Genomic DNA, 121,896 nt, shown 5'->3' with positions numbered 1-121,896 from the left:
GTGTCCAGGTAGAAAGGGATCTGGGGGTATTGGTGGATGGCCAGCTGAATATGAGCCGGCAGTGTGCCCTGGTGGCCAAGAAGGCCAATGGCTTCCTAGCCTGCATTAGGAATGGTGTGGCCAGCAGAAACAGGGAGGTTATTCTTCCCCTGTACTTGCACTGGTGAGGCCGCACCTTGAGTACTGTGTCCAGTTCTGGGCTCCTCAGTTTAAGAAGGACGTGGAAATGATTGAGCGCGTCCAAAGGAGGGCAACGAGGCTGGTGAGGGGCTTGGGCCACAAGCCCTACGAGGAGCGATTAAGAGAGTTGGAGTTGTTTAGCCTGGAGAAAAGGAGACTCAGAGGTGACCTTATCACTCTCTACAACTTCCTGAAAGGAGGTTGTAGACAGGTGGGGGTTGGTCTCTTTCACCAGGCAGCAACTGACAGAACGAGAGGACACAGTCTCAAACTGCGCCAAGGAAGGTACAGGTTGGATATTAGGAAGACATTTTTCACAGAAAGAATAATAAAATATTGGAACTGTCTGCCCAGGGTGGTGGTGGAGTCTCCATCCCTGGATGTGTTTAAAAAGAGATTGGATGTGGCACTTGGTGACATGGTTTAGTCGAGGTGTAGGGCATGGGTTGGACTTGATGATCTTGAAGGTCCCTTCCAACCTGGTAATTCTGGTAATTCTGATTCTAGTGTGAAAAAAACCTACTGGGTGCACAGATTCTGGGACTTTTTCACCCCAAAGCCCACTTTTGTCTCCTGAAAGAGGTTAGCATAGTATATATTGGATTAGGCTCCCCAGAGGTAGTCCCAGTCCTTCCTCTGAACCTCTGGGAAGAGAAAAGGCAAGACTGCTCATTACTTTTATAACGTAATGCAACAAGACTGAAAGAAGAAAAAAGGTGTGAAATGCAGCAGTCTTTAAGATACTGGCCACAACATGATCACTAAACAACTATATACATCTGTAAAGTAATAGGCTCTGGGGGTCAGTCGAGTAACTGCACTCGTACCTTCTCACAGAATAAGGTAGCAAAAAGTACCCTTGCAGATCTTTTTCCATCTCCATCAGATGTAATAAAAGAAACACACTATCTTCGTAAAACCTTGGCACATACATGGTCATGCTATATCTTGAAATGTGGAAGAATAATGCAGCGGTGGCAAAGCATAAGCCAAATTCATACAGTGTTTAGCAAAATGCAGAACTCCCCTATTACTATGTTTTCTACGTGAACTCAAGCTTGTGGTTGTTTCACAGCATCTCAGTTCCGTTTGGCTTGGTTGCTTTCTCCATTGATCAGATTCTTCTCTTGTTGTTCAGCTAAGGATTGCCATTTCTTCCTATTTTTTCTACAGCCATCCAGTAAAGGGTAGCAGGCCTCTGACACATGCGTTAGGGCCTGAAATAAATCAAGAATATGTAAAATGTATTAAATTTAACAACAAAGTAAGTGTTCTTAAAGATTATCATGAGAGACCAGAATGAATTAAATATGAGGTGTATATTTAATTGAAAATTACATGTATTTTAAAATTCAAGGAAGAATTCCTGCTGCATATCAAACATGAACAAAATTACCTGGCACTAGTGCAGATTAGACTGAGGTATGGAAAGAGTGTTTGAGCCCACTGATCTGTAATTACTACGACCACCTGCAAAGTACACAGAGAAGAATCCTGGCCCCTCTGCTGGTCACTATACAAAATGTAATATCAGTCAGAATTTCACATGCAATTCAGGTCTTGCTGAAATAACTTGAGGTAGCAATGTCTAGTTCTCCTATTACTTTATATACAGACCCTACTGAGTTCCCAGCTTGTATAAACCTCCATAGATCCTTTTGGTTTTATAGGCTGCTGCATTAGTTCCAGTAGACCTAATTGAATTGTTGCTCATTTACTCCACAAGAATAGGGCTGACATCTCTGTAGTTTTCCTGTTTTATTTATCTGTATATATCTAAAAAGCATTTAAAAGTGCTAAATGGTACTTTTTCAATTAAAAATATGGAAGGAATGAAACACATTGCTTTTATTTTTTCACTTAAAAGGAAGACTTGTAGATCATTCAGTTTAACTGTACTGATTACCTAGCTAACACAAGCCACAAAACTTCAATTCATTGAGATCTGACCTACTCTGAATAACATCACAGAATCACAGAATCACAGAATCCCGAGGGTTGGAAGGGACCTCAAAAGACCATCTAGTCCAACCGCTCTGCAAGAGCAGGGTAACCTAGAGTACATCACACAGGAACTTGTCCAGCCGGGCCCTGAATATCTCCAACGTAGGAGACTCCACAACCCCCCTGGGCAACCTGTTCCAGTGCTCTGTCACTCTCACAGTAAAGAAGTTTTTCCTGATGTTCACATGGAACCTCTTATGCTCCAGTTTACACCCATTACCCCTTGTCCTATCACTGGACATCACTGAGAAAAACCTAGCTCCGTCATCCTGACACTCACCCTTTACATATTTGTGAACATTGATGAGGTCACCCCTCAGTCTCCTCTTCTCCAAGCTAAAGAGACCCAGCTCCCTCAGCCTCTCCTCATAAGGGAGATGTTCCACTCCCTTAATCATCTTTGTGGCTCTGTGCTGGACTCTTTCAAGCAATTCCCTGTCCTTCTTGAACTGAGGGGCCCAGAACTGGACACAATATTCCAGATGCGGCCTCACCAAGGCAAAGTCACATACTTGCACATACGTAACTCACATACTTGCAGTGCTGTATTGGGAACTCATTTATGTTTGTGCTGTGTGTCACATTCCTACTGACTGGAGGAAAGTGAAGAAAACAGTGAAAACGGCTGTCATTACAACCCTTGTTATTGTTTGGTTTTGTAGCATTTGAATATCGGGTGAGTGAACTGTTTGCTTGTTCATTTTCAAAGTAACGCTGAAGTTGCTTATCTGTTTTTCCATTTGTTACTCACTAAAGAAAACAAAAATCTGTGTAAGCAGGTAATATTCCCTACCTGTACACCAGTCAAAAGAAACAAAACACTGGATCAGCTCAAACCATAGCCCCTTCCTTGAATATACCAGTGCTGTTACTGGTTTTGCCACTTCCTCCCCATAAGGCTCCCCATCCTCTTTAGTGCTCTCTGCCCTGTAAGTCACTGTCACTTATCTGTTGGGTTAGGACACAAACTGGCATATTCTGAATCTATGTAAAAATCCCAGACACTGTCAGCCATGTGCTGTTCCAGTTCAAGTCAGACTTTGGGACAAGATGACAAGAGTGATACACTGAAAGCTGGAAGAGGCAACATGTTCTTATATCAAAATGCATTAATCAGACAAATATACCATTAATGATAAATGCTAAAGTAATAATTTCTTCAACTGAATAATTAACTATATGCAATATATAACCAAAAAAAAACAAAAACAAAACCAAAACAACCTTTTTTAACTACGGGAGTAGTTTTGTATGTGATTTTTATTCTAATTTTAAATCTGCATCTGTTACAGGCTACAGTGAGCAGTTCTGGATTTAGATATTTGCAATTCTTGCTTAGGCATCATACCTCATACAGCTGCAAACAAATAGCATCTATGAATCCAACCTGCATGCTGGGAATTTTATTTTTCTTCTCTCTGTTCATTAGATCCTGCAGATAAGAAGCAAACAAGCTCTGTGTTTAAATGCATTAAATAAAACCCCAGCCAAAACCAAAGAGAAAGGCTGCAATTAAAAAGTGGCACCTTAACATGCACCGCAAGCTCAGCACAGCAGGGTATCAGTACATTTGTTACAGTGGAGGTAATTTGAGTGCATGACTTGCCTTAGGAGATTGTCTTTGGAATGACAGAGCCGAAATAGCTAGACAAATAGACATGCTTACTGGGTTTCCATAGCTTGCAAACACGTACCAATTTAGGAATGTATTTCCTAGACAATACTGATTTAGAAGAAATAATGTAGTCTGTTCTTCTGGCTCAGAGATAACACCACACCATTGGTGTTTGGGAGCCACAGAAGAAAACTGACTACTAGGAAGGAGTTGGCCCTGTATTCTGGTCAGTGGGAGAAATTGTTGCTTTTGAAAGCAATGACGTGAAGTGCCATTTGTAGAGACCATTTTGAAAGAGGTGATTATGCATGACTTTGTCACTTACTGTTGGTTCTATGTTGAGTTCCTTCCGCTCTTTATCTCCTTGGTCAAAGAATTCAGTAGCTATAAGCTCAGCAATCTGTAAGAGATTTCACACATTGAGAGCCCTAAAAGTTCACTAGCTACCTACAACCAAAACTATTATTTCCCGTCTTTCCTTAGGATATATTGAATTGGGACCCCCCATAATGAAACTCTCCAGCTTAACAGCTAGCTTTTAGAGTTCTTCATGCACACATCTGTACACAAACCAAACACCTGGTGTGCTGATATTTACTCTGACAAAGTGAAGTGAATAAAATGGCACATAGGCATCTTATCACTGATACCAGCTGCAATGATCAACACAGAAAAAGGCCAACTGATACTAAGGTGTTGTATCAGTTGACTATTGCTTTCTAGTAACACCGAAATGTTGGAGAGAACAAAGATTCCTGATTCACCTTTAGGTTACTGCTAACATGGTGACATAGCTAAATGCACAGATCTCGCTACAAAGACCTGGGAAAGTCTTCAGTCCACATACAGCACTTTGAAGGAGTACTTCCTAAGCATTCCACCACTGCTGTTGCAATAAGGACTGGATGGAAGAAGCAGAAGCTGTTATGCAGTATTTGTATTTAGCAAATCTTAAAATGAAGTATATACCCGTTGCTGAATTGGCCATGGTTTGGTTATGGCTGATAAATCACAGGCAGTCATCAGCATTGCTCTGTAGAAAAAAAAATAAAAAAAAAAAGAAACCTATGAAATGTAGCTACCAAGTCAAGTGATTAATAAAACAATATAAAATTTCAAGGAACATCAAAGAAACAAGTGAAGTTAAAGGGAACTTATAAAAGTATCCAAGGCTCAGTGATGCAGCAGACTTTGACTATTTGTGTGAAATGAGCCCGCAGAAATGAGCAAAGCTGGACCAGCTTATTCGGTGGATTCACATCAAATGAACTGTTTCATTCTATTTGCTACTGGACAGACATCACATTTATTTATTTATGACATTAGCAGTGACTGCTATTTTATTGACAGTATGACAGCCAAGAACTGGAATAAGAATAGATATAAAACATGACTAAATTAGACTGGTTTTTAAAGGCACTGAATTTGAAATATGGCATCTTTTCTTTCCAAGAGAGCCTATGTAAGCCTGGTTTTCTGTAGCTGTGCATTACAATATCTCTCTGTTCTTAATGTTCTCTTTTCTTCCCTGCTATTAAGGAATCTGCTTCAAAACAAGCTGCCTGTCCTGAATCTTTAGCTGTTAGTTTCAACAATTCAATATTGAAGTATAAAGTATCCACAGCAAAAGAACATGCTACATAAGCAGGAACCCTACACTTTCCTGGGAAGAACAGAAATGTTCATAGAGCTCCATGTGCTACTTAACAAAGTTTGTTGTACAGGTTGCAGAGTTTGTACTTCAGACCCAAAGAGTCAGTCAGTGACTGGCCACTGGCCGCTATGTGCTACTGCCAGTTTGTACAAGCACACAGATCATCTGGTTTTAATGAAATTCACAGCAACATGGCATTGAAAATCAGGTACCTAATAATATTAACTGACGACTGCTTTTACTTACAAAAATAGCTCCTTCTGTGTAGGATCTTCCCAATTGAATTGCTTCTTCCTTAGAAGTTCAAAAAATTCTCCTCTTCTCCTTTAAGGAAGTTAAAACAAAAGTTTTTGCAGCATGCTGACACAATTCAAACATCCAGCAAAGACTATCCAGCCAAACTTGCCTTTCACTTACTTTACGTATAGTGCTAGGTCTGTGGCAAGAATGGCTTGTTTTATCATTTTCAGTGTGGCCTTGTATTCTTCAATGGAAAGGCTGCTGAGAATCTGGTTTCCCTTTAAAAAAAAAAAAAAAAAAAAAAAGCCAGTGCTATCAGTAAAATGGGCAACAGTACACCAGTTTGCTAAAATGTCTCTTGGATACTGATTCATTATGAGTTGCTTGCTCATATCCGATGCCATTCTTTTACCCTGCTTCCTTTTGCACATTTCCCAATTTAAAAATAAAAATTCCAGTCTTCTAGAGTAATGGCAGAAAGCTGCACAGCAACAGCATCCTAAGCAACTATTACAAAACAAAACTCCAAGCAGAGCAACATCAAAGCCTTTGAGTTCATTCCATTCATCAAAATTAAATTTGCTGCTAGCTGTATTATAGCATTTCTCTCTCATCTTCCTCCTGATCCTTCCCTGAAGCAGAGGAACTATAACAGATTCCAGTACCTGCCTATACATCTCACATAAATGAAAATATTTTCCTTTTATGAAGCAACATAAATAACAATTAAATTCTATTACATAAAAATATAAGCTCAGTAGCCCACTGTTAAACCAAAGCACTATGGAGCTGGTGAAATAGCAACTTGCCTATACTTTAGAATTAGTTAATAATATAAACCAAGAAGAACTTAGTTTTGCTTGCATATTTATTTAACTTAGGTTTGGCTTCACTTTGGAATGTCAACATTAGCAGTGTTTGGTTTGGTCTCATCAGGACTGCTTTGTGTATGTGTAGGCCGGAATGTTTTTTGAAATGAGAGCAAGGACTTGAGTTTGTTTGGTGGTTCATAAGAGGTCATGAAAATGGCAACAAAGCCTTTTGTTTCCTTTGGTCCAAGGAAGCAGGTACTCAAAAGGATATTAGCAAGGCTTCCCTTGTCAAGCAACATTTGGAAAGGTTTGGTGACACTCAGCAATGGAACCGTGATTTCAAAACTGCTTCATTTGCATTCTTTACCCAAAAAGGAATAAAGATCACTTAGGAATGTAAAGGGTGGGAATCTATGCAAAAGCTAAAAATAAAAAGTAAATTAGGGAATAGTTTCCTTCAGTGTACACAAAAATGTGGCACTCACTGGACTATTCAGGATCATAAGGCATTGATCAAAATGATGATGCTCCATGATTGAGTGGCAATACAGTTGAGCCAGTGGATGTTCACTTCTGCAGAGTAAAAAGACCAATCAAATTAAGAAATCAAATTAAACTTACTACTAGTCCAGAAATGACTTCCCTCTTAATGTTTTTTTCTCATTAACAGTTTTCCCAACCCACCCAGGTTTGTTCTTAACCAGCTCCTTTCCGCTTTCTGTGTAAATTCCCAAACAAAGCAAATACATTTGGAAGGATGCAGGGGGTGTAAAGGCAAAAAGACAATGCTGTTACTTTTCAGAGCATTACCAGCTCTAGTTTTCTGCCTTCTGTTATCTGTAGAGACCAGCTGCACACAAGGAGTGAAAATGTAATACAAGGTTTTATGAAGAGTGAAAGTTCTTGTATGAAAGGGGAAGGCAACAAGGACTCATTCACAAGCAAAATTTAAGTGACGGTTTTGGGGTTTGTTACATTTTAAACACCTGCTTCGCATATTCAGTCAGTTCAGCTACTGAACTTGCAAGTAAAATGCAGACCTAATCTGAAGCCTGCAGATACCCATGGTAAATTTCCTGCTACCTCAGTGGACTGTTCTGCAGGGCCCAAAATTGTTGATCAAGTAATTTCCCAATATTAGTAACTGTACTGGTACTTTATTCATCACCACTCTCTTCATCACCAACTACTGCAATATCGTTACCTATCTTATGCCCAGGGTAAAATCCAAAAGGGAAACAAGATGTTGGCTGTACTACAGGCAGAGAAAACCAGCATGAAACCAACTGTGCCAATGCAGAATTTAAAGCTACCTTAGTCTAGAAAATAAAATTCACTGTTTGAGTAGCTTTAGATAAAGCATAGAAACTTCTCCTCTCTGAGGGTTTCTGATTTTCCCCGTTCCTCATTACATAACGTCCTTAATTTTGCTACTGTATCTTCATTTTCAGACCCTGGTCCCATGTTGCTTATGTCATCTCTTCAAATATATCTGGATTCTTTTGCAAGTCTGTTTGGCTGCTGATCCTGAATCCATTACTCTTAATTATAATCTGGCCTACAAATGTTTAATCATGTCAGAAATTTTTTTTTAGCATATAGTTCCTTGGGACTTTTTGTAAGGTTAAGGATCATTCATATGAATTAGTACCTGCAGGACTGGGTCCCTGTGTAAGTGACTGCACACAGAGACTCAATAAAAGTCCTAAGAGGAGACTCTGGGAATTTCAGAAGCACAAAAATGTGGAGAAAAGCATGGAAAGACAAACTAAAATGCAGAAAGGGAGATTAAAGGATGCAAGCCCCTGAGGATTATGGGCTGACTGCTCAGTACCTCCTCTGAGACCACTACAAAAGGCATATAGAGCAAATATGCTTGTGTGTTTCTGGAGGGAAACAAACTGTAGTATGGTGCCAATGCATGCTGAGTGAAAATTCCCATTAAGTGGGATGCATACCGTGTCCCCTAAAGGTCATCCTGACTGAAGAGAGAAATATGTGAGAAATATCTTAGTTTATCTTCCCAAGTTCTGCACCAAACTAGAGCTTGCTTGGTACTTACAGACCCTGGCTGTCTGGGAAGACACGAGTGCTGGAAATAAACTCAGGTCCTACTACTCTAGTACACAGCATTTCTGTTAAACCACTGCGCTGAGCTAAAGGACACCACTGCCTTCTGAACACAGTGGTTTGGTTATGCACTATTCATACTCTGGGCTTGCCTACTTTACATGTGGGTTTGGAAGAAAAAGAAAATAAACCCTGAGCCTATCTACCAAAAGACATTTCAGCAGTTTCTTTCCTGTAATTTCTACTACCAGGATCATTTTAATTTTTGAAACCCTGTTGCTTAAGAAAAAAACTATATGCTAAGTATCCACAAGATACTTAAGAAACAAAAGGGATCCGTTCCTCGAAAACTAACTTTTCAATGAAATGAAGGATTTGAAAAACAAAATTCATGGAACTTTCCATTGCAAAATAATTATCAAGCTGTAATCATTGCCGCTTTGCAGCATGTGCAAATTTAGATCTTGCTGTCTGTGATACTTTCCCAGGACATTTCTGAGGGGAGATGACGCATCTCCAGATATCTTCCAGGAAATTTATTTTTAAATAAATAAAGCACAAAATAGCTAACTAGTTCCAATCACTGCAAGGTTACAGTTACTGCTGGAATCCCCTATTAAGAAACTATAAAAAGGTTACTCCTTCATTTTTGGGGATTTTTGTTGGGTTTAATTTGCTTTACACATCAGTCTTAGTGTTATTCTGAACACATCTATATGAATGGGTGGAATTCTGCTTCAGCTTACTTACTTTCTGCCTTTCGGTATTCTCCGCCTTGGACAAACTTTTCCTCCCCTAGTATCTTACGCTACACACAGTGAAAACAGCAGACCACTTCTTCCACTCTCCAACTCTCCCAGAAAAAGATAGAAGTATGCACTTCTGGGTATCTTTTCCTCATCTCTGGTCAGATCAGGACACATTGCCAAATCACAGTAATCACATTATACCATGTTTTTTAAGTCAAGTTATTTACTTAAGGAAAGATTGTATACTGTTACTTGAATACTAAATTCACTGAAGAACACATTTTGAGCAGATCTGAAACTACTGATAAATTATAAAAAGCCTAAGTATTTTTAGTTAAAAATTAAAATATGGAGAACATTTTAGAAGAGTTCAGATGCCCTATTTTGTTAACTTCAAAGTAAAATATTTTGTTTAGTAAAAATATTTTGTTTCAAAGTATGTTTTGACTTTTTATGTTGTAAAAGTTTCTCTGTAATTCTAGAATTGATCAAAGTTGAAGAGCATAGATAATATCAAATAAATGCAAAACAGTCATACATTTGTAATGTGATTTTAAATATGTAACTTATCCAAATCAACTTACAACTCTGCAAAAACATGAGTTCAAGATGGTAGGGAGACACCTTGGTATCAGATAGCTGTGGATCTCAGCTCAGAGACCCACAAATGGTTGAGACTAGACAGGAAACAGCTGGCTAGGCAAGGAGAAACCTGAAAAGCTCCACATTTCCTACAAGTTGTCCCTTAGCAGCTGGGAACTTTTGCTGTCACTGCATGGGAAACAGGGGATGTGACTTCTGAAACAGGAGCTTGAAGATGCTGCCCCTGCACAGCCTACTAAGAGTTCGCTTCATCTGCCATTTTAATTAGTCAACAACAGAGGTTGTGCATCTGTGCTGTGGACACTTGAATGCTTCTGGCTGTTCTCGCACTTACTACTTTGTTAAAAACCTGCTCCTTTACACAGCCTCACATTATCAAGTCAAATAGGTTGTACTTAATTTAGCCCTGTGATTTTGGTATTCATTTGTTTTTACTTAACTTCTCTCAGACTTACCTCTGTATGTAAGAGTTGTTCACTCCCCTGTGATCCAAATCATGGCTTAGAGTTGCTATCAGCAAAGCCAGTGTTTCTAAATCAGTCAGTTTGCTCTATATGTAGACAGTAACATAATAAGTGAGTTAGCTTAGTGATGGGGATTTATTTTGCACAATGTGTTTTATATCTGCTGTCTTGGCTTTACCACACAGCAGATACAGTTCTAGCCCAAGGAGGAAAAGGACATAAAATGGGATGCTGAGAATAAGGGCTATCTGGGATGTTGTGGTGAACACTAATAATCATTCTCCTACATCTCAATACAGACATCAATGGAGACATCATCTAGTCCTATTTATACTGATGAGAAAACTGATATGAGGAAGTGGCCTGCATATCACCTGACAGTGAAGAGAGAGCGTAAGGAATCATTTAAAATTCTGACCCCATGACTTTTAGCTCAGCTCTTCCATTACCTCAAGGGAGTTAGGCTACATTCCAGGTATAAACATTTCTTATAAAATGTCCTTGGAATAATCAGAAGGAAAAAAATTACATGCTTTTCATTTATTACTGCACAAATAAGTGAACAGAAGTTTAAAGCCCATGGAAAACAAAACTAACCACTATCTGACTAATTATTTTGAGTTTCTTCTGGACCTCCAAAACAGATGAGTGGACAGGTTATGGTTTCTCTTTTGTGACTATTTTGTATCTTTAATATTGTTCAGCAGAATTAGATAGAAAATTTATTTAAATCTGTCCAGTAAGGAACAGAAGCTGGACACAGCTACACTGTTGATGCAACATTTCATAACGGGACAAGAGCCACAGGCACAAGAGTCAGTTCAGGAATTTGAAGAACAGGTAGTGACAGCACTGCCACTGGGGGGCTGCACCCTCTGTGCAATCAAAGCCAAATTTTCTTTAAGGAGTTACAACTTCTGTAGATTTACATCTGTTTTCTAGAACTGAAGCCTGTCCTTAGTGTAGTTAAAAGACAAATCAGCTTGGAAATGACTGATTTTATCTTTCTGCTAGGAAGATGTGACCCTCATCATGTGGTTTTCCCCTCAAACTAGAGAAAAAATTAGAAACTTATGATCAGCGACATTCTGACTCCAGAATCTAGGACACGAAAACCAGTGTGGAGTGAATCCAATGCAGTGAGGAATAAAGGAGTTTATGGAAAGTACAGTGGAGACAGACAGGATTCCAAAAATAGCAAGCAAGCTATCAGTATCATCAGACCTAGACCACACACAGAGCAAAACTACCATGTCCACTGCAGTATAGAAGGAATATGAAGCCTTTTCTTTTGTCTATTCCAGCACCTTTTGTCTCTCTCTTTTTTTTTTTTTTTTTTTTTGTGAGACAAGTTTTCAGAGGAAAGGAATGCCTCTTCATTATTGATACTAGGTTTTGGTCTACAAATAGGATTTATTTATTCTCTCAGAAGTATTTACTGAAAAATAATATAAACCAACTAATAACAATGGTCTGTAATCAAAGTAAAGAAACACGTTAATACAGAATAAATAGACACATTCTCTTTTCTTCAAGAATATAAAAAATATCTAAAACCATATTTTGTAAAAATCTTGAATTGGTATCTTTCATATTCTGGGGATCATCTAGCTCTTCAATATTTACACTAAAGATAGATTGAATTGTTTTTTAAAAGATATTATATGTCTTTTAAGTGGAAGCTTGAAGCATTGTTCAAAAGCATTGAAATGAGCATTTAAATCTTGATTTCCAAAAATATTCTACTGTTTGTCTAAAGCTGTACTCAGCTCTGTTTGGACTTAAAAAATTTCCTGTTGAATATTAAAAGAAAGCATCCTGAAAGAGAGTCAGTCTTTTTCTTCTCCACCTTTTTGACTTTCTTGTAGCATAAGAATTAACTTTAAAAAAGGACATAATCATGCATGTGTTTTATTTTATATTTTCCCACTGTGAGTATCTACCTAATAATTTTCAGAGGATTTAACTGAAACAGGGTATATAACAAGATGACAGCAATTTCACAAACCAAGCCCTTAAAGCTGTAAACCTTCAGCAAAAATATGTTGATTTCATTAGCACTGCCACAGAATGATGACCATCTTACTGACATGCCAATCAGAACTATGCATCATTATAAAATTTTTTTAGAAGAAAATTTTTAGAAGATTCTTAATGTAGAAACAGCAAAACGTACCTGAATTTTACCAGATTTTAAAGCAGCAAACATGCATTGCGCTGTATTAAAGGCATGTCTCCAATTGTGATAAGCAACATTTTTCCGGTAGTTTTTCTTTACACTTAAAATCCATCTGCAGAGTACCTTTAAGAAACAGCATCACATAGTTAACTGTAAATGTATTTGAAATCTATTATTTTTATTAAAACAAATATTTCTGTAATATTCCCGCTTGAAAACTCTCACAGCAAAAAAAAAAAAAAAGTTCCTTTTAACTTATAAAAGTTCAAATGTAACATACTTGTAACTGCCAACATAGATAAGAATATGCTTACATCCACTAGTTCAGCCTTTCATTGAGTACGTAATACTTGTGTGTTTGGGGTTTTATTACTAATGGCTAAATGTTAATATCAGATGCAGTGCTGTTAATTCAGAAACTGAGTTAAGTTGAGCTAACTGGGAGAAAAAAATCCTTGTTTGTAATGACATATTTAACAGAGAAAATGTATTTTTTTAGTTACAGAGCTCTCTTAAGAGCTGTTTTGAAAATGGACTTGTGGCTCTTCCCTCATATCAGCTTGTCAAAAGACAAATAGAATAGGACTTCTGAAAGGAAATAAGTATGACAGAAAGACAGCGATCACTGTATTTCTGGCTAGTATTTTTTTTATGCAGGAAGAAAGTATATCCTGGTTGTTTTGCAAAACAGTTTTACAAATTGTGGGTTATACTTCTAAAAATGTGAAAGGTGTGAAGATCAGATAGTAATTCAATGTATACTGGAAAGGTCCCTTGGTTTCAATGAGTACAGCATACTGCTCTTATGTTAAATGCTGGCCTTGGTTTGTTCAAGAAAATTTTTAGTATTTCTAGTAAAAGATTGTGTACTTGCAGAAAAGAAAATCCAGTATCATTCACCCACATAAATGATTCCACACAGGAAAAGCAGTGGTGTTCTCTACCTTTCCACTGTTAAAAAAGGAGTGCTAAGCTACTGCCAGTTTTCTTTAGCTCTAGTACAGAAATTTGAAAGTGTAGCTTCAAAGCTGTCAATGTCCTCTTGCTTCTATTGAGATGTGTGATTATGTGTCTACTGTCATGGTGTTATTTTGGTTTTGCAAATCCATCACAATTGCTCCACTAGGAACTAGAAGCCCACCACTTACTGGGCAGTACAAGTTCTTGGCCTTACTGCAAAGGTGAAAATAAGTACTGGAATATTCAAGAGATCAGATTAGGTAATACAGTACTCCTTTCAGCCCTTGAACACTACTAATTTAAACTGGCCTATAAACTGGTGATCTAGAAAATAAATACCTGTTTTCTTTTACTAATTTGTTTGCCTATGAAGTCTTCTGAATAAATCTTGCTTTTTGAAACTTTGTAAGTTTTGTTCTAAACTATATAAAGGAAAAATAAAGTATTTCAAAATGAAGGGTTTTACAAATAGAAATTGTGTGTATTGACTGGAAGATTATCCTAGAGGTCTAATCTAGTCTACCTCCAGGGCTGGGAGGAAAGTAAAAATACCTGGCTAGATCACCTCTGACAGACATATCTACAACTATGTCTACTAGTAAAAACATTCACAGAAGTTTCCACAGCCCACCTAAGTAACCTGTTTCAGTCTTTACTATCTCCACGAACTATAAAGATGCCCCTCATCTCTCATCTAATCTTTTCTGGGGGAAAGACTAAGCTAATTACGTTTATTACCCTGTACAGACATAGAGAACAATATTATTGTCAACTTTGTCACAGTCTTTCACTTAACTGAAAAGTTCTGTTTTTCAATATTCTGCTTTCTGGAGAAAGCCAGATTAACTAATTCAAATTTTACTCAATCTCCTCAATTCTTATTTCTTTAAAAATTACTTTGTATCTCTATGTGCCTCTTCAAATAATAAGCTACAATAGAATTACTCCATGGGTATTTAATACCACTCTGTCAGGAAAGAACGAAATTTGCCCCTTTTTGCTCCTATGGCACATTATTGACTTTTACACAGTTTCTAATACTAGTAGCTGTGAAGCCTCTGTTACCACTTCTGTTTACCATTTTTAATTTATGCATTTGACTGCTTTTGTTAAGTCTTTAAATATTTGTTCTTACTGATTTTGAAATATTGCTATATATTCTCAAACTCATTTGAATTTTAACTGAGTCCTCTACTTCCAATCCCCAAGTTTTCTAAAAGTGTTGTACAGTCCATTAACCGAATTACTGAGTAGAACCAAACTAAGGACACACTCCAGTACTGCCCACTTTGCATGCCTTCGTAGTTTGCTAACTACTCTTTAATACATATTTCCATTTATATTTACTGCAGACCTATTTCACTATTCTCCTAATTGACTAATACTTAAGTTGTCTCTTTACGTGAAACAACGTTTGACAACATTCATACCTCATGTTTCATTTGGAAATTTTGCACCAGGTTGAGGTCTGTGAACATTCGTATTGTACACAGTGTTGTTTCAAAATCTGATAGCTCAAAATCACTGAAGTTGAAGTCAGTTAGGTTGAGAGATTGTGCAGATGGTACTACAGCAGCCTAGAGAAGAATAACAGAACACAACTTATACTAGGAAAGAAAAGCATAACATAAATATTGGCTTTTTTCACAAAAAGTAGTGAGATACTCAAAATTTTAACTTCACATTACACTGAAACCTGATGATTACTTCTCATTTATCTTTCCTTAGCCTTTCTCGTTTAACATTGCCTTATATCCTTAGATTTAAAACACACTTTGCCATAGATCAAAAGAATAAGGGAAGGATTAGGGAATTTGTGAATGCTCCATCCCTTGCGGTGTTCAAGGCCAGGCTGGACAGAGCCTTGGGTGGAATGGTTTAGTGGGAGGTGTCCCTGCCCATGGCAGGGGGGTTGGAACTAGATGATCTTAAGGTCCTTTCCAACCCCAACTATTCTATGATTCTATGATTACCTGGTCAGTCTGTCATCTAAACCGCCAAAGGCAAATTGTAACCAAGAGTATGTATGAAAGTGGGAGACTGAGAAATTAAGGCAATGGAGTTTTATGTTTTTATGGATGTGCAGACATAAAAATCTGTAACTGTTTACATTTTTCTAAAAATGGTGAGGAAAGAGATGTCAGTAGAACAGAATTCCTAACAGAATCCACGTTCAGCACTATGGTAGTCAGAACATGCCCACAGGCAAAGCTTTCTCTGGTCTAGAAACCTGAAAAATTAGGCTTCACCTGTGATCCATAATCTTTAAAACCTTTGGACTGTGTTTTTGATCTAATCTGAATACAGTCATAAACCTTCAATATGAAAAGTGAAATCATAAAGTACACAAAAACCCCCAGCTCTATACTTTTACAAATCTGTAACTTTTATTATCAGTAACATCTCCATGTATTACATGTACTACAACTTGGTTGTAATTCGTTGACTTTTGACGTACAGATGTTAAGGTTGCTAACAAAATAAATGATAAGTCTTACACTATAGAACACAACTTAGTATCTTTTTCTTTTCAGTAAAATAAAAGGTAGAGTTGTCAGTGCTACTTCTTTACAGTTGTTTCACCTCAATATGAGTGTGGTTTAAAAGAAGGTCGGATAAAACTGAAATGATGAAAAAAGTAAACCTATGTGTTCATCTTCTTCTTTGTAATTCTAGGGGAAAGACTTTTCTCCAGCATGTGTCCTGGAAGGCTGAGACACTGAAAAGGAAGCATGTTTCATAATCTGCAATATTTTTACATGATCTGCAATATTTTTACAAGTAGCATACAAATCAGCTCTCCCCATAACTACATCTACCAATCTCTGTTCCATATAAATGTGCTGTTATCTTTCCTGGGTGTCGATATTGGAAAATAATGAAAGATTATGAAAAACAGGATTTGCACAGGAAAAAATATCCATCATTCTTACACATTTCTTGTACCACTAATTTTGTGTCCCTCAGTTTGGATTCATTTGGTATTTCACCTATGAGCATGTGAACCACGAGGCCAGTATGTTCAGTGGAAAATAAAGTGACCATTCACAAACTCTAATGACATAATTTTGAAAAACTGCAACTGCAGTCTGATATTTCATGAGGAAAGGGGCTGGAAGGACACAGTAGGAGCTTAACAGAACACCTCATGCCTGTGTTCTGACTTCAGTCACAATTTATCTTTCCCTTCCTTGATCTCCTGCCAGAGACAGCCAGAACAGTAAGTTTCATTTCAGCTGAGAACATTTCAGCATAAAAACCTGCACATTGAAATCTTAGCTGTTCTTGAAAAGAAAGAGAGGTAACAACTACAAAGAAATAGAATAATTCAGATTTACAAAGAAAATCAAACTGAAAAAAAGCAGAAGATAACTACCTTCATAATAGGCAACACAGTCAGAAAGTCTATATGCCATAGGGGATGTTTTCAGTAATCAAAGTTGTGGAATGTGGCACTAAAGAAAGAAAATAAGCTTTCTAAAGGAAAGAATAATGCCTAAAGAAGCAATTTGAAGAATGGTCACTGACTTAGGTATCTTGTACGCAAAAGCACAAAGAAGAAACCATATGACCAATGAAGTGGCTAGATCTGCACTGCTATATACAATAGGACAGGGATCATTCTCTAGCAGTGAGGTGAAAGGCTACAAACTGATTTGTCCATACAAGATAGCACTTGGTCTGTGGTTTGCTTTGGGCTCTGTCTGGTGCCCAGTGGTTCCAAGATACCCTTATTTTTAAGGCCTGTTTTTCTTTTTTTTTTTTCAGCCTAAATTATCTGAACTAATCTGATTGCTCTGTTAAAATTCAGAGTGATGGTTTCATAGCATGAAAATCCTGTATCAATGAGCAACAATGTGGTGAGACTGAGGTCCAAAATCTGTGTGATGCTAACTGTTCCAGAAATAACCTTAGTCTTCTGCCTTGTTCTATGGCACCTTGCTTGTTCAGTCCAGTCCCATACTACCCAGCTTGTGGTCTTCTTTATCTGCCTTCCTCTCCATCCCTCCATCCTTCCCATTTTTTTAAGGCAGCAGGGTGATGTTATTTCCCCAGAAAGTCTTCTCCAACAGAGAGAACTGAAGAGACTAAGCAGAGGCTATGCTTTAAACTGTACTTGAAATTTCAGCTATAGTTATTCCTTAGGCAGTGGTTTCTGAACCCAGAATTAAACACGAGCAGAACAGGACACTGCACAGAGAAGTTACTGTAAAAATAATAAAAAAATAATCATCATTGCATTAACAAATTCAGAATTTCTGTATAAGGCAGTAAAGTTGCACCCATACTTGGGATGCTTGAAATGTACCGAAGTTATAAAATATACAACGTTCAGGCTTAGCTGTGTACAGAAGTGTTCTCAACATTTTGCTTCTGAAATACGTAATTATTGTGTAACATTGCATCAGCTGTTACTGGCACTCAAACTGAGTATACTTCTGCTTCTCCTGTAAATAACTGCAGCATCTCTCATTGCAATGTTTCTCTTTTATGTAATGTATTGATTCAACTCAGAAACTGATCAGTTTAAGCTTCACTGTATTTTTTATTTCTGGAAGATGTGCTTCTGCATATTTAGGGCTCACATGCATGCCTTTTGTTGTTCTATTAGTTGAGCATTTCTAAAGTAATAGTAAAAAATTCAATTACCGCTGTTACCTGCAGCTCCCTTGTTTCCTCCTCAGCAGCAGAAGCATGGTATGAGAGAACCTACAGAAAGAGGAAAGTAGCCATTAGTACAAACAAAAGAGCAATGTGGTGGAAAGGTATTTTTCCTGAAGCAGAATTCTCAGTTTGCAGATGCACGGCTTTGCATTGCATTGCATTTGCTGATGAAATTTAGTTTCCATGCAGGGCCCGTGTTGGTTTTAAGAGAGCTCTCAGGAAGCATATGAGGAAGCACCTGTAGCTTTCAAAAATCTCGCACAGCACAGAATCTTCTTGAGATAATTAGTTTCTATAAAAGAGCAAAGAACTCTGATTTTTTCTTTGGAAAGTTTTTGTGCCCCACTTTTCAAAGACAAATAATACACGAAACAGCTATAAATATGAGCCTGACATTGTTGCCATAGTAATCCTTTCAGGAGTTTCTTCAGATACAAAGAAAGTTTTGCCCTAACTGAAACTTGGCAAAAAATCTGAAAGACAGTATGTTTGGTTTAAATTAACAAAATAAGCTTGTATCTTTTTAGTTGTTGAGAATCAAGGACATGAAAATGTTGTGGAGGTTTTTTAGCAACTAGAGACTGACTTTTTATGAAAAGAAGCCATCTTATATACCAACCTATAACCTGCCTGGACTTTCTATGTTACCTATAAAGTGTTATAGTAGGAGAGAGAATCGCTAATTTGCCATGTAAACAAACAATTCTTTTTTTTTTTTAAGCACTGAAATGGTTTTGACAATAATTTTACCACCTTTTTATTTAACATTGCTTAATACAGGTCTATTTGAGAGTTTTAACGTTTCTTGTAAAGGCTACAGGGTACATAATCCCCATTTAGGAATTCTGTAAACACTCTGTTTACATAATGAATGTTAGGAGATCCAAAATCTACAAATTTTGGGCTTTCAGCTTCAAGTTATCACCTCCAAGTAACTCAGCTTCTCAGATTGAAGCCCTCTTTAGCTATTAAACTTAACAGTAACCATTTCAAAGGCTCAGACCAAATTACATTCATCTTGATATGGTCTGATGGAGTCTGAGGAAATTACTGAAAACCTACAATAATGCCGCTTTTACTCCACAAGCTGGTTTGTCTAAAGGACTGAGCCAAAATCATCACAGAAAACCTCAGACAAGAAAAGGAAGCCCCTAATCCACCAAACTGTTTCATCTTCCTACACAACAGAACAAAGCCACTATTTTGCCAATTTGTAGCCTCACGTAGAGGAAAAGATGCATTCAGCTCACCACAAAATCAATGAGTAAGGTTAAAATACAATACCAAGTTAAATAGTCTGCTGGCAGATACAGAAACAAGCAGAAAAAATCCTGTGCAACTCAACAGGCCAAATGCTGTTCTTGTAGGGGAGAACAATTTCTGTTCAGTATCCATGCAAACAGCTGCACTTCTGTGTACAACAGAGAGGATCTTGGAGGAACTTAGGATCCATTTGAGCTAATGAAAGACCACCTAGATTTTGAGCTCACCTCTAATGTCACCATTTGTTTGGCCATGGCTCTTTCTACAGCTTCATACATCTGCGTATTCTGGATCCCCAAGCCACAAAAGATGACAAATGCTTCCAGGAACTGTTCATCATTTCTGTTGAAAGCCTTGATTTTACCCGAATTTTCTTCCATCTTATTCACAAGTTGGCAAACCCCTATGCCAGGATACAGAAATTAAAAGATGTAAAATAGAGAACATATCAGCTATTGTACAGAAAATCAAGAGAAAAATTGAGGCTACAACAGCTTAGCCTACAGTATAAACCAGCAATAGACATAAAGGTGACACACAGGAGTGCTGTAGGATTTTCACCAGAGTTTTTTTAGAGTAATTTCACTGTATTACAGAGTAAATGCTAAAATGTTCTATATTACTTAGTAGATTCAAAAGTATTTATTAGGATTTGTAAACCACAAATGTAGGGCTTTACAGACATGATTATCTTGTGAAATTCCAGGGTCATTTTATTATTAATAGTATTCTAGATTGATTTAATCCCAGAAGACAATTTGTCCTTTAGAGGCTAATTAGACTTTTGTAACCATGCCAAAAGAACATTTATGAAAGTCAGAAGAGTGGTACACAGAGTTTTCACTTCCTTATTTGAGTCAGTACTGAAATTTTTTTAAATAAATGAACTAAACAGAGAATACCCAAGTTGAGGCTCAAAGCTAAAGTATACTCCCTGATTCTATGAGGATGTGATTGAATTACAGCCTGCTCCAAAGACTGCTGAGCTCACTGAAAAGCATCTTACTGAATTTGACTTGTTAGGTTCAAACTTGTTGGCAGTTGCATCTGTTTATTTTTTATTAATAATTTCTGGACTTTGATGTCCACATGCCACTGACAGGTAACTTCTACCAAACCTTGCTGCAACTTAGATCCTTGACCCAATTTTTAAGCAGAGGGAAATTCACACATACACCTCACTTTAGTTTTAGGCAGGGGTTTTTTTAGGCAGTTTCTGCCAAGAAATCAGAGTATTAATTAAAGCAGTTGCACTGTAAGTATACATTGTCTTTTAAGTGAGTCCAAATGTTTTCTTGCTCTCATGAGTGTAAGTACTAACAGTTTCAAGCATAAAAGCAAGCATTTTCCTGGTCACATGCAAACTGCATTTTTAGAAGAACACTGGTGTTGCATGTAGAAGTTTAATGTCTGTTGACAGTGTAACACTGTCTTGTTTCCAAAATACATTCCGTTTGGGGAGCTTATTTTAGTGTAAAAGTCACCTCTAAAGAGATCAGTAAGAATATTGTAACTGCAGCTGTAAACTGTTGTGGCAGGGGTTGTGGTAAATGAATACTGCGAACAGGATTCTGAACCTTTTTGGAATGAGATTACTATATACTTGAATAATAGTAAAAATACATAATCCCAGCAAATAAAGATTAACTAAGAGCAAGATTAACTTTTCCTGGGAAAAAGAAGCTGACTTAAAAACCTCTATAGCAAAATGTCATGAAACTCACTTTCAGATCTCTGTTTTGTACTGTTTACAACATTCTAATTATTTCCACAGTAACTGTGATGTAATGAACACAAGATTAGGACTCAACAGGGAATAAGTCACAAAGCCAAAACAATTCTTAAAAGACATAGTATTTACACAATGTCTCTTAAAAAAAAAGGGGGGGGGAACTGCAGGAAATATGCTACCTAGTACTCAAGACCTTTTAATCTTTTCAGAAGCTTCCCCAAAGCATTGAGGGGCCCATACGTTACAGTTAAAGAAACTCAAAAGTCTTATATTGGGACATAGTTATAAAACAACAGAAAAATTCTCTAAAGCTTTCACCGCATACCTGAGTGTATGTGGTGAAAGCTTTAGATTTGAGAGAATGAAAAAGTTCTTTTCATCTTTGTTGTCAATAACATTTGCTCAGTTTTGCTGTGGACAGTTTTTCCCACCCTATGCCCATCTGCACAGCACACTTACCAAATTCTGGCAAATGAAATGAAAATCTAAATCTTAAAAATGAAAAAGTAGACTTATAATGATAGTCTTACATAGTATATACTATGCTAATGGAACTTCTGGATATTGTCCCAAAGACAACTTCTTAACCTTGCCCTGTTACACATCTGAACATTAGGCAGGCTGTGAAACCTTAAAAGAATTTAGGGAACATTTCCCAGTGAGAATTACTCAGAGTTGGAAAACCCACCTAAATGGGTAGCCTCATTAAAACTTTCAGTTTGAATTTCCACAGCAAATAACTGTAGAAAAAAATATATGAGGTCAGATATGACTGTCTTACCAGTACTAAAAGCATAGTGAGATATCTCTAATTAAAGTTCAACAGTTCAATCTTTGTCTTGGTCTTCTAGAGTCTGGTAGAATATTTAAACAAAGTAATAAAAGAACTAATTTAAGAAGCTGATATAAAAAGAAATTTCAGAGAACTCCATCAGGTAAAGATGATGCTTCTCTTTCTGCTTCAGGAGTTAAAAAACCCCAAATAAATAAACAAAAAAACCCCAACAAACTTAAAAAAAAAAATCAAACTTGTCTTCATGGAAAAGGGACCTCATATTTACTATATACATTGGATTATACAGTTTTGCCACAATTCTCAAGAAAAATTATTTGAAGATCATTAAAAAATGCATTCTTGGAACTCTTTAACATTTACTTGCCAAATGTTTTTTAAGCTGTGGAAGCTGGATTCATGCTCTATCTAGGAAGCTGGATTCATGCTCTATCTAGGAATCAGTATATATTATGTTCTGCTTGCTTGTGGAACTTACTGATGCCAGGAAAGCAGGCTGATACACATTCTACTCTTCATGGGATTGGAAAGTCCTGGTAGTTCCAAAAGCATCATCGTCCCTATGTTTAAGGTGAACCAGAAACTCCATGCAAGACTTAAGCTTATTCCCTGACCACATCCTCACAACTTTTTAGGTGTTGTCTTTGAGGACCCAGACTACAGCCACCTAAAAGTTTTAGGGAACTAGAGATAGCTAGACTTCTAAGTTTCCATAAGCATCTAGGCCTAAGTGATGTCAAATTACTTCTGAAAATGCTACACCAGGAAACTATGGACAGTGTTTAAAATAGAAGAAAACTAGTTCTATCAAAATGAAGGAGATGCTGCAGAAATATTTGCACTGGGTAGCTTTAGACGCTTAAACCTATTGTCTTACTATAGGACTATTGACTCCCAGTGTAACCCACAGATAGAAGTGGGCACATCCAAAGGGCAGTTGGTAGCACCAAAAATGGCACAGCAGCTGACCTTCTAATGTATGAATCTTTGCATAGCTGAGTCTCATTTGAGGAAACTGTCAATGTTTGTGCAGTTCAGATCACCTTTTCACATGCTACTACTGCTTCCTAGAAGCCCACCACTATAGACAACTCAAGCCTGAAGGGTTTATTTACTGATTTAGGTCTTCTCTTCCTTTCACTGCCTTGTAAAAAGGTCTGCACAAGCAATAGGGGTAACTGACTCTCTGAACAGGAATCAATGAAAATAATTTTACTTACAGAAAATTTTTGATTGCAAGTATAAAACCAGTGAAGTATCAAGAGAGCTGTACATACTGGGTAACTTACTAGGTAAGCAATTTACAGTCAAGCTTGCAGTGTATGTGAAAACATGATGATTAAGGATCTTTTTTCCTGGGTTGAGATTCCACGTTGCTGAGATTCTACAGCGGATCACAGAAATATTTCTATGAAATGTATAAAGACTTTTTTTTTAAAGATACCTACCTATCACTTTATTTTTTTTCCCATTTTTTATTGGTGTACACAGCAAACTCTTTATGTGTTGACTTACATTTTCTGCACTGTCATTCTGTTAAACAAACAAAAAATATAGTTATAATTTGAAAGACTAATATTCAAAGTGAAAAAAGTGAAAAAGCTGTAGACCTGGGATCTACAGCTATTCTTGGCTTACATAGTCCTTCAGAAGTAAACCATGTGTTCAGAGAGTTTATACATCTTTGGCTGGACGGTATAATAAACACTGTATCTGATACAAGCTTTGGTGAATAATAATAAAATATGATGATGATAATCCTGATTCAGTAGGATTTTACAGTGGCTTGTGTAATTGTGCTAACAATGTGCTAACTTTATAATAGATTCTTTCATAAGAAGGTACCACTTCCATGAAAATTACAAACGGTTCTACTCAGTGCAGCTGAAAAGAGACCAAATGGGCTTTAGGACACCTTTTTACTCTCATCAAGTGATGAGCTGTAAAAGGAATTGACCTTTCCCCTTTGCAGCTATCCCCTCACTTGCAATATGGCAATATAAGGAACAGAGAACAGATGTCATAAACCAAAAGTAACTACCAGATTTTAAGCTAACTATGCATTTTGTGGCTGTAAAATTTTCATTGACCCTTTTGGTTTGTTTGAGATCACTTTATTTATCAACCAACACAATGAAAGGAGGCTTAGAGGAGACCAAATTATGATGCAAAGAACAACAGGTAGGAAAACTACAGCTCTGCCTTGAAACTGCTCCTACACAGTGGTGGAGCAACTGGGTGTTGAAAAACATTATCCAAAATTCCTGTGTAAGTAATCTAGATTCCAGGGTAAAATGCAAAAGAACTCTAACCCTGCTGACAAAGTGCAAGGCCTTATTTAGACACACAGCTGTTTGGATGACTCTCAATTTTACCTTAAAATGTTTTCAAAATAATCACCTCTTTCTTTATTGGTCTATACAGTACATCTGCCTGATTCTGTTTTTATTTCCCCTCCTGCAGTTAAGATAACTTTGGGCCTTGTACTAGAAACCCATTCCAGAACACCCATGAAACCTTGCACATGTAAAAACAGAAGAAATGCAGCTTCCCATCATGAGCCTGCCTCTTCTTTCCACTTACTGGAATAATCACACCAAACACTGACCTTTTTTCATTGTGCATCTGAGAACAGAGTTAGGTAGAGCTATCTGCTGATCATAACAACTCCTCTCCTGTGCAGTACCCTCTCCCTGAGCCCCTCTAGCCAACAGGCTTAAATATAGTAAGAGCAGACATCTTTCTAATTTTGGCATTGACAGGAAAATACGGAATTACAAATTTTTTTTTTGTTTATGATGACTTTGAAGGCAACCTGACTGTAGTCTGAGTCTTGCCAAGTGACCTTCCTTCCTAACTCTCCAGTATCTGTGTGCTCAGTAGTATACCATATCGCAAGCTCACACTTGGTGAAGTGTGAAGCAAAAGCTCCCAAAGAAAAGTGGAGTTGTTCCATCTCCAAAACAGCAAAGAACTTGCATCTATAACATTAACCTTTGCCAGAATAAGAAGGGAAAGGGAGGATAAAAGAGAAGGAGCTCATGGGAGTCTCCCAACAGTCACTGTAAACTACTGAGGATTACTATGAAAACTTCCAATGTTCTTCACTTCAGTGTTTTCCATAGAAAATAATATTGCAAGCTCTCTACATCACACTGTCTATTGAGAAAATAATGTAAAGCTTTTTTAACAATGGTTGTAGGGATAAATACCCCCCCCGGCCACCTGGCCCACTGTGTGGGTACTGTACTGTTTCTTCACTAATAATTAATTCTAGCAAGCAAAGGTACCTTCCTTTGTGTTTGCGCAATTCTGTGGCCATTAATTAATAGAAATAATAAAAGGAAAACAAAAAAAAATTTGAAAGGTAAACAGAAAAACACATTTTCCATTTCTGAATTTTAAGTCTGATCTTATTTTACGTACTGTCCAGGGAAATCTTCTGTCTTTGCAGATATCTGGAATGTTGAGAGGCTCCATTGTATTCTTGACATACTGAGCATACATATAATTGATTTTGTTTGCATCACAGTCCCTGAAGGATACAATATTATTATTATTTCCTTAGTATGAAAATGGGTCATTTCATTATGCAAAGGAGTTAATCGTAATATCTTTCCTGTATGAGGAAAGGATATAACCAATAGATATATAACAGAGTTGAGTTCAAATCCTGTATCTTAATCCAGCTGTCATCACAAAACAGCAGAGTGGATTGATTTATGTGTTCCACCATTTCTTTAATATTCAACCATGTTAACACTGAACACCAAACTTAGGAAATAAACAAATTAGTACAGTTTATACAGATGAAGGATAAAGAACGAACAACTGGGTTTATATTGAAATAAACAAAATTTTTTAAAAACAAACTCCATTCACAAATCTGACACACCTGAAAAATCAATCCTGGATGAAATTCACATTTTTTTTAAATGGAGTGCAGCAGGTATGTTTGTGAATTTTCTGCTAAGTTTCAAGTTTGTTTCAAATCTGTTCTAAAGTAAAGGCATAATCAGTTGCATGGGGATTCTGTTACTGAAATAGAACTGTTTATTCCAAAGGAGGACATAAAATACCTTTACAGAATCAACCTACTTTTTTAGCCACAGTGTATCCAATTAAGGCATTTCAGTTCTCTTGGATCCTTTGACTGCTTTGGAAAAGGACATATGTCCTAATAATAAACCTATTCCCTTTAAGCTCCTGTAGTTTCCCTGTGACATTTGATTTGGCATTAGCGATCCTTCTGGTGTAAGGATGTTCACAGTGCTGCAGGAGGAAAATTGCTCTTTTATTATTTCACAAAGTTGGTTATACAAGGCAATGCCCCACAATTGTGAAAACTGGTCTGATTTGGGGTTTGATTCAGGGCCCTTGATTAAATAATACACCTGAAATTTATTATGTAAAGTAGTACTTCCCATCTAATCCATGTAATTATATTTCTACTATTGCCCAGAATCGTGCCCTTCAAGCATAGGGCTCTAACTCCAATTGTTGACCCACAGTACAGTCCTTGGCCTATAACTGTGATTATAAGATACATGTGATATATAAGATTCAGATATGCACTAAGCCTCCCAGATTTCTTTTCTATCAGTTATGAGAAATAATTTACTGAGAACCCATGCAACCAGTAAATTACATTTTGAGTCCATTAACTAGTAACCATGAAAGAGATAATGAATAGGAAGGGTAAATTATCTTTACCATTTCCATGGTGTAGAAGAGGAGGTAACCGGGAACTCTGCCTTTCACCCTGGATCTTGCTAGCTTGTGGTACCTCTGTACTTTCTCATTTTACGTTGTCTAAAATTATTCTACAGCTCAACAGTTTTTAGGTGCTCAAGCCACACACTTTGGACATATTTTTCCAATATTTGGAATTAAATTTGATATAACAAATGTTCACTGCAAAGACATCGAAGGGGTACAGAAACCTCCATTTTCTCTCTGCACCCTATCTTTGAGTAGTCTATTTTGTATACAACTGTGTCTCACTCTTTTGACATTATTTGAAACAACTGATTTTGATGACAGAGAAAAGTAATGGAGACAGTAATTTTCAAACTTCAATACTGAGGTTCAGACTAGGTTTAGAAACTATATAATCTGTTGATTTCAATTCAACTGTGCTTACATTACATCTTTTCCTTCCTCCTAGTTGAACTTCATAATGGTTTCTCAAAAAGTTAGAACTTTATTCTTGATTTAGTCAGTCTTGTTCTTTGAGTCAGTTTCACTATCCATGAAATATGAGTAATGATTAAAATAATTGATTAAAATCATAAATAGGATTTGTATCTATTAATGTGGCTACAACACAGTTATCTACACAGATTTCTCACAGACCAGTATTAGGGCATCCCACCAACTTAGATTCTCACATCTTCACACATTCTGCACATTTTCCATAGTTTAGCCTTGCAATGCAACTATGTACTTAGACTTGACAAAGTGATCAGGCCCTGCACTCGTGTATTGCTCAGACCTTCTTAAGGCCATAATGCTTGTCTATGTACATTTCAGGGCAAAACCTGCTCTGTGAAAATAGCAGTAATACATGGTACCCAGTGGAAATAAGGTCTACTAATATGAAATTAAAAAACAAAATAATAATCATAGTTTCTTCAACATTCTGCTGGGATGTACAAAAGCTATAATTCATTGTTTTACCTCTTCACATTTTCAGCTGAATCTTCTAACTCCTCAGATTCCATGTGAAAGACACCGGAAAATGAATCCTGGAATACCAAGAGGATATATTAATATATAGGAGTATCAGATTGTCATAAGTTAGAATAGTACTATTCATGAAAAGCTTGTTGCAGTTATCAAAACCTAATCTGTAACAAAGACAAGAGTAAAATTACTTGACTTCATCCAGCAGGAAGCATACAGGATCCTATCACAAAAATACCTCCTGATACAACTTTAAATATTACTGAAGTGTCTTGAATCTCTACTGATCACTCTGAGAAGAAAAGACGGTATTTATAGGCTGTGCCAAATCTGACAACACAGAACTTCTGTATTTCAACATTCTAGACCAGCTTTGCTTTGACAGGCAAGGACATCAAAACATTTTAAACATACTGACTGACCTCTTCTTTTCATCCAGCTTTTTTTAACAGTTGAGAAGTGTAAATGTAGAGAAAAATTAGATTCCCTCTGTACAAAAGATTCAAACTACAGACTGCAAACTAGGTGCTGGAGTTTACCTAACTTGCAGAGACAGTGTGAATAGGTTAATACAAAAATTATCCAAATTCCTCTTCTGTAACCTTGTGTGCACAAGTGACTTTTCTACAGTGAGAGATGGGATTGTGGCAGATGATCGCAAGTATTGTGTGTTACTTCTGTATTACAGAACCTGGAAATGCTTCCTTACTTCCGGATCTTAGTACACCTGCATCTCTAACAAGTAGTGAAGGTAAAACTAGCAAAGCCCTTACAAGACTAGGGCATACAGCATTCTATTCTGCTCCTTTTTCTGCTGCCTATTTTCAATAGGAAGGAAATAGAAGTGGGAGAATTGCAAAGCAGTTTTGCTTTGCTTCAGTGAGCCACAGTCTTGGGATAGGTCATGATTCTGTTTAGACACCTTGTTTGGATACTCCCTCCTTAGACATACTCAAGAAATAAAAAGTGCTAACAAAACTGATTCTGCACAGGAAGCAAAGGCTACATTGTTTTTCTCCCCAGCATTTTCCTTGTTTCCATCGTACACCTGTAGCCAAGAAAATGAGATATGAAAGAGTTTGAGAGAGCTCAGAGCCAGGGTTTGTCAAAAGGCAACGCAGAATAGCTGCTTAAAATGGCAAAGACCAAAGTCTACACAAAGACCAAAGTCTACACAAAGACCAAAGCCTCCCAAGTCAGCAGCTAACCTGAGCAGATACCGTAAAAGAAAAGATAGAGGACAAAAAGGCGACAGAATGTACTATGGGTTTGAAACACTATTGAGTCAGAATGGAGGGAAGCCTATGCTGCTCCCAGGGAATAAGCACTTCTGCCTTCAGAAAAAAACCATACTCACAGTACTATCTTCATCCACTATGAAGATGGTACACCTCTGCACCTGCATGAAGGATATTATAGTGGCAGCTATCTTCTTCAGAATCACTTCCAAAGATTGCTGCTCTTCAAAAATCAGACTGGCAAGATCAAGAAGCACCTGAGGAAAAAGTCTTTCGTGAGATTTTGACTAATTGTGATTTAAGCAATAATTACCATTTCAACTGTCTTTGATTCTTTTCCTCTTGCCTGAGTCATGGGAATCAACATGTATGACTGTGACCAAAATTAAGTTTTGGCTCTTACACAGACTGCAAGGTAACAGTAAATAATAGCCAGTTTGATGCTTGATGAAAGAAATAGCGTAGGTATATGTCTGATGTCTTCAGTCGAAGAGATAGAATAGATTTAAGGATTAACAGTTCATCAAATGAAACCTGAGAAATCCAGACAACAGAGTTATTTGTCCTTAGGAAACCTAACAGTTTCCTATGGCTCATGTGTGCATTCTAGAAACAGCAGTATTTACATTTCTTAGGAGTTTTGAATGTAATTATTATCTGTTGTAATTCTAACAGATCGTAATGAACTCATTTGGTGAAAACATCATTTAGATAGAGTCTGCTGTATTTCAGAGCTGCCACTGAAGGACTCAGCTGCTTAGGTGTGCACATATTATAGTCTTTTTTTCCTCAAAAGAAGCATGGAGTCAATTTGAAAAGATTATCCAAATTTGCACCGATTTACAAACACCGATGGTCACTTGGAAACTCAGACCTACCAGAAAATTTTTAAAACAACTGCTGCCTAGTTGTTTCTCCAAAACCTTTTCATGCCGTATATAGCAGACATACCCTCCCATAAAGTCCATGGCATTAATAACCCATTCGTTATAAAGGTGGCTGCAAAATACCGTTACATTAATCAGAAGGAAATTCAGTTTTCCATCTGGTCATTACTGAAAATATGGTTAGTGACTATTTATTGTTGTAGTAGATTAAAAGAGCAATCTGTATAACCTCTACTGTGCTGTTGGGATAATTCTTCTGAAATCTCTGTAGTATGTACAGAGTATGTACACCTCTGGTTGTATAATACATACAGTGAGACACAGGATAACTTCAGGCACTATCGAGCATATTGACATGAAATGAATTTTCTGACATGTAGCTTTACCTTCTTCCCCAACACAGTCCACTTTTCACAGGCCAAGGTGGAATGTGCTCAGCTACTGCTCAGTGCAAGTTAGAGCTTTATCAGAGATACACAGCGTTCAATTAGAATAATTGACAATAGCCAATGATAGCTACCAGATGAGAACTATGAGTAGCAGGCAATGATTACTAGCCAACCACCGTAATTTCTGTACTCTTATGACAAACCTGTTGACAATACCTGATTACGCCTGTTCTCAAGCAAAGATGTCTCATACAATTGAGCGTTGTGAAGAACAATTCCACAAAATGCCAAATATGCAGCAAAATCCTGAAGACAAATGAACATCAGACCTTGTAAAGATAATGTTTCACAGCATCTTAACTCTATTCAAAGAAGCTACTGCAGTTTTATGGTTTCACTTTGAAGTATTAATTGATACTTTTTAGTTATTTTTGGCAACCACATGTTCAGGTTTGGGATTTTTTTTGGTTATTCCTTCAAGAATCTTGTCTCCCTTTTTTAAACAAATGATCTTCATAGTTTATCCTGGTAAAAGGAGGACTGATATAAGAAGCAGCACAGAGGAATCAAGCAATAAAAAATATTCTGAATATTTTTAATATTCAAAATATGTTTGTTGGGGATGCCAGGAGAGTTGGAATCAATTAATAAAAAATTATGTCTATTGAAATTTATGAAACTGCTTTATAGTACATCTTAGTAGAGTAAGCCTGTGTTTCAGAGGTGTATGAGAGATACTATGCTGATCCAGAAATTAAACTATTTCACATCCACATTTCTCATGGCCTCATAAAGAAACAAATCTGCAGTATTACCAGGAATTTTTATTATTTCAGACATGTTTAATGTTTAATAACTTTAAAATTTCTGATTGGGGCAAAAAGTAGTAACACATCCATCCCCATTTCCCCTGGGAAAATAGAAAAGACAAATGTCCAACTTTTATACCTTTTCATCTTGTTCCGTGAAAGTGCCACCAATTCCAGATTTCTTATTGATTGCTTGAGCCACGCCAACAACCTAGTGCATTCCAAATGGAGTGATTAGGTAATTTTTAGGAGTCTCTCGCTGGATTCTATTTCTATACATATTTATAGAAGATAATAAATGATCATTAAAGGTATTCATTTGGTTGACATTTAGGTAAGATATTTAAGCCTGTTTTTTCCTAATGTATAGCTGAGCATGAACATGATATATGATATGAATATGATATACATATGCATGATATATGTATAAAAAAAAAAAAAAGTGTCATGAGTCCTGGACACTCTATGAAGAGGGGTCAATTTAATCCAAAATGGATTCTATAAATTGGAGCAATTCCTCACCAAGAAAGACTATAACAGTTTATGCTTCTGCAGTCAGAAGCCAGATTATGCAATAGCTCTCTCTGAAGTTCATCTGCTTGTGGGTGAAGGAAATACCCTTCCTGCTAGCTCTGACAGAATTTCCAAAACATAGCCTCCTTACCGGATCTGAAATTTGGCTACAGTGACCTTTTTGCATTTTGTATCTCTCTAAATCTGTCTGGATTTTCATCTGCTGAAAAATAGCATATGAAGGTTGTATTCCTGCCAGACTCAAGTTTGTGACTCAAACTCAGTCTGTTATTAAAGGAATGCTTTTACTAAGATGACATTAAACCAACACTGAGAAGAGATACTTTGTTATGCTTCAGCTGTTAGTTAGACTGTCCTTGCCAAGACATGCTGATACTATGCTATTTTTAATTATTTTCCCTATGGAGCAGCTCATAAAGTAGGGAAGAATCCTAAAGGTAAAGAAGCTAAGCAAAGGGTAAAAAGTCATTCACAGATCCTGCAGGATATCTATGGTAGACCTAAGAAGCAAACCCACATGTCCTGATCAACTTTAAAGGCTTTCTGTTAAGTAGTTCTTTCTGCTTTTGGCACATGGGTTAAGTCTGAGCTTTCAAATATAGTAAGATCACCAGCCAAGAAGCTTCATAAATTAAAGCTGCCCATGTAAGTAAATCAGCACACAGAGAGTAACAAAGAGGATTTACCTGAACTAGGAAACAACTAATATTTACGTACTAAGGACATCAACAGACCAGTTCCATTTACTTTCTTTGTTGGCTTGTCTCCTTTCGGATTTAAGTGGAAGAAAATGGAATCTGTGTGACAATAAACCAAGCCAGATTACATATCTAGTCTTATTCTTACAAAGTTCTGTCTAAATTATGTTATATTTCAGGTGATTCTTTTTAGTATAGAAACAATATCTGTGATAAAATTTGATTTCGAATTTCTGGAAATAATTCCATGAATTGGGAGATTAAAATATGGTTTTTTCCCTTTAGGGACAGTCAATTAAAGTCCAAGCTGCTGGTGCTTTTGTAACTGCAGGATAGTTAAGCAATAAAAATGATTTCTCGATCCAAGATGTTGGTTTAGATTTTTGAAAAAGTAAAATGAATGTAAGACAACAACAGAGCTGTTTAAGCATGATGTTTTTGTTACTGCCAGTCTTCATGGAGTTCCATTCTGCACGCTGGTGAGAGCCTCCCAGGAAACCAGTCTGTCCTGAAAACCTCAGAACTCCTTATAACAATGAAAGCAGAATTCAGATCTTTGCTTAGTACTGATTCCAGTTTCTAATGCAGGCTCTAGCTCTTAACATTTGGGGGAAAATGAAACTGGGTGGTTGCTTTGGACTTACTCTTACATACCTAACATAGATGTCATCTGTGGTAACTTGGATCTGTTTTTCAAATCCCAAGAAAAGTAAAGGAATTTAAAGAGAACTTCATACAAGTCAGTATGAAGGGAAAGTGAGCATTTCTCTAAAAAAATAATTCACTGGGATAGTAATTCTGTAGATTCCCCACTGCAGTTATTCAAGTTGTGTACTGACAGTAACCACTCTGTCCTGTAAACTAGCTTAAACTTCTAGATTCTGTGCTTATCCTTGTACTTCCGTGCTCTTCTCTTCTGAACCATAAATTAACCACATAATTTTACAGCACACTAAAAATGGAAGGCTTTCAGGAAGAGGGACAGACTAATTTTAGTTGAGATCCCTGACTTTCTCTTTTGATAAGGTGAAAATTAGAGGCTTTCTAACTCAAATATTTTGTCATTCCATTAGAAAAAGTTTATTTAGTTTTATTTATTATACTACACATTACTAATGCACATTCTTGTTCTCTATTAAATCGAATTATTATAATAAGTGTTTCTCTCTGATGCATAAACATCTCCTAGATTATAGGATTTCAAGCCTTTCCATAATATAATTCAGTATGCTTCCACTCCTTTTGATACTTTGCAGTTTATTACTAATCTGACTTTAGGCTCAAAAGAATTGGAGAAAGTATAGTTGCCTTGATTTGTAAAGTAAAAAAAAAAAAATTCAGTGTTCTGACTGTCAGTGTAATTACAGGTTTCTGTAACTGATACTGAGAGTGGGGTGAACTCAATGCTGTTTATGAGGATGGATGTGAAAGGTACCATGGTACCTTTTGAGGGAGGTGCCAAGTGCAGGGTGGGGACAATTATATCTGAGCCATTACTTATATTGGTACCCAGAAAGGAATCCCACAGTTTATGGTATCAAGCTGAACAGCAGCACCCAGAATGGATTTAGGTTAAGACAGACCTGAAAGAAACAAGTAGCACCAGAGCGAACAGTGGGAGAGGGAGGCTGGAAACTGGGAGGAGCTGGAAATCACTCACTAAAACCCTGCACTTTTTTACAGTTAGACCCTTTATTTGGAGAGACATCAATTTGATGGGTGGACCACTCGGTGGATAAAGAACTGGCTGGATGGCCGCATGCAAAGAGTTGTGGTCAATGGCTCGATGTCTGGCTGGAGACCGGTAACGAGTGGTGTCCCTCAGGGATCGGTGTTGGGACCGGTCTTGTTCAACATCTTTGTCGGTGACATGGACAGTGGGATTGAGTGTGCCCTCAGCAAGTTTGCCGATGACACCAAGCTGTGTGGTTTGGTTGATACGCCGGAGGGAAGGGATGCCATCCAGAGGGACCTTGACACGCTTGTGAGGTGGGCTGATGCCAACCTGATGAAGTTTAACCATGCCAAGTGCAAGGTCCTACTCCTGCATCGGAGCAATCCGAGGCACGGCTATAGGTTGGGCAGAGAAGAGATTCAGAGCAGCCCTGCAGAGAAGGACTTGGGGGTGTTGGTCGATGAAAAAATGAACATGAGCCGGCAGTGTGCGCTCGCAGCCCAGAAAGCCAACCGTATCCTGGGCTGCATCAAAAGGAGTGTGACCAGCAGGTCAAAGGAGGTGATCCTGCCCCTCTACTCTGCTCTCGTGAGACCTCACTTGGAGTATTGTGTGCAGTTCTGGTGTCCTCAATATGAAAAGGACATGGAACTGTTGGAACAAGTCCAGAGGAGGGCCACGAGGATGATCAGGGGACTGGAGCACCTCCCGTATGGAGACAGGCTGAGAAAGTTGGGGCTGTTCAGGCTGGGGAAGAGAAGGCTGCGTGGAGACCTCATAGCAGCCTTCCAGTATCTGAAGGGGGCCTGTAAGGATGCTGGGGATGGACTCTTCATCAGGGACTGTAGTGACAGGACAAGGGGTAACGGGTTAAAACTTAAACAGGGGAAGTTTAGATTGGATCTAAGGAAGAAATTCTTTACTGAGAGGGTGGTGAGGCACTGGAATGGGTTGCCCAGGGAGCTTGTGAATGCTCCATCCTTGGCGGTGTTCACGGCCAGGTTGGATGAGGCCTTGGGTGACATGGTTTAGTGTGGAGTGTCCCTGCCCATGGCAGGGGGGTTGGAACTAGATGATCTCAAGGTCCTTTCCAACCCTAACTATTCTACGATTCTATGATTCTATGATCTTATCTTCTGCTAACCTCAGTAAATCTGCTCTGTAGTAAACTCAGAGGCTAGAATGTGCTAGCACACATGAAGCCCACCTAGACTTGTACAATAACATGAAAGATTACATGGTAAGAAGCCATGAAGCATATGCAAAACTTCCGATTCTTTTCAGATTTTTTGGCACATTTAAAACAAATTATTGACAAAGCTGCAAAGAACTTCCTTTGTTTGAGATCCAATGAATGTAAGAACTGTGCAAGGTGTGAATGATAATTCTTTTTTCATCTTGCTTTTTGGGGATAAACGATATCGGAAGAAAACTATGTGGTGTGCAAATTTAAAAAGCTGTATTTAATTGTTAATCATTAAATTTGTAATTGTTAAACTGAAGGAAGGCAAACAGTTTTATTTTTGTAATGGAAAAGCAGACAATTTACTATCTCTCAGCCTAGCCTTCCCAAAATACTGATGTTACAAATAAGGTCATTGTTCTGCGTCATGAATCACTGCCAACTGTGGGCTAAAAGACATCTGTCTGAAATAAAGCTTAACTGTCAGCTCCATTCCATACAACCCGGCTTTCCCCACAGTCAACCTCTCATTTACTTCTGTGAGGAATATTTCTTAACCTGCAAACTTTCTTATTGTAGAAACGATGTACAACTAGTCTTATGGACTTCTGTAGCAGACTAAGAAATCTTTAACCAGTCAATATGTGTTTCTGTTAACCTACATGTACAGAGTTCAATAGTTAGGTCTTTTCTCATACTACTGTCTTCTGTGGGTATTTTATTATATTTGTATTTTATCTTTTTCAGGTTTGATCCAGCATGAGCTAAGACAACTTTCATGAGGTCAGAGGCTCCTTAAGGCATCCAAAAGGTGAGTACTTTCATCTTTTAGAAACATATCCTCTCCATGAAAGGCAAGTCTGTGGTGCTTAAACGAAACTATAAAAAAACAGTTAAAGGACAATATTAATATAGCAGAAAGACTAATTAGGCTCCCTTTGTTAGCACTACAGGTTTCTGATACATTAACAAAGGCATGTGTTCCAAGAGCATTTGGTCATTTTTAGATCTTTGTCAACATCTTTTAAGAAAAACTTTTCACTGAAGAGGGAGGGAGTAATGAGAATAAACCTGCTAAACATTCATGTTTGTCCTGATGATAATGATAAACATTCTGTGCAGATGCAAGCCTTTTTGTTGTTTCAGCTGCATTTTAAGCTTTTAAAGACAACTTTGTATGTGTGCCATTTTTTTCATGCGGAACAGATTTAAAAATTAAACTGGTCTAAATTCTGGCCTCATATATAGCACTAGAAATTCCAGTAAACTCCACTAAATTCTGCAGAATGTGGCATAGAGACAGTAATGAGTGAAAGCTCAGATGGATATTACTAGCCATTGAAGTCTTGCCTACTACCAGGTATTTAGGAGAAGATGTAGGAAATTCAAGAGACTCTGTTCCTGTTACTAGAGTAATTATGTAATTAGGAAAAAAGCAAATCATGTGGTAGTATTTTAGGCCATGGAGGACATACGCCTCCATTTTAGAGAATACTAAACACAGTATGAAACTCAAATCCTCATTTTTAAAACTTACTGTAAACAAATCTAAAATAAGAGTAGGCCTAATCTCTGAATCTCTATCTGGGAATTATATTCACACCATCAGAAAATTTGAATTTAAGGTGAACTGCTTCTCTGAGTTCAGCTATACAGAGAATTTATTCAGCTAACAGGTACCTAGAAAGTGTGAAATCTTTGTGGCAATAAACAAGACGTATCTGAGATAAAGCTGGGAGAATATTGTAAAAAAAACCGTAACAGTCCACTCAAACACTTGGTCATGAAAGCCCTGTTACAGTCTAACAAAGGTGGTTTTAAGTAACTTATGCACAATATTTTATGTGTCTTCAGTTCTCTAACAGGCAGTCACCGACTGAACTTTTATGAAAGTTGAGTCCCGTAGCAATAAAGCAGAGATATGTATGTATGATTTCTTGTCATTCTCTTACTATGCCTACAGAATTATCCTGCGTATTTCTTGGTCACCCATGTCAAAACCAGTAGGAAAGAGAGGATAAAAACAGCTAGGGAAAGGGGATGACCACTAGGAAAGCTTATGGTAGAAGACTGGACTGAAATAAAACAAGACTAAGGGAGAAGACTGAAATAATTATCTGCTTATACTTTGATACCTGTGAGTTTATGACTTAATCCCTAAAGTAACCAGTGAGCTGTTTAGTGCTATGTGCTCTTTCTCACAAGCTTTACTCCCAGTCTGACTAGGTAAGTGGGATTACAGAACCAGGTGTTATCTATAGTAGTCAAGCAGTTCCTAACAAGAGCCTTCATCCAGATTTGCTGTATTGAAAGCACATAAGAGGGAGCAAAAAGGAACACGCTGTATGTAACTTAACAGAACCCTCCAAAAAGGATGTGTCTGTACAGACCCCTTCCTGTGCAGAGTGTTTGAGCTTATCAGCAGTACCAGGGGCAGAGGACATTTGCCTGAGGTGCGAACAGGTTAGTAATCTCTTATCATTGGTGACTGAGCTGAAGGAAGAAGTTGAAAGACTAAGGAGTATTAGGGAAAGTGAAAAGGAAATAGATTGGTGGAGTTCCACCCTTGAACCTTTGAGGGAGGCCCACCAGGAGTCAGAAAACTCCCATGCCTCCAACTGCCAAGAAGTAGAAGGGCACCTGGTTGACAAAGGGGAGTGGAAATGGGTCTCTGTTCGGAGAGGTAATAATAACATTTCCTCCCGACCCCCATTACCAACTCAGATACCGCTTCAGAACAGGTATGAGACCCTGGATCAGGAGGATCTAGAGAGCCAGCTAGATGATTTAGAAAACAATAATTTACTCAGTGAGCCTCTCAATTATGCTTCATCTGTAGGACGAATTACCACTTCTAACATCAAAAAGAAAAGAAGGGTAGTCGTAGTGGGGGACTCGCTTCTAAGGGGAACAGAGGGTCCTGTATGCCGACAGGACCCAATCCACAGGGAGGTCTGCTGCCTCCCTGGGGCCCAGATACGGGAGATCACTGAGACTTTCTGGGTTGATTAGGCCTTCTGATTATTATCCACTGCTGATACTCCAGGCTGGCAGTGACGAGATTGAAAGCAGGAGTGTTAAGGCAATTAAAAGGGACTTTAGGGCACTGAGTCAAGTGGTTGATAGGGCAGGAGCCCAAGTGATCTTTTCCTCAATCCCTTTGGTGGTAGAAAAATTTAATGAAAGGAACAGGAGAGCCCATATTATTAATAAGTGGCTCAAGGGTTGGTGTCGTCCGCAGAACATTGGGTTCTTTGACCATGGGACAACAGATGGGTTGCATCTCTCTGTTAAGGGTAGAAGAATTTTTTGCTCATGAATTGGCAGAACTCATTGAAAGGGCTTTAAACAAGGTTTGAAGGGGGAAGGGGATGCAGCTGGGCTGACTGGAAGCAGGTCCAAGGGTAATCAGCCTGGGTTGGTGGTGAAATCGGTGGACCAGCTGAGGTGCATGTATACTAATGCATGTAGTATGAGGAATAAACAAGAAGAGCTGGAAGCCATGGTGCAACAATATAGCTATAATGTAGTCGCCATCACAGAAATGTGGTGGGACGAGTCAAATAGCTGGAACATCGTATTGGATGGCTACAAGCTCTTCAGAAGAGATAGAAAAGGGAGAAGGGGTGGAGGGGTGGCCCTTTATATTAGGGAGGTTTTAGATGTTATAGGTATTGAAATTAATGATGATGAGGTTGAATGTTTATGGGTAAGAATCAAGGGGAAGGCCGGTAAGGCTGATATCCTATTGGGGGTCTGTTATCATCCACCCAACCAGAAAGAAGAAGTGGACAACTTGTTTTATAAGCAACTGGAGAATGTTTCTGGATCTTCAGGCCTTGTTCTTGTAGGCGACTTCAGCCTACCAGATGTATGTTGGGAATTTCATACAGCTCAAAAAAGGCAGTCCAGAAAGTTTTTAGAGTGTGTGGAGGATAACTTTCTGTCACAGCTGGTGAGTGAGACTACCAGGGGAGGGTCTACGTTAGACTTGTTGTTCACTAATAGAGATGGATTGGTGGGTGAGGTGCAGGTTGGAGGTTGCCTGGGGCACAGTGATCATGAAATTGTAGAATTCCCAATACTCGGGGAAATCAGGAGGAACATCAATAAGACCTATACTTTGGACTTCCGGAGGGCAGATTTTGGCCTGTTTAAGAGACTCATTCGGAGAGTTCCTTGGGAAACTGCCCTTGAAAACAAAGGAGTTCAGGAAAGATGGGTGTGCCTCAAAACAGAGATCTTGAGGGCGCAGGGAAAGTCTGTTCCTGTGTGCCGAAAGATGAGCCGATGAGGCAAGCGTCCAGCCTGGATGGGTACTGAGGTTATGAAGGAACTTAGAAATAAAAAGAAGGTGTATCATCTTTGGAAGGAGGGTAGGGTTTCTCAGGGAGTGTTTAAGGAGGCTGCTGGGGCATGTAGAAAGAAAATTAGGGAGGCCAAAGCTCAGTTTGAACTTAAATTGGCAACTTCCGTAAAGAATAATAAAAAAAGTTTTTATAAATATATCAATGGTAAAAGGAAGGGTAAGACTGATCTTTGCTACTTATTGGATGAGGCAGGAAACTTAGTAACTAAAGATGAGGAGAAAGCAGAAGTGCTTAATGCCTTTTTTGTCTCAGTTTTCAGTAGGAAGACACCTTGCCCTCACGATAACTGTACTTTGGGGTTGGTAGGTGGTGTTAGGGAGCAGAATGGTCCTCTTGTTATTCAAGAAGAGGAAGTTAGAGAATTGTTGAGGCACCTGAACATTTACAAACCAATGGGACCAGATGGGATCCATCCCAGGGTGATGAGGGAGATGGCGGATGAGCTTGCAAAGCCGCTCTCCATCATTTACCAACAGTCGTGGCTCACTGGCGAGGTTCCAGATGATTGGAAGCTGGCCAATGTGACAGCCATCTATAAAAAGGGTAGGAGGGAGGATCCTGGTAATTACAGGCCAGTTAGTCTGACCTCAGTGCCGGGAAAGTTAATGGAAAAGTTCATACTGAGTGCTATTAAGCAGCACTTAAGAAATGGCCGGGGTATTAGACCCAGCCAGCATGGGTTTATGAAGGTTAAGTCATGCTTGACCAACCTGATTTCCTTTTATGATCAGGTGACCCACCTGGTGGATGTGGGAAGGGCTGTGGATGTTGTCTATTTGGATTTCAGCAAGGCTTTTGATACTGTCCCCCATAACATACTCCTGGAAAAGCTAGCAGCTCACGGCTTGGACAGGAGCACTCTTTGCTGGGTCAGTAACTGGCTGGATGGCCGGGCCCAGAGGGTGATGGTGAACGGTGTTGCATCCAGCTGGCAACCAGTCACCAGTGGTGTCCCTCAGGGGTCTGTGCTGGGACCGGTGTTGTTCAATATTTTTATTGATGACATGGATGAGGGTATTGAGTCCTTCATCAGTAAGTTTGCAGATGACACTAAGCTGGGAGCTTGTGTCGATCTTTTGGAAGGAAGGAGGGCTCTGCAGAGAGACCTGGATAGGTTGGATAGATGGGCAGAATCCAATAAGATGAAATTTAATAAGTCTAAGTGCTGAGTCCTACATTTTGGCCATAAAAACCCTTTGCAATGTTACAAGTTGGGGACAGTGTGGCTGGATAGTGTCCAGGCAGAAAGGGATCTGGGGGTATTGGTGGATGGCCAGCTGAATATGAGCCGGCAGTGTGCCCTGGTGGCCAAGAAGGCCAATGGCTTCCTAGCCTGCATTAGGAATGGTGTGGCCAGCAGAAACAGGGAGGTTATTCTTCCCCTGTACTCAGCACTGGTGAGGCCACACCTTGAGTACTGTGTCCAGTTCTGGGCTCCTCAGTTTAAGAAGGACGTGGAAATGATTGAGCGCGTCCAAAGGAGGGCAACGAGGCTGGTGAGGAGCTTGGACCACAATCCCTATGAGGAGCGATTGAGAGAGTTGGAGTTGTTTAGCCTGGAGAAAAGGAGACTCAGAGGTGACCTTATCACTCTCTACAACTTCCTGAAAGGAGGTTGTAGACAGGTGGGGGTTGGTCTCTTTCACCAGGCAGCAACTGACAGAACGAGAGGACACAGTCTCAAACTGCGCCAAGGAAGGTACAGGTTGGATATTAGGAAGACATTTTTCACAGAAAGAATAATAAAATATTGGAACGGTCTGCCCAGGGTGGTGGTGGAGTCACCATCCCTGGATGTGTTTAAAAAGAGATTGGATGTGGCACTTGGTGACATGGCTTAGTCGAGGTGTAGGGCATGGGTTGGACTTGATGATCTTGAAGGTCCCTTCCAACCTGGTAATTCTAATTCTAATTCTAATTCTAAAGTACCTTAGTGGTCCAGCTTTCTTTGAAGTCATTTGGAAAAATTCCCCTTGGGTCAAAAATCAAGTACTTTGGTATTTTCCATTCAGATCATGAAAAAGAGACATACACCATGAAACAAAAACCAATTTTGATGATGGAATTGTTCTCTTTCCATCACTTAGTATCTTACTATTACTTAGTCCCAAGAAGGGAGAAAAAAACCCTCCAACAATTACTGAGTCAGTTCCACACCTTTTTACCACATCTGATGTGGTAAAATTTCTAATTGCATTCCTAATTGCATTCTTGCTGGCAACAGAGGTCATCTTCCAGTGTTGCTACTTGTTCTGTAATCTTTCTTCTCAGTCTGTACCAGTTATCCCATTTAATAATGCTTGATCCACATTACAAGGAGAGATTTTTTTCTAATTATCTAATTTATTTTTACTATTTTCTTGCAATAGCTGACTCCTGCCTCCAAAAGTAGCAGGCTACCTAGAGTATTACCCAGCAGGTGATGACTGTGCTCTGACTTTTATCTGGATTGCTTCATGCTGCAATTTTTTGCACATTACGATTACAGGCCTAACTCTGTGAAAGCTGTTCAGCTCTACAGGCAGCTACTGTCCTTTATAGTTGGTTTTTGCTTCAGCTGACTTGACATAAAAATGTAAGTAGCATAATTTTTCTTCTTAAGAAGATATGGTTGGTTTTTTATTTACTTGGCTGGCACATGAAGAAAAATTACAGTAAGCCAAGAAATGGTAACAGGAAGAGGGAAACTCAGTTCATATCTCATTTTAAAGATGGGAAGACAGACCAAGTGGTTTTAACTTTACTTTGCTCTCCTGGTCTTGCAGGCGTTTGATTCAAGCTTGTAAAATTATCCTGCAGGGACAGAACTATATTTACAGGCTTTCATTTTTAATCATCAAAACTTTCACATCCTCTTCTATCATTCCAGCCAGCAATAGCCAGCACGATTTCCAGCAGTCTAGCTACTATAACATGTCTCAACATAAGCTGAAAATCCACCCAAGAAGCAAATTACTGATCCCCATAATCCTGCAGCAAGAATGCTTCTGGAACTTGAGTCAGCTGCTTGAAGTTACAGCTGAGCTCAAGACAATTGGCTAGATCTATGCTATACTGCAGTGACTGGGATGTATTATACCTGAAGGATTCACTGTGGGAGAGAATAACTTAGCTGGCTAAGCGTAACATGCCTGGTCACATTTTATAAATTCAACAGGATATTTTTAAAGGCTGTTGTAAATAGAGAGTAGCACCCCTAATTTGTTGGAAAGAGCTTCCTAGCGACAGGAGATAAGACAAAGTAAACAAGAAACGAAACTATTGGAGTGAGCACTGCCAAAATTAAACATTTCCCTAGCCAATTAGTAGGAAGTTCAATCATACACAGTCAGAGCCTGGAAGATTAGGTCTCAATTAATTCAGCTAAAAGTTCCCATGTGAGAAAATCCTACAGATTTGAGTAGAAATTAAACTGAAATCAATTTTATGGAAATTATTTTGCATAGCTGAAAAAATGAAAGAAATTAATTTAAGACCAAGCAAAATCAGAAGAAAGTGCCACTGCATTTACTGACTTTATTAAAGGAGCTCTAGAATGCAAATCAGTAGCATTTATAGCTTCTAAAAAATCAAATGTTTAAGGTCACACCAGGAAAGAAAAGCTGCTTTTTGAGATACACAGTGCAGACCTGCCACAAACTTAGGTCTTCTGCCAGTAGTGGTAAGACCCCGTTTTGTAAGCACCCCTGTCTATATAAGCACTGAAATGGTTAGCATTAACAGCTGCAGCTAAAGCTCGTGGCCAGCAATACCAGCTTCCTCTTGCAGAAGAAATAACCATGATAACTCTGTGGTACACGCTGGCTAATATAACTTCTAATTGGTGGCTTTGGTACTACTGAGGGTACAAATTCAGTCTGTTTTGAAGGGTTTGATGTGTTCTCTGATACATGTTGATAATCCAAGTAGCAAGTCTTACATACTGATGTCTAGATAAATATGTATCTGCTCTTACAGAAGAATCTCCAGAAGAGAAAACCTTTAAGGATCAAAATGCAGCCTTTGCTATGGCTTCAATTCACCTTATGACACATGTAAATACAGGAACAGATGATTAAATTATTTGACTTAGAACTGTTATAATTGTTACGTAGAATACAATTCAGGTTACCCGAGGCCTTTCTTCCTCCTTGTTTTCTTCAGTGGTGATAACCAGCAAATGATACACCTTTGCATGCCAGAAAACATCACCTGATAATCCTTTCAATCCATATGATGGGATTGAAAGAATTTCTGTTTAGTTATTAGAGATTGTGTAGGAGGGCTTTACAGATATCAGGAGTCTATTCAAAGCCCCTGAAGTGAGATGCAAAGCTCAGATACTTTGCATTTGTAATTTTTCATGGGAAAATGAGAACTCTTCATAAAGCTGACACTATGCAAGCCTTTATGATCTGATCTTAAAGAACATAACCAGCAGAATTTTCTGCATCTGAAATGCAATGTGTCTATGGCATTTCTGTCAGCAAGAATAGGTTGATTAGGGGATTAAGAAAAGCTCTTTTACTATTAAGTGAACATAATTCCATTCTTTATGCACATCTGTGTGGAGTTAAAGTCCTCTTATTGCACTGCTTTTTTCTTACTGATACTAGTTCCTGGGTCCTTTTTATGAGCTCTTCTGTGAATCAAACTGTTTTCTTCTTTTCATCTATGGAATTTCTTACTAGCTGCTATTTTTAAGTAAGCCTTTGGTTTCCCACATGCCTCATGGAAATATAGGCAAATGTGAAAACCATCTACTGGAAAAACCTCCATACTTTAACAGGCCCAGAGGATTTAATAATCAGCATGGGATTTTCTTCCTTTCAATTACTCTTTTGTTTAAAAAAGAAATAGTATTAATACTAAACAAACACACACACACAAAACCCCAGTTGCTTCTCTTTCTCAGTGTTTATTTTTTGATGTCTTCCCGAATCATCTTTTGACTGTTGTTGCTGGCATCTTGGGCTAAGGCAGCACTTACTAGACTCAGCATTACTAGAGGGGCTTTGAAGATTTTTAAATCTTATCTTTTTTATTTCATTTTATCTTATTTTTTAACAAGGAGGAGCCAGTTTGGTTTTGCATTTTCTTGGGAGAGGTGGGAAGGGTGGGAGGAGAGAGGACGTTTAAACAGAAAAAGCAGCAGAATGCACGTGGCAAATTAAGGACTGGTTGACTGACTCTCACATCTCTCCAGAAACAAATCAGCCATTTGTTATGGTGTTAGAGGGAGAAAAAACTTCTGGTAGAGACTTTAAAATCAGAAAAAAATTTAAAAGTGCCATCCTTTCCTATAAGAAATATTATAATTTAGCCCCTTCAAATTACTGCCTATGAGTGGAGTGTAACATGCTCCTCAAAATGAAGGTCGGCTGAACACTTCAAAGTAAACCAACTGCTGCTTCATTTCCACTTGCTGATGCACTTAGGAGTAGAAAGCTAGCTAAAGATATGTCCAATTGCAGGTTTGTTCAGCCTGTAAGTCATAGTGTATTGGAGCAACATAGTACAGCTCTTACTCCTTTCCTCACCTACCAGCATGACCCAGTGAGAAGTAACTACTTTCACACTGCCTGGCTAGCAGGATCTTGTCATCCATTCCTGATCCAAATTACATACAGAATAGGATTTTTTTTTAACAGAAAGTAAACGTTATGGAATAGGTGAAATTTAAAGCCTTGCGTCAGCTTGACATGGATCACTGGTCCCCAATAGCTCTACACACAACATCTGCTTTGCTCATCAGCTGGCTCAGGGCCAGCAGTGACTGCTGCTGGTTAGAAAGGTGAAGTCCTTTAAGCAGGAAAGGATCAAGTGCTGTCCTTGGAAGAACTGAAAAAAATATTTTAAACCAAAATTAGCAGTAGGTGAAAAAAGAAAGTTCTGGCTTATCGTCTGGGTCAGCTAGAATCTTAATTCAACAGACAAGTTAAATCAAGAGTTCAATCAATTTATTTAATGAAAAAATGTTCAGTACAGTCAGAGTCAAGGTGACACATTCCATAAGAAGAGTGAAAGATGGAAGAGCAAGAAAAAGAAAGTATGATGTCTTCAAATCAATCTTGGCAGCATTTCTTTTTGGAGTTTGAGCTTTCTGGACACAAACTGTAAGTAACTCTGAAAAAAATAAAGGAATTACAGGAAAGAAATCGTCCATCTTAAAGCTCTGACACACCCTATAGAGCACCTTACACTTTGTGAGCGTTCTAAGAACTAGTGATGTGGCTGAAGGCTACTATGTTTAGGATCCCTAAGTGAAACAGTGGACCTCACTTTTTTTCCATTAACTGGCTTTCATTGACTATACTGATTTCACTCGTCAAATACTCAGTGCAAGAAGGCATCATTAGTCCTTAATAAGGACCTCATGAAGTTCAACCAAGCAAAGTGCAAGGTCCTACACCTGGGTTGGGGCAAGCCCAGGCACGGCTACAGGTTGGGCAGAGAAGAGATTCAGAGCAGCCCTGCTGAGGACTTGGGGGTGTTGGTTGATGAGAAACAACCTGAGCTGGCAGTGTACGCTCGCAGCCCAGAAAGCCAACCATACCCTGGGCTGCATCAAAAGGAGTGTGACCAGCAGGTCAAAGGAGGTGATCCTGCTCCTCTACTCTGCTCTTGTGAGACTTCACTTGGAGTATTGTGTGCAGTTCTGGTGTCCTCAACATAAGAAAGACATGGAACTGTTGGAACTAGTCCAGAGGAGGGCCACGAGGATGTTGATGAAGCTCAAGCACCTCCCGTATGAAGACAGGCTGAAAAAGTTGGGGCTGTTCAGCCTGGAGAAGAGAAGGCTGCATGGAGACCTCATAGCAGTCTTCCAGTATCTGAAGGGGGCCTACAAGGATGCTGGGGAGGGACTTTTCATTAGGGTCTGTAGTGATAGGACAAGGGGTAATGGGTTCAAACTTAAACAGGGAAAGTTCAGGTTAGATATAAGGAAGAAGTTCTTTATTGTGAGGGTGGTGAGGCACTGGAATGGGTTGCCCAAAGAAGCTGTGAATGTTCTACCCTGGTGGTGTTCAAGGCCAGGCTGGATGGAGTCTTGGGTGACATGATTTTGTGCAAGGAGTCCCTGCCCATGGCAGGGGGTTTGGAACTAGATGATCTTAAGGTCCTTTCCAACCCTAACTGTTCTATGATTCTATGATAATAAGAATTTTCCCTACAGTAATAGCATCAGACAGAAAGAGAGAACTTCTGTAAGAAGTAGCATGGATGGGAAATACCTACAAGCATTCAATGATTAGATTCACATTGTTTCAAATTAGGAGTGATATAAGTTACATTACTTGTGGATGAATTTTTCTGAGTGACATTGATACCATGTGTTTTCCAATGCCTGATGCTAAGCACTTAACATGTTTCTTAGCTCATAAGTAATAAATATATAGAATGTAAAACCCAGCTTCTTAAGACAATGATAAAACCCAATTTGTGTCCTCTAAAGAAATAACGTAGATACAAGCTAAGCTGAAGTACAGTAACTCTTAATGGAAATCTGAGAATGCACTGAGATAGACCAATAAGTATGCAGAGAGCTTTAATGCTGACAGACACTTGGTACAGGAACAAAGAACAGCACTTCTAGAGTTAAATACCTGTATTCTACTTCTGCATCTGGGATTAAACTCTTCTTGACAATTCCCTTTGGCTTACATTACTGAAACTAGATATGATATTGTTAAATTCCAAGCAAACATAAACAGTCTTTTTTTTGAAAAAAAAAAAGAGATGGTTTTATACCGTAAGATAATGACTGCCAGCTAATAGAAGTTTAAAGCATTAGTATATCTGAAAACAGTATTATATGAAGTAATCTCAATACTACAACTTACCTCTTCCCTATGATTCTTTATTGGCATACAGAGAATACTCTGAGTCTTATACCCTGTGATCTGGTCAACTTCTGCATTGAATCTTGGATCCTGGTACAAGAAAAAGAAAAAAACAGTATTATTTGACTACTTGGCTATAGACCAGTTCTTTTTCTTTCCTGGTTTAAAGGTTAAGAAAAGTACAATATTTGACTTAAATGTTACCCAGGATAACAAAGGTTCCCTTACTAGCTAATAATTATATAAAGTTGTTACTATCAGTGTGTTAAAACAACAACAAAAAGCATGTATGTGGATCATGATTTCCTGTGGATAAATGTAACAGCCAGAAAGAACTGAAAAAACCCAAAACACCCAAACCCTAGGAGAAGCCTTTTTCCAGCCTAGACCATCATTATAATAAATGTATACATGGACTAAACATCCCTGGTATAGCTTTTATCATCAAGAAGAAATTACAGAAATACACTGAAAGACGTAAGTCCATAAAGGAACATAAAGTCCATAAAGGAACAAAGTTTCATGAAGGTGGTTTAGTGTTTTTGCTTTTACCAGAGAGTGCTTGTTTCATTTTTTTTTCAGTGGAGTGTTGTTATAAAATTCAGATTTTTAATTTTTTTTTTTAATACTTAATAAAATAAAACAAAAGACTGTTTTTAAAGGCTGCTATTCTTTGGTAAATAATTTCAAGTTGAGCATGATAGACGCAATTCAAGAATGAAGTTTTAAACCATCAGTACAGGTGATGTCCTGCTGGAAGCATGCACTTGGCAATTTTTTAGACAGTTTCTGAGGCAGCAAACAAGCATTGAAAATAAACCCATATAAAATCAAAGTGCTCTTTTTTGCTTCTGAAAAATCCACTCAGTAATGTTACCTAGTTCTGTAAACATGCTCAGATTAACTAAGATATGAAGCAGTAATTTTCAGCTCTTTATGCCTTTATTAATTAGTTAATTAATTAAAATTTCCTAAATTCAAAATACAATATGAGCATATCCAAAGAGCCTCGAATGAAGAGATGTTAAGCTGAAATGTAAGAGGTATCCTCTCCCAGTACTGGATTCTCTTCCTTTTTTCATCTGGCTTTACATTAAATAACTCAAATTGAAGAGTGTCATTTCATCTGGGAGACCTCTATAGAGTTCAAACTCTTCACCTGGTTCTTGTTCATTCAGCTCCAATTCTTTGTATTTCAAGTATGATAGAATTCTCTGAAGTATTTTTAGTCACAGTACTCCGGTTTTACACTCACAAATTAATTCATTTTGGCGCAGAAGCATCTTACGTCCTTGCACAGGCAGAAATGTAATCATTTAAGTGTCCAAAGATAAAAATGCAAATACTGGTGTGCATTTAGCAGGTTCAAATGGGGCTGATATCTGACTGCTAATGTCAAACTTATATAATTTATTTTGATGTTAGCCAGTCATAGCTACATATTTCTGTATAAGCACATATGTATTATACATACATTCTAACCGAAAGCATGGTATCAGATTTGCATCTTGACCGGTTTAAGTCACTATAACTCCTAATACATGTACTAAAACGGCAATATCACAACAACTGATAATACAGCTTTTTCTTTTTTCAAGAATTGTTCAAGATAAATTTTCTTGGTTTACCTCGTAGGCATTCTTGATGTTCAGAGGTTGGCCTATAGCTGCCACATGCCCAACAATGCCCTTGTTCCACTCCAGGCGAATGCAGCTGTTGGAAGCTTCTTCCAGGGTAGAGCCTTCTGCCACATCAAACAGTCGGCTTACAAGAAACTTCTCATTAGAGCTGTCCTCACAGACCAAGAAGAGGGAATAGCGATCAGCTGCTATAAGCTCATGAATATGTAGGAAAATTTTATGGCACAGCGCTGTGACATCTAAGTGACTAGAAATATCTTTCACAAGTTCCAATAGTCTTGAGCACTGATCCCCTGCACTGGTCCCAATTCTCGGAGATTGCAGAGGCATCTGTTCCTTCTTTTCAGAGCCAGAGAGGAAGCTCACTGCTCCTACTGAGTCCTTGACAAAAATCGGCCTTAAGGGTCTGTCAAATTCAGAAGCAGAGATTTTCCTCACTGGGGCCCCAGGGTTGGTAGTCTCGGCACAGACAGGCTGGTGACAAGCACAGAATTCACTCTGGGACTTGATTCCTTCCTTGCAGACTGGGATGGTGTGAACTCTCTCAGCAAACCATGCATTAACCATTTCTCTGAAAACAAAAATAAAAACATAGTTGCATTAACCATTTCTCTGAAAACAAAAATAAAAACATAGTGAATGATGCAAGTTAAAAGTCCTCAGGAACTAATACATATTTAAAAAGGACACTGCAAAGATAGTAACTTTAGACCTTTACATACAGTGGACATGAGTGCAGCTTTAGTGTTCCCCTATATCAATATTCTCATATTTTATGTAGCACTTAGCCTAGATTAAGCAGTAATGGCTTACGCCCCATAAAAAGGAAGCTATTTCTGCCTAAAGGAAATAGCTGAACAGGGCAGAGGAAGACTCCTTACACTGTGGCTGTCAGGATATACATCGGAAGTTTACACTGTAATTTTGCACTTGAAAAGTTCTGGTCCATACCATTGCTAAGATTTGGATTTCTGTGTACGATGAATACATATTCATATGAAGACAAAACGTGATGGTTTAATTCTGGTTTTCTAGACCATCCCTAACTTTTAAAAAGTCAATTTTGAACCTTAATTGTCTCTGTCAAATCACCTGCAGCCCCTGCTATTTTTATGTCACCTATACACTATTTTTATGTTAACTTCCTTTGCTCTCTCAGGGTTAATGAAAAACGCTGGTTTGACTCAAAGCACAAAGTTTTGCTTGAAAACTGTCAGGCAGGAATATGAATATTTCTAATTCAACCCCCCTCAAAATAATGAAAAGACATGCTGTTTTCATGCATCTCTCCTTTTTCCTTTCCTTGCAGATGAAACTCACGCCTCACTCAACCCAAAATACTGAGTACCCACAAAATTACACTTTTGAAGAGTTTGCCATTGAACTTCAGTTTTTAACTAAACTCTAGTATTTATTTCTCAAATTAACTTAGCACTAGAATTTCAACCCTAATAATATGCTCATCATAATAACTAAGTACAGTATATCTTGAATTATTCATAAGCACATATCATCAATAACATGAGTATACTTTTTTCTTATCACCACAATATTTTCTTGTAAAAAATCTGTTGGTTTTGTTTGTTTGTTTGTTTGGGGTTTGTTTTTCAGATGTTGGGGTTTTTTTGGTGGTGATGGTTTGTTTTTGTTTTCTTTGGTTTTGTTTGTTTAATGCAGGGCTTTTTATTTCATTTACTCATTGTCAAGGATTTGTCAGAGCATATGACCAACTCTCAGAAGAAATGTTTGTTTTCTGAGTTACATAATGTATGGGCCTATGAACAGCAAAAATCCTATTAAAGTCGTATCATTTGGAAAACTTTATGGTGGTCATGTTTTAAATCTTAGATATTTTTTATTTGCTCAGCTGACCACAGGAATTTCAAGAGTGAAGCTGGATGAAACCATGGAAATTTGTCAGGTTAGTCAGCTACTGATCAGTTACATGCATCAACATATGTTCAGTATGAAAAGCACTGTACAGAGGCTTTTTTTCCTTACAGAACAGCTTCATCGATGTTGTAGAATGCAATAATACATATAATTAACTATTAAATTCAAAGTAAAGTAATAGATTAAAATCTAAAGTCCATCAATATAATTTTATTAGCATGCAATCCACAACAGGAAACTTGCTTGTCTTCTATTAGAGAGGTTTGAAAGAGTTGTTCAGATTTTGCAAGCATGTATCATTTGGAGATCTCAACTGTAGGCAAACATGCTATGAGAAACTGAATTGATTTGAGAAATCATGTGAGGGTAAAGGGAGCACCTGGGCAAAGAAAAGTCATATTATTGCACCCATTCCACTTCAGTGCTAGCTACCTGGTAATTTTTTTCCCTCAAGAAGTCCGACTGAGGTAAGTATCACTAAGCATAGCACTACAAAACCAAATTCTACTCTGACTCACACAATTGCAACTCCAAATAAATGGATGACAGCCTATTCTTTATTTTGGGTTCTCTCTGCACACTGTGGTCCTGATCATGCAAAACCTTATATACACAGTTAAGTATCATTTATAGCCCCCATGATCTTCAAGGCTGACTGGTCAGTGTGTTCACATAGGACATTTGTGGATCTTCTGACGAGTCCAAAACCACTGAATGAAAAGTTGGACACAATTAAGGTGGTGGGAGCTTTGCCCACCACAGAGCTAGGATTTCATCTCATGTTTTCACATTTTCCATGAAGCTCCTGGAGCAGTGCTTGCTGTAGCAATAATATACCTCAATTAGCATCTATTATAAATTTTCCAGCAATCTAAAGCAAGTCCAGTTACTGGAAACATGGTGCCAGCGAACACAATGAATTCCACTGTTATTCTGGAAAGAGTTTTGGTTCATTGCTTAGCCACTTATTTTTAAAGGAAGCTCTGATTTTTAAGTATATTAATAAAACCTACCAATGATCCTTCCTTATTACAGTAGGAATATGTATTTTTTGTGGAGTTACCTCATCCAAATGTTCTGCACCATAAAAAAGCATAAAGAACAATTATATATTATTTAACTTTGACTTTAACAAGATTACTTTATAGTACTTAAACAGGATAAATATTAAATGTGGAGGCTGTGGCCATGTATTACTGAAATATACAGTTTGCGTAGGGCAGTATCACATTTGCAAAAGCTGCTTTAATGACAGTCAAAGTAAGAAGCTAGGATTTGATAATCTTTGGGATTTTCATTTATTAAACTGAGAAAGCAGAATCAAAACTTGAGATTAAAATGACCAAAAGTATCATAAAGAAAAATGAAAAGCTTAAAATGCAGAAGTTTATAAGTAAACACAGTACAACCTCTAAAATCAGTGCTGATACTTTTTGTCCTCATATGTGCTATGTTTATGTTGTATGTGGTTTCTTTTTGTTTTACCCTCCTCTCCTCAAGAAGAGCAATTACCTGGAGATCTTAGCCTTTTCTACACAGAATTTATCATAAAGGCTGCAGAAAAGAACCTGAAAATGGGAGCTGGGTGTGTTTGAAGCCTCAGACACCAGAAAGTAGATAGAGAATAATTACTAGCTGTAAAAGAAGGTTTGTGACTTGACCTAGTTCTATGAGTGTGTGTGCTGACTTGATTTTTTTCTCAACATCGAGGACTGGCATTCATGTACAACAAGATTTAAAAGTAAATGTTATAGCCTGATATTGATGGAAAGCATTCTTAAACTCCAAGTGACTAGGCATAGGAAGCTGTGCACTTTGTCTAGGCATGTTTGAAAATGCACATGGGTGAACCTGTACTATTGCAGAGTGACAGCTATTTGTAGAGCAATCTGAATGACTGTTTATTTACGCATTACGAAAGGAGAATATACAACACTATCATTTCACCTAGCTCTCTTTTAGGCTGAATTTACTATGGAAAATAAACATTCACTTCTCTATTTTATGGAGGGTATTGAAGGATGTGGAACGTAACTGTAAAATCATTTACATGAAAGTAATTACATTTCTTTCATAAGAACTGACAACTTGTTAGGTATCTGCACTATTTATGAAACACTTTGACATTGAACAGAACTATATGTGGAGCTGCATAATTCTGAGTAACATATTCCTGTCCCCTTTAACATCTCTTAGATAACTGTTGTCCAATAACTTGCCAACATAGAGGGCAATTCTCAAAAAGCTCTGTATGTTAACAACAACAAATCCTTAACTATACTGTTTAAAGCATGATTTTCAACTTCCAAGCATCTAGGCATTTTTATTTGGGCAGCAGGAAAGCCGTTCAAATTCAGCTGGAATAAGAACAGTGTTCACTGACCTTTACTGAATGCCTCTTCTAACAAGGAAACTATTTAGCTCATTTTACACACATGCGGGTAGAAAAACTAGCATTTCACATTAACTGATGTGTTCGAACTATTTAAAATCCATCAGACAAAGACTTGACATACATTTGCTTGTTGATACTCAATCCTATTTAACAATGCATGACAAGAAGAATATTGTTACTAACACAATTACTTTCTCAGTGCAGAATTAACTTGACAGATACATACCAGACACATACTGAACTACAAGTGAGGTTACTGGATATGAGTAACAAGCACTATGTATGATTAATTAAGACATTATTTTTAAAGGACTGCAGGAAGAAACAAACACATGGGACTATTCTATTCATATAAATAGTCCTCAGTTAGGCACTGAGATCATCAAGAGCTGATTGTAAGAACAAGACGCTTGCTGTAGAATTAAGTTTAGAAATTGCAGGAGTGTATTAAACAGGAGCAGATACTGATCCACAGTGATCTACACAGATAGTTAAAACCAATGCAATGTCTCCGAACCAGCACAGCAATTGCTGCATGTTGAGGTGTTGCATGTTGAGGCATCAGCATCCATTCCTGATGAGCTGCATGCATCCTGTACTGCACTATGAACCTTTACTGCAGTGTGAGCCTCTGCTAGAGAAAACTGTAATTTATCCCAGAGTTCATAAATAGAAAGAGTTGCATATGAAGTAACCATTTTTTAGTCATTTCCATCAGCTAAATCTAGTCTTTCCTGCATAAAACACCCTATAAAATTTCAAAGGAGCATGGCAATAGTGACTGCTGAATTTGGCTGGTGACCTCATCAGCATATCCCAAAATTGGAAAGGAATTTTGAAGAGATAGTGATGAGAATGGGATGAAAATACAATGTCAGGTGAAACATTTAAAGAAAAAAAAATTGTGGGATCCTCCCCTCTATAATACTTATATATGTACGCACTTGTATATATATATGCACATTATCTGCACTCCATGAGAACTCAGAAATTTCAGGGGAATTAAAACTCTTTGGCCCTGACAGCTTAAACACTGTACACAAAGTAGACCTGTCCCTAAAGCAGGAAGTTTTCAGTATGAATAGGCAACAAAAATAGAAAACCACTAGGTGAAAAAACACAGGCACAAAGAAGCAACATGGTTTGAGCCAAGTCACACAGAACAGCACAAGTAGACCTGAAGTCTTCAGATCTGCGACTTGATGAGAATCTTGCTTTATTTCCTCTGCTGTATGTATCAAACCATGCTGACCTGACACTAATTATTATTCTACTCATACACTGGGAATATTAAATAATTTATTGTACCCACCTTTTCTTCATTGTGATTATCTTGAAAATACACAGTATACTTTTGCAAAAAAAAACAAAAAAACCAAACCGGTGCGGATGCTTATAAAGTAACAGCCAGATTATAATTATATTGCTCTCACATGTAGCCACACTACATATGTAAGACCATAGCAATTGTGAACCCGCAGCAGGTATGTAGTGTCTGTGGAGAAAATGTGCAAAAACGGCAAAAAAAGTAACAATGAGACGCAGCAATGACAGTATACTGCATCTTAACTATCTTGCACAAAGAATGCATAATAATTACTGTACCATAAAAGTAGTGAGTAATGAGTAGCTTTCAGTGAAATAACAAATAATTCCTCATTTTCTCTGTTGCTCATAGGTCTTTTATATATACAATGTGCAACCTTTCCGCAGTGGTGTGGCCTGTTTGCTAATTTGTCATGCAAACCAGCAGCTACCAAAGACACACTTCAGAAGATGGATTCAATCCAAACTTGCCTACTAGGAAACGCCCACTTTCAAGTATCTGAATTCCTGTGGCCTAATCCTGCCAATGCTGAAATCAACAATATTTCAAGCTCAGCTTCGTAATTATTTTCTTAATTGCTTTCCTTAAAATAACCACTAGATGTCTTCAAATTTCTTTCACGCATCTTGACATAGAAATTATTTTAAGCATTAGCAACAGCTCAAAAACTATTCAGTTTTAACAAATGAGTTTGAAAGTCAGTGTCACTTTAACATTATGCTTGCCTTCCCATTTTCTTGCCAGTACATCCTATTCCACTGTCATGTTTTAAGTGTTTTTGTCTCCCCTCTGGCCATGGAAACATTTAAGTAAACTGTGTAAGGCCCCAGTAGATGGGAATAGTAAACTGACTGTAAAATAAGTGTTTTCAAGTTAACTAAAGAAGAAAAAAAAAAAGATTGACAAAGTTAACAGTTGTTTTTCCTTGAAACATTTCCAATTGTAGTTACTAGAGATGCTATTGCTAATAGTGGTAGGCAAACAGTTTTTAAAGACAAAGCTTAACTTAAAGTCTGTGTTATTTTTTTGCACAATGCAGTCAAATTTATAAGCGTACATTTAACTGTAAACATTTTAAGTGGCCTGACTGACTTCTGTTTGAATACAGATCTAAATTAAGAACTCTAATTCTTGATTCAAACCATGCTCGTGAAAGAGTGAAATACAACTTTTTAGAACTATGAAACAATGTAAATCTTGTCTGAATGCTCATATTATTTTTTAAAATAAGAGGCAGAGGTTCCTTTATTATTTGAAGCAAAAGTATTTGAAATGGAGGACTACTACTAACAAGCTATTCTTGGTTATTTTCAAGCTTTCTTTAACAACCAAACTGCAAGTTTACCTTTTCACAAAAAAACTTTCCTCCATATAAGGGACTTTCTACTCACACTATAAAGACAGAAAAAATTCTTGGGGATTGAAGGTCAGATTCTAAAACATGACCTTTATTTTTCCTCCTATTTTTGAGCTTCTTGTTCCAAGCTCAAAAGAATTAAAAAAAACTATGTACCTAATTATTTTGTTGTGGAAAGCAATAGGACAATGCTAATGGTTTTGGTGAAAGACAGATTAAAAGTTAAATTCACACCTGCCTTGAGACCTCACTTAAGTCAGGCACCACTTCAGTTCCATTTAAATTCCTAAAATAGGGGTTAAGTAGGACTTAAGTGGTGCAGAGGCTTTAGGATGGCTCTCAGTGCTGGGTTGAATTCAACATAATGCACAAATATATTTTGTGGCTATATTTTCAGTGCCAGAGCTAATACAAAATTACAGCCATTGAGTTATTCACAAGGGCCACTTGAGCTGGCCTTCCTTTCTGGCACTTCGTAAATAGCTGGGTTTGCATTTCATGCTCCCCCTCTTCCTTTTTTTTTTTTTTTTTTTTACCTTTTGGTTGTGTTCAAGTAGATTATATAAATGTATAAATGAGAAAGCATTCCATGTAATTGTATGTATACTTCTTTGCCAGTAAGGGAGAGACGTGTATTCTGTCATTTTATTAATTATATTTATTCATGACAAAAGCAAAATGCTTCCTCTTTAATGGTGAAAATGAAAATAGGTGGTAGCATATTAGCTCAAATCAAGAATGCAGTATTGTCTAAAATTGCTTTGTTTGTAATTCTTGAGTCTCATAGTCCTACATAACTGAGCTTTTAATCTATCAGTCAAATAGGCATGAACACAGGCTATGATACACTTTATTTGATCTGAAGACATCACAGGTGATGTATCACACATTTTGTCTTTGTGTAGAGAGCTAGCACCATGTCCACACATTATGAAAGTCTCACTTCAGCCTCACAATTAGACTCATCAGTATTTTCATTTTATATATGTGGTCTTGGTCCTAATCCTGTACAAAGACACGAATTTCCTCCTCACGTGATGGTTCATCCACAGATGCCCAACACAAAACTTTCATGAGCTTCTACGATTTAGAAATATAAGATAGGCATCAAACTTTCTCATCACCCACAGAGACAATGTATGCCTCAGCTCCACTTATCTTCCTAGTTGCCAGAAATTTGACCCTGTCCTCTAAAGTGTTCCTAGTAAGAGCAAAAAAATGGAAATGAGATTTCAAACGCTGTTGGCATTATCAAAAGTACTATAATACGAAAACAAAATTACCCTGAAATTACAGAAGGCAAAATGACAGATTAACTGTTAAAGCAGTTCACCCCATCTTATTTTGTACCTGTTCTCTAAGGTTTACCAGTTGTACTTTAATTCATGTATTGTGCATGCACATTTATTACCTAGAGCAAATGCTACGTAGTGAAAGCACATTCTCCTTGTAACTGCTCAGTACTATCTGCTGACTAGTGTATCTTCACACCAGAAATTCTGTGTAGGAGTTCAGCTTTTGGGGAATTAAAGATGGAAATTGCTAGTAAGCTAGTAAGTGATTTTTTATCATTTCTCAAATTAGTTTCTTCAGTCTACAGTAATTGGTTTAAGAGAGTGTTTCCAAAATGATCCAGCACACTACTAACTTTATTTCCAAGAATAAATGCCAAAAATACTTAATCACATTTACAACTTCATGAATGTGAGTAACATTCCTTACCTTCTTGAGTGCTTTTTGAATATGGAGTTCAAAATATTCTGGAAGGATCTTAATACTTTGCAGTTATCAAGAAAGGCATAGAGACAGAGACACCTTATTTGTAAGTGGTACAATTATGGAGATCGCTAAACCAACAAGAAAACTTTCCAAGATCTCATAGAAATCAATTTTTTTTTCTGTACTTCATTCTTGGAAAAGCTCTGTAAGCATCCAATAAAACCAAGTAAGTGGGAGAAAATATTCTGATCCCTGCATTAATACCACTACTTCCTGTGGTTTCAAGCCATGGTTGAAAGAATCAGTGGTCTGCAGTCTTCTTGTATATGCTTTGCTCAGGATAACTTAGAAAAGCAAGACCCCTTTTCAGCATGTTAGAACAATTTGCATAGGATTCTGTGCCACTACTAGAAAACTGTTAGTGGTCCTTCAATCACAGAAGTTTAAAACCCACTGCCTACTTACTAAGGTCATGCTAGAGATGAATATGGCTCATACCTGTCTATTTTTAGGATTGTTATTTGTACGTCAGCAATATCTCTTGAAGAAAAAATAGAGGCCAAAGCGCATTTCAATGCAGAAAATCTGCAATAGCTCTGTCTTAGAAAATCCGAATTTTTATACCCTTACTCCAAAAATTAATTTTCTTTCAATTAGGAAAAAACTTAAGCACATGTATATTACCAAACAAAACAATAACATAATGCATATGACGTATAATATTTACGAGATTGAACTTCAAATAGCTGGCTCAAAATGAAAGACCTTTTTTAAAAGCCCTCTAGACACGGAGATTAGAAGGCAAATATCCTAAATAATTTTGCACTCTAGACAGCACATTACAAACTGGTTGTCCACCTGCCATCATTAAGAAAATAAACCCAAACAACTGTACTTGAGTTTTTTCCAAAGTAATAAATGGCAATTGATATATTCAAGTTGTGCAATATCTGAATTCCAGCAAAGTACAGTTTTCCAGTAAATGCCACTTCTGGAATCCTAAATTAAGAACTATGAAGTACCATCCTGTTAAGGACATTTCTTTTTCCAAATACAAACCCACCTTAATTCATTTGTAAATATTTCCCAGCCCTGCTAATAAGCCAAGATGTATTTATAATGAAATAATCTTACTTCCAGTGAAAAGCATACAAGACCTAGATTAACAATTTGTATCTATCATGCCATTCATACATTTAGGAAACCAAACAAAAACTGCAACTGCAGTTGCCACTAATTGAGGGGAGAACTTTTACTTTGGCTATTTTGGCAGTCTGCTGCTTCTGATCTCAAAGAGCACTAACAGAGAATCACTTCCGCATTTTTAAAAGTAGGGACAAACAAGATGTTAGAAATGCAGAAATATTCCTTAGGGGTTGAAAACAAGTATTATGTTTGAACACGACAATGCATGGATTGTTTTTCTGAAAGAAACATAAAAAGATAAAACTTCAGGAAAACCAAAAGAAAGTTGATTCAGCCATAAATGCAGTACAACTTTGTCACAAAAAAAAATCATGCCTTTATAGTGTCTAGTTAGAACAATTACATTTGTAGCAGCAGCTACAAAGAGCCATATAACAGTTGGGTAAACATAAAACAAAATCTAAAGGAAGAATCATTTTACTTCAAAACGTTTCTGCTTTCCAGGAAGCCAGACCATGATAGCCAATTCTAGAATTTTGGAAGGGGAAAAAAATAGCAAGAGGAGCTGGGGAAAAAGAAAAAAGAAGGAATAAAATAAATAGCTAAAATTTAGTAGGAGCTAGGTATTTAGAAATGCTCGAAACCCTAAGTGTGCAGTACCAGACTCTCCAGCCAGGTTTGTCAACCAGCACACACTATCACTTAGTCAACCAAATTCAGCTGGTCACCAGCGTGTGCTGGTAACATACTTCCTCTTTGCTTTTCTGCCCTTTGATCATACTGTAATAATACCAAATGAATTACAACTATTGATATATTATCACTGTATTTCACTTGTATGCACCTCTGCTACAAAATAAAGTAATAACTGATTCTGTTGCTTCCTACTCAAGGGATCACAGTTTATTCTACTCAAACGAGGGAGCAATGTAAAGCTATCCTCCTGGATTATATGCTTGTAGGATTGTAACCTTGCATTGTACAGGTGGAAGTCAGTCACCATAGGTATACTGCAGAATATGTCAGTGCACTTAGACACCAAAGACTTGAGGAAGGCACTGATGTGGCCCGCCTGTAAATGCTATCAAACTCAAGGCATTGCAGGATCAAAATGCAGGCATATACTTTTCTTCTACAACACATTTTAGGGGAGAGGAGGAAAGCAGAAACAAATTTGTTAAGTAGACAACCTGCAGCCCTTCTCCCAACGAATCCAGAATATGGATTTTTCTAATCACTGTCAAGTTAAGAAAAATAGCTAACACAAGCTAATTGTGAAGGAAAATATATGTTTTCTTTTGAAGTGCCATCTTCACAGAAAATACAATTTTTATCTAAACCATGAAAACTGATACTAATATCACTGACCTATGCAAAATGGAACAAGAGGTTCCATTTAGAAGAAATAGAACTATTTAACCCTAACTATTCTGTGATTCTATGATTCTATGATCTGACCCCTATACTTAAAAATATCAAAAAAAACCCAAAAAACCCACACAAAACCAACAGAACAAATCTGCAGCATAAGAGCACCCAAAGCATTTCTTTTATAAGTATTATTTAGACACCTAATTAAAGCATTTTTTGTGGGAATTACCAAAAGAACTACTGTATAAAACACTACGGGAATTAATTAGTTGCACAGAAAAAAAAAATGAATACCTGTCATAAACTTGCTAAATTAGGCTCTGATTCAAAGTTCATTACTATCAGTGGAAAGGGCTTGTATTACTCTGTAGTAAACGGTTGCGCTGGTCATCTTTTCCTATTCTTGCATATAAATATTTGAGAAACAGAGACAGAAACTATCCATCTGCAATTGTGCCTTGCAGTATGAAGTAGAATATGCCTCTGTGCTCTGAAAGGTATCAAATTAACTCTCCTTTTAGTCTATTGCTTTTAGCACCCATGAGGACTTTGGCATATTATGAAGCAAAATAAAAACTGAGAAGCAGTAAATTAAGACTAGAAAACAGCTGAAACTAGTTCAAAAAACTCTGCTTTACTTGACAGAGTAAATATAATGCCAAGTGACAAAACATTAACAGCGTAGTCTTTGTTCAATGTATTGCTGTTGTAGAAAGATTCCACTAAAATAAAACACAGCATTAAATGTTTGGGCATTTAACATGAAATGTTAACATTTAACATTAAATGTTTTCATGTTCTAAATAACACTACAGTATAGAACATTAAACCTTTTGTAAAGTACATCAATTCCTTCAAACTGCTCAGCTTTACAGCATTTAGTGGATAAAATCTAGTTATAGTCTTCTATTTATATAATAAGGACAAAAAAAAAAAATCCAAAAACCACCCCAACCATTCCATGCAAGACAGCAGAGAAGAGACTTTTGAGGCAAACACAATGTTTCATCACTTCAAAAACATCCTGGAGCTGTGGCCAAGCAAGAACTCAAAGTCAACAGTTTTCCTGCAGAACTGAGAGCATTGCTATCATGGAGACATGGCCAAACTTTATTTGTGACCACTGCCTGTTTGAGACCCACACAAACACCAAACTATGTCTCAGTATTAAAAAACAAACAAACAAACAAAAAACAAACAAACAAACAAACAAAAAAAACAAAACACCAAAACCAAACCAAACCAAACAAACAAACAAAAAACCCAAAAAAACAAGGGAAAAAAAACCAAACAAAACTAACCAAACCTCTCTGTGGGTCCGTGGGGAAACAAATCTGACACAGCACATACTATTAATTAGCATTCCTATTTGTTCAATGCTACTTCCAGTTTCCAAAGGAAGTGTGACAGGCTGAACTAATAAAATGTGCCTTCTCAAAGCTGCTAACACCCTATTTCCTGGGCAAACAAGCTACCCTTCAACTACACACCATGCCCTACTGTTCTGGAGAAGATCAAGGTTAACTACTTACATCTATGCATCCAGCACCTATGCACAGCGTTTAAAAATCACAAACATTAAAAGACATTTTACATGGAATCTTTATTACTTTTCTGTCAAATGAACCAAAGAAAGAGAGGAGACTGCATGACAGATGGTCACAAGAAAGCAAGTGATCCCTGAAGCTTTCAAGCTTGCTGCGAGTCAATTATTAATGGGGATCTCTCTTCTTACCACTCCATCCTATGCAGAAAGGAGCAGCAGCAAAACCCCGCTCTGAATGCATCCAGCCCGCCCTGCTAAGTGACTTGGGACAGCAGGAAACCAGCATCGGTGAGCAGATGGTGCCAGCGGCTCAGAAGCAAGAGAATAGCAGAGCGGAGAGGAGGGAAGCGTGTGCGAGGAACCAGCCAGAGGACTTACTAACCCGACTTCTCAGCTAAGAGGTACCGTGGGAGCTGCAGACCGCCGGTGCTCTGCATCCCCACTGCTTTGTTTATCGGAAAATATTCAAAACGGAAACCTGACCCCACTTCTAAAAATAGCGGAATTCACTTGATTTCAACTTGAAGTCCCACTGCCGAAGTGTGAGAACGGTTAACAAATACCTCGCCTTGTCTCCAAAAGGCAACATGTCAAGCCAGGAGAGAAAAGCCCAGATGAGCTCTCCAGGTCTTTCCATTAGGTTCTTTGCGAGAACCAGCACCGAGGTCAGGCGCGGCGCAGCCTCTCCCCCCTCCTTAAACCCTCCCGCCCAGCGGCGACCAGCAACTCCGCCTGCGCCGCGCTACCCCCTGCCGGGGAGCCTCTGCCCCTAATGAAAGACTGCCCTTCTGCCCCTACGGGAAGCCTCTGCCCCTACTGGGAGGCTGCCCCCTGCTGGGGACTCTGCCCCTGCCGGGGAGACTGCCCTTCTGCCCCTGCCCGCGCGTCCAGGGTCAGCGATCCCCCGCTTGCTGCCCTTCCCCAGGGCTGCAGGAAGGAGAGGGGAGCGGGATGCAGCCCCGGGGTGCAGCACGATGTTCCCGGCTGCAGGAGCCCGCTCCCCTCAGCGGCTGTACTCGTCCTGCTCCTCGGGCAGAGCTCGGCTCTTCAGTGCTCCCCGTACGGCACCAGCGGCCGCGCTCGACTCGTCAGCCCCCGTGGCGATAACGCACCGCCCCCTCCTCCCGACGGCCGTCGAGCTGTCAAGAAAGGTGACGAGCCCGCGGGGCGACTGAGCTCTTGAAGAGCAGCGCTTTGTTCAGAGACTACTGAGCAGTGACACAACGCGCCGTCCTGAAGAGAAGAGATGTTATCTGAGGCTTCGACATACTTCTGTTTAGTTGGCGGGGCAGGGAAATACGTATTGCTTGCTACTCGCAAGAAGTTGGCTATGCCTGTTTTAAACCACGGAGACCGCAAAATAAATCAATCGAACCCGGGGCAGGTTGCGGACCCCAGAGGGCCGGGCTGGGGCTGACGCTGGCGCTGCTCGCAGCACCACGGTGGCCCGGCCCGGGAGCCTGCGGAATGTGGCCGGCGGCGGCCGGAGCTGCTGCTCGGTTTCAGTTTTTGCGCTTTTGGTGAGGGGGGGAGGGGGAAATCGCTTTTTTCCCCTTGTATTTCTTTTTGTAGACAGCTAAGGTTAATGGAAGAGCGACCTTTTGCTGGGAAGAAAGGGTCTGCCTTTATCCACTGCCGTTCCGGTCTTACCTCGTAGCTTTCCTAACAAAGTAAGAGCGGGTGAAGTCGCCGTGATCGTCCAGCCACGCTTCCACCGCTTCCTGCTCCGGCGGGGGGGAGCAGATGCTCTCCATGCTCCGCGCCGCCGCTCTGCCGCCTCCTGCCGCTGCTTCGCTTGCTGTGGTCGATGTCCCCAGTCTCAGTCTTACTCCTGCTGCCGATGCCGATGCCCGAGACGGCCGGCGCCCCAGCTCCGCTCCCAGGTGCGCGGCCGGCAGGAAGCCCAGTGTCCCGCCCCAGCGCCGCGCCGGCAGCACCACCTCAGCTTATCTCCGGCCTGTCCGCCTGTCCCGCAGCGGACACCCGGCTCCGGCTGGAGCTCCACCTCCGCCGCGGTCCCGCAGCGCCCCGGGGGTCTGCCGCACCCCGGCCCCGCCCCGCCTGCCCCGGCGGTGCCCAGCACGGTGGCGGGCGAGGGCAGGCGGGAGGAAGGCTGAGGAAGGCGGTGGGTCTGCGGCCCGCGGCTCTCGTGCGCCGAAGCCGACCGGGAGCGGTTGGCCCAGGCGGTCCCCACGGAGATGAGTTAAAAAAGGGATGAAGAAGTAAATTGTTCACCCGCAGTCTGGCAAAGGGATTGTTTTTCTCTCCCGTCCCCATTTCACACTAATTTTCTTTTCAGCCTGCTTCAAAAAAGTGGTAAATTGGATGTCGCTATAGAGTATTTCACTGTTGGGTGTCAATATATGACCTTGGGCAGACCTCGGCTGGGCTATGAGTACTAAAGCCATGGTTTTTCAGTCCTCATGCCTACACTGAGGCTTTTAGATCTATTTGGGACATTTAATAAGCACAGCCTAATTTGAGGATGCTCAATTCACAAGCTTGTACTTTCTCTGCTATTAGGCAGTAGGGATTGAAATTTTGGTTTATGCTGAGCATCAGTTTCATGTGTTATATTTCCATTCTGAGACATGCATGTGCACACATTCGTAATAATTTGCAATCTGCATTTACAAAAGACCTTGCACAAAGCGTGATGCACATGTTTGATTTCCTGTGTCATCACATGCAGTATCTTTGAAGGTAAAATAGGAATAACAAACAGCAGCATGTTTCTTGGGAAACGGATAAACAGGATCTTTAAAATTATTCTGTGCAATCAGTTGAGAAATATATGAAATGTTTTGCACTGCTCCTAAATCCCTTTCAGTGCATGCAAGGCAGTGCACTTCAGATAGAGCAGCCATCCCTGTACACCTTAGCAATTTTGTTGCTGTACTGTCATTCACTGAATGGTCTCATAGGGAATATTGATCCTAGTACTGCTCATGCCATATCAAAAAGCAGTAGTAGAATTGTCAGAGGGGATTGAGACGGGAAAAATAAGAATAACAACATGTATGGAAATACCTTTTCTGTAAAGACGCAGACAAGTTTGTTTGCAAAAGGATTAATACAAATATATAATTTAATTACTGGTATTTAAAAAGTAAGATAGGATTTTCTCTGTCTCATAGGAGAACAACAAGGTAATAATGAAATTGTCAGCTTCAATACATAGCACCTCATTTCATGTAATTAGGAGTAGCACTAATAGAAATAAGCATTGGTACTCCAGTAACATCCAATAAGCCCCACAAGAACAGATATTGTACTAAGCACTGTAAACATGTAATATTAAATACTAAGCTAGCTGAGAAGCGTGCAGCATCTGTGGACTTCATGCCACAAGGTGCTGGGTGGTGTTGGGTGAAGCTGCCTCTACTGTGGACCGCTGCCCAGGTGGAGCCAGTGCACAGAAAGGAGGGGAAGCTGGACACTGCCACCTCATTGTGTGCTTCGGTTGGGGCTGGCAGCCACACGATTACTTAGCCTACAGATAAGAATCTGTAAAGCCAAGGCAAATTACTGTCTTCCTTGTGGATTCAGTGGTAAAGCAGCAGTTCAAAATTGCTACCCAAGCAAAGAATAGCACAGTCTTTCCCAAAAGAAATAAAAATGGAACAGTTGGGGGGCTAAAGGGATACTTTCTCTGTATCTGATGGATTTCCATGAATAATAATGAACATGCTGTTTTCATTTTGAAGGTGGCAGGTGGGGATGGAGGCCAAGCATAACTTGGTAATGAATGGTAAAAGTGGAAAAAGTCTTCCGTAAGTTGGCTTCCAAAGTGCTCTGAAAATGCTCTGTGTATCTTAGCTCACACCCAGCTTTCCAGTTTGTTTCCAGAACTCTGATGACAGAATTGATGTGCAGCAGCTATAAACCTGAAAAGGATTTGTGGTAATGACATACAAACATCTTTGTTGGTGACATGGACAGTGGGATTGAGTACGCCCTCAGCAAGTTTGCCGATGACACCAAGCTGTGTGGTTCGGTTGATACGCCGGAGGGAAGGAATGCCATCCAGAAGGACCTTGACATGCTTGTGAGGTGGGCTGATGCCAACCTGATGAACTTTAACCATGCCAAGTGCAAGGTCCGACTCCTGCGTCGGAGCAATCCCAGGCACGGCTACAGGTTGGGCAGAGAAGAGATTCAGAGCAGCCCTGCGGAGAGGGACTTGTGGGTGTTGGTCAATGAGAAAATGAACATGAGCCGGCAGTGTGTGCTTGCAGCCCAGAAAGCCAACTGTATCCTGGGCTGCATCAAAAGGAGCGCGTCCAGCAGGTCAAAGGAGGTGATCCTGCCCCTCTACTCTGCTCTCGTGAGACCTCACTTGGAGCATTGTGTGCAGTTCTGGTGTCCTCATCATAAAAAGGACATGGAACTGTTGGAACAAGTCCAGAGGAGGGCCACGAGGATGATCAGGGGACTGGAGCACCTCCCGTATGGAGACAGGCTGAGAAAGTTGGGGCTGTTCAGGCTGGGGGAGAGAAGGCTGCATGGAGACCTCATAGCAGCCTTCCAGTATCTGAAGGGGGCCTACAAGGATGCTGGGGATGGACTATTCATCAGGGACTGTAGTGACAGGACAAGGGGTAACGGGTTAAAACTGAAGCAGGGGAAGTTTAGATTGGATCTAAGGAAGAAATTCTTTACTGTGAGGGTGGTGAGGCACTGGAATGGGTTGCCCAGGGAGGTTGTGAATGCTCCATCCTTGGTGGTGTTCAAGGCCAGGTTGGATGAGGCCTTGGGTGGCACGGTTTAGTGTGGAGTGTCCCTGCCCATGGCAGGGGGGTTGGAACTAGATGATCTCAAGGTCCTTTCCAGCCCTAACTATTCTATGATTCTATGATTCTATGCCCAGTTCAATTTCAAAAGCTGCTTGTAGCAAAGCAGCATGCTTTAGAGCTCAGTATGGAAGCCTGAATGCTTTTCCTGCAGTAGGCCATTCTATACAGGACTGGTTGATGGGGAAGCTTTTTTGTCAGAAAGACTTTAGCTGAAGTCTTTCGCTTGCATCTTTCAAAAATATTGTCATGTAAGGAGGTAAGAAAGATCAGGGGTTTTGTCTGTGCCAGGCACATAAATTAGAAATACTGCTAATTTATGATAATCAGTAAGAAGAAATATGGAAGTATGCAATTGGAGAAGTTTGTATGTGATATTTTATGCTCAAAGAACTGTATATTTGTTTCCCTTTGAAAGAGAAGGCTTTAGTCTTCTAGTTGACTTACTTGTCTGACTTACTAGGTGACTTGGAGTAGCATTTAGCTTTGCTAAGAACTGGGAATTGGCTCTTGTTCTACGAGATTCTAAATCTGGAAAAGAGTTGGTCTATTTTGGTTCCTAAAACAAGTTTAGCCAGTAATGCTAGAATATAATAAGGTAGAGGAAACTATTCTGCTTCTTTTATTAGCCAGCACTTTAACATGCATATGCGAACACACATGCAGTGGAAGAATCCTAATATTAGTAAAGCAAGTTTCTATTTCTCTTCCAGTATTTAAGTTGCATAATGAGAGTGAAATAATAACCAAATGCAATTAATTTAAAATCTAATTGTTACTTTTAGTGATTAAAATACTAAACCACAAGAATGTCTTATCAGTTTATTCTCTCAGTCCAGTCCAAATAATTACTGGAAATGCTTCCCAAATAAACATAGCTATGCTGAGCTGCTCACACATTGCATAACCTGCCTGAGATAACATTGCATATGTCCTGCAGGAAGCTATGTAAAATAGTAGCTTCCTTCTATTTTTATTTTAATGTGATTGAGCATTTGCATCAATCAAAATACCATGAAAAATTATTGTTAAGCTCAGGAAAACAGCAGCTTCTCAAAGTTGTTTGTAATACACAGGTATTTGTCTGGAAAATACTGTCTAACTTTATCTCACGAAAAATTTAATTTAGAATTTGAGTTTGACATATTAGCATTTATATGTCAGATGAGCATTATGCTCAGATTTTAACCTTTTCTACTTCGTATTGGAAGTCTCAGGGTAGATTTGAAGACTGTCATCAAGTCTCTTAACCTTCTCTCCTTTAAGCTAAACAGTGCCATATTTTTCAATTCTTTCTTGAACATTATGTTTTCCAGCACTCTGATCATCCTTTTTCATTTTGGATGGATTTTCCCAGATTGTCTCTACCATTTCTGTGGCGTCTCACCAATCTGGATCAAGTAATCCAGCTGAACATATATCAGTAATAATGAAGCGGAAGGGATATTTGGGGTACCTTGGAGGCTGTGTTCCTGTTAATACGGTCACCCTTAGATATGCCATCTTGGCAACAGCCTGATATTGTTGGCTTGTGGTGACCAGATGTACTCTGTTCCATTTTTCTAAATCCTTTCCATGCAGTCAGGCATTGCCATACACATGCTTACTTCTGCCAAACTGTATTTTCTTGCTGTTGAACCTTTTTCATTTCATCCTATACTTGCAATCCATTTCTTCAATTTCTCAAGATTGTTTTGAGTTTTATGCATGTCCTCCAGCAGGTACTTGGCCTCTCTGAACTTAGTGCAAATTCTCTGAAGGACACAGGTTTGGACAATGATTAGGTACAATGCGGGTAGGTGAAATTGTGGGTGGACTTCTCAGCATCATTACTGGTTTAGCTGGCTAGAGCTTCTGGTGCTTAGATGTGAGAAGCACCTCTTCAGTGAACATGCAGACGCACCCCTGATCTGAGTGGGGAGATCACACCATGGCTGTACCATGTGGGGCAACAACAAATGCAGTACTTTAACTGGGTCAGAAGGGCTACAATCTGACCACCCATGTAGGCCATTTCCAATTGCATTCCACAGTTCCTTCTGGGCTTCTGTTCTAGCTGCAAATTGAAGCTGCAATCAACCTGTTCTTTCTTTTAATGTTTACATAGAGGTTGGCAGGGTTTACATAGAGGTAATAGGTAAGTAGGAAAATTGTGTAAGACAGATTTCATTCCAGGCCCTTCTCAAGTACATAACAAATCCTTTTATTTTTATTTACATGATACATGTAGCAACTACTGGCTAGTTAGTTGTTTTCAATTAGCAGTTGCTCTTATTATTACTTTTACTTGTGATTTTGAAGTATTACTTTTGTACTTCTACTTACAGATACTTATGAAGTCAAATTATAAATCAGTTTTTTTCCCTAATTGTGGTCATTGGGAGGAGACTCAGTGATGAACTATGTAAAATCAAAGATGAATCAGATGTTTTTCGTGTGCATATCCTCACAGTTTGAACCATGCTGTTTAAGGTTGTATGGGCTGCTTAAGCATGGGTGAGGAGGAGAATCCTGACTCCACTGGAGTAAGCGCAGTAGCTTTGCCCATGTCAGTGGATCCAGAATTCCATTTGATTCAATTCATAGCTTCTGTGTCTCTGCATTTTCAATTGACAGTTAGAAAGAATTGCCCTAGTGTGCAGTAGCTAAAGGTATTGTTCCCATCACCTTGCAGCTCTATGCTGGTCTTTTTTTTTTTTTTTTTTTCATGTTTCTTAAACATAATGCTACTTCACTTGAGACTTTGCAGCAAAGAAATTCTGTAACTGCAGAAGAGAGCAGGATACATATGCAAATCTGTTGAGGATCTGACCAGCGCTGGCACAGTGGGCAGCAGGATATACAGCTCAGTGTTTTCTGTTGTGAGTATTTGCATAACATAGCCTGCCAGAAATGGAACAGGGGGAGAATACTCTTGTGGGAAAAACCAAGAGGTAAATCCACAGCAGTTTGAAATACATGACAATCTCATCATGTTTTCCTAATAAAAGGCTATGGAGCCTCACTCAGCCGTTCAGCATTGATGCAAGGTTTTAGAAAGACATGTCCCCGAGTATGCTGCTCACATAGTTAGTTTTCTTTGCTGCTGAATGTTTCTTCTGGTTTTGCTTTGCATTTATCTGTTTTTAGCAGAATGTATGGAGCCTACTATGTTTTTTTCCAATACATGAAAAAGTCATCTGCTGTCTCATTTCTGTATTCAGAGACCGTAATTCTCTGTTAAATATCTTACATAATAAGCTAACAATTGGAGTTTCTGTAGACTCCCTATCATCACAAATTATTAGTATTGTTTCTCTTAGGAAAGCCTTTGGTTATTTGAGGTGTTTGGGGTTTTTTTCAGCACATTTTCCTAGTATTGATCTCTCTGAAACCACATAGAAGTGTTACTAGCAACAATGACTCCTACCACCTATCCCTCATCCTGTACAATAAGAGTAACTTTTGCCTACTCTTTGCTCTGAGAACGTGTGTCTGCTTGGGTCTTGTTTCTTTTCAGTCACTGCTTTTCAATTGTCTTTGTTCTTTTAACAAACAACTTTGTCTTCTCTGTGTTAAAATCTAGTCCAGATTTCACTTAGTGATCTTGGTTGGTCGCTTTTAATGGCCTGCCCTTCTCATTATTTATCTCTCTACCATTTTTGTAATCTGCAGCTTTTTCCAGCAATAATTTTATATTTTTGTTTTGATCATTCAGAATGGTTTGGGTCCATTTAGTATTGACCACAGTGATATCATACATTGCTGGGGGTCTTACAAAAAATGTTGTAAGGTTGTGAGCTAAAGCCTTACAGAAATCTTAGAGAAGTTTCCTTTATCAAACTAATTCATAATCTCATGGGAAAATAGGATGTTGGGTTTTTTTTCTGACAAAACTAATTTTCTGTGCTGACTGGCATTACTTGTACTATCATCCTTTAATTGTACACTGATTTCTTCCTGTACCAGCCTTTCCATCAGTTTTCCTGACATTGATGCCAGGCAAAATGATCTGCAATTTCCTTATTAAATAATGGAATAGTGCTTGCTTATCCTCTGTCTTCGGAAACTTGTCTGGGATTTGAAGACATGTTTTTCTTAGTTTGGTTCTTTTGAATTTTGTCTTACTGAGGTGTAGGGTTAATACCTGTTAAGCAGGTATTATTTTACTTCCTGATATTTTTGAATCTTAGTAGTGAACATATGAATTTCTGCTTTGATAGATCACATGAGGAATATCTTAGTGGCACAGAGCTGATTAATCTTTCTAGTACTGTTTGTTACTATCACTATGAAGTCCTCATAATCCAGGATATAATATTCATAAACGTGTATATGCAGTTAATTTCATTGTTTTTTATTTCACCATAATAAGCAAAACTGTTATTTAGTCATTGCCCTGGAAACTCTGTGAAGCATCCTCTGTCTAAGCATACACTGTCTAAGGTGCCCAGAAAATATGTATCACAGTACAGTCCTGCTACAAATAGATAAAAGTAATAAATCTGGCTAGTGCCAAAGTTTTAAAACATTTTATGAATCTAAAATTATGCTCTCACTGAAATTGTTTACTTAGAGTAATAGAGGACTTGATCTTGTCCAGACCCTGAAGTAATTAAACTGTTGAACATTTTCTATTGATCTATGTGGGAGACATTTTTGAAAGATGAAGTGTTCCTTTGACTCGGTTTGCACTGTACTTTACTGAATAAGTTAACTCTTTCTGACTCATGAGGAGGAAACATACTTTTGTAGAACTGTGATCTGATTTACTCATGAGAACAAGTATCACTGGTATTCTATATGCATGGCTGGTTCTGGAAAAATAATTATGAATTAAAATCTTCACTATACTTTTTAAGTACTACAGCTGAGTCAGAACTTCTTTGTACTGGACGCTGTACCACAGATATATCTCTTGCTTGGGTGGGTATATATTGTGATTTAAGCCCAGCTGGTAACTCAGAACCATGCAGCCACTTGCTCACTTCCCCCCTTCCTCCCCCTGCTCCAGGAGGGATGGGGAGGAGAATCAAAAGAATGTCAACCCCACTGGCTGAGATAAGAAAAGTCCATTAACTAAGGTATAACACAAAACCAGTACTGCTACCACCAATAATAATAATGATAAGGGAAATAACAAGGGGAGAGAATATAAGACTAAAAGGGGAAAATTAAAAGAAAACAATAAACACAAGTGATGCACAATACCACTGCTCACCACCTGCTGACCGATACCCAGCCCAACCCAAGCAGCAATCTGGGCCTTCTGAGTGACTCCCCCCAGTTTATGCACTGGGCATGATGTGCTGTGGTATGGAATACCTCTTTGGCTAGTTTGGGTCAGGTGTTCTATCTCTGCCTCCTCCCGGCTTCCCGTGCCCCTCCTCACTTACAGAGCATGAGAAACTGAAAAGTCCTTGATCGGAGTAAACAGTACTTAGCAACAACTAAAATATCTGTGTGTTATCAGCATTGTTCTCAGACTAAAGTTGAAAACACAGCACTGCACCAGCTACAGAGAAGAAGAAAAATGACTGCTACTGCTGAATCCATGACAGAATGCCATCAAATATTCAAATATTTTTTTAATGTATGGAAGGAGGAAGGGGAATGGAGAAATTTCTAACCTAAAGGTATAACCACAAAATCTTTGCTCTTTTGAACAAGCAAGAGAAGTATGTAAGAGATTAGTTTGTAACTAAAGCTAATGACAGCACTGCTAAGTGGGCTTGTAAGGGATTTCAATTGTATGAGGACAGTCAGGTTGAAAAGAAGCTGCTATACACGAGTGTGTGTCTATTTCTGGATCCCATTTGATTTTTATTTTTTTTTTAGAGGGATATGGCATACTCAGGATCCTTCCATTTTCTCCTTCAGTTTTCATGCCTATCCTTCAAGACATCTGTGGTGTTGACATTTGTTCAGCCAAGGAAGTCTGAATGAGTGTATTTACAACATACTATGGCTGATCCCAAATCAACTGTGAAGTCCCCACAGTGACTGCTCATGTTGCCTTATCTCTTTTTTTCTCTAAAGCTTTGGCTGACCTGAGGGCTTTGAGCCTTCAAAACCTTTTGATGCTAGGTAACTAGTTTCTGTCTGGTAAATAGAAGAAGGAAACTGTTAGAGCAAATCAGCAAAAACAGATCATTACTCTCCCACCAAATAGCTTGGGGTCAGCACCACTCTGCCTTTCTGAAGCCAGGCTGTATTTCTCAGGAGAATAGTGAATGATCCAAGAGCTATGAGGTCGAAATTGTTATGGCTACATAACTTTTCACACTTGGTGCTTTGTTTCTGAAATGGCTACTTACATGTCATCACTGGCAGGCTGCACACTGTTAGGTTTCTGAGGCAGGGGTTGTCCATGGCCATGTGTTTCTGCAGCATTTAGCATAGCCAGTACTTCACGTGCTGCTGTAAAACCAACACAAATGACAGAGTAAAACAATTTTTTTGGAACCCAAATACTATTTGAATCTCTTCAAAGCTTTTCTATTAATCAGTGTCCCCCAATATTAGATCAGTGAAGACAGCAATAGTTGTCACTGGTCCTGTGCTATAGATAGCTCTAACTAAATGGAAGGATTATGTGATTTCACTTAAGCTATAGAAAACGTTCCTGACATAGCTAAAATTACATCAAATGAGTTACTTATTTTTAGTATTGTGTTTAGTCTTTTAAACCACTGGAGAGCAGATTTTTTGTCTATCTGTACTTTCTATAGCCATGTGGTTACACAGCTACTTCTGTCAGCTTATTCACACAGAATCACAGAATCACGGAATATTAGGAATTGGAAGGGACCTCAAAAGATCATCTAGTCCAATCCCCCTGCCAGAGCAGGAACACCTAGATAAGGTTACATAGGAATGTGTCCAGGCGGGTTTTGAATGTCTCCAGAGAAGGAGACTCCACAACCTCCCTGGGCAGCCTGTTCCAGTGTTCTGTCACCCTCACTGAGAAGAAGTTTCTTCTCAAGTTTAAGTGGAACCTCTTGTGTTCCAGTTTGAGCCCACTACCCCTTGTCTTACCATTGGTTGTCACCGAGAAGAGCCTGGCTCCATCCTCGTGACACTCACCCTTTATATATTTATAAACATTAATGAGGTCACCCCTCAGTCTCCTCTTCTCCAAACTATAGAGACCCAGCTCCCTCAGCCTTTCCTCATAAGGGAGATGCTCCACTCCCTTAATCATCTTTGTCGCCCTGCGCTGGACTCTCTCCAGCAGTTCCCTGTCCTTCTTGAACTGAGGGGCCCAGAACTGGACACAATATTCCAGATGTGGTCTCACCAGGGCAGAGTAGAGGGGAAGGAGGACCTCTCTCGACCTACTGACCACCCCCCTTCTAATACACCCCAGGATGCCATTGGCCTTCTTGGCCACAAGGGCACAGTGTTGGCTCATGGTCATCCTGCCATCCACTAGGACCCCCAGGTCCCTCTCCCCTACACTGCTCTCTAACAGGTCGTTCCCCAACCTATATTGGAACCTGGGGTTGTTCCTGCCCAGATGCAGGACTCTACACTTTCCCTTGTTATATTTCATCAAGTTTCTCCCCACCCAACTCTCCAGCCTGTCCAGGTCCCGCTGGATGGCAGCACAGCCTTCTGGCGTGTCAGCCACTCCTCTCAGCTTAGTGTCATCAGCAAACTTGCTGATAGTACACTCAAGTCCCTCATCTAAATCATTGATGAATATATTAAATAATACTGGTCCCAATACTGACCCTTGAGGCACTCCACTAGATACAGGCCTCCAACTGGACTCCATCCCATAGACTACAACTCTCTGGCTTCTGTCCTTCAGCCAGTTTCCAGTCCACCTCACCACCCGACCATCCAGACCACACTTCCTCAGTTTAGCTGTGAGGATGCTGTGGAGACTGTGTCAAACGCTTTACTGAAGTCAAGGTAGGCCACATCCACTGCTCTGCCATCATCCAACCACCTTGTTATGTCTTCATAAAAGGCTATGAGGTTGGTCAAGCACGACTTCCCCTTGGTGAAGCCATGTTGACTGCCCCTAATGACCCTCTTATCCTTGATATGCCTTGAGATGGCACCAAGGATAAGGTGTTCCATCACTTTCCCAGGGATGGAGGTGAGGCTGACCGGTCTATAGTTACCCGGGTCCTCCTTTTTGCCCTTTTTGAAGACTGGAGTGACATTTGCTTTCCTCCAGTCCTCAGGCACCTCTCCCGTTTCCCAGGACTTGGCAAAGATGATGGAGAGTGGTCCAGCAATGACTTCAGCCAGCTCCCTCAGTACCCGGGGGTGCATCCCATCTGGACCCATGGATTTATGGATGTCCAGATTGCTCAATTGCTCCCTAAATATTATACCATGTCCTAGGAGAGACAGAAAGAGTTACGTCAACAATGTGGCAGACCTGATTTTACATCTTTGTTCCCAAACACAAGCATTTGAAAACAGCACATCCCTCACTGGTGACTGCCTGTTCTGCTGGCCTGTGGGCAATTGGTGAAGGAGAAACTTGGCCACTAAGCCCCGAAAACGGGTAGCTGGCTTATCCCTGAGCTCATAGCCAAGCTCATAGGGGTGCTCTGAGGGAGCTTGGCGATAGGCAATTCTGCAGTATAATCCTATAGCTCATAGGGGTGCTCTGAGGGAGCTTGGCGATAGGCAATTCTGGAGTATAATAGGGATTTAGTGCCTGAACGGGACAATGGTGTGGATGTAGGTGGCTCTGTTCAAGTCTTTAAGCATTTGGCATTTGGTTAGATATACCTTTGGTGTTAAAATGCTAGCAGTGCATTATATAAGTACTCCTGGAAGACACAGCCAAGTATCAGTGACCAGCTACTTCAGATTTTTCACTTTAAAAATTCAGGGATAAATTTATTTTCTTAGATTATGAAAATGTGAACTGTGGCTTTCATCCTTCAAAAGCAAAAAGTTTAATTTCCCATAAAGGAGGCAAAAACCTTCATGTTAGCTGTTTTGGTATAGATTTTAGACCAGGGGAGAATCAAACTGTGTGAGAACAAAGCTGTCAGAAAGAGCTAGGTACATGGGACAGTGATACGGAAATAAGCACATCATTTTGCTAAACTGTTCCAATTCAGAAAAACAATGTTAAGGAGACTCTTGATTAGACTAAAACTCCTTCCAGCTGCTTGTGAGCTACCGGCTGCACCTAACATTCCTGCTTTCCGGCTGCAAAGTCTGGTCTCTTTCTAGAAACCCACAGAAAAAACATTAAATTTTTATTTGAGTTTATTGAATTTATTTTAATCTTATTTATTTTCCAAGTAAAATGGCTATGTGGAAACAGAAGTTTGTGTGGTGTTCTCATGGCTCAAATAATAATATAAGCATCCTTGAGGAAGTTAAATGTGACACAGCATGGGCCAGGCTGTGAGGAATTCTGAGTACTTGCAGTCTTCTCAGTCTCTCCTGCACCAAACACATTCATATTCCTTGCTGTTTTCTTCCTTTCCATATGAGAGTGGATGACAGAGGGTGCAAAATGGACTGAAAGGCGGGATTTGTGTGTGTGGTACCTGCCCTTTACCTTTTGTTTTACTTTCCTTTGTTAGTGATCTAGAAGAAGGACTTCTGTTAGTTCATAAGAATTTTATGTTACCAAGGGCAGATGGTACACACTGTCAGTACAGTGATATTGACAGGTAAGAGCATATGCAGAAAAGCATTGCAGTATTGGGCTATAAATAAAGTACATTTATACAGATTTCAGACTCATTTAGACGGTGTGAACTGAATTCACAGTGCATGCATTTCAGGTGTAACTGCCAAAACCTATTTTATCTATCTTTGACAGCTGACTTTATGGGGTTTGTGAAGAGAAAATACTGCTGATTAAATTTATTGTCAGGATTGGATTCTGTATTTACAGGAAAATGGCTACTGCAGGCACCCTTCTGTTCCTCTGCTCTTACTTTAAGGTCCTAAAAACCCAGGATAACTTGGGAAACATTTGCCACTGTATGTTCTTTCAGTGTAAAGAAAACCTGCCATGTTATTGGTAATTGAACAGAATAGTTCTTTTGAACTATAGTCTTCTCTCAATATGCTGTTTAAGTGTCTTTCAGACGTGGATTGGTTTATTCTTTCAGCATTTCTGACCTAGGCAAAATCTTTTTGCTAGTTTATATGAGATAAATCACAGCTATTCTGTTTAGTTACTTAGTGGCTGACTCTTAATTTCTTTATCTTTTTCTGTGTGAATAAAAATATGACCTTATTTTGCTACTTGGGGAGATAAGACAATAGAGTTCTATGGAACAAAAACTAGCAAAAGGAAAAAAAAAAAACAAGCAACAAATCAGTCTTCTTGATGGTTTTGAATTTTTAGTGAGTTGAAGGATATTAATTTTATATGGATTAATATTTTCACTGATGCATGGAGTCTAATATTGCTACTAGAAAACCCAATTTTTGCCATTTTTGTAATCTTGTATTTTGACTGCTTGCTATAGTATGGATAATTTAGATGGGAAAATGTATAACTAAAAGGATATAAATATGTATCTATAAACAAAAGGAATAGGAACTTAAATTCTATAATGCTTATAGTTACTAATAAGGAAATAAAGTAGACATAAGTTTTTCTTAAATGAATCAGTAGAGTTGAAAGTGAATGCTGTAATTTCTCCCAAGTGCTTTCTAGCCATGAAAACTTGTAGAATGTAGATTTTAACACAGATGCAACTCTGCTGAGCACTGAGCTAAAACATGCATGGTATTATTGTTTTCATTTGCTAACAGTCCTTGAAGGCTTAGGCTGTTCTTCATTCAGAGTGGCTCAAAGCATTAGCACAGTGTGGTCACTTTACATCTCAGTAGGAAACCTTCAGATTGAAACAACCTCCCCCATTCAAAAATAAAGCTTCTTTCTTTTTTCTTGTCTTCTCCCCTTCTCTCCCCCTCCCGTCCCCCGCTATTTTTGCTGTTTCTCAAGAGCTATTCTTATAAATTGTATTATAAAACACTTGCTGAAGCTTTTACTACTAGTTATTGGGGGAAAAAAAAAAAGTGTGAAATGTCTCTCAGTTTCTTTGTCTTTGAATATCTGCCAGTTCCTTTAACCTCAGGATCCTTCAAATCCACTAGCCAGCATCAGGCAAATCTGGGGGAAAGATGAAGATAAAATAGTCTGAACACCTGAAAAGAAAAAAAGAGCCCCATTGAAAAGAAACACAGTGTTAAGGCCCTCATTGAGAATCAGTGTGTCACTGAACATCTTGTGAGAGGACAGTACCCACACAGTAAAGCTTCACAGCCTGTAGGCACTGGAGCTTCAGCTGGAGCTCTGTGCTGTCCGAGATCGGTGTTAGTTAAGTCTCCCCTGTGCAAGTTCTTTGTATAGTATAGGTTTTAGTATAATTCAATTAAAATTCTGTCAGTCACAAAATACAAATTGAAAAAAAGGCATCTGGATTTATTTTGATGCTCCTAGAACAAATTGCTGTCCTGCTCCAGGCTGGAATCTACCTGCTGTCTTGCTTCTTTCCCTCACCTAAGGTTGAGCTTAAACGTTTCTTACCCACAAGTTCAAAAACCGGAGTGGAGATAGTCTAACTTTCATTCACTCTCCTATTTTTAGTTTTTTCTGGGAAGGAATCAGAGAAATGTCACTCTGTATATTGCCCATCACCCTGTAAATACCCCTCCAGATTCCAGGTCAGGAGTGAAGTTATTTTCTGGTATCTCTAGTGTTCTCACCATATTTCAGTATATTCCTTTTCATTTGCACTCTTATTCTCACTGGTGCTTGAAAGTACCTTACACTCTAGTGCAAAAGCACAATATCCTCTCCTATTCCAATCTCCCTTGGAAAACTCCTCTTTTACAGCATTTAGAAAGACAAGTCAATAGCAGTAGAGAGCCATTATTATCTGACTGTGCACACTGGTGGTTCTAGCTTCTTGCTGTCCTTTTGATCTTCCTGTACACCACTCGCAGATCTGTGGTCCCTAGTAAAGGTTCTTGGGACATGGACCAGGCCTTTGTGTTTTGTACATAGTGGTGTTTCTGTTCCCTGTCTGGATGTCTTGACCAAAGGCAACTCTGAGCCTGTCGAACTATGTTTTGTTTTATTTAATCAAGAATCTTGTTCAGAGATTGCAAATCTCTGTTACAGGCCTGAGATTCTCTCTGCATACTCTTCATGCCAGGCCAACTTTGCTGACACAAATGTTCACGAAGCTCAAATAAAAAGAGCTATAAACACAGAAGAAATGGCTTTCAGAAAGATGAAAATAAGCTTTTCTTAATATTTACTTTCATTCTTGTTGACAAGGTTAATCTGGTTTTATTCCAAAAATGAGAAAAATACAACTGATCTGTTATTCCTCAGCAGAGCAGATTAGTCAGTGAGCTAAGCACCACACAATGAAATGAAACAACTTAAAGAAAGCCACTAAAGGTAAAAACATTTGTGCAATCAACAACAATGTTCCCTTCAGTACAGGACATCACAAGAAAGCTGGTTTTGTTTATTTTTACTGACTGCAAAGTAGAACTTTCTACATAAATCCTTTGGTGCTGATACAGGAAGGTGGCTGTGTAATCTGAGCTGTCTGACCCTGGCAAAGTAGCAGACTGTAAGCTCACTGCCTAAAGAAATCATTACAAAAACCAGTGCTGGTAGGAGAACTTGCCATTTTAGTAATGTTTATCAGATTAAAGGATTGAAATAATTGAAGCAATATGAGCAGTACATAGAAGCAGGGGAGTAAAAGGAAAAATTGCTTGTGAAGTGTGCTATGGCCTCTCTTAGACAGCCTCTCATCAATCTCCCTTCCAATTCATTCTGTGAAATAGCTGGCATGGTGTGTGCTCTGCAGGCAGACGAGCAGCATCATTCATACAGCTGTGCTATCTGGAGCACTTGGGCTTGGTAGCTCCTAGCCAGCTTCCAGAGCTTTGGCAGAATCATTCACAGATGTTTGACACACAGAGATCAGACAGAAATTCATTAAAAAGAGGTAGGAAGTTAATATATGGACTTATTTTACGGTGTCTTTATCAGATTCCAAAGTCCATCTCTGTGGATCTAGTAGGAAATGATATATGCACATTGCATTACAATTCCTGGAAAAAAGTTATATATCCCAGAAATTAAGTAAAGAAGCCCTTCCTGCTTTATTTGCTCATAAGACTTCTGATATGGTTGCGAAAAGCCCTGCTAGTTACCACTGCTAGGGCTGAGGTACTTATCCACAGAACACGGGACATGTCTCACTCTTCAAAGAGCCTTTTACCTGCCTGAACAGTGGCTTAGATTTCCTTGTCCTAGATGAGTCTCTGCCTGTTCATGCCCCTTGGCTCTCTTAGGTCACTGCAGGTTTGCCAATAGCAAAAGAAGTAACGACTTTCTTATGTTAACACTGTCTACTGGAAAGGGACTGAAATAAAACCCCTCACTTCTTGCACACTGCCAGACAGCCTCCAGATGGGTGGTGGGATTAGTTCCTACTAAAGATAAGATTTCATTGAAGGAAGGAAGCTAGAGACAGCACATACATGCTCTTTATGTAAATTGCATGTTTTCTTACTAGCTGTGGTTTAACTCATTCACTGTGCCTGGCTGCTCTGCAGCCTCTGGTGCTCTAAACCATTGCTGCTGCTGGGCATTTCAGCAGCCTCGCAGAGGTATAAGGCTGGAGTAGCATCCTTCTCAATACCGCACATTTGCTGCGAGTGGTTGACTAACCTTCACATCAAGAGCTTTTGCCCTCAAAGCAGTTGCACAGAATACTCATCAGTGCTCTTCAGCGTTGATATTAGAGTGGTAGGAAAGTTGCTTGGGATTAATGCCAGCACATGAGAGTCCAGAATTTAGACCAAAGACCTTTCTCATTATTTCTAAGGACTAAACCTGTCCCTGTAGAAATCAGTGGAAGCAGATATGGGCCTAAGCATACATTTATAGGAAAAGAGAAAAACAAACCAGTGATAGACAACAAATGTTTTAACAAGAGAATCTATTTTTTCCCTTTTCCCCACATGTTATGCAATGTACGGTGGAGCACTGTATTTGCTGGCAAAGGAGGGAAGTCTGGGGAATCTATTCATTTTCCTTCACATTTAAACAAACACTTTCTCATAACCATGACCAAGAAAGGAAGCAAAAGTACTCAGCAAACTTTTATTAAGTGTTCTAACTCAATGTTTATATTTTGTTCCTGAAAAATATACTGACTGTATTGATAGCATAGTAGCATTCAGCTCCTGCAGTCTGATGTAGGAGAGGGCTTAGAGAGTATTTTTTACCTTGTATGGAAACTTAATTTTGTTTTCAAAATACCTGCAGCTCGGAACAGTCTGAGCCATTCTGAAGCAAAATTTGTGGCCTTCAAAGAAAGTTCATACCACTCGCACAGGGTAATCCTGTCTGGAAGAAAAAACCTAGTAGTGTCCAGAGATAGGACTCCTTCTGAGGAAAGCTATCACTTCCCCTAACTTTCTAGCATTTTGGTAATGCGGTTGTAAGAGGTCTTATGAACACCAAGGATACTCCTGTAGGAACATGATTTCTTTCAACCAGAATACTGTCTTAGATTAATTCCAAATCACTATGCAATGCCACTGCTAGCTAAGGTTTTACAGATTTGCATTTGATGGATGAATCTGTGATTTCACTTGCTAATCTGGAAGCTCCTGAAGATAAACAACAATGTTTATGAAATTGTACTCTATTTCCATAAGTCTATATTTTCAGGTATCATGCCAGAAGTTCTTACTTTGGGAAATGTAAATCAGATTTTAAATACGTGATTGAAAAGATAATTTTGTCTTGAGAAGCAAAAATATTTAAATTTTGTTTACATTTTATTCTCAGCTTATTCATTTTGAACATTTCATGCTACAATTCCCTTGTATGTAAGCAAACTACTACTAGTTAAGGATCAGCTGCAGCTTTCAAATGCAATCTCCAAAGAAAGAGGGAAAATAATGAACTATGGTATATTTTAAGAATAAATCTAAAAGATGTGAATAAAATATTTTGATTTCTTTCCAGAACTTATCATCCCAATTATTGAAATAATAGCTCTGCTGCCACAGAAAGATAAGTCATAAGCTGCATTGCATGGCAGATCTTGTATTTTTAATGATCAGAGTTGTAATTTTGCAGCTTGGTTTTCTTCAGGAAAGTCCACATTTTTTGCAGAGTTGAAACAAAATGTTTTGCTTTTACTTATTAGCAGCCTTGAAATAAATTACATTAATTGTAATAATCAAAAAAGAGGAACTGTGAAAAATACTTTATGGAAAGGAGTGGCTCATTGTTTCATATTTTGGTGGTAATGATAGGATGTGATGCTTTGGTTTGTGTCTGTCATTAACCTCACCAAACACAGTGATGCAGTCGAAACATCAGAGGTTTAGGATGAAAAATTGTTGCAGTGATACCTGGATTCATCTTTAGTGTCTTCTTCACTGTCATATTCTCATCACTACTGCAAATCTAAATAAATTTGAGAAGCACAGTTACTCTTTTTGCTGAGGGTCAAATTCTTCTATTTCCCCTACGCTATATATTTTGAGTGACTCATTTCACTAGTGTTTATCTAGTAGTGAAAAGTAGAATCCTATTAAAAATGACATTTTGTCCTCTTTCAGAGATTTGCACATGAGCACTGTTTCTATCAGGACTGTAAGGAAGCTCCAAATCTGGGTAGTATAAATATATTTTTTTCACATTGGTAATTTTGCTTTAAAATCATAGAATCTCTGAATGGTTTGGGTTGGAAAGGACCTTAAGATCATCTAACTCCACCACCCTGCCATAGGCAGAGCACTTCACACTAGATCATGTCAACAAAGGCTCTGTCCAGTCCGACTTTGAACACTGCCAGGGATGGAGCAATTGCCACTTCTTTGGGCAATCTGTTCCAGTGCATCACCAGCCTCACAGTAAAAACTTCTTCCTTATATCTGACCTGAACTTCTCCTTTTTCAGTTTAAACTCATTCCCCTGTGTCCTATTGCTAAATTCCCTGATGAATAGTTCCTCCCCAGCAACCTTGTAGGCCCCCTTAAGATATTGGAAGGCTGCTATGAGGTCTTCATGCAGCTTCTCTTCTCCAGGCTGAACAGCCCCAGTTTTCTCAACCTGTCTTCATACGGGAGATGCTCCAGCCTCTGATCAATCTCGTGGCCTCCTCTGGACTTGCTCCAACAGTTCCATGTCCTTACATTGAGGACACCAGAACTGTACACAGTGCTCCAAGCAGGGTCTCACGAGAGCAAGAGTAGAGGGGCAGGATCACCTCTTTCGATCTGCTGGTCAAGCTTCTTTCGATGTAGCCTAAGGTATGGTTGCCTTTAAAAGCTGTTACTATTCATTTTTTTTACACTACCAAATTCAGCTTTGTCTAAAATGCAATTTTTGCTGCTTGTGTACCACAACAGTTGACAGAAATAGTTATGGCTCTCTCTTCAGTCTGTCACGGAAATACTTAGTGCTGTCCATCAGTCTGAGTATCTCCGAGGGACTAATACAAGGGATCAGCTGTATCAGCCCTATGAACTTTGCTACCATGCAGGGAGTACAGTAATGTGCAGCAAGAGCTCAGTGAAGATGTAGGTTATCTGTGTGGTCAAATGAAGTAAACAGATAACCTCTGGATTCAAGAATATTTGTTCTGATGTTTTAAGGACCTTATTCTCCATAACTCTGTGAGCTGAATTCACTTTTACATTGGAAATAAGAGGAGATTCAGATCATTTGTGCTCAGAAATAACAGGTATAAAAAGGAAAACAACAAAGGGTCTTGACAATTATTTCTTGGCAAATCCAACTTCCTGTTAGAAGCAAACACGCACACATGGGTTTGTTTGGTTTTTGGGTTTTTTTTTCAAAATGACGCAGATGTCTCCTCACACCATAGCCTGGGAAGATGCAGATGGACTCATGTTTTGAGAGAAAAACAACATTCAGCCAGGTTTGAGAGGAAAAACAGGCTTTGATATTTTGTAGCTGTTATATTTTGACAGAGGACTGCAGATGCAGTCAGCCCTGCCACAACAGAGGGACAGCCGGGTAGCCCTGCACAAGCGCTTCACCCTGAATCAACACCACAGCCAGTGGTGGCCTGAGTCAGAGTGTGCTCTGTTGTGCATGGGTGGGACGGAGGGAGTGGGGAGCAGCCATGGGCAGGGTGTGGTGAGACCTGGCCATCACCTCTGTCCGCATAGTTGGGCTGCCAGGATAGCAGGAGGCAATACTCAGACACAGGCAGAGGCTTGTGATGTGGAGGATTTAGCGTGGGCCAGAAGCACGTCTCACTCAGCCTGCTTTTCTGTTTGAATTGGCTTCTTCAAGGAAAAGAATTTCCAACTCACAAATTGATCTATGGCTGCAGAGCCGAGCCTAGTAATAAAATACCTGTGGAAATGTGGGGTGGAAAGCTGGAGCAATGAACCAGAAAAAGATGCGGAGTACCTTAGTGGCTCAAGATCTCAGTTTCACAAGCAAGGTTTCCAGCAGTGCCATTAGTTCCCATATACAAGCAGGGGTTTAGTTATCTTTCTGATTTTCTGTCATTTTTGTCTAACTGGCTAATTTTTGGTGGCTCATTATAGCAAAGAGTCAGAATTCCTCATCTCCATTTCTACCACTGTCGTCACAGAATCATAGAACAGTTAGGGCTGGAAAGGACCTTAAGATCATCTAGTTCCAACCCCTCTGCTATGGGCAGGGACACCTCACCTCACACTAAACCATGTCACCCAAGGCTCTGTCCAACCTGGCCTTGAACACCGCCAGGGATGGAGCATTCACAACCTCCCTGCACAACCCATTCCAGTGCCTCACCACCCTCACAGTAAAGAACTTCTTCCTTATATCCAATCTAAACTCCCCCTGTTTAAGTTTGAACTCGTTACCCCTTGTCCTGTCACTACAGTCCCTAATGAAGAGTCCTTCCCCAGCATTCTTATAGTCCCCCTTCAGATACTGGAATTATTTTTGTTGGAAATGATTATTTTTTATAATTAATTATTAATTTATTTATGGGCATAAATAAAACACAGTCCCTGATCAATAATTTAACATAATTTAACATAATTTAACATAAGGGATAATTTACATTATCTATTAATCTTTGTCTCAGATTAATTCAGCTGCAAACCAGGTACAAAATATTTATTTTAATTTGAAAAGGCATTATAAACTTTCCTTCATGACCAGGAATCAGCAAACTGTAACAAGGGTTTATTCTAGTCGCTAAAGCAAGGATTACATGGTTCAACATTTCCAACCAGGAAAGAATTTTGTCTCCTTTTGAAATTTCCTGTACTGTTGGTGACACCAGGCAATAGTTACACCAGTGTAAAAGAGTATAAGGGAGATCAGAGAAAGGGAGAAAAGGGTTTGGTCAGCATCAGTTCTAAACAGCAGAAGAGAGGCTGTTACTTCATCACCGGAGTAGATACTACTGTATGTGACCCCTGAAAGACTCCTTAAGTCTTTTATCCAAACAGGCAGTGAAAACTCGTGTATCTCTGTATCTCTATAGCTACAGTGGTCAGGCATTTTGCCAAATGATAGTCTCTTGGCACAAAGTGTGGCCACCTTGTATGTCAGCTAGTTTTCTGCCTTGTAAAAAGGGAGGTGGTAAACTCCACTAATACCTTACCAGGGAACAAAATGGATCAGAGTACCTTAGCACTCCTTCCCTCAGTGTTCTAAGGGTTTTCTGTGATATGGCAGGTCATATTCCTACTGGAAAAGAAGACTTGTTATGCCTCTGCTTCTCACAGCGCTTTTATTTTCCTGGGCAGTGATTTTACTTAAAATGTTTTCGCCTAAAAACAGGTAGATAATTCACAGCAGAAAATGGTATGTTCAACCGAAGTGTTCAAAATTAATGGAATGGTTAAAGATCTGAAACTATTCAGGGAAATAGTCCTGATTACATGCAGTGTTGTAGAGAAGGACACTTTCCTGACTCGTTTCACATCCTAGATGCAGGATTTCTTTCTGTCAGATGGCTGGTTAGTGAGACTGCTGAGCTGGGTCCTGTTCAAGCTCCAGCTGACCAGATTGATAAGGTTAGTGCCCTCCGGTACAGTTTAAAGTTTCTCATCAAGACTTGCCCTTCTTCCAGAAGATGTTATTAATCCCTAAAATTTGGTGCCATAACTATTCATGAAATCTGTGCTAAACACCATTCAACTAGAGAAAAAAAAGGCAACTCAAACGACTCTTAGCAGTACTTAAACTAATACAGATTATTTTGAAATATCTGTCTTAAGAACCTGTGAATTATATCAACAAATATAAGGAGATGGTAATGTAGAAGTCAGATTATGACAGAAACCTTTTCATCCAGTTGATGTGCAGCCAAAAGAAAACAAGTGGCTTCTTTTCCAAGGCCTTATAGTACCGTCTGTTTGAGAAGTAAGGCTTCTCTGAAACCAAAGATAATCAGAAAAAAAGAACAATTGAATTTAAAATATAATTTAGAATTTAATTTAATGCTGAGATGGAATTCTGAGAAGCATGATAGTAATATAGCTGAGGGAGGGTGAGATAAATAAGCTTGCACTAGTGTCAGCACTAATAAGCATCCTGTTTTCAGCACCTGAAGTAGTGTGGTTAGAACTGGCTCAATCATGTCTGTGCTATACTACGGCACGCAGTGCAGGTGAACTCAAAAAAAACATTGTTGTGGCTGAAGGCTAGCTTTCATGGCAACAAAATATTTGAAATGATTCCGGATGTGCTTGTTGAGAATTTTCAGAAATTCTTCTTTTCAACTTGCAAGGAAATACATAGCTTTCTTTTAGTTACTTAGAAGAGAGTTTCAAAGAATAACACACAAGGATGTGAGTCTCACTTCAAAAGCTGCTACAGTTTTCCTGATAGTGTAAGAGTCAGCATATTCTGTTGTGTAGTGCACTGGATTGGAAGTCAATAGAGCTGCTTTCTAACATTTCATCTCTTGGAGCGTTATTCTTCTTCTACCACTAGTCTGATAGGACTAACAATCTTGATCTACAAGATGGCCTTGTATTACAGATACTGCGTAGTTCTAAATACAGTGGGAACACATCATTCAGGCTCTCAAGAGCTATTGTAAGACATAAATAATATTAAACCATACCTTGAGAGGTCACTTTTCAGTTTTATGATGGGAACATGAGTTCCACAAGTGTGGCATTCAGCTGTGTAGATGAAGGCTCCGGAGGCTTTAAAAATGCTAGTTGTTTTAAAGCTGTTACTTCACTGTGAACTTGCAGGCATTTCAGATAAAATGCTTTATTCTTTGAAGGTGTGTGTGCATGGATATAATGGATCAAGCATGTACAAAAGCCTACCTACAGAACTTGCCTCTGTACAGATTTAGGGAAACAGAGAAATTGTTTCTATAAATAATAATAAAATATACAAATAGCGTAGAAAATTACAAACATTGTGAAATGTAGACTGAAAATTTCAACCCAGTACTAGATACAAATTGACTTGGAATTCCAAGATTCCACATAAACATATTTTTGCCTCTCTAGATTTATATAAGCTGCTCTAGATCTCAACTAATTTCCTCTGAGTTCTCAGAGCTGTATTTATATTTGGTTCATTTGGCCTACTCAAGCATCTTTTTCTACTGCTAGTGCCTAAGTTTGATTTTCAAATTGATTCCTCTTTTGGGGGTGCTCAGCACATCAGCCCCTTGAGGGCTAAATTTGGAAAGCATGGGATCCCCTTGAGGGCTAAATTTGGAAAGCATGGGATCAATTGTTATGATTAACTGCCTTTAGAGTATATTGTAGTATGAGTTAAATGGCGGATTTTCCAAAGCTTCCTAAAGAGCCATTTCCTACTTGGGGCCAGGCCACATGCGCTGCTATCTGTTTAATCAAGTGACAGAAGGAAAAGCCATAGTCAAATACCAGAAGAGGAACAATTATCTAGTCAGATAATTTGAACATCTTAAAAAATTGACTCCACAGCACAGTAAACTGTAATTGCATTTTCTTCCAGACATTAAAAATATTAATGAGAAGTCACTATAAATTTTAAACAGTACATGTTCAAACCAACCCAACTGTAAACTTCTTTTGGTGAAATTCTGAAGGTTTACTTTAGTCCTACATAAATGATTTTTGTCCTGATACTGTGCTGCTTCTGCAATTCCTTTTTTTTAATACCAGCAAAGAAAAGTAGGAGGCTGGGCAGCCGTTATTCTTTGCAGTAGAAGCTGAAAAGATCAAGAAGGACTCCTAATGCTATCTTTAGAAAATAAATAGTCTACTGGCTGAGTTCAGGAGTAATGGGAGCCGAGTTATTTCATAACTAGCTTGGATAGCTTCCACAAGTTGGTTAGAGACAAATGATATCATTCTGAAGCAACAGCAGAGAAAGCATAAACAGCAAATTCGTATAATGAAAGCTTTTGTAGGCAAAGCCTTTCGTTATAGCTGTTAAAAATGGGCAAAAGGGCAAAGTGACAAGTATAAGTATGTTTTCTTTTTCTTTGAGGCAATGCCCAGTGTTACTTGAGCTTCATTTGTTCAGGTAAGTAGGAATATAGTGATACAAACGTAGCTGGTGGTTGCTGTTATTAGATAACAGATGTTCTCTTATCCCTGAGAGTATGTAGTTAAATGTAATGCATTTATAGCCAGGTTGTGCAAAATGCTGAGCTTCCTCAGCTTCCATTAACTGCCAGGGCAGCTGGAGGGGCTCAGTACCTCCCAAGCGGTGCACAGCACCTAAGAGTAAAGGGCATTATTAGCTGAACTCTTCACCTATACACTTTCTTTTGAGATGTCCTGATCCTCAGTTCCTTTGAAATCACTGTTCATCATCTTTGGGATCACTCTCCAGTAACCCTCGTTAGGCCTGACAAAAAAAGACCTTCCCCTCTTTTCAGCAAATTGATCAAATGCTAAGGAACTGTGTCTAAAATGGTCACACGATGCCATTATGTGAATGTAGAAATCCCAGTAAATGGTGACCTTGTCGAACCACCTACAGACATTGCACGGAGGTAATAAAGATAAGACAATTTTAGCACTCAATAGAAAATGCTCAGTAAAAATTAAACAGTTCCAGATGCTGGACAACCTCCCCTTGAACTTAACATTTTTGCAGTACTGAAGTATTGGGCGAGCCCTCTAACCAACCTGGAACCGAGTATCTTGAGCATGGCCATCCTGGAATTATCTAAGAGAATTTTTTCTCTTTCAAAGGAGGTTTCCTTTAAAATGCCAACCAGCATTTCTGAATTTATTAATATGGACCCTGAGATGAGGCTGGAAAATGCATAGAAGTCAAAGTCAGATTTAAAGAGCCGCTGTACAAGTTTATAAAAGGGAACTACAAATACTGATTATGCATATAAATATACTCTTTATACATAATGCACAAATAAATGCACCTTGCAAAGCAGGGCTCTGGCAATCTGTGTTTATGGAAGAGGCACTTAAAATTGGGATCACATTGTGAGAAGCATTTGTTGAAGTTATTTTTCCTAGATTTTGTGATCTCAGTTTGACATGACTTCTCCAACTGCTAACACCCTTGCAATCCCCCCAGCTAGCACAGAGTACTCCTCATCCCCACTGCCACAGCATCCAAGCACTGCACACTAAGCTCCATGTAAGAAATTCCTTACTAGTGATAATTTCATTAGCATTCATTAGGAGGAGTTTCTCCGTGGTTACCACTTACCAAATTGAAATCAGTGAGAAACTAGCTCTTCAGTATTTTAGGGCTGGTTGTGTAGCACAATCACCCATTCTTAACTTATGGATGTTACTGCATATTCTAGATGCATCCAATTACAGAGCAACTCTTAACATACTTTAAGAAAACATGCCCGAGGGTTCATTCATCCTTGCCTTAAAAGTTTCTAGATTTGTGCTGAACCTCAGCTTTGACCTTCTCTGAATAGAAACAGGAGATAGTGACTTCAAAGTTAATACATTTTCTGGGTAACAGAGTACATGACCAAGTTTGTATTAGCATATAATATAACATTTTTTCAACAGTTAATTCCAATATTGTTTTATATATTAATGTTACATATGTGATGATTCCTTTGTATAAAATTGCAAATTTGATTTCACTTAATGATTCTCTGCATTTTGAAAAGCAGATCTTCCTTTGTAGCCTATGAAATACTGTCATCTGAAAAAAATAAATCTCTGAGAAACTGCTGCTTTTAAAAAAGTGGATATCTTACACCAGAGCTCTCTAAATTTTTCTCTTTTTTAAACAATGCTGTACTTTTATGTAAGCAGTATGCATGTCAGACACTTGCATGAAAAATATGATGTGTATACTGCACTTCATCTATTTCTTGACATAACAATGTAAGTTAAAAAAACACAGTAGTTTGTAGGAATTAAATTATGACATAAACCAAACTATTTGTGTCAAGAGAAGAAGACAATTTGCAATTAAAAACAGAGACAAGGACTAGCTACATAGTTCATGCAAATCTGATGTGAATTGTATGGAAGTATGAAAATGACTCACTGCATCCGTGTGACAAAGTGCAGAGTTTTGTCATTCCAGGACAGATCACACTAGCAGTATGGAGTACTGTTTTGTTATGGAGGAACCTAAATAGTAAATCTAGTAAGCAGACAAAACCCATTGCTTATGGAAGTCCTGGATGTGCAGATGCTCAGTCACCTCCTGTGACCTGCAAGGGGTCTGGGGCGGAGCTCACTGGCAGTACAACGTTCCTTGTCTGCAAAGCGGGGAGATCAGTTACTCCAGAACCTCGACACTGGTAGGAGTTACAGCATCATGTTAAAATGTATTGTCTGCCTGAACTTACAACATCATTTCAGGAGGAGCAGGTCAGCATGAAATAAATATTTGAGGTTCAGTCCACTTCAGGCAGTTTGCCCAAAATAATAGACGATGGTTAAAAATGATATTTGGTTTCCCAATACTCATCCAAATGCATTCCACTTGGCAGCTTGACAGAATAGTCAGTTTTTACAGTTTTATGCCATTAAATCAGAGGTTGCAGAAAGTGTAACTATCCAAACATTAAACTAATTACTGCTACCCAGCGCCTTTAAAGGGCTTTGTTTCCTGTCATAAATACTGCAGTTCTTCTCCTTGACCAATCCCTCTCTTCCTCCACCCCAACAGACACACAAAGTGGCATTTAAGTAAGACTCTTCACACTATGTCATAAATATTAATGACACGAAACTCAAGACTTCTTATTTTTCGTTAATAGCCCTCTTTGTCACTGTTTCACACCTGGACTGTAGCCAGACCCTATGTATGTGGCTGGCATTTTTTTCAAACAATGTTAATATTGAAGTGAAACAAAATACTGAGATAATTTATCATAAATTCAAATTGTTGGCAAACCCTTGTTACACGTTGTGTGCTTGGGATGTCATTTGGCATGACTTCTTGAACAATGCCCATGTTGGCTTGGCATGGTGTGACTTGTGATTAGAGTTTATGCCTTTCAGCTACTCCCTACAATACCTCCAAATGAGCTGTGGGTGGAAATTTGATACAACACTTGGACTGTTTTGGAAAAATGAACACATTTTTCCTTACCCTCCAACTTTTCTTGTCATCTCCATAGAAGGATTAATGACACTGTTGGCAATGCAAGAAAATTTCTTTCTTAGTTTCTGTGGTCACTTACATCTTTTCTGTCCTTTCAGTTGGAGCTGTACCAATTGCTTGAAGCTGTAAATTAAGATATTTAGGACAATGTTCAAGATGTAATTTTCTGTTTTCTATCTGCCTGAATGAAATACATACAGCTCATTCTCCTGAACACCACCAACGGCTCAATCCTACAAGATAATGAGGTTTCTGAACAAGCTGCCAGATATTGACATACTTCCTTAAACAGCAAATATTTGTTCACATACTTCTTGTTCACACACTACTTCACATAGGCTTCAACAGCAAGCCTAAGTTGAAAAGCTTTTCTTGCCTTTCATTGTTTGCCTGAATAAGGACTACAATATTCACATCTCACAGGCTTGAGCCTTCAAGTTTCTAGATCACCACTGAGAAGCTGGTGTTTCAATAAAGCAATTGGTTCAAATGAGAACAATACTAATTTGTCTTTTGCCTTCAGTAGAAAGTGAAAGTAGAAGGTAAAGAAGCAGAAGTAAAATGTATTTCACAGTGTGGTGTATGTCATGACCTTTAGTGCTTTGAATTAAACAGTATAAAGAGCAAACAGCAACTATAGATCATAGGGCTAGATGAAAAATTCAAGTCACCTAATCCGAGGCAAAGCAACAACCTTTGGGTCCTGCATGAGAGGTACTTATCAGCTAGCCTTGAAATCTTCAGACACAAACCCTCATACAAACTCTTCTGCTGTTCATGGCCTTTTCATCATGAAATGTTTCTGAGGATGTAATATGAATCTGCTTGCTTGAATTTTAGCCTGTTACTTCTGTAGAAACAGAAGTAGCCTTCTGAATGACTGATATAAAGCGTTTCCTTGCTCTTTAGGGCTAAAAATCACACTTTTCCAGTATTTTATCATAATTCATATTTTATAGACCATTTATCATTTTTTATTGCTATCTTTGGAGCTGTCTCTGACCAGTTCAATTTCTTGAAGTGTGATCCCTGATCTAGGCTCAATAATCCAGTTAGTCTTATCAATGCTTAGTAGAGCAAATGGGTTATTCCACTAACTCATACGCTGTCTGCATTCCAGAATGACATTTCTGTGTCGGCAGCAGCATGTTATTGTTAACTTGTATCCCGTCTGTGGTCAGCTGTAATTTCTATACCCTTTTCTGTATGAATTTCTTTCTCCTTCGCTTAGTTTTGTCTCTGTGCAAGTTATTATTCCTGAGTGTGGTGCTTGCACTTGTACAAATTGAAAACTACCTGAAGATCTCCTGTTTATCATTACAGGCAATATATCTTCAAGAGCTTTACTACTTAAGAACACAATTCTGAAAGATTTGGCTTGACATGCATTTAACTGAGTAACCTTTGAAAGCACAACAGTAAAAACAGCATTTTAGATTGCTTTGCTTTTCCTTCAACATATAGAATGAAAATATCAGGAAATATTATTTAGGAGTTTGGGGTTGGTTTTAGTGATTGCTGTTACAGCCCAAGACCCTTACAACATAACCATAAGCCTAAAAACACTGCTTTGAGGTGATGTCCTCATAGATTTGGTTTCTGAGAAAGGTGGATGTGTAAGGAGATATGCCTTGATACCATGCCAAATTTACTTTCACAATTAAAAACTAAAGATGAGATCTTGTGTGGCTAGATAGAAACTGTATCCTCTCATACAACTGAGGATATATGCAGTGTCTTATTCTCAAATCTTCACGAAGAAAATGATTCTAATTAAATGGGTATATATTGGTCAATTGTTTATTACATTTTACCGCTAATATATCTTACAGAAGACCGTATGATAAAAGCAGAGCAACAAAAACATTATAGGAAAATATTCATTATTTTCCCAGCAAATGCTTGAACTCGTTTTTATTTGCTTGCCGTGACAAATGTTTGCAGAAATTGATTGTTGGACCTTAAATTGAGATTAATTTAATGATGAGATAGAGTTTGTTTCCAACAAATTTAGTCTGGAAATCTGTCCAGTCAAGATGAGGAAACAGCATCAAGGAATTGAGATAGGAAAACAGCTCAGATACTTTAATTGTAAATACTGAGCACTCAGGAAAATTTCATTGGGGTTGACCCTGGTTATCTTGTCGAAATGAATAGTGAGTAACTTTTTGAATTAAAAAGGCTGGCTGGTACATTGACTGACATCTCCTCAATCTGAAATTCAGCTGCCTCTGCTGCTGCTCTGTTTTGTTCTTCTCACTCATGTTTACTAGTGTTAATACTTCATATACTTCATTATAATTAATTGGTTTTATGAAACAAATTATACCTGGCTAACTAAAGAATAAAGAACATGATTTTGCCTCTGCCTTCATTCTTCATTGTCTATGTCTAACTGTAGAAGTATCCTATTTTCCCATTCTTACATAAATGAAACTCACATAAGCAATGCTCTTGTTGCACATTCCCTTGGTCTGTCTTGCAAAAATCACTAGGGCCTGATTTCTCCACAAAAAGGAATGCAGAATGCAGTCTGCTTGTAAGTTTGTGATTCATGCCTCCTGTCAGAGCTACCAAACCAGTAAAAACACTGGAATGCAAAAAAAATAAGCATGATTATGTATTTCAGGAAAACAATTTTCTCAAGAATGTTTCTGGAACATATCTTTAATGTTTAGCTATTTCTAGTTCATATTTTAGGGATGGAATGCCTACTGGCACCAATTTGTTCTATGAAATGGTCCCACAGGACAATGCTTTGCTTTGTTGTGTTTAAGGCATCTTTTTTTGGATTCTTGTAGCAGCAAATACTTTAGCAGCTCGTTACTTAATAGAAACTAAACAAAGCTTCTTACAAGAAAGAAAATGTTGATCTCTACCACCCCATAGTGAACTTCTTTTCTTAAATACATAACACATGCTTTTGGAAAATATCTACAGTTTAATTTGGACACTGTAAACTCCAAAGGCAAAACTACATCCTCATTCATCCATCTTGTATAGCCCAAAACTTTCTGGGGAAAATAAAAGGAAATGCAGAAAATACTTCTTTGTGTGTGTGTAGAAGTCTACTTGTGTGCTGTGACCAGACTTTTGTCTGTCATTCCCATTTAAAATAGCAACTAAGAACTCAGGGGCAGGCTCTTATACATAGGTCTTTTTGTAGTACAGTATGTAATTCAGACTCAAAAGCCATGACATGAGTAGCTGATAACTTAATCATTGGTTTTGAAAAATATACAGTAATGTTCATGATCTTTGATCATGAATATCATACACTTAATGTACCATACTTATTCATTTAGAGCACCATGGGATCAGGAGGAAAGATCTGCATCAAGTTTTAGTACTGCTGTCATTGCAAAGACACAGTGCCCTGTTTTAGTGGACCCATCCATACTGGAGGTGTGCTGCCACACTGGCTATGGCTTATGCTTTTGCAAATAAATTATTACCATTCTTTCAGCAGGAAAATGTTTCTGCATAGAATAGAGCAACCATGAAACATAATGCCCTGAGTCTCATGGAAGCAATGAATAAAAGAAAACGACAAGCTATTTTGCAGATGTATTTTGGAAACATGCTTTCAAAATGCTTGTCCTTTCAAAGCATTAAATTGCAAGATTTTATATCTAGTCATTACTGTTCTGAATTTACACTGTAGGAAGACCTGTTGCTCCATTTGTCCTCACTGTATCAGTGAACTATTCCCACTGGAGAAGTCTCAGCATGTGGAAAAGAAAGTATTTCTGCAATCAGACAACTCCGTCTTAAACTGCCAAAGCAAGTTGCTCCTGTTTCTCTTTCCATTTAACCCATAATTCCAGAAAGCATATGGTTCCCAGATATAAATATAGAAACCCTGAAATTAAAACCATATCACTTGCCTTTTCTTTTGAGGACTGTGACATTTCATACAGTGTGTTTATAAAATAGCTACTATCTAAATGCAGAATATATAGCAAAATAATGCTTAGTCCTTATACCAGGTTTATATTTGTGACTTTTTTGCTCTGAAGTAATCACTTGTGATTTATAGCAACATTTGTAATAAAATAGGACACAATATTTTCTACTCTAAAGAACCTATGCTTTGAAATAAGTGAATAAATCAAGCAAATAAAGCACCAGATCTGCTATCTGAAGTCCGCTCCATTCACTTCCAAAGTTCTGTACCAGTTCCTGGATTACATTCAGGTAACTGAAGGACAATTTGGTTAGTACCTCTAGCAACAGTTTGGGTTTTTAGAGGAGATAGTTTTCTTTTTTAAACATTATGACCAGATCAGTCTAGGTTTCTCTAGAGGTTATGCAAATAATTGATGCTATTTTTGATTACACTTCTTTCTTGGTTTAACATTGATAGCTTTTCAGTTCATTAAGTTTAGATATAACGTTTAAATACATGGTATGATTATTTGTAACAAGTTAGATGTACAGAAAGTAAATGAGTACTTATGTTGGTTATACAGAATTAGAAGGTTTCATGAACATTATGAAAGTCATAGTGATATGAATAGGATGACAAGCATTCAGCACATGTGCACCAAGTCATGAAATATCCCCCCAAATTCAGATGATCTGATCTCTTTTCCATAATTTGTCTGCAATATCATTCAGCAAGGTCTTATTACTGCTTATGGCATGTTATCATTGGAAAAATCCTATGGGTAAAGGGCCAGAAATACACTGTTTTAGCTGAGTAGCTCTATATTTAATTCATAGTTGTTTTCTTTTTAATTAATATTCCTTATTTTCTCCTCTGTTTTTTTCATCCCTCACATTGCTTCTTTGGCTTTCTTCCCAATTTACTATACCAGAACAAATATCTATGTGTAAGGTCTTCACTAGTAGGACTATGTATAGTGCACAATTGCAAGATCACACTTTCTGTCTTCTTCTCTAGCAGAAAAATCATCCACAGGGCAGATTTATACTAAATAGCAAAGACAGCCTTTTCAGTCTAGCTGGAAATACCTAGGAAAAAAGGATATTATACAAAAAATTCTAGCCTGTCTGGCAATGTCAAGGTTATAGCCATCTGCTAAAAGTATGAGAACTGAGTGTCCAGTTTGCATATCTAATCTACCAGAACATAACTTCATAGTAACTGATTGCTTTCTTCATAACTTTCAGTAATAGAAGGTGTTGAAAACTGTACTAAATTGGGTGCATTTCACATAGATTTCTTGCCTGATCCTTGTCCATTGGCAGACATCTAGATTCATTACTTCACTGTCACTCTTATGGCCTTCAGCAGATTTAATGCCATGGTTATGTGCACTAATGAGGCACGAAAACATGGGAAAATACCTTAAAAAATTAACCAAATGGTCCATAAGGTCGAATCTGTTTTATGATTTTGTAGCTGGTTTTGATTCTATGTACCTGGCTTGCCAGAAATCAGGATCATTCCATAATACATGATATAGGATTATCAGGTTGGGATTATAGACCCTTTAGTATCTGCACAGAATCATAGAACAGTTTGGGTTAGAAAGGACCTTAGAGATCACCTAGTTTCAACCCCCTGCAACAGCAGGGACCATTTTGGATTTGTTTTGAAAGGGACGTTGAATGCTGGTCAGACACAAGTCTCATCACTTAATCTTGTCTTAGTTTTATGAATCTCGGTATGATTCCACAAAGTTCAGGGAAATGTCTTCAAAACAGAGGCCTTACAGAAAAGAAACAGAGATAGCGCCAATAGAATAATAACTGTTCAAAGCATCCAAAGGAGAAAGACATTTTTCATGGGGTTTTTCATATTTTAATGATTTTTCCAGATCTCTATATTGCCTTCAAAGCATTTCTCATATTTTCCTTGAAATATAATTCCGGTAATCCAGCTCTGTGATAATAATACATTTAAGTAAAATAAGGGCATAGACTGCTTTTTCTTTCACAAATAGCTTTTTTTAATTGTGAAGTTCAGTTGCTGGATGTTTCTTGATAGTAGGTAATGAAGTAAAGACAGACAGGAATGTGTGCTGAGAAGATCCTTTATCAAATCTAAGTCTAATTTGGTTAGTTGGAGGCCTAAATTATAAGGAAAAAATAGCAAAAAAAATTAAAAGAAACAGCTGATATTTCAAAAAAGGTAACTAATGGGTACTACTACAGAATTAAGTCCTTGTCTATAATTCAACATCTTTGATTCAAAACAGTTCTTTAAAAACTGGCATCAAAGTGCTCATATTTCAGCACTTTGTCATCCCTATAAAAATTCCAGATGCTGTTGTTTCTTAAAATGCATAAACAACTTGTTGTATAGCATCTGTTCTGCTCTGCAGCCCTCACTGTTTTGCTAGTCACACTCGAAGTGCATGATTACCTCCTTACTAAGCTTTGGGAAATCTGTTGCTAATTCTACATGCAGCACATGAAGAGACTAAGATAGATAGATAAATAAATAACTAAAGAATTATTATTTTCCTGCTGACAACAAATGCCTTTTGCTTTACCCAGTACCGATATCCTTCTACAATGTTGGGTTTGTTGTCTTATTTTTCAGAAAATCCCTAAGGTGGGTATGGGAACAATGATGTCACAAAAGCAAAAGCTGTAACGCTGCTTGGATATGGTACCTAAATGCTCCAGTTACCCAGGCATCACATTACAACAGGCATCACATTGAAAAATGTCAGACTAGTCCAAGGAAAATAATGTGAGGAGAATAGGATAAGCATTGCGTGCTACGGGGGTGAAGATGTGCTACAGCTTTCGTTATGTCCTTTGGCTTTGTGAAGGACTTTGCAGCATGTCCTCCTTCCCCAGTGCCGTGGTGCATTGCTATGCCTCATGTCATGTAAGGACTGCTGAAACTCAGGCAATCCCTCTCTGTTCCATTACACTTCCTGGTAACAGCCAAAATTGGAGAAATTTAATTAAATTTCTGGAATGTCAGGTGGAAGTTAATAAAAATCACATGGCAGCTTACTATTATGTTACTCTGTTTATCTTTTTCAGGTCTTTGCCAGACCTTGAAACTAGTGATCACCCAGACCCATCAGTAGCAAAGACAGAGAAACAACATTAAGGGTCAGGAAAATAAGGTTTGCTTAGGAAAGCCAGGAAAACAGGTAGGGAAACATATTGCTCTTCTACATGCTCTTTAATCACTCAGGGAGCACCAGTAACCTGGCTTCAGGACCAGTCCCACTTTTTGAAAACAACAATAAATGCAGAATATAAGTCTTATAATTTAAGTCCTAGCTTATCAATTTTCCCCTTGTATATCCTGATAACAAGAGGGAAGGAAGCAGAAGGGGGAAGAAAAAGCTGCAGAAGAACTGGGGCAGGTAGAGGGGAAAAGAGACAGATGCATAAGCTGTTTCTCTTTACAAACTTGCTTACCTCAAGCCATGGTCCTAGGAGTATCTTCAACTATCCTTGATTTGTAAAAAGCCTAGTGTGGTTAGTGGTGAACATTTCTGTTTTCATATTCCCCAATTTTTAGGGTTTATGACTCCTTAAGGACATTGTAATGTATCAAAGTTCATCTCTACGTAAATAGTTAAGGTATGTGGCTGGCTGTGTCTGTATTTAACTTTTGTAGAAAAGCAGGGAAGAAACCTAGGGTGCTGGGTCACTTGTCTCACCATGTTTAGTCATGTCACTCATTAGCTTCAATAAGTCCATTTCCGGTAAGTGTCATGACATTGACACTACATTAGCAACGAAAATGTTGATTCTAATTATTTGCAATTTTCTGTTTGCTGTAAAAATAAGCCTTCTTTGGTAGATAATTGAAGTAGTAACTACTCCTTTACCCAAATTTAATTTTATTGCAGAATTCTGTAGGTTTGTACTAGCTTAAATATTAAATTTCTACCTCAACAGCTTCATTACACAGGCTGGGCCAGATGTGCATCTGGTATAAATTAACATTGTTCTGTTGATGCTGTAAGAGACAGGAAGATTTCCATCAAGCAGTGGTTGGTTCCTGTACCATTAAACATATATTATGTCATGCATTTGGGTATAAAATGCTTTTGAATCAGGATTGCTTTGCAACTGCTCTGCACTTCATTTACCCTGTATGTAGTAATGGTTATAGGAGGGGTAAAGCACGGATCAGTCAGGCCTGTATGTCCGTAGCAATACATACTCAGCTGGGATGGGGGAGGGAGGAAAAAGTGTGGCTGTGTCACAGGGTCCTCTAAAGGCATCTCAATGGGAAAGGGATGTTAGAAAGGCAAATAGGTGGCTAAGAAATTGGGGGAACAATATTTTACTGCTTATGATGAGAACTAGCAAGAATTCAACGAAAACATCAAACAGCTGGTTAAAAATACATGAAAAGGAGCTGGTTTTCACACAGCTGTGGGAGTCATTGCAATTGCATGTTGTGGAAGTTAAAAATAGAAAGGGGTTCATAAAACATTAACAAATGCCATGAGAGCAGGACTATCAGTGGGTACAAAGTATGATGAGCTGGATGCAAACTGTGCCTTGAGAGGTCACTAACTCACTAATTGCTCCTTGTAAAGCTGGAACCCTACAAGAAAAAGCCCACCTGATACATCTGTAGTTTCTTATGCTTCTCTCTTCAGTACCCATGACTGGCCAAGGCTGGGGATGGCTATTGGGCCAGCTCTCCTGAGACTCTTCTCAGGCTCTATTTTAATGCTGTTCATGATGTGGGCTGTATCGGTAAACGTATATATATGGATGCAAATGCATCAGAACATGATCCAGTGAAATAGATCATTGGCTGATGTTAGTAATTGCCTTGGTTTCAACAGAGCTGTGTTGGCATGTGGCCGCTGGGGAACTGGCTTGGGACGAGCTCGTCCTTTCCAGGAATGATCCACCAGTGTGTTATTTAGTTACATGCTGGTGTAGTACTGTTAAAGTTAATGCAATTATAGAAATATAATATTGGAACAATACAGTCAGGAATTGCAATCTTTATGGATTATACTTTGTTCTTTATAGTAAGCTCAACTAAAATATGTCTCACTTAGCTTTAAATCCTCTCTTACTAATGCTATTGAAGCATCTAAAAGTAAAGGGAAACTGAGAAAAAAAAACGAGATTCAAGCTGAGTCCTACATGGAACAAGTCATGAATAATGAGAAAGAAACAATGTCGTGTTCTGCCCTTTTCTATAACGCTTATTTTAAAACATAGAATCATAGAATCATAGAATAGTTAGGGTTGGAAAGGACCTTAAGATCATCTAGTTACAACCCCCCTGCCATATATTTACTGCAAATGTCTAGCACAGGTCAAACTTAGTAGAATAAAAAGTGTGGTTCATCAGGCTAGAGTACTGAAAGTAGAATTAAATATTAAAGTATGTATGATAAATTATTGTAAGATGATTCATGTGTATTAATGCCATAATGCTACTCTCAAAAGAAATGATTTGTCATAAAGTTTGCCCCATGGAAATATTTTCAAAGATATGCATTGTGCACCAAGTAACCTCAGTGGAGGGCCATGACACTATTAAATAACCTCAGGCTGTTCTTTCAAATAACTTTCATCCAAGAAAGTAGGTTTCTCTGAGACTGGTCAAGTGTTTTGTTTTAAAATGTAGAAAGTGAAAATCTGAATTTGAAACTCTGCTTGAGATTAAGCTTGATTATATTCAATTAAAACTTCAGTGTCACTAAGTGACATATAGTGTGATCAGTTTGCCAAAAATTCAATTATTTACGTATTTCTACTCAAGCTGTTCAAAAACTTGTTTACTTGATATTGATTTCTACATCTTTTATAGATTATATACTCAGTGGATAAAAATGGGCATTTATCATATTTATTTTCAGCTCAGGCCCTGACCCATAACTTTCAGTTCTGATCTAGAGTAGCAACTTCATTCCACAGCAGACAGAGGAAGTCTTTAAGGTTCAAATCCCAAGGATTTTCATATTACCCTATAAACAGAGAAGATTACTGTAAAATATAGCACAACTGTGCATATAAGATTGACAGATTTGTTGAGACCTGCTTTATAATAAAACCTGAAATGAAGAAAGTTTCACCAGATTTCTGGATTTCTAAGAAAATATTGTAGAAGATCTACTGTTCACAGTTTTCCACTGATTTCCTGTCAGAATTCTGAGGTCCCTTCACAGCATCATTAGTCTTTTCCATTAAGCAATCTCTGGCAATATTTCAGGTCTAAACTTTTCCTCTGAAATAACTAAATATAATTTTAATAAATATTATAAATAAACATTATACCACTCTTCTAAAATACTCTTTAAAATGCTGTGCCTCTCCCTCTTTTTTACACTTAATGGTCTTCTAGACCTCGATTTAATCTTCTCATGTTTTTCATTAAACAGTACCTACTTCTGCTTTGTTTCTTGTTTTTCCAAATGTGACTGGTGCCACAGCACATTTGAGTTCCCCTAGCAATGCAAAAACACACTTCTGTTTGGAGCTGCATCTCTGTCATCGAAAGCACCTAAATCATGACCTTTTAGCTACAGCTTGTTCTGAGGTTAATTAAGAGCATTTAGAAAAAAATAATGATAAAGGTTAGCACATTCTTTGATCTAAAGAAAACTAAAATAAATGCTTGTATTTGCACCCACATATAGGGGACAGATCTTGAGCTTTCTACACCCAGATTTGCACTGAAAAGGCTTGCATCCAGGATCCATGTAATATACACTCACATGGAATTAAATCCTTGGCTTGAACTTTACATTCAATTTTGTTAAATCCTGTCTTTACTGAGATCGGCACTATGAGGATACACAAAAGTTTTATCTAAGGACTACCAACTGCAATGAAATCTGTTTATACAGTTTTGCATTTATTCTCTGTCGCAGTATGTCAGCTCTTCAGAGTTATTACACTCTCCATAAACAGAAGGATGTGAGTATGAACACACTTGAATTTGCTGAAGTTTACCCAAGGCTAACTGCACTGAAACATAACAAAGAAAATGGGTTGACATTCAAGATCTGTTTAGCTTGCCACTAACCCTTTCCAACAGCAGACCTTGGATGCTTATGCTAAATCCTTTTCAGGACATTTGTCTCTTTCTCCTTTAATGGAAAAAATTCTTAAGAAAAATATCTAATCTGAATAATCTTATCTTAAAATATTTACCTTAAAATAAAATCACAATGAGAGAGCGCAAGTAGGGAAATGTAGGTTTTCTTCATTATGATAAATTCCTAAAAAAAATACCTTTTCAAGATATTTTCATCGCAAAATAAAAACTGACAGCTTTGCTTCTTGCAGCTTTGCTCGAGTCTGTAATAGGAGAACTTCACTCTGATTGTGCCAATCTGCAACAGGACTCTCTAAAGCCTGGCAGGTTCTTGTCTTTCATTGCTTTCCTCCATCATTCTTCATGATGTATCATACTATTTGTTTACAATAATCTGTGCATATCCTACCCTTTAAAAAAAAATCCTATTTTTGGCAAACTTCTTCAAACCAAATTTCAAACCACTGCTTTCAGAATGGGCTCTCAAAACCAGGAAGTAATAATCAACAGTTGTTTGTAAAACTTTCCAGAATGGAGAAAAGGCACCGACTTATCAGATAACTATGAACTGCTCTCTCCTTTTTTAGTCCTTAGTCTCATCCTTCGTTACTAGGCAGTAAATATTCAAAGCTCTGGATATAAATAGTCTCTGATTTTCTCCCATAGCAAAGCAGATGGATTTGTAATGATCTCATTTTTTGAGGTAGGTAAATGTAGCTGAAAGGTAAGTTTTCTTACGCAAAAAATGTAAAACCTCGCAATATGGTTTAACTTTGCTCTTTGGTCCCTTTCTGGAGGTAAACCCAGTTCATTCAATGCCACCTGAAAAAATAAAGGTTTTATTCTTACAAATTTGTGGGCTTTTTCAAATCTGGGAGAATTATGTATGTCTGAGTGCCTGTGCACAGAGGTCCAGCTGTAGAAAAGCATTCCTATTTGTGAACTTTCGATGACTGAGTTTTTTACTTGCAAGCTTGTGTGTTCAAAGCAAAAGAGCTCTGCATTTCCATTTGAATAGATGTGCAAGGAGGATATCTCCAGAAGCAAACCTTCATCTTCTCTTGAAATACTGTTTTATTTACACAATAGACTAATTGAACAGCCATAGAGCTGTCACTGAAGGATTTGTGAGCAACCTATGGAAATCATTTCTCAAAGAAAGCTCAGTACATTCAGTTAGAAAAAAGATGATATATATAAATATCTCAGGAAAGCTTACAGAATTACGTTCTATGAATAAATGTGAAATTATTGTAATTGACAAAATTAATAAGGACCACGTATAGGCCACTGAAACTTATAAGTGATAATTAGATTTTATCTTTCTGGTAGAATTCAGCTTGTAAATATCTCTCATGTTTCTGCTGCATACAATTTAATTTTAGAATAATCACAATCACATTACAATCACAAGCAGAGAACTTTTTGTTAAAAGAAAATAGATAACATTTGTTTTCTACCTTTTTGTAGCAGCTTTTTCTACATGAAGCTTTTAAACATAACTGACAGAATTTTGTGCAAATGAATCCCATTTGGAATAAGTCTCTGAGCACCCTGTTTGGAACATAGATTTAGGATTAGAGGAATAAGTAGAAATAACTGAATGTATCTTCTCACCTATGACAAATGTTACTACTAAATCCTACATCTATTTCTGCTTACATTCTTCAGCAAATGTTTTTTGTGATTTTCTGTGGCAGTTTTGTTAAGAAAGGATGAATGGCCATGTTCTGAATAACTTCAGAGAAGAGTAAACTAAACTCCTTATTGTACTTAAAAATAAATAGATAGCAAGTTATCATGGTTTGGAGACAGAGAAGATAAAGTGAAGGTTTCTAATATTAATTTACCGAGTCTGATCAACAAACAGCATTTCCAGTTTGATTCAATTTGTTATGAATATTTCTCAAAACATTCTTTCATTATAGTGTGGGGTGCTTCCAACATGAAAAGAGCAATGATGAATGGTAAAAAGCATGAGGGATCCCACCCATTCATGGTGAAAGCAGTTCTATAAATTTATGAGGTGGAGAGTGAATAAATCTTGACGTTTGTAGCTAGTGCTATTAATATATCATAATCCGTAGACTTGATCCAAGGTCCCCTTAAGTCAGGAAAAGTGCTCCACCAGCTTGTAATTTGTGAAACAGTTCCTATCATGAATTTTTATGTTGGTTAGACTTTTTTCAGCCTGTTAGTGTCTCATGCCATTTTTATGTTGGAAAATGAGCTTTCTTGCATTTTCTTTTGATATTGTTCCTATTCTAGGTGAGAAAGTACATTTCTGGCCCTGTGTCTGAAAGCTAGCTGTTCCTGCCCTTCCAAAACACTGCCAATGCTGCAGGTTTAACTCAGCTCACATAGTGTCTGACTTCTCATCCCCACTATATTGTTTGTGTATATGTAGAACTGATTATATGGTTATGATTCCTTTCTTCAACTTATTACTCATCTATACAGCAATGGGTTATCAGCTCTAAAAATTAGTTCTACTTTTGTTGTAAGTACACTTTAAGTCTTTTCTGATACTTGACTCTGAGGATGCTTTAAAATCTTACACAAGTACCAAAGTAGGCTGTTTCTACCTCTGAAAGAATAAACTGAGGTAGGAAAAAACACAAGTCAAGAAAGTTTCCAGGAGAGGAAGCAAAAAAACTATCTGTTTATTCGTAGCCAGATGTACTTTGTTTGCACTAGTCCTGGCTCAGCTTTCTCCTTGTTTGTGGTTTGCAAGTATGAATGAATATTATGACATGCTGTCTACCCATGATCCCATGTAAATAATTATGAGGAAAGCAGAGGTAGATTTTAGCAGATATTCTGGAATTTCATACCTAGATAAAACATGGCATACTGCTTAATAGGCGTCACTGCCTTCATTCATCCTGCTACATTTCTGCTGTGTGTAACAGGGATTGTGGCAAGCAGTTCCTAGCTGGAAATGAGAGATTATATCCTGTATGAATGAATGAATTGTTTAGAAAACACACAAAAGGCAATTCCAGTTGCTTATTGTGAAAAGAAGAAATGAAAGGCTACAATTAAGAAAAGACCAAGTTATGCAGAAGTTCATAGTTAGATAATAAATATTTTAATGAATTAGTAGAGAATGTCAAGCTTTCAGTTAAGAGCTCTGACAGGTACTTGAGAGATAAAACAGCTAAGCAGCACTGAACTTTAAACACTAACAGGCTCTTCACCTTCTATAATGTTCTGGAGTAAAAGCAGCTCCAATCAGAAGTGAAATGCCAACATGCAGATACAGCTGCATTGTGTGACAGGGACTTTCAGTGGGGACAAAAGGGACAGTAACCCCCCCACCTGATGAATTTGTGCAGGTGGCCACTACCTACCCTTCTTCAAAATCTCTGACTGCCTGGGAAGTATTTGAATTCATGTTTCTCACACCTCTGTGATGTAACGAATCACCATTTTGCAGATGAGAAGTCTTGAGCACAGCCTGTTCTTCAGAGTTAGTGGAAGAGTCCAGCCTAATCTGAAGAGAATAAGGCTCATAAATATTCAGGAACTTTGCAAACTGAGAGCCTGGGAGCTAGGAGCAATCGTCACGGACTGCCCTTGGAACGGGATGTTGCTCTGGTAATACACAGTTTTAATCACAAAGCATTTCCACTTAAACAAAATGACACTTGTGGAGTGATACGGAAAAAAATATTTGCTCCTTTATTTAGCAGATTTCAAAACTGATTAAGTTTGACAGGTTATTTATACACCTCTGAAAACTCAGGGAAGGCTGAAGATGAGCTCAGTAGACAATGTCTTCCTAAGGAAGTGAGAACTTTGGTCAAGTGATACTGAAATTTGGCTGTAGTGCTGATTTTAACCAACTGCGTAAATGCAAAGACCATCTGGCTTCGATTACAGTTATTTAACAATTTTGAATATTGGGACCAAGCTCTGACAGCAGACTAAACATCAAACAGGGGTGTCAAGAGCTTCCAAAGAGTGCAAGCGGAGACTATGATCCTCTGTCTAGTACGTGCTGTCCCACTGGAATGATGTGGAAGACTCCTCTAGTTACTCTGCATATTGGGCAATGAGATCAATGGTTCTTCCTGCCCTTTCTCTCTGGGTGGTCCTGTCTCCCTCAGATGCCATCTCTTCAGCCAAGGTAAATGACTGAAGTAATGATGTTAGAAAAGTGTTGGCTGACTTCATGAGGTAAGACTACAGTCCCCAATTGACTGAAGTTTACTTACTGTTGACACAAGAACTGTGTTCTTTACACATTAGTACTTCACATCTGATGAACCATAAAATGTTTTCCCTCAAGAGAGTCAGAGCTCAATTTTACGCATTTGAAATTATAATAATTGCAAATATCACACACTGCTTTGCAGCAGATGAAAAATGTTATGTTACAGGAAGCAGCTGTGCATATTATTATGAGAACTTTTCACTGTCAGTACTGGATAACATTAGAGTGTATTTTGATGCAAACCTATGCTGATTTCACCTGGTGACTGATTCATCAGGTGAAAAAAAAAATAAAATTCAAAGCTTGCTTATAGGAACTCAAGTATATTCTAATAATTCTGAGATAAAACATCTCTGTATGCATAAAGAACAAAAATATCTCTAGACCGTATGCAGACTTCATTTGCTATGCCCCCAGACAAAACTTCTCCTTTGTGCACAGCTACGTAGCTGCGCATATTCCTGTTAATAGTCTCATTAATCTTTCCTGCAGTAATCTCTACCTCTCAGCTTTGTACACCCAGCACCTGGTCAAATTTGACCTGACAGGTTTGTCCTTGAATATTTTCATTTACAAAGTCCACATTAAAAAATATCCAGGTTTTATCAGAACTGCTGCATTTTACCAAATATCTGCCACCAGCTCTTGCCTGAAATAGTTCATTTGCAAGCTGTTGCCACTGAACTGTGGAAACCAACCATCATTCAAAAGGTTGTTTTGCTCTTTTTTTTTTTTTTTATAGCAAGAGTAAATGAACTGCAGATGGAGCACTGTTTATACTTTCCCATCATCTCTGGAGTGCCTGGAACTGTGGCTGTGATGTCATTACTTTTGGGCATGATATAGAGAAAGCAGCAACACTGGGAATACTTGTTTACTAGGTTAGGGCTAGTTTGACTAGTATTACTGAAGAACATTGAGGTGCTTGAAATGAAAGGCTACATGACTTCACCTGGAGTGGAAACACCACACAGAAGAAAAAAGTTTGATATGTTTACTGATCAAATAGAAAATACAAAGAAGTTTTCCTAGATCTTAAGTAACTTCATGTCAGAAGGAACTTGTGTTTGTTTGGGGTGTATATCTGAAATCTGTCACTGAAATATTGGCCCTTCTGGCTGTGATGGATGAGTTGAGTCAGATTCAGGCATATGGTTTGTTAGGTTCCCAGTCTCAGGTGTCTACCTACCCCATCTTGCAGCAGAAATTACATTGCAAGAATTACAGAAGTGAATGATTGCAGTTCAGTTTGCCAAACTGCAAATTACAGAAGCTGCAGGACTCTAGATGTTCACCATGGGGTGATCACTTCTGGCAAAGAGGTAAGTGGGCAGCTGAGAGTAGTAGTGCCTTGAAACATTATAGCTGAATATATCAGTGCCTGCCTGTCCCAGACAGAGGGGGAGATAGCAGATGTAGACTCAAATATGTGATCTTCTATTATTCCTACTGGAGTACAACTGTCTCACGAACCCTTGTGGTGGGCCTGTCCAGGGGAGTAGGAAGCGAGGATAAAGCAGAACTGAACAGGCTGGTGCAGCAAACCATACTGTCCAATTAGCCAGAATTGTGTGGCAACAGTTCTCAGCACGGCATTTCTGTTGGCCTGAACTTCAGGCAGAAATTCACAGAAAGGCAGCACAATGGCTTTGGGTGAATTGTGTTTCTTACCATTACATTGATAAAATATAATTGGTTTTATGTATTATTATAAAGTTTGATCCTAGGTACTGCACATTTAACAAAACAGTCTTGTCTTCTATGAAGTGCTGCAGCACTTCTACCACCTTGTTCTTGAGGAGGGTGCAGGACATTGCTAATTTATACATATTTGAACCATGTACTTACATATACAAAATGGTGATCCTTGCTTGATAAAAAAAACATTGTGATATGCTCATATGATTTGTTTGCAGCTTCTACTATTGATAGTACAAACAACTTGTTAAACAATGAGGAAGTTCTATTGTAAAGGAACTTTGTTTTCTGGCCATGCAGACAAAGTTCCTTTGGTGATACCAGAACCTTTATTTGTTTTCTTTATCACTGCTTGTGAGCTTTTCAACTCTCTTTTGTTATCAGGCTTCCACAATGGCTGTCTCGGTTGCTGATGTGACTTACAGGGTTTCTGCTACAAATATGAATTAATGGATAAAGCATGGTATAAAAAGCAAACAAGTCTATGATTAATTTCCTGAATTAATGCTGCTTTGCTTTCTGCATAACAAATACCAGCTGCCTTAAATGACTACTTCCAAATTCTCAAAAGAAGGAAGGGTCCCCTCAGGATGTAGATCCATGATGGCCAGGTCCATAAAAGCCCATTTGCAGTCCTGGCTGAAAGTGTTCCAGCTTAGCCCTAGGCAAGCTGCTGATAGATGGATTAGTGCCACGTGATGAAGATACCTAACAGGAGTCTGTGATTTAGATTAACTATAGAGCTGATCTCTCTCCAGTGCTAAAATTAGCAAGTTTTTGAGGATGCAGCTATATTAGCTGATGTCTGCACTACTGCAGCTAGTTGTACATGGTAGAGCTAAGCCCTTTGACAATAGTAAGGATTGTGGAAAGGCCTAATCCCAGGTGCGAAGTTAAGATTTGTCTAGTATTGACTGGTAATCTAGTATTGACTAGTAAAACAGTGAATGTTTAGGTAGATCTCATTCCCTTCTCTCTAGGAACTTCCAACAAGCTTTTTATCCTATTTTGCTTTCCTGAGACCTTTCAGATCAGATAAATCAGTCTATAACATAAATGTGCAAATGAGTTCTTCATATGGCAACCTGTGAATAGTGGATGAATGTCCTTTGGTTTGATTTGAATAGAATATTGTTGAGGCATCTCTGTTCTGACTGTAGTGTTTAGTACTCCATTTCATTGCTGTTTGTAGAAAGGTGGCTTATTATGTGTTTAGTAGTCAATTAAGACTCATTTAAAGGTTTTATTATGGCACGCTTTTTAATAGTGCACAGCTTATTTCTGGAGAGGATCTGCTCTTCAACTTGTGCTTAACTGTTTTTTTTTTTAATTTTTACTTTCTTATTTTTTGTAAGAAAAAGGTGAAAATTTAAAGATGTTGCAGTATATCTAAGTATTTATGTTGAAAGGGATTTCAGGAAGTCTCATTCCTCTGCTCCAAGCAGGGCTAAAGTCAACATTTGAGCAGGATGCTCGTGGCTTTTTGCAGTCATATTCTTTGTGTTTGAGACTTGAGGTTTTGCAGCCTGCTCAGTGCCACTAGTAGGAGCCACAGTGAAATGTGCTTAGTGCAGCCACTTGGTTTGGCTCCCAAGCAGCCTTGGAAAAAGCTGGCTAGAGATCCTGGTATTGTGACCAGTGACAGTGGTCACAACACCAGAAAGCCTGTCTGCTTCTGTTTGGTTTTCCTGTATTGAACTAATTCTTCAAGGTAAATGCAAGTAAGTGTTCAGTTTGTCTCTACAGGAAGAAAGAACAGTGTGAGTTATAACTCAGTAAAGGTCAGGAGAGGGAGATATGGGAAGATACTTCGGCAGCCAAAACAATCATGAACTTGCTTTTTGTTGCCCTGATCTAGTTTCTTCTGTTCTTACTTCACTGTTATCAATGTAATGTCTCATTTCACAAATAGTCTGACTTACATTAGTCCGTCTGGCCTTGGGAGGAATCCTGCTTTTAAAAAGTATAAAAGCTCTAAAGCATATACAACCCACGTTTTCTACTCATATTGGTTTTGTTTGGTTTTGGGTTTTTTTGTTTGTTTGGTTGGTTTGTTTTCTTTTTTTTTTTTTACTTCAGAAATACTCATTGAATTTCCAGACTCAGAAAATTTAGGTTATCCTTCCCAGTGGGTTTCTCTGGTTCTGCCTAGCTGTGGTTGTATGCAATAAGAATGCAGGTAAATGAGATCATATGGGAAAGCTGGGAGAAAAGTTTCCATCATTGAGCAAAGTCCCACAATTAACTATGATGGTAAGAATCAATCCTCCACTGTGGCTAGAAAGAAACAACGAAATACTCCAAGTTATAGGAATAGGTGACATCAAGGGAACAGGCACTGTTGTGCAGTACAAACCCGCACAGAGAGAGGACTACCCTGCCTAATTTAAAATATTTTGCCCTTGAACTAATTTTATCCTTTGACTAGATTCAAATTTTGGTTATGCTAGGGTGAGTGAGGCATCATAACCTCACTGACATCGAAGGCTCTGGTAAAGATGATACAGCTTTGTGTTCTTGAAACTGAGGTCAAAAATAGTAACTTTTCTGGACAAGTTCTGCCCAAAATGAACGGGTGGAGCCAGGTCAAGCCTATGATTGTATTCCTTTCAGTGAGCACTTGCACAGCTTTGTATTTACAGCTTGTTTTGTTTTCTAAAAGACCATTTTTTTGGCATGTAAACTGGCAATTGTCTGACCACAATTATTCAACTGCCCTGTTCTTAGTGGCTTATGTGTAGGCAGGCTTGCAAAATAAACATGTAAAGGAGTATGAAGTAATTTTTATGGTTCTGTAAGACAGCTATAGTGGATTCTAGGGGTTGTTCCAGGCTATTATAAAAATGAAGCTTGGTCTTAGCCTGGACCCGTTTTCTTCTTGCACTTTAATTTTTAGTAAGCCATATCTACAGCAGAGATGAAAGTCCCAAAATATATGCCTGTGAATTATTTTCAATAATCCTTAGCATTTTTCTTTATGTTAAAATGCAGGCATCAGGCAACTGCTGAGATACAGAACTAATTTCAGGTGGCTGTGCTTAGCTGCGTGGCCTTCCTAAGCTGGAAGGGCCCTAACATAGGACATTCCTAATATGTGGAAATCTAGCTGCTGGTTTTGTGTCTTACAGTTTTTTTGACTCTAGGGGAAAAAGAATAATTATTTTCAATCATGTTCACAAACCAATGAAAGCTCAAGCTCCTGGTGTGGAAGTTTACTGCATTCACATGCAATGTTACGGTAAGGGACTGATCTTAAAATAATGAGTAAATTAAAAATATACCCTCCAGAAACAATTTAACCCCTCCTCGAGTAAAGGTTGAACGTATTAAATACTCATAGCCACTAGGTGGCAATGAGATGTGGCATTGTAGCTGGAGACATGTAAAGACTATATGCAGTAATGTATGGAATTGGATGGGCCATACTCCTATGAAGTGACCAGCACTGTGTACTGGGGCTTCTGACAGCTGTCACCTTACTGACAGTGACTGCACTTTCACATAACACGCAGTAGGTATGAATCTGTTTTCATTCCCTTGATTTTTTTTTTTTTTTTTTTGGTCATTTGTCACTTAGCAATTTCATCTGTAGTATGTTTTAACATTCTCCATGCCCTTTGGCAAGCAACCATGTTCTGTTATTTCAGCTGTGAGCTGATAATTGACTGAAGTGATGATGGCATTTTTGCAGAAAATGACAGTTACCTTGTGCAGTTACGATGAGCTCAAAATCTCCTCAAGTTGGTGTTTACTGTTTCCAGCAACAACAAATAAGAGCGTGTGGGGTACTCTGCTTACCTAGCAAAGAGATATTTTTAAAATTAGTTGAGAGAGAAATATTTTTCCTGGCCTATCCTGTGGTTGTAACTTTTGCGAAGAAAGGGGTAAAAATAGTCTACCAGGATTTTTTCCTATTGAGGCAAGATTATTACCCACAAGAGCACCAGCAGTACTCAGCAGCAATTGTCTCAACTTGCAGTAAGGTAGTAATTAAAAAAATCTTCATTTTAATGGATGATCTGTTTGTAGTGAGACATTGCTCTGTAGGTATCACACATAAGCAGTTTTAGTAGTAGTAGAATACAACTCCAACAGCAATAAAGGCATCATAGTTATTTCTTTAACATCTAAGAAGAAACTGCTTCTGAAGGGAGCCCCAGGCTGTGCTCTTCATATCACTCCCCACTGTTAGTTCCTAATGGGGCAATCTGAGTCAATAAAATTGACAAACATGTTCTGTCTCCATGAGGAGTAGTGTTTGGTAGTATGTGTTGCAAGTACTTGTTACAGAAATGATACTAAAAGAAATTGCTGTAGCAAAGTCAAACACTATGGGCCCAGAGCAGCAGTGTTGTAGATATTAATGCAAGCTTAATTTCTTCCACTTGTGTTATGGTATCAGTCTTTAGTTATGTGATCAGTCCTATAGTCTTCTCCCATTTTCCGCTTATTTTTTTTTGTGCAGGAGACAAAAGTATATTCAGCTAAAGCTCTGACTGGAACACACAGAAATAATGACACTGTTATGAGCGTAATTTCTTATATAATCAGGTTTACTTCCAATCACTTTGTATGTATGTAAAATAACAATATAATTTGGTCAAGTGATGTGATCTTATCAGGTAAAAACGAGAAAACCCCATACAAAGTTCAAAAAGGGCACAGAGTTAAAAGCCTGACAAAGAATACGATAACAGTGAAAAGATTGAATGGCATACAATGAGCAGCAGTCTCAGCATGCCCATTGCCTAGCCAAGATAAACCACACAATAAGTTACTATGTAAACAGAGAATCATGAAATATTTGATCCTTTAATCTTGAGATGGCATCATTGCAGTTCTGTTCTAGTTACCTTTATTATGGATAGGAGAATCTAACGTGGTTCCAGTTCTGGAAGAGGTATGTTAATTTTTAATTGCTGGGAAATAAGCACGCATGTGAAACCATAGAATTATCTTTCAAACTCAGCTGTCAGATGTATTTCTATTTAGCTATGGTTTGGAAGGTGTTTAAGGAGAAGGCCACTTTAAGAGAGCATCTGAATCTCACTGAAGACCTGGTTTTTGTTTCTAAATATATTGTTATACTTTCCAGCTGGGCTGATAGAGGCACGAGGAGGATAAGACATTGCTTCAAGCCACAAAGCAAATTTGTACCTCAGCTTAAATTTGAAAGCTTTCTTTTGCCTTCTGCTTTAAACATTAACTGGAAGAGCTTCCAGTACTGCTTGGCAGTATTTCTGCTTGTCACTTGAAGCTCAACTTGTAAAATGTAATAACATTTCTCATTTTGGAAACAACTTTCAAAAGGTATTATAGAAGGCTTTTTTTTTTTTTTTTTCAGCTTTGTTTGGTCCACTGGTGCATTTTTGTAGAAATAGTTGGTTTCCATTTTCTTACTCAAGAGCACATGGGAGTGGTTGTGTGTCTCATTTGATAAGACTCCTGGCTGTATGCAGCACTGCTTTTGTGCATCTACATGTCAGCACATTGGGGTGCCCCACTTGATTACAGATATCCTTGTGCTGGAAGTAAAAAGCCGAACCTGGAGCTGCAGTGTAAAATGTGCTGTATGTTAAAGGTTATCAATCTTTAATTTTATTTAATAAATAAATTAATTTTAATTAATAATTATATCTTAATATAGATAGGGAAGTAGTTATGAGTCTTCCTGCTGGCTGTCCATCTTCTTAGTATCTATTTTCCAATTATTTTTTAACTGAAACTTTTGCTTTCAATACAAAACAGAGCTGCAGACACATTCCATGTTCTGATTGTTGCCTGCTGTATTCCTTCCTCACAGGACCATTTACGTTCTTAAATTTGTTGTTCTACCACTCAGTTAAACTGCCAAAATGCAGAATGTAATTGAGAAATGTCCTAGTCCTCTTGTAAGGAAATCCAAAACAAAATTCCACTTGTAAGCCTCTTCAGTACTGTTATGCAACCATGCATATAGTTTGCCTTACTTAAAGGGGAAAACCCAATCCTAGCCATTTAGTTGAAGATGTGTGTAATCTTGGCTGTGCTGGCTGTTTACTACTTAGGTAAGTTAACACCATTTCTGACATCTCTAGATCATACTCTTTGGACTACTGTGTAACCTGGCCAAATTATTTCAATGTCTGAAGCGGAAAGAGAAATTTATCCTAGGGTTTAATCTGAATGCAGTACCTAATTTTACCAGAGAGATGAAGAGGACTTTTGAGACAGTGAATAGCAATACATCAGGGAGCAGCCACATTGAGGTTATATTCATGTTCACAGATCTAGTTACTATTGGTGAACTGGAAAGATCCATTCAGCAAAAGGCATGGGTGATCCTAATTTACTTTTTATCATTTAGATGAGATCAGGTCATCTCTGACTCTTGTGGAGCAAAGTATTTCCCTAATACGAATAACAGCAGCCACATGGATGTTCTGTCAGAGGAACTGTTCTTCTAGTTGAGATCACTTGAATACTACCTGCTCCCTTTCCTCCTGCCTTATCCTTTGAACAGCTCCTGCACTCAAATGATAGAACCACAGACTTGCAGGAGTGCAAAGGAGCCTTGTGAGGGCTATAGGTTTCAACCGCTGTATATAACCTATGGTTCTCTTATGTGCAGCTGCAAGTGTGATGGTTCCTCATCAAATTCCTGCTTTTATGCAGAGGCATATATATTCCTGCAGCTCTGACAGCAACAGCATCACAATATAATCCCTTTGGCTGTGTATCTTTACTCTCTTCACTAAAATTCCTATGCTCTAACCAAAGAGTCACATGTTTCTCACTCACCTGGCGATACTTAGAGCTTTGTCAGGATTTGAAACTATAAGTCACAGGGAAATCATCAGTAAATACACAAATTTTTTGCTTTGGAGAACTCCTTGAACACTTTTGAGAAGGATGTCAGCAATCTTAGCTGTATGAGCCAAAAAAGCAGTAGACAAATACAAAGATAAGAGCATGCTAATTGGTGCTGAAAAAAACTGGTAGGCTTGGCAAATGAGAGCATGCAGAACATAGTGCTTCACAGAGTGGTGGAACTTGTTGATTTAATATGTTGGGTTTTGAAGGTTTTTGTGGAGCTGTGTTGGCAATGGAGACAACAGTGATGGGGAGCTAAAGAGAAAGCTTGCATGTAGTCTTTAGTCTCAGAAACTTTGAAGCCTGAATTGTTTTCTTCTGGGAAAGTTTAGTGCCAATTATATTTGAACAGAATTTGAGGCAGACTGCCCATCCAATTTCTCTCTCCTTGATCTTCTTAAATAGCAAACTGATAGGATATTTCCATCCTTTTGACCCAGTAAAGTATGATAAGGCAATTGAAAAGGCAGTGGACTGTCCTGGGAGTTGGATTATGGATTCTAGCCAGGAGCATGGAAGCTGTAATCGGTGTGAAAGATTTTTCTTCTCTTAATCATGCCTTCATATTTGATCTCTTTCCAGTCTTCCCAAAGAACAAGTCATTAGCCAGTCCTTTGGAAAAAAAAAGGCTTGAGGCAGCATAGCTTGAGATTTGTTTGACCTTTCAGCTCTGCTTTCTTTTGAAACCAGAATTACTTCTGCTGTATGCAATTTGGATTATGCATGTATTCCAAACATCTGAGAGTGAGAGAAATGACAATTTTAGGGTCAGACTTTTGAAGGAGCCTGGCTCCAATGACTGAGACAAGGAATGAGACTTGTGGGGAACCTCCATATACTTGCTGTTATGTTTTTTCAGAAACTTTAAGTAGCTGACGCTACTTGCGTGAAAATCTGAGGGGCTTGAATGGAAGGGGAAGCTTTGAGAAGTCTAGCTGCTAAGGACAGGTCTTACTCTGTGTTACATGTCAAAGGCCTGCTTGCATCAGAAAAATATTGGAGAAAAAAATCAGTACGTAAAAGGAAAAGGTTAAATAATACAAAAAATAGAGATGTTCTTCTTAAAATGCAAAGATATCATACCAGAAAAACCCCTACCAATCCTAGTATAGAATTATTAGCATCCTGAATATTCAACCCATTTGTAACCTACTATTTGTCCTGGGTTCAGCAGTAGCAGTTAGTTTTTCCCCTTCTTAGTAGCTGTTGCAGCACTGTGTTTTTGACTTTTGGCTTGGAAACAAACACTGATGTTTAGAGTGACCAAGGACTTTGTGAGTCTCATGCTCTGCCAGGCAGGAGGAGGGGCCGGAAGGAAGCAGGGACAGGACGCCTGACCCAAACTAGCCAAAGAGGTATTCCATACCACAGCACGTCATGCCCAGGGATGTAACTGGGAGCTACCCGGAAGGGCACGTCCTCTTTTCGGTCGGGCTCTTTTCTGGCGAGCGGTATCGTGTTCTCTTCCCTTGTTATTTCCCTTATCATTATTATTATTGGTGGCAGCAGTAGTGATTTGTGTTATACCTTAGTTACTGGACTGTTTTTATCTCAACCCGTGGGAGTTACATTCTTTCGATTCTCCTCCCCATCCCTCTGGGGAGTGTGGGGGGGGAAGTAGACTGCGTGGTTCTAATTTACAGCTGGGGCTTAAACCACAACACTATTAATACAGCTAATCCATATCTTATGCAAGCATGTTGCATCAATTACTACGTTCTTGTTTGATGGTGGAAATAAACTAAACTGTTGTGCTTCTTGTTGAAGACTTAGGGCTATTTTTGGTCTGCTTACAACTTCCGTTGTCAAGATCATCTCCTGGAGGAATGAAAATCCGTGATTCAAATCACTAGATATTGCTATGGAAAATATGCAGTTCTGCATGTGGTTGCTTCAAAACATCTGGAGCTGCCAGACTGTGTCAGCATAATTTGTGCCTAATATGCTGCTCTTCTCTACTTTCTCATCATTTTGAAGGGATCACCAGCAATGCTAGGCATCTGTGTAACAGTTAGGGTGCATAACTTTCATTGAATTACCTATTCTCAGTTTGCATTATAAGGTTATTTTTCTTCCATAAGCATGTATAAGAGAACATTCCTCTGCCTAGGGAATTCAAATCTGTTGTATGAAGCCTATGGTTAGTGCCAATTGGAATTGCAAATAATAGCCTTTTTTTATTGGGGTTTTCCTTTGATGTGTATCTTGAGGAAGCATGCAAACCACATTTCTGGTTTATCTGACCTCTCTGTAGTAAGTTCCAGTCAGATGTAGTTTTCATTTAACTACAAAAAGTGCAGGATTTTAAAAGCTGTAACTCCAAATTAGACCCAGCACAAGCTCCAAACAGATGCATTTTGTGCTGGGAAATGCCTTGGAGGCTGAAGGAGGGATCCTTCTCTTCAGGCCATGTAGATGTTTTACAGCTGTGAATATGGCCTTGATGTTAAAGGCACTTCCTTGGAGAATCCATCTGTAGATGGGCTGGCCAAGCAATCCTTGCAGTTGTGAATCATGACCTTGACCTGTTCTTTTGAATGCCTCCCTGTAGGGGAAGGAATGTGAATAGTGGGGATCTGCACATCTTCACCTTCTGAGGCCCTGCTTTCAGAACGTTCTTTGTCACCTCACTTTGCATATACTTAATACATTTTGGAGCCCTGCTGAAATGTATGGACAAGCTTGGCTGATCCTAAAGTGATCGTGCCTGTGTCTCGAAAGCAGCATATGCCTGCCTGGGTGTCAGGTGCTGAGTGGTCTTATTAACCATGCAGGGAAGCAGAGAAGTCTTGGGCTGGAAACTGTGCTGATGTAAGTGCCTTGGGCAGAACTTTGCAGACGCTGTACGGATCCAATGGATCCACTAAGCTCTGCTCTAATTTTGTTTAAAAACAAAATAATTAACCTCAACATGTTGTTTCTGCTTTGTTATTTCTAAACTAAGCATATTCAGGAAGCTTGCCTCTTGCACATCTTGTAACAAAAGCAAGATACAGAAGGAAATATTTGACCTATAGTTCTTCTCTTGAGGAACTTTGCCTGTAAAAGATATGAGGAAAATATAAATAAAATATCAGGATTTGACCTATTGTTTTTTACATCAGAAATACACAGGAGAAAGTCAAGACTGGAATTTTTTTAAGAGGGAAAAGTAGGGAGCAAAGTGTATCCTTAAAAATGAGAATTTTCTAATTTGTAAGAACAACAACAGGTTTTATTATGAACAAGACCGAAGCCTAGAAGTGTCAATCAAGAGCAGCCCACAGCTTATTAAGTCCATAATAGAAGGTTATAATTCATAAGCCATCTGGATGTGGCAATTTTGTTGAAAACAGCACTTGAAATGAGCTCCTCACTTGGTGTTGAATATTCTTCTGCAGGAATGCATCTCAAAGAGTAGCAATAGAAAAGGGGGGGCAATAATTTGCAGAGTAAGGAGTGATAAATTCTGCAAGGGCAGGAGGGTGACTTTATTTTCATCTTTGACTTATGAGTATTGTTCTGAATTCAAGAGTTTCAGTTGGATGCAGAAGTATAGGTGATTTACAACAGTAAAGGAACCATGTTTGCTGAGGAAGAAGGAATAGGAAAGGTGGATAGTGAACAAAGAACTATTAGCAGGTTTTATGGCAGAAACCTAAACCAACCGAACAGCTAGTATTTAGTGAGTAAGAGGAGAGAAATGAAATTTGGAGATGTAACTGCAGAAGTGGTGGTTCTCAGGGAGGGGAGAATACTCATCCTTATCTGTGTGGACTTGCATGGTTTTTCAGTATCTGAAGATACTCTGCTTGCATTTACATTCTGGGCTGCTTTTGACAGAATAAACCTTCAGTTCACCTACTCTGACTAGTCACTCCCATGCTTCACTAAGATGTGCTGTCAGCTGAGAGTTGTCCCATTAGTCATATTGTTGATTCTGCTAGTCATCCCAAAGTCTGGGCTGTGTCTCCTATGAGTTTCTTCCTTATGTATTCTTTTCTTCCAGTTATTGCTGATCTAGCGCTGTATTAAAATAATTCTGTGTACATATTTTTTACTAATATGTGTTTGCTTCTTTTGAGGAAGACTTTCAGGAGTAGCTTTTAAAAATGCTGTACTTACTAAAATTGTATTTGCACTGAAAACACTGGGACTTCCCTAACAGGTCACTGAATTCCACAAGATTAAGTTACTATAGGATCATTCCCTTAGCATGGCAAAGATGTAAGAGATACCTCCGTTTAAGCTCGGGTCAGAATGAGACTTTCTAGTACACCTGATCCATACTGTTGCTCTTTATAGAATCAAAAACTATTAAAATCGGAGCTATGAGGACCTCAAAGTCAATTAAACCATTCTTGAGGGTTTATTCATAGCATTTATTTAGGAACACTGACTTTATTAGACCTATGAGGATCTGCTGAGAATTGCAAGTTCAGTCATGCCTAAAACCAAACCTTATAGATATGTTGTTTACAAACTTAGAGCCAAGAATCAAATTTATTTCTTTTGAAATTGGGGAAACATAACTCTGTTTGGTGTTCTATGGGTTTTTCAGGTTTGTTTTTGTTCTTGGGTTTGTTTTTTTTTTGAGCCATGTCTCAAAGCTTTTTCTTCTGAAATTTAACAAGAAAATGACAAAAAAAAAGAAGTATTAAAATACTATTATGTTTTGTATTCTGCTTTATTTTATACTACATTGTTTTATATGGTACATGATAAAGAACAGTCTGATCAAAAAAAGTTGCTGAAATCATGGTCTTACAAGGTAAATGGAGAATATCTCATAAATTGGAAATCACTAACTTGGAGAAGTGATATCTGGTATCTTCTGAATGAAAAATAACAGGTCTTTTTGACATGTGTTCTTGCTATCTGCTGATCTTGGCATTTAAGAATGTTTCAGAATAGGACAGGATTTAATTAAAAGAACTTGGATGAGTAATTTCTCTCGTGTCTCTTTAGGAAGTTATAATCCGCAGAAGAATTTCAGTTGTAAGCAATCTCTTCTACTTAGAAGGTAGAAAGGGAAAACTAAAAACCTATTGCACACATCCTCCCATGTGTTAGCCAGGTTTCTCTGAGGTGGGGAGAAAACTGGAATGGTTATTGTTTTTTTCCATAGTGATACAAGAATTTTGTGAACAGATGCTGCCTGGCTCCATTCTGTGCTATTGGACTGGTGGCTCCCTGAGTGTTTGTTCAGGGCTGCCAAATTATGAAATGTTTGATGTACAAGCTGAGTGTGAATAAAGGTTTTATTACTTGAACAAGACATCTTGGCTCAAAAGTCCCTTGCTTATGTTAACAGGTCATTAATATCCATGTAAAAGGTGGATATAAAAATGTCAGATGGACTAAAATGGATCAAGTATTTCTTTTTAGTTTTGCCCTTTAAATGTTTTATGGTTAATATTACCAGGCTTCACTCCTCTACTCTTGATATGTGTTTACTGGTTGTTATATGATCACCTTTCTAAATACAAAATAAATACATAAATTATCTGGCTGCTTTTATTGTCATGTATATGAACAGAGTTGTTGCCTCTGCTTTCATAGATGAAGGAATAGCTTCTAAATGGGGCATGTGCAGAACTCCTTATTGCCATTTTCTTTATACTTAATATATCTCTGAAAAATAGTGAACTTTCCAGGATCTAGTATCTTTCAGCTAAGCTAGGAGAGACTGCAATTAATCATTTTTAGGGCTGTCTCAAGTCTTAAAATTATAATGTTGGTGTATTTTTAAAGTTCTAGATTGCACCTGTACTCTTGCCTGTTTTGTTGTTGGGTTGTTTTTGGTTTTGTTTTTTTTTTTTTTAGAAAGATTTATAATTTAGTCTGATAATTATTAAAAAATTGGTGATATGATCATTTTTTATTTTCTTCTCACAATGTGTTTTTTTTAAGTAAAGACGAATAGGAAAGATGCACTTTAGAAAGGAAATGGGTCTAAGTACAGTGAAAGCGAAAGTGATGTTTCAATGTTTTACATTAAATGATTTTTATCATTTTCAACAAGATCTAGTTGCTGATATTTAATCATATTAGGTAGCTACATAACATTTCCAAAATAATAACTAATGCTAGAAATTACACAGTAAATTCAAAGTGACTTTATTTTAAAAGAGATGCTTTAATCATGCAATTGCAGTGCTGCAGTATGAGTCTGTAGAATGTCCTTACATCTGTAGACGAACTTAGGGGGCGAAAAAAACCCTACTTCAGAAAAAAAGAGAAAAGTGGCACTAGATGATAGTAAAACTATAAATGATGCCCAGATTTACTAGAATTCATGGAGCTAATATCTCACCTTGCTGCCACACCACAATCAAATGGTATTTAAAGAACTCAGTAACCTCTATGCATAGAAGTAATTCTGCTGTTACTCGAAGCCTGTATACCCTTTTCTCCTCCTTGTGTGAGAAAATTAATGTGAGAACCAATCTGACTGTTGATCTAAAAAGACTTCAAAGTACTAGTACCCAAGCCTTGCTGGCTCCTAGGCAGTAATGCTGAGCAAGTTGTGCTGCAAGTGGCATCGTATTTTATTGTTCTTGTCAGCTAAGGTTTCCAATTGCTATAAAAATTCTTCTGTTTCTGATCCTTCTCATAATATTGTTGTCTGATGCTGTAATTGTACAAGAGTTGTGTCAGCATCCTATGAGTCAACATCTGTAAACTATTAAAACTCTTCATGCAGCAAAGAATGGCACAGGAGCAAGTGATGCATCTGGAAAGGTCAAAACCTTTCTGTTATGTCCTGGTAGGGTAGGTGATTAGCATGCAAAAGCTGGGAATCTCTCAGGATACTTCAGATGGACTTCTGGTAAATATATATGTATATATGTTTATTTATTTATACCTGTGCAGGGTTGTGCACATAGTATGACCAGGTACGTAAATGCTTCATATGAAAGGAATATGGAACATTGCTCTTCTGGTTTTGTTTTGCTACAGTTAGTTGGGATTCAGCCTGTAAGAGGTAACAGCTACATCTCTGTGGATAAATATCTCATCTGAAAACCAAGTATTTTGAATCCAATTGTATGTCTTGCATTTGAGTTATACATGGGCACAATGTCTCTGTGGCATACAGCATGAATCATAAATAGGGCATTTTGTCACATGTCACACAAATTGTACAGTAGTAGTTCTTCCATGCTGCTGTGATTTGTCTATTCAAAGT

The 121,896-nt window shown here is 38.5% G+C and overlaps 1 protein-coding gene across 2 annotated transcripts; it reads right to left on the bottom strand.

The window, feature by feature from the left end:
- Positions 1-1,259: 1,259 nt before the first annotated feature.
- PDE5A (phosphodiesterase 5A) lies at positions 1,260-63,422 on the bottom strand (the record flags this gene model as incomplete). 2 transcript variants are annotated; one of them, XM_080635281.1, is made up of 21 exons in its annotated part: positions 1,260-1,397; positions 3,533-3,616; positions 4,125-4,199; positions 4,769-4,832; positions 5,700-5,777; positions 5,871-5,971; positions 6,991-7,078; positions 10,383-10,477; positions 12,568-12,693; positions 14,961-15,107; positions 18,181-18,240; positions 19,686-19,861; positions 23,432-23,516; positions 25,410-25,518; positions 27,663-27,730; positions 29,026-29,163; positions 30,399-30,488; positions 31,131-31,202; positions 47,275-47,364; positions 48,903-49,485; positions 63,319-63,422. In XM_080635281.1, 21 exons carry the CDS (start codon positions 63,420-63,422, stop codon positions 1,260-1,262), a joined length of 2,571 nt encoding a protein of 856 aa, XP_080491407.1. The 2 variants fall into 2 exon arrangements, with proteins under 2 accessions (XP_080491407.1, XP_080491408.1); XM_080635282.1 differs by having other exon boundaries at positions 18,190-18,240.
- Between the last annotated feature and the right edge of the window lie 58,474 nt (positions 63,423-121,896).

The sequence above is a fragment of the Psittacula echo genome, assembly GCF_963264785.1.
Source record: "Psittacula echo genome assembly, chromosome: 1".
NCBI classification, from domain to species: Eukaryota; Metazoa; Chordata; class Aves; order Psittaciformes; family Psittacidae; genus Psittacula; species Psittacula echo.
This window is presented reverse-complemented; position numbering and strand designations above follow the sequence as displayed.